The following is a 121896-nucleotide window of genomic DNA, read 5'->3' as shown; positions in this document are numbered from 1 at the left end:
GTCTTTGGCAGGTAATTAGGTCATCAGGGTAGAGTCCTCATGATGGATTAGGGCCCTTATGAGAAGAGACAGAAGAGAGTTCTCTCTCTCTCTCTCTCTCTCCCCTCTCCTCTCTCTCCTTTCTCTCCTCTCTGCCATGTGAGAATACAATGAGAAGCCATCAATCTCCAAACCAGGAAGCAGACTTTCATCAGACAATGGATTTGCTGGCACTTTGATTTTGGACTTTCAGCCTCAAGAAACGTGAGAAATAAATATTTGCTGTTTAAGCTACCCACGTGATGGTATACGAGTATTTGTTATAATGGCATACTGAACTAAGACACGGCACAGATTGTATTTTCACCTGAAATAACTGAAAATAAGGGTGTCAAGCTAAAACATCATTTCCTCTAACGCTAGATTTTTCCTCATTAGCTATTGAGTGGTGGTAGTAGAAGTTTTGGTTCATTTATTCATGAAGACTTAATGGAATTAAAATGACCCAACCCAGTTACAGGAATACCAGGGCTATTAGTGTTTACAATCTTTTTTAAAAAATGAAATTTGTCAAAATTTTATTCACAAAATTTATTTTTTAAAGTGTATTTAATAAATTCCATGATATAAAATTCTAGACATGGTAGATTTTAAAAGAGCATAATGGAAAATACAAATATCCACTTTCTTTTCCTATGTATATCGTTTGTGCATTTACTGTCTTTTGCTAGATTTGCATTTTTCTCTATTTTACAATCTGATTCATACTTACAGTGAAAGCATTTTAAATATCATAGACAGATATAAAGCAAAAAGTAAAAATTCCCTTTTCTCCATCCTGTCCTCAGATATTGGTGAATATTCTTCCAAACTTTCAAACACATGGATATATTTTTGTTTTTTACATAAGTGCTTTTTACATTATACATATTGTCCTATAACTTTTTTTTCTTTCACTGGACAGTGTCATGGAAATCTTTATGATAATACATTTAGAGCTACTTCTTTCTTTTTAATGGTTGTATTGTATTCCTTGATGTATCAATATCTATTTAGCCAGTTCCCTACTGATGGCTATTTAAGGTGTTTCCAAGATTTTATTAATAAAAACAATGCTGCAACAAACATTTTAATAACTTAGACAAATGCGTTATTATATTTACTTTCATATCCTTACATCTCTCTCCTCCTTTTAAAAATCAGATATTTTTCATGAAAGTTGAAGTATTAAAAATGATTAATGAAATATGTGGGTAATGTATGAACTAAAAAGGAAAGAATCATGGAAATCCCATTTTTATTAATTTAGATTCATGTCAACAAACCACAATGCCATGTGTAAAACCCTTTTTAAAGGCTATGACTGAGCTGGCATGATGGAAGAATATCTGGATTAAGGCTGCTCTCTACCTGTGGAATTTCTTGAGGGTTTCCATTTAATTCTTTAAATACATCCTTCCTGTTCCACACCCAGGAGCTGCCTGGTTTGTCTCAGCTCGCTTTTAACTATTAGGCCTATTTGGCAGCAAGCGATACAAATTTTTAAAATTTAAGATGTTTCTAACAAAATGCCACTAGCCATCTCACACATGTGAGATGTGAGAGAGGGCAAACTCTACATAATCTCAGCTTTGACGAAACCCAAATTCCATGTACAATATATGTAGAACATGGATACATTAGGGTATGGTCTCAGTACAACTTGCCCTTTTTTTAATGCTTGTGCACTTGTGCTTTACAACAACTGGTGGGAGTTTTCCATGGATACTTGGCTTTGATTACACTGTTCCTAAATGTAATTTTGCTGTTATTTGGTTTAAAAAAAATTCTTACTGAATCTTATAACAATTCAAAAAATAACAGATATGACTACTTTAAAGTGCTTACATTGTTTTCCAGATTAAGTAAATATTTCAATTAGGGGAGTAAATATTTTTAGATTGGGAGTGTGGACAGCTCGTTTTTGGAGTGTGTTCTTTAGTGAACTGAATCTTAGATTGGTGGTATTATATTACAAGGAGTGTGTAATGAATTTCTGGGCCATAAGTCTTACATCTTGACCCTGTCCTAAAAGGCAGAGGACATTTCCAAAGTTTTTATCTTAGCAATGCAAACCAGTGAAATAGAGGAGCAGTGCAGTGAGGAATGCATGCTTGCCTTTCTTGTCAGCTTATTAGTGAATCCCAAGATCCCAGGCTTTCTGCAGCTTGTTCTAGAGCTTTTCAAATATCTCTTTTAGAAACTAAAAAGAATTATAGATCTCCACCTGACTATGGTTATCTCTTACCTACTCAATCTATCGATAATGTATGGTACCCATGGGAGAATCTCATGTAGTTAACTATGTTATCCTTGATCGGTGTACACCCAGATAGATTGGAAATTATTAGCTTAAGGCACAATTTCTCGTTAAGTTTGTCTCAGGGGTTGGTAAAACTTAGCTAAAAAGATAACGAGCTAGCTTTAAAAAATATTCCCTCCGTAGAATCCAAGCTACCTTTAATAATAGAGTCATCCTCTTCTTCCTTCTTAATTATTCTTATCAGACCTTCCAGGAGGAGGCTTATTATTACTGAATGTCAAAAGCAGTTTGAAATTATGCAGCGAGTAGAAAGAAAAACCCTGCACAAATATTTTGTCTTCATAACTGGAAGTGGAAGATGGAAAGTGAGCAAGGGATAGAAACAATCCAATAAATATGATGTATATGGTTTCACAGAGAGTGATTTATATTTTCACAATCCCCCCTACTTTGAGCCCCAAGATTTCTTTTTAAAGAAAGTGTGATACTGATAATAGCAGTTTTTACTCCAAAGAAATTAATATCGAAAAATATTTGGTAATACTTGATGTAATATTGCTCTATCCATCAATATTCTGTAAAGGCACCAAGAGACTTAGTCCTCTGGGTGGGTAAAGTCTTCTAAACTGTTCTTCACAGCTTAGATTCTCTCTGAATGCTTCCATCGAGGATGTGGCTGGCATACACAGGCCTATGAATCTGAGCTGACTTACAGCTCTTCTCTTGAAGGCCTTTTCCTGTGGCATTGGCAGAAGGATGTGTTATCATCTGGCTGAGGAACAAGTTCCATTCCCTCACGTATTTCAGGTTTGCTGGACTGGCGCTCAGCATATTTCTGAAATGTGTTTTTGAAGGCAACAAAAAGATTAGTTGACATTTCATTCCACTGGACCCTCCCCACTCATGCTCTCATTTTCAGTTGCTGCGATCTATAGACTAAAACCAAAGGTCTGGTTTGGACTGGTTATTCCAGTTCCAAAGTTACATTTTAACTTCAGTTGGTATAAATACTAGTGTTATATATTATAATCTAGCAAGAACCCTAGTCCAGAATTTTATGTGTAGGTAGGAAGCTTATACAAAAAAGATGTCAAGTCAAATGTCCGTCTCTACTTGAAACAACAGCACCTCAGCATTTATCCTCTGCTTGTTAACAAATAATTAACTTTATTAAATATTCAAATCAGCAAATGAAGATGATAAACATCTCAAAATAAAGTCGGTGGTCTCACACATCCTTCTCTTTAAGACTGCAGTCACAAATATTTTGTAAATGGTGACAGGCCTGTGAAATGTTCCTCCACTTTGGCCACTGATCAATATTCATATAAATTGGATATTTCATGTGTAATTATATTGTGAAGTTTCAAGCAATAAAAGCCGTTTGGGATTTTGACTGAAACATAATTACACATATACTATGTACTTTGTCCTATTTCTGATTTTAATAAAAACGTCCCTGTTTAAAAAAAAAGGATATATCAGGTAAGTGGTTCCTGGTACATTTAGCTCTATACTCCTGGTACAGGGCCAAACACAACAAAATATGGACATGAGTACATGAGTCTAATTAATATTGTAGAGGGAGAAACTCCTACTATTAGAATTACAACTAGACCAGAAGAGGGAACAGAACTCATTTAAAGGAAAAGCTGCTTCTAGCAAACAGTGTAATTATCATTTAAATTTTTCTATGAGAGGGTAGTATATACAAGAATCTGAAGAAATTTACTTTTTTACTACCCACAGAAAAATAAGTTTAGGTTAAAAACAAAAGCATAATTTCTTATTTTTTTCTTCCTGACTAGATTTTACTAAGCAAAACACAAGGTAGTTACTCAAAGAACCAATCCTTGTATTCCCAATAAACATTTGTACAGTACTTCAGCCCTAAGGTGTTAGAACTATTACAAATATTTTTCATTTGTTTGGTTATTTTACATAGCAAGCTAAATATTTGCTTTCCATCCCGTCTGTGATAGCAAAAGCATGACTCTTAAGTACTAGGGAGAGCAAAAAGCTGGCCATTTTGGGCAAAAGAGATGCTAATCACCTCTAGTCTACCCCTCTTATTTTCTAGATGAGGAAAGATGTTCTCCGAGGTTCTCTTAGGTGTTCAGAGAACACTTAAGCTAGGAATTCCATGAGGCATTTAATGAAAGATAGCACCAAAAAGATGGGAGGAACTTTTAATCTATTTTTGCAAGGACTCTAAGCATTGCTTTCTATAATGCTGAATGGACATAAAAATATGGTGGCTACCAAGGGACTTAACACTACTCCTACTTCCATAGGTGGGTGCCTTGGCTTAACCAGAGCTGTACAGGCTGACCCTCTGAACCCCTCTAAGACGCAAGGCACTCAGGCCAAGTATGTGGTTTGAGAACGTGACCCAGCAGGATGGATAATGAGCACTGACCTGCAGTACTCCGTAGTAATAGCAGTAAAGCCTGTGTGGCTGTAACAAGTCCCTAGCAGTCAACTGCCCTTCTTTTGCAATCCTCTTGGCTTCTTCATCATTTTCCTGAATGGTTTAAAAAAAAACAACAATGAATGAAAATGATTCCTGTGACCTATAGACGAAGCTAAGGTTGAGTATGAGATAGGACAGATATGGGGTTGAATATGAACAGCATGGGAGAGATGGAACATGATGAAAATATAACTTAAGAATGAGGCTATGAAAGTAGAAAAAGTACTTTCCTAGACATCTTTATTACATGGAAATAAATGATCATACATGTTTCGACCCTATTTCCCAGGCCCAGTAACCACCTCCCTCCAAGTGCAACAACCCACATGGAGACTGTATTGTGACTACTTTGGTATTTTCCTAGCTACCCGGGGGGGTTTAGGCTTCATCACCTGTTCCCCCATCCTAGCCTTCTCTGTTTGATATTAAAATACAAAATAGAATAAAGTGAATTAGTTTTCATGTTACAACATCTCTTAAAACACCTATTTAAATATGCAGTCAGAGCCCAAAAGTTGTTACAAAATGTTACTCATGGAAGATTATATTGTTGTTATAATAAAAAATTCAGTTATTAGTACCCACATTCTGCTCCTTTAGTTCCAGGAATAGTCAGCATTTCTAATTATACATTTGGGAAATAGCTAATACTCTTCCATGCTGCCCATAGGAAAAGCCCTTTGTAAGCAATTCTGACTCTTTATAAAAAGTCACAAAAATTATCCTGCCTCAGGCACCCAGTTATTTCCATAACCAAATATTGCTGCTCAGAAACTTAGAAACAAAATAAAATCTTATAATGGAGGAGTAAATATCTATAGTTTCATAATGAAACACAATAGCTTTTTAACACTTTTCCTTTTAAAAAGAATTCTTATTTTATGGGAAACGTGATTCTTGGGATGTTGTATAACATACATTCATTATGAACTTGTGCCTTTTTCTAACTGAGGAAAAGAAGAGTACTATAATTGCCTTAAATGTTTTCTTGTACATCAAGCACATTAACCCTGGTCTTTTCAATCTGTAACTTGCATTTGGTGTGTTTTGCTTGTGTGTGTGTGTGTGTGTGTGTGTGTGTGTGTGTGTGCATGAATAGTGATTCCTTTAGAACATTCTATATTCTATATAACACTGGATTTCAAATCTTCTAAAAATGTTGATAGAGGGTATACAAAACAATCCTGATATTGGTTCTTTAGATATTTCAAGGGAATAAACATTTCAGAAAACATTTCTTTTGACCAAATTATGTCAAATTAAATTGTGTTGTGATGGAACTCATGTAACTCATACTGGTGAATTTGTTATTGCCTAAAGAAACAAAAATTCAGAAAGCATACCTTGGCCCATTTAATTTTCTCTAGTAAATCACCAAGATTTCTTTTAATCGGAACATAATGTTTCCAAGGTATTAGTGCCATATAGAAATGTTCATAATATGGTGAGTCCTGCTTCAGAACCAGACTATCCCCCAGCATGAGGTATGGATATCGGTAAGCAGCCACGGTCCCATCCACATTCACTTGATACTTGTACTAAAACAAACATAAACAAAAACATTAACAGTCATTTGCGTCACTTCTGCTTCTCATCAACACTGTCATACTAAATATAAAGGAATTATTTTCACTTTCTAACTTTATTGCTCAACAATTTTATATTTTATTATGTAACTCACATTTTCTCTGTGTATTAAAATCATCAGCAGGCTTTAGTAGGTTAATTTTAAGAAATACAATGCATTTAAAGATAAGGCAATAAGTAATTTTCGCAAACAGGAATACTTATTTCAACCATATCTGTGTAATGGGGAATTTGGATTTCTCTAACCAGGTAGGAAAACTATTTTCAAAAGTTCTTTGTTTATTAAAGCTGAATATCGATGAGAATGTATACTTTTACTTACACATTATTTCCTCTGTTCCTTATACCCACATAAGTATGAAAAACGAAGGCATTATATGAAAGTTCAGTTTTAGAGTTGAGGGGACAGAAACCTGGAGAAGTTTAAGGACCAGTGCAATGCTGGCAACACCATACATACTCTGTTTACATATTTATTGGGTTCATAAACTTTGATTTACATTTCAAACTCACTTTTCATGGGGGCGGTATTAAACCTCATTGAATTATAATAATGTGAAGTAGGTATTGTCATCCCCCCCACTTTTTTTACAAATGAAAACAACCAGTGTTCCAAAAAATTTATAAACCTGAGTCCAATAATTGTTCTTTTATTATATCAGAGAGATGAACAGAATATACTCACAGATTTACTAATTATTTTTTTCTTAAATAATTGGTACCACGGAGTTTACTAGCCAGTCAGGTTTTGTCACACTGTTCACATCTCATCTCCTTTGAACCTTGTGACAACGCTTTGAGGAGCTAGGCAGCCATCACACGGGTTTAGAGGCGAGAGGCTAAGAGATAAAGGCCCCACAGGTAGAGGCAGAAGTAGAACTCAAGGCAGGACTTAACCCCAATTCTAGCTCCTATTTTACTTAAATGGAATTTACAAAACGCATCTGAGATCACTTTATGTAAAAGACATTTATATCCTGTTTATTAAACATAAATACACAAAAGAGAAAAACAGAGAAATGCACCCAAGCCCCAGGTTAATCCTTGTACTATATTTTGGGTATTAAATATAGTTATAAGCTACTAGGTAGACAAAATTAACAACAACAACAACAAAAGGAAACCACAACGAGTTTTGTAATTCCCCCTGCCCAATGAGAAAGTGTGTGTCAGTTCACAAGACAGGAGAAGTTGACGCAAGCCTAGTTATTTACAATTTATCAGTTCATATCCATCCCGGAAGACTTAAATGCATACCTGAAAAAAATCAAAGAAACCTATCAATTTCGCTTTTCCAAGCTCCTTTTCTTTCTCTTGGAAGAAGAAATACCCTGTAATTCCTGCATCTAGTAGCTGTGGATTTTCTTTGGACAGCTGCACCAACTGAAGCCTCTCCTCTCGGCTATCCCTACCTCTGAAGAAAGCTTTCTCTGTTTTATTGATCCAGGAAGGCCCTAGAAGTTTGAAACCATAAAAAAATACATACATATGAGATTAGGAATTTGATATTTTTATATCGTAAGTATAATCGTCTTTAATCTACAATTGTCATTTAAGATGTTAAAGCTCTTTTATCATCAACACATCTTCTAAAGTAAATGCTATTTCCAAACCACATGGGATTAGGATGCTCTAATTTCATCCATTTATCTACTAGCAAGAGCTTACACAAGTATTGGAGTTTCTGTTGTACAAAATCAGGAAATATCCCAAATATTGTTTGATCAAGTTCAAAGCAAAAAGAGATTCAATGACTTGGCCTACTCACCAAGGCATTCACTTCTTCCATCTTTTGTGCTTCACAATAAAAAATGAGCTAGGCTTTTGTGTTTAGACAAGGTGACCTGAACAAACTATATAACTAAGTAACACCCACATGTCTTTAATCCTCAGGTTGCTTGGAATGTGGAGCACATAACTTTTGAATACAGGGAAGGCTTTTTCTGATATGCTAATAAATGCAAATATATGTATCTATATGTACACACACACATATATATATATATATGTATATATATATATACACATATATTTATATCCTGTATATGCCTTTCCTGGGAGGGAAATATTCTGGAAGAATATTAATTTAAATCTATTTCTATTATTCTAAAGAGAGGTCATTAGTTAACACCTGTCAGTGTTCTAAGAGATAAAACGTAGAAATTGGAGGGGGCCAATCTCTTTACTATGTTAGTATACTTTTCAGAAATTCACTGTTATCAAATAAAAAGTAGGTCAATTTTCATTTCACATTATCTCTAGATAGTTTACAAGGAGTCTCTGGTCTTATCTACTAAATAAATCCACCAAACCACAATAAGCAGAAATCGAGGCTACAAAAACAAGGCAGGGTTTTTTCTACTCAGGGAATTTAGTTTAATAAAAAGCTGTGTTGTACCATAAACTTAAGACCATCAAACAGGGTGAAAGGAAATGGGATTTTAAAGGATCAAGAGAGGCAGAAAGAGAAAAGGGGAGAATATCTCACAAAGTGTTAGAGGTAGTAATACCCAAATTGTACTGCTATCACAATTCTCTTACATATGCATATAATCTTATAGTTTTCAATATTCTCTTTCATTTCATCTAGCAATGTAAAGACATTGGAGTCAGAACTAAATTAAGTGACAATTTTACCAAATATATATTTTCAAATAGTATTCACAAGTGAGCAGCTCAAAAGAGACTCAGTTACAGTAGGTTTGGATATTACTAGCCTAATCCATGTATCTTTAGTTTTTGGATGAGAAGAATCTGAAACAAAACACTTTAGAATTTAGGGTGCTGTTTTACTTTTTTCTTGGTTAGAAAAGAAGCAAATGGTTATTTAAATATATATATATATATACATATATATGTGTATATATATATGTATATATATGTATACACATATAAAATAAAAAAGGTGAAGGGAATATTTAATCAGAGAGAGTATATATATATGTATATGTGTATATATATACTCTGATTAACATATATACTCATATATTATATTTTATATATGCTATATATATATACTTATATATATATTTTATATATATAAAATATAAAATAAAAAAGGTGATGGGAATATTTAATCAGAGAGAGTATATATATGTTAATCAGAGTGTGTGTGTATATATATATATATATATATATATATATATACTCTCTCTGATTAAATATTCCCTTTTTCATTTTTTTAACTTTTTTTCCCCTTCACCTTTTTTACCTCCAGGTTTTCTCTTAGAGAATGAACTTGAATTTACCTGTATTTCCCTGAATAGAGAGGAGATCATTTGTAACACCCCTCATTGCTTCAAGTGTGGAGTGTGTGATGTCATACGTTGGAAGGATAACATCTTGTGAATCCAGAGAGCCACACCATGAAATGATAGGTAAAGGGCCAGGGGTCTCATTGACTTTTCGATGTTCCAACGGCCAATCTCCGAGATTAATATAAAATTCTAAATCTGGGAGAAGGACCTAAATAAACAAAAGTATAAACATCAATGCTGGGAAGACTTCAGTCTTTGGTACTAACTACTTTAGTTCTTTGGCTTCCTTAAATATTTCTGATAAAACTGAACATTTGAAAATAGCATCAGAAGAGAAAAGAATGCCTTTCAGTCATTAGGTAGTATCAGAACATCAAGGATGAGGATGATACATCGCCAATCTGCTTAACCAGGAGTCAGCTACTTCTGTTCAGAGGTGACATTTTAAGTAGAATTATAGAAGTGGAAAATGCGGCCCCAATTTCTAAATCCCAAACTGACACTTGACAACGTCACTAGACATTGTCAAATGTCCTATGAGGGACAAAATCATTCTTCGTTTAAATCCACATGAGGACAAGATACAGGAATACAGGATAGGGTGCACTGACTGGTGGTAGGCCAGGAAGAAAGCACCCCTGTTAGGATCAGGTGCCCATAATATGTTCATATTGTGGGCTGGTAGGAAGAGGGGGGGCGATGGGTATTTAAAATAAGAAATGAAATGATTGCAGCCACTTGTTCAGCATAGTTGGGAAATTTTATAACTCATATAAGGAAAGTTGGTTTTTAGTTTAGAAAACTACCTTGGTGTTCTTTCGGATGAGAAAGGTAAAAAATGCCCACCCTCACCTTTCACTCTGCATAGTCAGGAAGACAGAACAAAAGTCACTTTGAATTGCTCTGGTTAAGAGTTTTACAAATGGGGAAAGAGAGGCCGAATGGGGCGATGGAGTGGACGCGGGGTTAGGTATGGTTGTTAGGGCTGTGGAAAAGTCTTCTGAAAGATAGAGGGCCCAACTGTATTCAGTGAGAAGCCAAGACCTGAAGATCAAGGGCAGTCAGTGAGAAATTCCCAGACGCAAGGATGACTGAGAGTCTGATTAATACAAGAATGTCTATTTTTAGATGTTAGGGTTTTTGTTTGTTTTGTTTTGTTTTGAACTATGTACTGGTACAAATCACCTTTCTCTGTTACCCCAATCTTCAACAGAATGTGCCATCCACAGTATTTTTTAGAGGTGCTTAGGGTAAAACAAGAAACATGTGCTCTAAATTAAATTCAAGTTATTTTGAGGTGACAAGAAGAAAACAGCTGCAGAAACTGAAATCTGAATGGAAGGAATATTCAGCAGGAATGGAGAACTTCTGGAAGTGGCCTGGAGGCTGTAAATGTCTGGGAGTTCCCAGCCTGGCCTACTTATCTGGGATGGAGGCTCAGGCCATTTAATGGAACTATGAAAGGAAAAAGAGATCCATAAAGGTGGAGACAACATTAGATGCACATTTCAAAGCCTAGAATACATTTCCATCCTTTCCCATTATTCTTCTAAGCATTTAAACGTTACAACTAAACAATTAAATTGCATTGTTTTCAAAATCAATGAATTCATTCTCATACCTTTCTCGCCAGTGATAGCAAAATCTCATCTGAGAACATTTTGAAGTCTGTATATTTCCCTAAAGATCTCCGGTAGATGTGGTTATTGAGAATCGTGTAATGAACAATGGCACCCCTCTCATCCCCAAACCTTTTTGGAACTTCATTTAGCATGTGCTGCAGATCAATGCTGGGGAAAGAAGCAAAATCTTTTGCAATCTGTGGTTCTTCAGTTGGACAGGAAAGAGTTTTCTGCCAGGTCTGAGGATTCTCTTCTGGGCACTCACAGTACTCATGGTACACTGGTCCTAGGAAAGGCAAAACACGCACAATGCCACATTCCACTGACAAGCACCACAACCCAGGGAGCTGTTTCTGCCCCTGGTGTGAACACGGGATGACTTCCTGGTGAATTCTAAGACAGACAAGGAAAATCTGCCCTAAATACATCAGTAGTAAAAGTAGTTAAGTCAGAGTCCTGTGCTTCTACTTCCAGTGTTCTTTTCGCACCCTCACAGACAGCTTAGTAAGTTTGGCATATGCTCCCTTCCAATATAACTTACTCTGGGTCAATTAGTGGATAAATTTATTTCTAGTAAGTTATAAATGGCTGATGAACATAAAGCAACTTACTTTATGCAAAAAGAAAGAAAAGAAAGAAGGAAGGAAGGAAGAAAGGAAAGAAGGAAGGAAGGAAGGAAGGAAGGAAGGAAGGAAGGAAGGAAGGAAGGAAGGAAGGAAGGGAAAAAGAAAGAAAGGAAAGTACTGGAAATAGCTACCTGGCTAAATACACAAGATTTTTTTTTCTTATCATTCAAATCTCTTTAAGTTACTTCGTTTTCTTTCTCTTAAAATTTCAAGTTAAATTGAGCTTCAGGAAGTACATATACCATGTTTCCTCTGTTGCATATGACTTCAAGGTAATCATAACCCATTTGAAAGGCATGGGATCTACATATGAGGCTGGCTGTAGATTATATAATAACTTACCTTTCAAAATATAGGGAGACTGAGCTACATGTTCATCACCATAAAGGATGTCTATCTTCAGCCCTTCAATGACAGTTTCATACATCCTATACCGGATCAAAAATGTTCCATCATTTCTGTCCAAAGGTTTAGGGACGTGAATCCGGACTAATTCTTTAGGTGAAAGGGATTTGACTACCACTTTGAATAGTGTTTGACCTGAAAGAAAAAATACATATAAATAACTCTACTACTTCGCAGTTATTTGTGTTCACAATTAGTGGATAGGTGTCTCTACACAGAAGTTACGTATTTTTCTAGTATGAAGGGTAAACAAAATCATTTTAGTTTGGAAGATCCTCGAGGCCAGAAACTATTCTGGTTTATGTCTTCAAGCCAAGGACCTGACTCAGTGTTGATTCATTTAGTCATTCGATGAAAATTTATTGAATGAACAAAATCAATTCATAAAAAAAGCAAGGAAGAGATTAACTTTTTGCCTATTTGATCTTTTCTCCTTTGGGTAGGTTTAAAGTCCAGGTAGTTAAAAATCTGAACTCTTAGAATAACAGAGCTCTAAGGCAATCCAACTGTCTCCTTGTAAAATATACACACACTTTCTTTGTAAAGCATTTCAATACCTAATAACCCTCATTTCTGAGGAAATTTTCCTTTTGCTAACCCAAATTTCAAGCTATATTTCTTAGCCCATTTCCTTAAGTAGAGAGAAATTATAGCTAGTTACTAGACTGTGCACACACACACACACACACACACACACACACACACACCTTTGTAACTACTAGACTTTACTTCTCTAAGCTTGTTCCCTCTGGTTGAAATGAAACAGTTACACTAGGATGACCTAACATACCTTTCAACTCCCCAATTCTGTGGATTTTCTGTTCTAGTGTAAACAATACCTACTAAGTGAACTTTTCCTTCTCTTTACAGTATATTAGCTGATGTTTTTAGGCTTTGAAACAACACTGCTGTGATTAATGTCACTGTGGCCCACGTATAAATGTTGAGATATCTTTCCTCAGAGTGCAAAGATGTACCTGCACTCAATGCACACCTGATTCTCAAGAGCTTTAAGAACAAAGATCAGTTAATGTCCTAACCACAGTTAATCACCATACCAATAGGCATTTTTTTAAAAAGTGGCAAATCTTCTTAAATCCACAGCACTTAAAAAACAGTGAGTCTTGCATCTCGTATCTCTCATATTATGAAATTAAACATACTTAATATACATTTTTGAAGTTATTGAAAATGTTTGTATCTCCTAGTCTTAGTTTCTAAATCTATTGAGTGAAGTTTCTACTTTCTTTTAATCTGCATAGGTTTTATTTTTTCTTGTGGGTCAGGAGAAATGTTTCTCAGTCTCTTCAGTAATAGTAATGTAGTATCTGACATCTTGCTATTAAATAATTAAGTACCAAACACATACATTTTAGGATCCTTGAAATATGATGAAATTACAAAAGAAATCTGGTAAAATAAATGAACTGTAATGGTTGTAAAAGAAAGGTAATAACTTAATGTGAAATTACTTAAAATGTTGGCCAATTACCTGAAATGCTTAATGAAACACTTAAGTTATTGACTTGTGTTATTTCCCACCTGGTTTCAGAGAGGCAACCGGGTGTGGTAGAGTGAAAATCAGGAAGGCAGAGCCTAGGAAGCCATTTCCATCATTCCCTCCCTAGACTAGAAACAGTACAGGAAAGTTTTGTCTCCTGATCAAATAGTCTTGCTCTCTATAACTTTATGATTTTAATAAACAAAACAAATATAAGACAAGCACAGTAATGACTATGATTTTTTGGAATGCGCTGGATTTACAGAAGAAAACTAGCTCCAAAATGCTTCATTATTTTTAAATTGAAAGTATGGGGCTAGATCTCTATGGTCTTTTCCAGTTATAACATTTTTCCCCCTCTGGAATAGTATTTAAAAGTTATATTTCAAAATGTGTGTATAAAAATATAACAGCCATTGGAAATACATATTTTAAATATTTTGTTGTTTTTATAGTAATCTTTCATGCCTATGATTGATACAAAATTAATATTAGAATCAATGCAAAATAATAATGATCAGGACTGAAAAAGAATTAAGTAATTCTAACCTCATAAAAGAGAAAATGAGAAGCATGCAATTTCAAATTGCTTCAGAATGAAGGAATGTGAATTCTCATCTGCCCTGGGGGCTAACATAATGAAACGGCATTGAAACTCAGCTTGAGTTTTTCTATTCTGCAAATTCAAACTTCTTTAAGAGGGATAGCTAATTGAATGAGAATGCAGTGACTGTGTAGAGAAAAGGAGGTTGGTAATATCAAAACCTTACGTCATTAAGATCAGAACTTTTGAAGACTTTTGATTTGGAAAGAAATCAAAAGCATTTTTAAAAACTTCACTTACTTAGCTCTTATGTGCCAGTCCCTGAGCTTGAGGTTTTCATGTGAGTTTTCTACCTTATTTATTTCCTGTAAGAACTTGTAAGGTAGGTAGTATCTCCCCCATTTTACAGATCAGGGAAATTAAGGCTCCCTTGAAGAAGTTAAGTAACTTGTCCAAGGTCACATACATATGGGTAGCAGAGTCAGTATTTGAAAACAGCTTGAATTCCTTCTTTCAAAGCCCATCCTCAATCCACCTGGTCACGTTGTGTAATGTTAGTGATGGAGAAACTGACCTAAAATGGTGGCCCGAGCGAAGAGAGAAGTCCCCAGTCTAAGCCCCAGATCACTTCTGCATAACCCCCTCCAAGCCACACCCTGAGCCAATCACTGGACGACACCTACCACTTACCGACTCAGGAAGTCCCCAACCCATAAAAATCTGCTCAAAACCTTGCTAGGGACTCAGTATTTGGGGAAAGATCCCGCTGAGCCTGCCGACGTAATAAAGCTAACCTTCCTAACTTTCTGAGTGCTGCTTGGGTTCTTTCCGGTCATGGTATCCGTAATATTCCCATACAGGTTCACAGAATTCAAAGTTGGAGGAATAACCTCTGGCACTGCAGGTAAACTGAGTCATCCCCAACCCCTACTTGCATTGTTTAGAAAGTTTAAGATTCTCTGCCCTGCAACAAAAGTGTTGACCTCACACGGCCAAGGGGATGGAGTCCCAGAAGGCCAACTTGTTTTGCCTTGAGGCTAAATGGAATTCTCCAAAAATGTATGTTTGTTTGCAGACCATAGATACCTTCTAGGAGCTTACTGAAAATTAATGCACGACAATCATATTAACGGGTAATCTGATTAAGGGGAAAGAGTACTGAACTAGGTATTCAGGGATTACGTGTCTGCTCTTGGCTCTGACACATAATACTATCTGTGGGGCCATGGACAAGACATTTTAGCTTCCCTGAGCCTCAGTTTCTTGTGTGTAAAGTGAAAAGAATAACATCTACCCTTTCTACGTCACAAGACCAGAATAAATTAAATAGAGCACAGTTTAAAACAGTAAAGTGAAGCACAACTAGGAGGTAAGATTATTTTATGAAGATATCATTACTGATGAAGGTAGAATAGGATTGAGTAGAAAATATATACAGTTGACCCTTGAACAACATAGGTTTGAACTGCGCAGGTCCACTTATATGCAGATTTTTTTCAATAAATGTGCATTGGCCTTCCATTTCCCTGGGTTTTGCATCTGTGGATTCAATCAACCACCGACTGAAGACAGTATTTTAAATCTGCGGTTGGGAAGTCAAGGGTACAGAGGGTTATCTGTATGCATTGTTCTATGCCATTTTATATAAGGGACTTGAGCATCTGTGGATTTTGGTATCCGTGGGGGTCCTGGAACCAATCTCCCTCTGATATGGAGAAACACTGTAGTTAAGTTTTGGGGGAGTCAAAAGGTATATGTGGATTTTCAACAGCACCAGGGTCAACCCCCACATCATTCAAGGGTTAGCTGTATTTGTATCCTACCATCTTGATATATTCCAACCATCCTCCCTCCACCCTTTCTCTTTTTCCTTCGACAATATTTTACTGAGCATCTCAGCCAGGCACTGAGCTAGATGCTGGGAATATAAAAATATCAATAGGTCTGTCTACATTCATAATAGAAGGAAGTATTCAATTTAAGTCAGAGGTTAGTGAAAATAAAGATGTAGATAGGTTCCCCCCATCCATCCATCCAAGGTCATAGACCCCTCTAATTTCTGTGAACTCCAGTTTGAGATCCGCTGCTTTAGACCATTCAAGTTCACAACATGTTTGCTATCTGGGTACCTGGAGACACGCAGCATAATAATTGTATTCAGACACTGTCAAATGGAAGCGATAATTATAGTAATAAAGGAATCTTGATAGGTCATGTAAGACGATCTACAGTTTGAGAAACATTTGCCTCTTTTTCAATTAGTTCTTGGAGAGGGAAAGATTTCAGAACTTGCAAATGAATGATGGTAGCAGAAGAGGTAAGAAACTGGTTGGGTTTGCTTTTTAGAACTATAGGACAGACTTTTAAATGGAAACTAGAAATCATGTGGTCTGAAAGGAAAAAAGTAGAGTCTAAGGGAATGAAAATGAGGTTGTCTGAAAAGACTTAGTGCAAGTCTTTTTCTTCCTATGGCTTTTTTCCTGATTATAAAAACAATAAAATCATTTTGGGGGGAAATTTCCTTGGGAAAAAAGAACTGAAAAAAATTTCCTTACTCTTACTATAACCACTTGTAAGCAAGGTACAGGTTAATTTATTACAAAATTAGAATGAAACTGTATAGTTTCTTTTCTGTTTTATCCATCCTTAACCTAGTGTAAACAATATTTAATAACTTTTAAAACATTATTTCAAAATTTAAAAAAATTAATTGTAAAAAAACAACATAAATTTAACTATCTTAACCATTTTAAGCGTACAGTTCAGTAGCGTTAAATATATTCACATTTTTGTGCAACAAATCTCTAGACCTTTTTCATTTTGCAAAACTGAAACTCTTTCACGATTCAGCAACTTCCCATTTCCTTCTTCAGTCAGCACCAGGCAACCACCATTCTACTTTCAGTTTCTATGAATTATGCTATTGTAGATACCTCATACAAGTGTTATCTAAAATGTTACTTTTAATGACTGTCAAATATTCTATCACATGAATATACCATACTTTATTTAAAAATGACCTTATAGTTGGCTATTCAAACTTACTATAATAAACAATTATAATGTCGCAAGAATATCCTTGTATATAAAAATATGACCAAATTCTGATCATTTTCTCAGGACAGATACTCAGAAATCAGGATACCAGATACATAGGCAATTTTTGTAAATGACATTTTTTAAAAAGTTACATTTTGTAACTGTTGAAACTCATTTTTTTTTGTACATTGGGTTTGCAAATGTTTAAGACTCTCGATACATTTTGACAATTAATTTCCAGAAACATTTGACCAATTTGTGCTCCACTACCAAAGGATGGAAGTGATTGTCTGAGAGTATCTCACTGCTTAAAAGTTTTTAGTATTAACACTTAAAAAAAAAAATCCCAATATTTTTAGAATTAAAAAATGGAATTTTACTTGAATGTATAGTTCTTTCGTTAATAGTAAGATTAGCAGTATTTCATTTTGGATCACATAATTTTTTTCGTGTGAAATTAATTTTTTCTTAGTTTTCCATCTTCTTTGCTTTCTAACCTTCCTCCCCATTATAACATTATAAAATTGATTTTAGAAAATAAAGAAAACTATAAAGAAGAAAATACACCCATAGTGTATTCAAAAACTTTGAATCTGGGCTTAAGAATCTTTTCTTCTGATCCTTAGGGCCATGGAAAGTCTTTGTAAAAAAAAAAATAGTCCTAGTTTTCAACTGGCAGTGGAAGAAGAGGCACTGGATTATTCTGATGATCTCTTTGTTGATAAAACAGGGTGCCATTTGGCTGGACATAAATTAACAAATCCTGACTGGCAACAACTTGAAACCAGCAGGACAAGTTGTAAGAAGTTGAGAAGATGTGAAGAACGTGGGAGGACGAGTGAGCAGAGGGATTCGGGACCCGAGCACCCTCGGTAGAGGGAACAAACACTTCCCGAGTCCTACTGAGTTTCACTAATTCCTGCAATGTGCTTTCACGATCTCAAAACAGTAAGAAAACAAAAATCCAGCAGGCGGAACTGCCTTTCTGCCGCCTGCGCTGACGCTCCCTTCATTGCAGGAGTTAGCTGTTTCAAAGCCAGCAGGCCCCAGCCGCAAAACGCGACGCGATTTGATTCCTGGGCTGGATGACTCAACACGTGAAGGCACTCCCTGCTGCCACAGCGCGGACAACCAGGCAGGGGTGGAAAGTGCATCTCCCACGCGGCCTCACACCGCGTTCTTTCCCCCCCTGGGCGCCCTCCACTCGGGACATCAGTCCCTGCACCTTAAGTGAGGAAGGGCCCTCGGCGTTCGTTCATTCATTCAACAGACTTTCGTTGCGACTCCCTCCCCCCTCCGTGGCGGGGCGATGGAGGGAAGAGGAGGTGACCAGACCCGGGGCAGCGCGACCCAACACGCCGGGGGAGGGGCGGATTCCCGGGAGGGGCGGTGGCGGCGAGGACGCGCCGCGGGGACGCGGCGGGCGCGGGAGGCCCGCGGCTGGACGCTACCTGGGGGCGAGCGGGTGAGGTTTTGGCCCTCGGCGCTGACGGCCTGCAGGTAGAAATAGCGGACCGGCAGGACGACGCCCGCCTGCAGCCCGGGACCCCACACCAGGCTCCGCGGCGCGCTGACCGGCGCCCCAAGGGCCCCGGGGCCCACGAGCAGCGCGAGCTGCAGCGGCAGCAGCGGGGCCCACGGCAGGCGGCGCATGGTGGCCGGGCCTCTGCGTGCGGCCGGCGGCGGCGGGAGGGCGGGGAGCGCCGCGGGCCGGGCGGGGGCGCTCCAGGGCGGGCGGGTCCGCGGCCGCCCACCGTCCCGCCCCCGGCCGTGTCCCCCGGGACGCGAGCGCGCGGGGTAGTCACCGGCCGTGCGCACAGCGGGGGGGGGGCGGGTCACGGCCCCTCCTCCCCCCAGCCTCCGTGACTCCGTTTGGAACTGGGATCGTGGGTCCGGCACCGGTTCGCGGAGGAGGGTGAGAGTCCGAGCCCTGGATCGCCGAGGCCCTGGCACGCCGGCCATCACCTCCGGTTGCTTGAATTTGTCAACTGTTTCGTGGAAACGGTTTTTAAACGAGGCCAACAGTAGTGACCGCCGCGGGACGAAAGAACTTTAATAGTTAGGGAAATGCCTTTAGGCAGGGGATTTCATGGGCTTTGCTAGAGGCAGAGCAAATGTCACTGCTCCCCTCCCGGGGCCACCTCTCACAGCCCTCTGTTCACACCAGTAGGCTGAGTCCCTTGTTTGTTTCCTGCTGAGCAATCTCTCACAGGACTGGGATTCCCTGCATTCTCCCTACTCCTCTTTCCCCTACCCTTCGCTTCTTTCAAAAAAAAATGTTTACTGAACATCTACTGAGTTTGGGCGAAGCCCCCAAGCAAGGAGGAGAAGCTGGGCACGTAGGTAGCACGAGTCAGGCTGAGGCCTTGCCTGGAGTCTGGTGGGTGAGCTTCACTTCAAAGTCAGGTAGTTCCAGTCTCTGTAATTGATGAGGAATGACTGGTTTTGGCCACTCCTTAGAAGCTGGGAGTTGGATCTGGGAAGAGACTGGCAGGGGCCCTAAGAGCTGGAAGCCACCGTCTGCCTCTTTTCTGACCATTTTAGTTGTACTTGTTAATTATTCCTCCCTCTTTTATCTGCTTATGGTTTGAATCTATTCAAAGGAAATAAAGATTCTTCTCAGGTTAGGGTGAACCGGGGGATCATACATCCCAGAATGGACACACACCTTCTGCACCTTCTTGGCAGTTTCTCAATCGAGAAATGCCAGATGCAGGCACTGGGCAGACTTTGCTTCATCTCCTCGCTTTAATTCTTGCTATGACCAAGTTTTACCAGGGCAAAATCTTTCCCATATATTTACCAGTTCTCTTGACCTATTTTAGTGTTCTTTGTACTTGAGTGTTCTTTGTACTTTGGAAAGGTTTTCAGAAACTCATAGTAAATCACTGGTAGATTGTAATGCTAAAGTATGGCATTACTTGGTATTTACTTTCATTGCTTACATTTATTTTGTGGGAGTGTCTGCATGTTTTAAATTGAAAGCTTTGCTCTGCCCTAGCTATCACTTAAAAATTATTTGGAACACATTTTGTTCACATTTTTCCAAAATCAAACTTTAAAAGATTTCTAGAGAAATAATCTGAGGGTTAGCTAGTACTGGATAATAGTAAAATATGGCCTAATTATATAACACTTGTGGTGATACCCAGTTTTTTGAGAACATATCAAGGAAGCCATATCATTGTATCTGAACATGCGTGTAGCAATACTAAATCTGTACCAACCCGTTTTCTTTCTCATCTTAATCCATATCTTAACAAGAGTATCTCTTCAGAGCAACAAATGCCTTGACCAGATTCTTTATCATAAATCAAGTTTCATTCACTCAACAAACATTTATTAATGTCTGCTATGTTTTAGACATTATACTATCACTTCAAAACTCCTATGGTTTAGTGGACAAGAAAGACAACGAAGCCAAGTAAATAGTGTGATAGGTGCTAAAATTTGGGTGTCAAGAACGGTGCAGGGTCTGGAATTTTATCCTATTGACAAGCTAAGTTAGTCTTTACTGTTTCATGGATGCTGGCAAAAGATAGAGGATTCCTGGGTCAGGGACAAAAAACGCTATTATTCACTGCAAAAGCAGTAGCCAGAACTTCATGCTGGCTTGTGTTGGATCCCCATGTTCCATTATGGGCTGACTGTGTTCTTCCATAATGCATATATTGAAGCACTAGCCCCAGTACCTCAGAATGTGACTATTTGAAGACGGGGCCTTTTAAGAGATGATGAAGTTAAAAGTGGGCCATGAGGGCGGGCCCTAATCAAACCTAATTGGTGTCCTTATAGGAAGGGGAAATTTGGGCACACAGAGAGACCTCAGGGATGCTTGGGCATAAAAGAAAGACCATGCGAGGATGCAGTGAGAAGGCAGCCCTCTACACTCCTTGCAAGGAAATAGACCTCAGGAGAAACCAAGCCTCTAGACATCTTGATCTTGGGCTTCTAGCCTCCACAACTGTGAGAAAAAAAATTCTGTTGTTTAAACCACACAATACGTGGTATTTTGTTATGGCAGCCCTAGCAAACTAATATACCTGTTAGATCCAGTGGGGACAGTGCAAAGGTCTGTCATGGGTGCCTGCATTTCAAGAGAAGCACATGGAATTTTTCGTGTCCAGCACAACGTGGGTTGTGGGGAGGGAGAAGGGGGGCGCAGGGTTAAGAGAAGACAGTAGTCAGTAATAGAGTGTAAGCAAGGGCCAAGAGGAACAGTCTCAGGGACTGAACCCCGAATCGAGCCAACATGTAGTTTTTATTGGTAAACTTCTAAAGAGGTAATGATTGTTAATCTCAAGATCTGTTTGTTGGGACAGCTGGTTGGCTCAGTTGGTTAGAGCACAATTCTGGTTCGATTCCGCACGGGCCATTGAGCTACACCCACAACTAGAGTGAAAACAATGACTTGACTTGGAGCTGATGGGTCCTGAAAAAACATACTGTTTCCCAATATTTCCCAATTAAAAAAAATGCAAGTACCACCAAAAGATCTGTGTGTTACATAACCTGCTGGCCATCTTTCCGAAAGTTCCCATTGTGTTCCAGCCTGAACTTTGCCTTCACACACACACACACACACACACACACACACACACACACACACACACCTCTCCAAGGAATCCATTGAAGGGGAGGGACTGATATAATTCCATCGGGTCTCAGTTTGCTGAGACTTCCCCTCAAAGGAGCTTTTCTGATATCTCTCCATTGGGCCTCAGTTTGCTGAGGCACTCCCTTGTGAGATCCTGGGAAGAGCATCGGGGAACAAACTGGCAGCTGTAAGAACAGAATTTAGGGGCTTACTACTTTTAGAGTAAGGTGAATTATGCCTGCTCTCGGTGGGGAAATATTATGTCATCCTTCAAGGTTGCTTGCTGCAAACACAGCTCTGAGAAATGGCATGGGTAAAGAGTGGTCAAGGATTTACATTCTTGGCATTCCCAGCAAAAAATGTTCTGGGATGTTCAGGGCCTATGGCAGATTGTCTCTTCCAACATAAGTGTGCCATGTGAAGGCCAGTTAACCTAACTGTGGGAAAATTAAGAGAGGCTTTCTGAAGAAGATGACATCTAGGCTGAAATATGAATGTCAAAAAGGAATCTGCTGCAGGAAGAGGGGGAGAAGATCTTTCCAGGCAATAGAAAACTCACACACAAAAATTGAAGTAAATGGCACACTTCAAGAAGTTTCTATTCCCTTTCACATTCATCTCTATATTGAGTTCTAATCTTAGACATACAGAATTATAGTCTGTATGTGACTCTGGAAGGTCTACATTCAACATACTCTTATGAATTGCCCTGGCCCCTGGAATCCTCAGATTAAAGCTATGTAAACTTCACTGCGATTGATTGTCCAGTAAGTTCATGACATTTCTACTCTTTCTAGTAATTACTCCTCTTCTTTTACTCCACAATCCACAGTTAACAAAGCTTTGTAAAACATCACCTTATCCCATGGCCACAGCTGATTGGCCCATAGCATGGAACCTGTCTCATGCTGAACCAATCAGAATCTTTTCCTTGGGAGTCTAAAATCAGGGTTAAGAGATTTCAATTTGTAACTGACTGTTCTTTTAAACAGAGATAATGTAAACTTCACCATATTTTTCTTTGTAGATGAAATGGAGGAGAATTATAGAAAATTATTGTGGTTTTCTATATAGTGTACTATAAAGGCACGATACAGTACATAAGCGACACCTCAGTCCTTGGTTTCAGGACCATCCCTGTATCTTTATGATGAATTCCTTTTCTGACATTAGACAATTGTCTTATTTTCAATGTCATTAATTAATAAAAACCATACATGGGTTTAGGTAAACTTAGATTCCCACAAAATTCACGAATATTTATTTTAATTATTTTAATAATATTTATTCAGCATCCAATTTGTCATTCTGCAAGGTGCTGGGGATATAAACTTTGTGCCTCCCCTTCCATTTATTACAGTTACTAAGGTGAATTTTAGGTTGTGAGACAATTGGTTTAAATATTAACTTGCATTCAGAATCTCATAGTATAGGGGTATTTCCTCAGTCGCTCATCACTGAACCGATCAATTGTGCTCAGACTCTTAGGGTCGTGTGAGAACATTGATTCTTTCACAGTGAATATGTGGTGGTGGTGGTGGTGGTGGGTCAGTCAGAGAACGGAGTTTCCAGAGAAAAGAAAAGTGTCTGCTGGATAGACAATTGTATCAGTATCCACTACATAGCTTCAAAACATTTCTAGAAGTACTTCTGAGGTTAGACTATAATGATAGCAAAATCTGGAAAGAATGGTTGGAGAAGAATGCTTAGGGGGGAAATTAATGCTAGCATTTATTTTATTAAAACACAATTGTTTCCTAAAAGTTTTTGTCACAAGGAAAAAAAACATTTTTTGTTTTTATCTGTAGGGAATGATGGATGTTAAATTTATTGTGGTAACCAGTTCACAGTATATGTAAGTCAAGTCATTTGCTGTACACCTTAAACTTGTACTGTATTATGTATTACTTATATCTCAATAAAACTGAAAAAACAATGTTTCACAAAATCAAGTACAAATTTTAATTTAAAAAAAAATAACTCATTAAATATTTTGCATAGTAAATCTTTTTAAAAAATCATCTTTCATTTTTTCATCTGTATACCCACTAATATATAATTCTAAGTGCGTAATATAATCACAATTATACTCACACTTATATTTCTATATATACGTATATATATATTTCTATATATACGTACGTGTGTGTATTTACTGTTTTTTTTTTTTTGAGGGGATCTTGGCTACACGTCCTCTCTCTTTTCTGCTGTTCTTCTTCTTCTTTTTTTTAACTTTAAAAAAATCTATTTTAAGTGTGTTTTTCCAGGACCCATCACCTCCAAGTCAAGTTGTTGTATCAATCTAGTTGTGGAGGGTGCAGCTCACAGGGGCCCATGCAGGGATCTAACCGGCAACCTGTTGTTAAGAGCATCGGGGCTCTAACCAACTGAGCTAACCAGCTGCCCCTTTTCTGCCGTTCTTGATCATACCCTCCAACACCTGCTACTCCTCCATTTACCCGTTACCCCTTGGCCACAAAGCAATAGACGTTAATAGCTAGTATCTATCCCTCCATATGTATACGTGCATATGAAGGTGTTTTGGTTAATGCTCTACAAAAATGAGATTTTGCTTCTCATTCAACAATATTCATGCAAATTCTTCAGAGTCCACTTATATAGTTTTATTTTATTCTTTTTAATGGTTTCATAATATTACATATGTGTATATTCCATAATGTAGTCAATCGTTTTTTATCATGTTTCCACTTTTTGCCACCATGAACAGTGTAGCAATAAAATTCTTATGTGTAAGTTTATAATACTAGTGCTTTTATGTCTGTTGATTTCTGGGGGAAATGAATATGGCGATACAGTATATTGGCTCACTCAACTTCCTAATTCTGCATCTTCCTGGTCGGAACAGAGATAGCAGCTCCCGTAATAATCCAATTCTATGTCACGGTTTTAGAAAATGGTCCTCAAATTTCTGCTTAATGTCTATTTCCTCAGCCCTACCAATGTGTTTGTGAGCAAAGTACCACATATACTCTTTAATAAATCCTTTTCTATTTGAACTGCATACAGAGGATTATATTATCTACAAGTATTCAAGATGATGACACTCTCCTGTCCTTGGTGGGAAAACGACTTTGGGTTGCTTTTGTTGCAAAGATAAATTCTATTAATTTATTAAGCAGGAATTAACATTGCATGTCTGATATTACACTTGGAAAGACCTGCTTATCTTTCATCAGTGCTCCTGGACAGTAGATGACCTAACTCCGCATAGTTCCCTCTTCCTCTGGAAATGTGAGAACTCTCAGAGAAATGCCAGACTTTATTCATTCCTCTATTAGGCAACCAGGTACAATGATCTCATTTTATAGGTTGGTTGCTTTTAGGTACAAATAGAAGAAGAGAGAAGTCACTATTTTTTAATATGCTCGTATAGCTGATCTCATTCAATAGCTACCAGAAAGATTTGTACCCCACCCCTACTTTTGTTATTTTTCCTGAAATGTTCACACTTACAAATCATTTGAGGATGGGAATAAACACTAAGTCAAGCAGCACATCTATTTAAAACATTTATTTCAGCACAGGCATAGTTTTAAATTTGCACTTTGTCTTATAACACATTTAATATCTAGAGAACAGGTTTGAGAACAAGTACATAAAAGGATTATTTGACAACATTTTAACAAAAGTGCTTAAGGCTTATTTGTTTCAGAACACAGAAGTGCCAGTTACGAGCCCCTAAGTAGTAATACATCACAAACTTGCTTGGAAGGTAAAATATTTACATATTTACACTGTACATTTAAGTTGGATATTCTGAAGCATTATTAGTATTATTAACAATAAACTCTGAGCAATAAAGCCTCTTTAACCGTCCGGCATTCAACAGAGTATATTACTTTTATGGAGGTGTGGCTTTTCCAATTTCATTCCCATCTTCACCACAACCTACGTGGACTTTCTTTTACCACCTCCAATAGTAGCACATAGTCGCCTCCTACACAAAGTAGCTTTTATTAGCTTACCATTAGTTAAAACCTTGTTAGTAGCAGTGAAGTTTTATTAATATCAATGTATTTACAATGTAAGAGCAAAAATTGTTTAGAAGAAAGTCTAATAATCTCATTAAGCCCTCTTTTAAATGGACTTAACATGTAAAATTTATGGTGATAGAAGTCCATTACCTAACCAAGTCAATAATTTATCAGGTACTTATTTTTATTGATTCCCTCATGGTTTACTCCATTTATGTGAATATTCATTTTTAATAATGATTACATCTTTTAGAAAACAAGTTATAACTATAAAAATGATGTATAAATTACTATAGCTACACCAAAAATGAATATTAAAAAGCAGCAGTCTGTATGTTAAAATACATAGAAATTTGCTATACTTCTTTAACGAAGTGTTTTATAAAAGTATAAAACTATAGAAGATGCTATTTTCATGAATTTTCTGTGTTCTTGATTCTTGAGCCAGACAAACAAGCAAACATTACAAATAGTGCAAGTGAGTATTGACCATCAAATCACCTTTGAGTTCAGATACCGTAGATTCTAGTGCAAAAAACCAGGGCCCCGAGTGGTTGTTCATTCTCACTTTAACTGAATTTCGTTAAGGACATCAAGTTACAATACCGATACAGCCTAAACTCAGTGAAATATAAGCAAACTTCATTTCCCCTTTTGTAGCATACATGTAGACTGAGTATCTGCTGAAATAGAACTTGCAAGCTGATCATTAAAAAAAAAAAGTCAAGACTCTTCATAGTAAAATATTAACTGAATATCTTTACATAAAAACATAGGTCATGGTTTATGAAAATTTTAGTTAATCAGATAAATAGAAAATAGGGAAAGGTAGCATTTACAAATATACATAAAAAAAAGAATAAAATGTTATTTATTCTTTACTAGACAAATTTAAATTGAAAAATTCTGAAGAGTTGATTTGAAATTCTATTATCTGTCTCTTTAAGCTCAAGACTGGTCAGAGCCTGAAGTTGAAACCACTTTACAGATTGAAGGAGTAGCTTTCATGTTAGTTGCCACATCTTCATTAGTTTTGAGTTGCATGGGAACAATGTGAACTTGCCCTGGCATTTTGCTTCTAGGCAATGATTAAGAAGATAATGATAGTATAGTTCTTTCTTGAACTTGATCAGTTCCAGATCTTTATACACTTACCAACGCCTATCATTATCCTTAATTTATATGGATGAAACAGACGAGGTGAGAAAAACGGAAAATAAAATTAGATCAGAAAGCCAATATAAACCAAACAAGAAGTCCACTCATATTGACCCTCACAGGACGACAGTCAGGGATGGCATACTTTCTGCAGCAAATTATCTTTACTGCCATTTGTTGGTCTTTATTCTGATTAGGAGGAGAGAAATCTGCAGAAGTTCTGCACAGCAACTAAAGCGTTAGGAAAGTCAAGTTCTCAGTGAGTATGAGAAGTTATTTAGTCTAAAAAAATCATTGAAAGAATCGTAGTGATAAGCCCTTAGAAGCGCTGCCTTCTATTTTCCCAAGTGTTTGGTAAATGATCTGGCAAAGAAGCCTGTGAATCTCAGGGTGTCAGATCTGATTTAGCAGCACTTTAGGGACATGGCCAAGCCTATCACCCATACTTGTGACTAAAATGCCCCACATGGGAAATGAAGAAAATAGAAAAATGGATAGTTCTGGAGAAATGGGAAAAAAACAGTTGCTGAGAGACCTGAAGTAAGATGACTCTCATGGAGTCATGTCTACTTATCTCCACTCCCCAGTTATATTTCATCCCTAAGCAGCAATTCCACAGCCAAGCCACCTTCTTTAAACTCAGGTTGCCTGGCTCAGTCCTTGACTTGATTAAAATTCAGTTCTTAACAATTCAGCCAATTCCTACAAACTATTTCAAAGGAATTCTTAGGAGTATTAAGTGTCATTTGGCTTACTAGGGATTCAGTCCCTCATCTATCATCTCAACAAGCACTTCAAACATGTGCCTACCTGGCTCCACTATAGATATAACAGGACGTCCTTATGAAAATCCCCTTCCCTTTTTTGAAAGGAAAAAACAAAACAAAACAAAAACCCAAACCCTAAACCTCCTAAATGTTGGTGAGTCAAACAGGATGATACTATGTACTCCACTGTCATTATCCCTACATTGTATTTAATGGCATGAGTATGGACCAGAGGAGGCAATATGGTGTTTTGCAGTTGTGCTCGGTAACTGGTAAGTTTCGATGTGCTTGGGATATTAGGGTTGTAAATCACAATGAAAAGTGTAAAGAAAGTTAGGGGGAAAATAGAGCAGATAGCCAAAATTGGACAGCAAATCAGAGACTAAGTTGGGGGTGGGAAGGAAGGCCAAGGATATATTATATGTCATATACACAGAGGAAGAAAACAGCAAAGAATTCCTCAAAACAGGAAGAAGTTGCTCTAGAATTCAGGAAGTGTGTATATAGGCAGTGGAGGGAACAAAAAAAAATTGGTTTGTTTCAGAGCAGGGCCTCCCCAGATACATAGTTTTATGTCTGTCCTTCCCATGGACATACACATTTACACTTTATTTTCATTATAAGCTTTTGGTGAAAACGTTATGCATTTTACGGAAAAGGCCTCATAGTTCTGACTCTTTGTCATTTTCATCCAGGTAGTATTCATCATCTGTGGTCGTGTCTGTGTCACAATCTGAGTCTACTGGATCCTCTTCATAGATATTAAGTGGTACACTTGGAGATAAGCCATCTCCTGGCATCTGAGTGCTGGGACAATGTGAGCTTGATAATTCTGTTGGTGTAGGAGAGTTAATGACATCATCTTTCAGGAAGCCAGGGTTCTTAAGAAAACTGGGTTTCCATAATCTTCCCTGTGTGAGTGACCTCTTTACATTCTCCAAGAAAGCCAACTGTTGTTCTTTCCCAAAAATCCCATAATCGATAGGTCTGGATATCGATGTTGCAGACTTGGGACTCGTTTTTGTCCTGCCACTGTACAAAGCCCAACTTTCATTTTCATCGTAAGAGGAAAGTTCAGAAAAAAATTTGAATCTTTGACTGTCCCCACTGTTGTTTGAGAATTCATTCCCAACGGTCAGTCGGCTCAGGGCCTTGTCGATAGAAGTGCTTTCAGAAAAGTGGCGCTCCCTGGCTTTTGGAGGATGGCTTTTGCGAAATGCATCACCGTGTACACTGATGCTTTTTAAACTCTTTGAACGATAGGGGTGTGGCTCCGGTTCCCACTGCAGAGATGCAGCACTCCTTTGTTGTTGCTGACAACTGGCCAGCGGGATGCTTACTATAGATTTCTCTGCAGGTGCCAATGGAAAATGACAGTTCAGTCTCCTCTGATGGTCAGAGAAGTCTGCTTCCCTGCGGCTGGTGAGTGTGGGTTGGGCCAGGGTTCCTGACTCTCTTTCCAAAATCTGAGATACTGTCACATCTTTAGAATTCTCATATTTTGGCCTTGATTCTGAGATATTTTTAAACTCATTCTGATGTGGTTGTGAAATGCTGTTAGACTTCTGATTGCTTAAGTGTGTAGAAGCTTCTCTGTTGGGTATGACGGTTACCTGGAGAGGGGTGTCAGATGATGTCTCTGCATCTGTTCCATCATTACTCAACCCGCTTTCACCCATGGATTCTGTGGACATTGCAGTAGGCTCAGAGGACCGCGGGTTGCACTCTGGTGTGCCAAGAGATAAACCACCGATGTCAGAGCTCTTCCCGCTTTGCGGGAAGATAGCAGCTACATGCTTTCTGGGGCTTAAGTCTTTAGCTGGAAATTTTCTGCTTGCTTTGGACCTGGCTGCTAGTCTTTGTTTAACTGGAGATCTGTTTTTCCCTCTTTCTAGGTTATCCAAGTTGGTTTTATTTTCATTACTTCTTGCAGGAAGTGAAAGTTGATCCCAGGCCAACCTCTGCCTTTCATCTTTAGCCTTGCTGTTCTCTGTCAAATTTACCTTGTGATTTCTTTGTGGTAGTTCTCTGGGTTCAGACTGCAAACTGTCTAAATCTCGTTCACCTGAACAAGTCTCCTTATCAAGCTGTAGTTTATGCAAAGCTGGAGTAAGAGCAAAGACTTGGCTTTCTGAGTCAGAAAGTGCTTTATCAGTCTTTTTTTTGAAATCTGCTGCAATTTCCCCTCTGACTTTTCTAGGCTGCAATCCATTGGAGCTGTCATCTTTAGCTATACCAGTAATATCTTTCTGAAGACACTTTCTGCTTCCAGTAGTTGTAATGGCTATATCACTACCTGCACACTCCCCAGAACTTCTTCTGGTTTGGGGATTTTCAACATTCTCTTCTGAGTGGGCTGGAAGATTTGAAGGACCACTGTTACTTGATTTAATGGATTTCTGGTAATTTTCAGATTTCTCTTCTGTAACTTTTTCCCCCTGAAGCATTGATGAAGTATGCAGTGTTTCACTTTGCAATCTTTTCCCTCTCTCTTTCCTGTTTTGTGAATCACCTAGCGGTTTTTTAGCTAAGTTATCTGGGGAAATCGCTCTAGTTTTAGATTCTCCTTTACGGTGAGAAACATCTGCTTCAATAGAAGCCATTTCCTGGAATGTAGATTCTGAGGGTCTAATACTTGGTAATTGTAAAACAGTCACATTTTCAGTGTTGGGCAAAAGACGATGGCTGTTTTCCTGAGAAGAGCTGACCAGTATCTTTAGATCTTCAGATGAAGGTGTTCCTGACTGCTCTTGTGTAGAATAATTTAATTTGTCTTTTTCTAACACATTAGGAAATGTTTCAGTTCCCACTTCAGTTGATTTTGTAAGTGAATCGATATTTTGTGTATACTTTTGAAGGAGGTCACGGAATTTTTTGCTATGTTTCCTAGGTAGAGTGTAATATATTGAAACTACCTCAAGACATTTTACATTATCTTCATCACGAGAAACAGAAAACATACTAGTAGTCTTAAAGTTATGTAATGTTTTCCCACTTTTCTCCCCTGACGTATCTGAAGAAAAAGGTAAAGGGTTTTCATTTGAAAGGGAAAATATACCTGTCCTGGAGGCATCCATTTTACCATCTTTTTCAGTGCATTCTTGAGGGTATTCCTTTTGGTGGTGTCTTCTGGTTAAAGAACAATCCCTAATGGATGAGTTACTTTCCAAAGGATTAATGGTTTTCTCCCAAGGCCTTAGTATTACAGCAGAAGCATCTGTGTCTGAGACCACACATTTTTCTCTTTCATCTCTTACAACTGAGAAACCTGGTACCCCTGAAGGACATGACACAGCCCTCTTGATGAGGAATGGAAGTGGTCCTTCTCTAATGGAAGCAGATCCAACATCTGTGGCTTCGTGTGGTACTGAGACTGAGTCTGAAACTACTTTGGAACAACTGTTTTCTGACACAGAAGAACTGTGACTACATTTGTTTGCTGTGTCCTTCCCTACTGGACTTTCCACATTATTTTCAATTTGGAGTGGAAGTGGCTCGTTCCTAAATGAAGAAACCATCTTACTTTCTGACTCCCTGCTATCGATGAGAAAACTGGCTGCTTTTCTTGGTAAGGTACAATAAATTGTGTGATGCTCAGGAGCCTTGGAATCACTTTGATTCACGTCATTGAAGCTACTGTTGTCACTTGTGGGTATTGATTTACTTTCTGTTTTGCTTAACTTTTCAATATAGGATATACGTCGTCTTACTTTTCCTTTTACCTTTCCAACCCTGAAAGGAGGGCATTTGACAACATCAACCACTTCATTATGTATAGGTACACAGCTGTGATCACTCTTTTGATTTTCTGAGGGGTTTGGGACTAAATGATTATTTTTATTCTTGTTATCATTGTCTTTTTCTTCTCTTTCTCCCTGAGATGGATCTTTGCCTAAAGGAGTTTTGTTGGAGAACACTGTAGTAGAAGGAACCATCAGTGCATTAAGGAAAGAATTATTCGATGGTGAGGAATCTGGTGGTGTACCTGATGACAGACATAAAGAATCACATGGGATGTTGTGACTGGCAGCTGACTTGCTACAGTTGGTAGAATGAGTTTTGGCACGTTGTTCTTTCTCAGTCTCTAAAACTGGAAGCTTTGCTGGAGCCTGTACATTTTGATTATCAGTAGGTTCGGAGCTCCAGTGCTTAGTTTTAATAATGCTTGAAATATCTTCATTACTTACTCTTAATTCCTGGGGACAACCTTGTTTGGGGCTGGAAAAAGATGATGGTATCCTGTTTTCCCGAATGAAAGAAAGGGATGTTGCTGAGCCAAGTTTTCTGTTTTCAGTATAACTCTTATCTTTTTTCAGTTCATTGGCTTTATCACTCTGTGATATGTGAAATTTGGAGATATCTTTCCTGGAAGTGACGCTAGGTGACTTTTTTGAACTTATTGTAGTAGATGTATTAAAAACAAATCTGTTGCTCTTGGCTGGGTCTTGGGAAAGAGGATTTTGAAAATCAGCCAAAGGGTCAGAGATTACTGTCTGTGAAACAGGTTGGGGCATTTCACTTGCTGTGTTTGTGTGGTCCATCTTGTTTAGTTGTTTGTCTTTTTCCAAAACAGATTCATTCAAATCTTTCTCATTATTCACTCCTGTGACCAAAATATTGGGTTGGTTTTCTAACAGAGGTGGAGAATCAAATGAATTGCTATTGGTCACGGTGACTTCTGTGTAGTTTCTTATTGGAAGAGAAGCAGGCTTAATTTTCTTCAAAGTGACTGTAGAATTCTGAAAGTTGGGACTCTGAGAAGTCCCTTTGTCATCAGGAATCTGGGGGAAGGAAGTTCTGAATGAGGATGCTAGAGTCTGAGCAATTCCAAATGAGTAAGAATCTTTGTTGACATGTACTTCTACAGAGCTGTCCTGTTGACATTCTAACCCACCAGATTTGATGGGGTAGTTTGAACCAGTCACTGAGCAAACATTTGGTGTGCTGAAATGAGTCATCTGGTTCTCATTACCTTGTGACACTTCCATACTCTCCAGTGTGGATGTCTGAGTATCAAATTGCCAGGGATGTGGCTCTTCTTGGTCTCTGGAAACATTGGTTCTGTAACTATGAGAAAAGGATCCGCCATGTTGAGAAGAAACACTATGGCCATGAACAGCTGATGCACCATTTGCTTCAGGGGAAATCATTTCAAAGTCTCTGTCAGAAGAAGTGAATGCTTTCCTGCTTTGATGAAAGCCAGGCCAGGTAGAATGTTCTTCCTGCTGGCCCCAAAAAGGACTTTGCCCAAATCTCTGTTCCCTGCTTCGTCCAAAGGTATTGCTAAAGAAAGATCTAGCAAATGGGTTGTTTTGAGGGTAGAATGGCATATTCTCTGAGTTTTCAAATGGGTCAGGACTCATTGCATTATCTGTGGGGGAATTTAAACTAACATTTTGGTAAACACTCTGTGAACAGTAAAATTTATATCTCCTCTTGTCCTGAAAACACCTGGGATATGTATATTGGTCAGCAGGGTCAATTTCCATTGGTGATGGTGCCGTCAGCAACTCTTCCTGGTTCTGCCTATCTCTAGAAAAATCTGATCTATTCCATATGATGGATGATAAAGGACTTCTCTTTGGGCTCTGCTGGTGGTTTGGCGGTATAAATCCACTCTTGTTCTGAGCTGGGGTTGGAAAATGTAAGCTTCTTGCTGTGAAATGCCCTGTGGCTGGTGAGGCTAATCGTTGCCTGCTGTCAAAACACAGAGAAGTACTACCAAAAGTATTCTTTTGCATATAATCTTCTTTTAAGACTCTGGGCTCCCTCGTCCTGTACATATCATAAATTGTCCGTGTTCTAGGAGAAAAGGTTTTAAAACCTTCTCTCGGGGTTCTTGGTCTTAGGATATCATAGATAGACATATTAGAAGTTTCGTTACAGGGATTTTTGTGCCTTCCTGTGATATTACCATGTCTGTTTCCACTGGAGTAAAAATGACTGAACTGTGTTCTTAATCCATAGTTGAGAGGTGGTGTGGTATCCACTGAGCTTGGATATTGTTCCTGAGCCAGTTTGCTATCCAAGTCATCTAAAACTGAAAGGAGAATATGAGTGAATTTTTTTGCATAACATTTTATACTCTAATAATAATTTGAGTTATTGAGGCCCCTCTTCAAGACACAATTATTTATAATTTTATTTTCATCATATTATCATAAGTGTGGCGATATTAGTTTTGATTATGGTAGTCTGACTTTTATAAAACTGTAATAGAAGTTGCTATTTTATACTTTTTAAAATTATACTTTTTCAAAGTTAACCTTCCATAATGCCTTAAGGACATAAAGCTACATTTTCTCTTTTTATAAGAACAAATTTTAATCATGGTTTCTTTTGGTATAGCTTTTGTATCATACGTAGCTAAAATATTTCCAATTGTGTTTACCTCAGAGGATCGTAACAGAAATTAGAGTCTATAAATAACATGTGGCTTCTCAGTTATACTGCTAAGAAAACAGCATTACCACCAAAAGTTTAGCACCTAATTTATAAGCACACTTATTTTGATGGATTTGAGCAATACATAAACTTTAAAGTTCTATACAATATTGTTAAATGATATGCTAATGGTAGGTTGTTTTTTCTGAAAAAAGTTGACTCCTTAGCATTCCTTTAACATAGCTCTTTCTCTGTATCAGGCACAGTTCTAAGCACTTAATTTATTAATTCATTAAACCCTCACATAACCTGATGAGATTGGTACTATTACTAGTCTCATTTTATAAATGAGGAAACTGAGGGACAAAGCAATTAAATAAGTTGTTGAGATCACACAGGTACGTAGTAAGTGGATTAAGGCAGTCTGTCTCCCGAGTCCTTGCAAGCAACCACTGTACAATCCACCCTGAACCACAAAAATTCACTTTTCATTTTTTCTTTTAGTGAGTTAAAAGGATGATTTCACTATGAGTGCACAATGTTACAAGGATGTGAAGTTGCCATTGTGAAACAATGTTTACTGTTCTCTCTGTGGCAAGGCTGGAGAGTGGTGTCCAAGTTAGGGCCCAGTGACCTCCTTAATTAATGTAAGACCCGACATTATTTTACTATAAGACTAGGTCTTTAATATAATATAATGTAATATAATATAATATAATATAATATAATATAATATAATATAATACCTGGTCTTATATTAATTTTTGCTCCAAAAGACGCATTAGAGCTGATTGTCCGGCTAGGTCTTATTTTTGGAGAACACGGTATTAAGTTTGTACAGCCAGCAGAAGAACTAACATTGAGCATTAAGGATCTCTAAGGAATTCTTCAGGGAATCATCCTATCAATGCTTTAATGAAGAAATATTTACCTCCGGTCTCTGAAATAATTTACTCCACATATCTACTAATAAAATAAGCAATGCCAAACTATAAGGTGGGACAAAAAAAATTTTTAAATTAAAAAACAAAAACAATGTAATGAGCAAAAATCTACCTTTAAAATAGGTAGATTTATAATAAAATCTCTGATTTCTCTTCTCTCTTTCAAGTTGTTCAGAAATAAAGTTTTTTTGCTGACTACAAAAGCAATGTCATTATGGTAAAACATACGGGAAAGTATAACAAAAGAAGTAAAATCATCTGGAATCCTCCCCAGAGGTAACCACTCTTAACTTCTCCACAGTAAGATTTTAAATTATTCAAAGTCACTTGGAATCCCAAATTAACAATGTTGTTTTACTCTCTACTCTTGAGGTTAAAAAAAAAAAAAAAAAAAAAAAAAAAAAGTTTGTTCTGCTTCTCTTTATTTTTAGAAGCCAAGTAATTTTTTTCTGTTTTTCCATTTCATAAACAGTAGCTCTTCTCTGCTAGCAAAACGTTTGTCTTAAAACAGAGATTTTCCTTTGTGTCTTTTTTACAAAGCAAGTTCTCTGCCACGAACCATCTTACTAAAAGTAGTTCCTAGGTTGACTGTCCAGCTGGGTGTCTCTCACCACCCCACTCATCCCAACGATGGGGCCAAGGTGATGTCATTGTATTTGCAAATTGAATTTAGTTCCTGGGGTGAAGCTGGTGAATGACTTCAGAGTTCACTTGTCAAATGGCCAGGCTTATTTAGATACAGAATAACCTATGTAAAGGGGAGCTATGCTTATATAACAATAACATCCATGTGCATGTAGTACTTTTGGAGTCTGTTTCAGTCTTTATTGTTATCTACTACCCAAGGCTAATTGTTCAACAACAATTATATTTCATCACAGTGCTTTTTGGTAGGTCCTAATCAGTAGCAATAAAAGTTTATTAAGAACAGTAAACTTTATAGACATATTTCTAAAGTTGTTTTCCTTTTCACCTGACGTTAAATATTAAACATGATTACCATAGATTTATCAGCCTTGATATGAGAATGTTTGCTTAGATCATATTTAAATATAAGATTCTTGGGGCGGCCGGATGGCTCAGCTGGTTAGAGTTCTTAACAATAAGGTTGCTAGTTCGATTCCCACATGGGCCAGTGAGCTGCGCCCTCCACAACTAGATTGAAGACAATGAGCTGCCGCTAAGCTCCTGGAGGGGCAGCCGGATGGCTCAGCTGGTTAGAGTGCAAACTCTCAACAACAAGGTTGCCAATTCACTTTCCACAGGGGATGGAGACTGGACTTAGAGCTGAGCTGCGCCCTCCACAATTAGATTGAAGGACAATGGCTTGGAGCTGATGGGCCCTGGAGAAACACACTGTTCCCCAATGTTGCCACGCAGCAGCCTACTGATCTGTACCCCTCGTACCTACCCCTAAAGAAAAGAGAGTCTGTAAGATGGATCCTTTCATAGACTTTGCTTCACCTTTGTGCTTACACCTTATGTCTCCCTGTTTGGCCCCAAAGGATGGCTGGTTAGTCAATGACGGGTAAGATTCCTCAAGGAAGGAACAACCTAAGCCAGGCACAGTCACATAGGGGACATCTGCAGAACTCACAGGGTTGATAGAGGTGGGCATGACCCCCCACCTTCCCCCGGCTAAGGAGAGCTTCTGCCTCTGTGGCTACATTCCTTCCCACATCCTGCTTGGGAAGAGATTCAATGATGTGATAACATCAGCTCTCCATCTATTCATATGCATAAAGGTTTTGTTCCTTGGGGAGGTATATGTATCCTGAGACTTACGATTCCACTGCTTGCAGGCAAGGGTGGTTGGCTTGAATCAGTTTCCTAGTATAATGTGTGAAATTCACAGATCTTGAGATTAACAAGCTTTACTTCCTCATTTGTTAATCAATAAAAGCTATGTGTTGGCCTGATTCAGGGCTCAGTTCTTTGAGGCTGGAGTCCCTTGGCCTCGCTTGCACTCTATTCTTGGCTACTGTATATCTTAACCCTTCGTTGCCCTTCTTGCTTCCCACAACTTTTGTTGCGCTGGATGCGACACCCCAATATTCCCCAATAAAATTTATTAAAATAAATAAAGAAACGTAAGATTCTTTAATATTTGTATTAATAGCATATAACAGCATCCTCTTTAGATAAGGTAAACAAGAGGACTTCAAAAATAAAGTACAGTGTTTGGTAAGTTTTGAGCATTTTCGTACAAACTGTAATTATAATATTATTTGCTTTAGTACTGGGAATTCCCAAGGCAACTTCTCGCATAGACTTACCTCGGAAAAACTCATTCTCCAGCAGGGAAGCATCCCACGGAGGTACACCGCTTCCCTCCCTCATGCCTGCTGGCTTGGGGACAAATGCACTGTCAACTGGTTGAGTTTCCAGATGTGAATTGTATCGTTTTGCCTGCTAATTTTAAAATAGAAAATGCAATATTATTTCTGGACCTTCACTAGCTAGAATACTCACATTTTTCCATAAAAATGTCCCAAGCTTAAAGGTACCAGTATAAGAACAAATCAATTTTCCTAACATTTTTTTTCTTAACGTACAGAGTTTTGTTGCTTCTCCCATTTTCAACTAATCACAAACTTCTCCATACCTACATTAATTCTCTTTAGTATGAGTCTTCAGGCAAATTACTGAGTCTCTCTCTGCCAAAAATCCCTTCAAACTTGCACAACACTACACAGATATTAGGGAGGTTCTTGGAAAATGGGAAAGAAATTGACCTGTCTTTAGTTGGGACTGTTGTGTCTATGGCTCCAATAGCTGGAATTTCAGATTTTTAAAAACACTGTACCTATTCTATCAAAAGCTGGTTAGCTGAAGCTTCTAGTGGGCCTTAAGAATTGGTGAACTTGATGGATTTGGAGGGAAAAAATGTTTCTATCCACAACGTTCACGTGGAATGGTAGACCCTCCTAGACAGATATAAGGTGCTGATTAGTAATTCTGAAACAAAGGTGCTGAAAAGTACAACCTTATAAATTTTTTTCAAAAAAAGTCATTGTTAGTTTTACAGGATTTAGAATGATGTAAAACTAAAGTTGTTTTCTTAACTAGTAAATGTTTACTTTGATTTCATCAAATCTATCAATGCCCTACTTTCAAGCTTTGTCTTCATAACCTTGGGGAATTATCCACTCCCACACCTTCACTCTCTTTTGCCTAAACTCCATTTGCACTTCCTCTGTCAAACTGGCTCTGTCACTCATGACCCCACTCTAACTCATCCTGCACCCATCCCTGAACCAGATGAGCAGCCACTACCCATATTCTTTATTTTCAGTCTCTTTATTTTCAGCTTACTCTGCTACCCAGCCCTTGCCTCTTGGATTCCTTTCTTTCCCAAGTTTTTCCTTTCCATTTAACGTTTACCATTACATTTCATCTCACCTCGAATGCTTGAGACCAAATTTCTAATCTTTCCAAAGCTCCAACTTTTTTTCCTTGTCCAGAGCAGGTCTATCCAATTCTAAAGCCCAAGTTCTCTTAATCCCTAAATTTCTCACAATCTAGTCTTTTCACTCCTGTCTGTTTTCTTTCTCAAGATCTAGTTCAGTTATTTCTTATAGAAGCCCTGCCCAAATTTCCTTGACTTGTGGTTTTCAGTTCTATGGGCAAGCCAAATGTGAATGCACACAAAGGAGATTTTTTAATAAGGAAAAAAACAATCCAGTGACAATTTATTGGTTGGATATAATATTATAATATAATATAATATAAAATTCAGAAGTAAACAAATACTAGAAGCAAAACATAACTATAGTGAGATAATAAAACTAGAAATTAATCATTTGAGAAATCAGATACTGCAGATCAATTCTTTTCTTCCTAAAATGCATCAAGGTGTTATTTTCTTTGGTGCCCTACCTACTGTCTCTCTAAGTCTTTATTTGTGCTAATAATAATTAGTCATTGATCTAATAAGTCCATTCCTCCCAAATCTGCAGTTTGGGTAATTGGTGCAGGATAGATACATCTGATTAAGAGACAAGTAAGCATCATTGTCTCTCAACCCAAACAAACTTCAGCTTTCCACTGTGTAGACCAGAGTACACTCTTTTGGCCTCCTGGATCACACTCCTTTATAATGAAAATATATACTGAAATGAAAATTACATGAACTAAGGGCTCAGGTAAAGAGATGAACCTCTCCAAGCGGGAAGGATTACTACCACGTAGAGACCCTGAATATAACCTCCTTTAGTTATGTCTGTCAGATCCTGTACTTCAAGATCAATCTTACTGGCCCTACATGTTAGGGATGCTTTCAACACATAGAGACGTAAATTATGTGACTAAGAGAAAGTATTTATTTACAGTCAACTTTAACTCTGCAAGGATTTTTTTCTAGTGATAAAACTTAAAAAAAGTAACTGGTAGTCAATAGTAGGTATCAGACATAGAGAAGATTACACACTACCCCTGCTCTATAGACCCCTTTTATTTAAGCTATATGTGAGATTATTATTATTATTATTATTATTATTATTATTATTAGCAGCAACAACCATACATTGATCAGGCTAGGCACTGTGCTTAGGGCTTCATATTTCATTATTTTAACAACCCTATGAGGTTGGTACTAATATTATTCACAGTTTCAGAAAACTGCACTTAAGAAAAGTGACGTTCCCAGAGAGCAGGTCATCTGCTTCAGATCACACTGGTGGAAGGAAGGATTCATTCTCAGTTTGTCGGATTCCAGAGCCCATGTTGAATCAGCTCTCTCCACTTTATTAGTTTATCAGGGTCCTACATTTTAGCGGCACACATCTACTTGAGGCCAAACTGGTCTGAGAGCTGCTGGGAAGCACCTGAAGTGTATCCTGTTACCTAGAGCAGAGGTAAAGCCTCCAGGGGCCCAGAGTACACTGATCCTCAGTCAGGGCTCGGTCTGGGACTCAAAATCCCTCTCAAAATAATATTCCATGCCATGGAGCTGCCATGAAAGATGAAGTCTATTTCCCATTCCTGGCCTAGAGGATGATGTCCAAACACCTCTGTGCAGCAAAATTGTGTCAAAATCTTTTCCAGCTTTAGATTTAAGCCTTTCTTCCCCAACTTTCTTCAAGTGCCCTGTACACACATTCTCTAAAATGCTGTGCACTTCTTCCTAGGCATACCTGATCTTTGCTCTTTCTTCTCTTCATCTGAAACAATCAACTCATCCATCCAAGTCCACTCCATATATTATCGTCTCCATGAGCTCTTCTCCAAGTCTCCCAGGAAGAATGAATTACCATAGTATTTTTGTACACAACTTTGCTATGATACCTATTATGTCATATCAAAGTTGTTTGCATTCTTTCCACTTTTACTTTACCACGAGGCTTCTCCCCTTCCTCCCTACCACACATTTCAATCCTTCCCACCCTGATCTAGAAAACCACGAATTCGAAGACAAATGAATCAGGATCTTGGAAGTGGACCACTTTCTCAAATAACTAAGAAAGCACAATATTCACCTGTGTCCTGAGCACTTAGCACAGTGTCAGCATGTAAGAGAGTGATTAATATTTACTGAATTGAATTCCAAGACTACTCTTCTCACAATGCTATTTCCCACTGCTGAACTTCTCTAACACATTTTTGTGCCCTCATTTGGTACCAACTATCTTATATTGAAGAATATCATTCATTTATTCAGTTTCCAATATACTTTAAAAATATAAACTAAAAACTTTAAAAATATCTTCTCTCATTTGATCCTGTGAACAAATTTGTGAATTAAAGATTATCATTCCCATTTTGCAAATGAAAAACCTGAGTCTTGAGTAAGTGATATGAATAATAAATGGAAACAATGGCTGCTCACACTCACATGTGATCCCTAACCCTGTTCTTTTCACTATGTTGCTTTTTACTGTTGTTTCCTAATGTACATATCTTCAATTAGATAGTAAACTCCCTGAAGACAGGAGACTTGCTTTAAGTATCCCATGCCCTCCATGCACACAGTTATGGATTTATTTACAGTATACCAAGGTAGAAAGTTACATATATAAGATTTAAAGTAAAGATCATTGCAGAAATTGAGACACTGAATATTTACAATATTAGGACTCAGAAAAGCATGTCGGAGGTGGGAAAGCATAATGATTAAGTATGTGAGTTCTACACAGGTCCAAATTCTGGTTCTGCCCCTTAATAGCTGTATAACGTCAGGCAATTTACTTAACCTTTCTATACTTTAGTTTCTTTCTTGGTAAAATGGAAAAAAAATGATAATAAAAGCAGCAACAACACCTCATAAGATTGCTGTGAAGATTAAATGAATTAATAGTTGTAAAACACTTTGGAATGGTGTCTAGCTCTTAGTAAGTCCTCATTATTCTTCTTCTGTAGTTATAGAGGATTTTCTGGCGGCCGCCTGCTGATGTTTGCTATCCAATGAGCTAAAAAAACGTCCCATAGTTAGAGGCCAGTCTCAAAATACTGGCTTTTAGGATCTGTTACATTCTCAAACATGGAACAGAATAGGCTAAGCAAATAAAGCCTTTTACCCAAGCCCAATTCACTCTACTGATATTGTCTGCAATTCTGACATGACAAAACAAACCTGTCACAGAGTAACCTTAGACTATTGAAGAACTTCTTAGGGCAGACAAACCTGTAGAACAGCTGTCGGAGCTGAAGCCTAAGCTCACCGATGTTATCAAATGCCTTAGAAAAGTCAACAAAGTGATTTTTCACGGTGTTCCTGAATTTGTTCTGTGTCTGCTTTCCTGCAAAGGTCAAATTCACCAAGGCACCTTGTGGCTTAAAATCACTCATTTATTTCTTCTTTCAATTTCTGAGCACTCAGGTTGTGCCAGGCAATGGGGATATACGGAGGGCAGACAATATGCTTTAAGGAGCTCACACTGGCCCAGTGTGGTAAGTACACTGGAGGTATGTTTCCTGGGGTACAGAGCTGGCATATCACCTAACAGTAGGCCCTGCCAAAATGTGTTCAGAGATGAGGAGTGATCAAGGGGCCAAGGCCATATGTTTTGTTCCAATTCTTATTAATGGTGACTACTTTGACCTTGGGTTCCTCACCTGTAAGGAGATGGCTCTCAAGAGGCGGCAAATGGCTCTCAAGAGGCGGCAATTTGCTCCTCAAGGAACAGTTGGTAATTTCTGCAGATATTTCTGATTGTCACAATTGAGCGGATAGCTAATGGCATCTAGTAGGTAGAGACCAGAGTTGCTGCTAAATACCCTACATTACACAGGACATCCCCAGGACAGAGAATTATTTAGTCCAAAATGTAAATAGTGCTGAGGTTGAGAGAAACACTGAGCTGTAGATGTCTAAGCTTCTCTCTAGCTCTAAAAATTCTGTTTTCTCAAAACTTTTGTTTCTTTTAAACTGAAGCACATGCTTAAATAGCAGCTTTCTTCTCTTTTGAGGGGAAGGTTTCTAATAATGTAAATATTTAATAATAAAATGCCAGAATCACCATACCTGCAGGCGGCCAACCAAGTGACGGGAAGTTTATGACCTCAAAGCTCAGCAAGAATCTCTGTAGCATCGACAGCCAACTTCTAGTTCTCTGCAGGCTTAGGATTTCCATGAATAAATAATGGATATCTACATATCTATATATCATTCAAAACCTTTGTCTTAGACAGTAGTTTCATTATTTTCTCCCTCCTACTTTTTATAAAAATTATTTATTGGGGTCAACAATTACTGGCTTGAGCTGCATTTATTTTCCTAGCTCTTACCTTTTATATTGACACGCTCTGAGCAGTGAAATGGTGAAATACAAGCAGCAATCAAGATTGCTAGATAAAGTACAGCATAGAGAATATAGTCAGTAATGTTACAACAGCTACGTACAGTACCAAGAGGGTACTAGACTAATTCAGGAGGAATCACTGCATAAATTATATAAATGTCTAACCACTATGCTGTACAACCTGAAACTAATATAATGTTGAATGTCACCTGTAACTTAAAATAAATAAATAAATAAAAAGAGTGCCATAAAGATATCTATTAATCCTCAGACTGGATTTCAAAATCCGGAGAATTCCAAATTTGCTTTATTGTTTTATAACTTCTAGACATTTGCGGTTCTTTTTGACTCTTCATGTGCTTCAGACCCCATGGCTGTCACGCGGTAGAGGCAGGTTAGCTCTGAGGAATTCTCCAAGGAAAACCGAGTACAGAAGAATCCTGGGGCAGGACTCTGCCGTCTTAGAGAGCAAACCTGGATGTGTGTCACTTCAGTCCACCTCTCAGTTAAAGGAGAGTCTGCAGGTAACGAGCAACTGGGGCTCATATGCAAACAGGGCTTTGCGGCTGACAGAGCTGCAGGCATTACTGGCTTCTAGCTGTGGAGTTATAGAGATCCAGATTTTCTAATCCTGACTCTACCATTTACCAGTGACATTGAGCGTGATCTTTAAATTCTCTAAACTTCAGTTTCTTCGTCTTTAAAATGAGGATGATCATAGTACTTATTTCAAAGATTTCCTCTGGGGATTAAATGCAATGATGTTCGTCAGGTGCCTGGGTGATACTAAGTTCTCCATTAAAGTGTGGCAGTTGTTGATGCTTGGGGCTCAAGCATAATAAAGGAGAGAGATAGGATTCAATGTCATCCAAAAAGAAAGAAAGAAGTAGCATTACTCTGAAGAAGAAAGGAGGCTCACTTTTGGTTTTGAAGTAAAGAACCTCTGTTTATATGCATTTCTCACCAAAATTCTACCCCAGGGTTTCTTGGGGGGGTAGGGGAGGAAGGAAAAAGAAAGAAAAAAGAAAAGAGAGAGAGAGAGAAGGTAGTTACAAGCACTAAGACTACAATGAATTGAAAAATGCCTCCATCCTCCTCCTGCACTCATAGGTCCCTTCCGCAATCCTCTTTTCTTTCATCTCCAAACCACATGAGCTACACAGAAAGACGTAAGCATGTGCAGATCAAAAGTTACGACCATGAAGAAGCAAAAAACAGAAAACTTACAGCTTCTTAATCTTGTATATATGTGATCACAGAGATAAATTTAACTTTAAGCCCTTGGTGGAGAGTCATGTTGGGTCACTCCCCTCACGTGAACTTGTTCTGGCCAAATGCATCTACCTCTCAGTGGCTTCCTCTTTGAATACAAATGACGGTTTTACCCAGAAAAGGTCCAACCCAGAGCCACACTGGCTTGCAAAAGTAGCAGTGGATGCCTCTTGCCTCTTCCTCTGCCCAACACTTTAAGGCTGTACAAGAGTGACACGTGATAAAATATCAGAGATGCCACTGACGGTGTGAGTGGACACATGATGGCCTCGCTCCTTCCTGGCAGAGCCTGCTGCTTGAACATTTCAGTACCAGAGCCAACTGGAAACCTACCACGATTGGAAAACTTTGAACTCTCTAGGAGAAATCTAAGCTTCTAAAGTAAATTTAAAACTCAGCCAAGAAGAATTCTATTGAAATAGGTAGCCAACCAGTGCTTACATTAATTCTGAATTCCTTACTGTAAGCTTTAGTTTCTGGTTACTTACCAAAGTGTTGCCCCTCACAGACACAGGAAGTCCTGCATGGCCGTCACATCTGTGAAAAGAATTTGAAATAATTTCTTTGAAGAAGTGCCTAACTTTTACCAGGAGGAAAATCAACAGCACATTTGCCATTATATCTTGATATATGAAGAGGATACATTTCTAATGCTCTGTAGGAAGACATTTCTTGGCTAGTGCATTGTCGAAAAAATGTCAGAAACCTTTTCCTCTGATTACTCAGGATCAATGTTTTACATCTTTGTCACTCAGATAGCCAAGAGGAAAATACATGATAGTGGATTAGTATTTGAACACAGCATAAAGATGTAATAACAAAATAGTTACATTTTTTGAGTGCTTACTATGTGTGCCGGCAGTGTTCTTACACTTTAGGTGCATGTTAACTCATTTAAATACATCACTCTTGTGCCGTGGATACTACGACTTCTCCCATTTTACAGACCAGGAGATAGAGGTACTGAGAAGTTAAAAGACACTGCCTAAGGTACATAGGCTGACTAAATCCTTCTTAACCAGTATGACACACCGAATCTTCTTGCAAATGAGAAATAGATTTTTTTGTTTCTGTACATTTTTATCTTAAAGAGAGATTAGGTCAGGACTGGATTCAAGAATTCATAAGGGAATTTTTTTTTAATAAGCAAACTCTATAAAGATGATTTCTGGATATACCTTTTTATAGAGATGTCTTACTTATTATGAAACCAACTTGGAGAACAATTGTGCTTTGACTATTTATATTGCTTCTCTCAAATTCAGTAGAAGGCAAAAAATGTACAAGACATAGGCCCAAAATTGAGATAGATTTTTGATCTTTTAAATCTATCATCCTATGCCAACGGTGCTCGGCCTGGATTACAGCTCAAAATTTAATGGACTGTATGACTCATTGCTCTGTATGAAGTCAGGTCCTCTCCTTCACTATGAGAACTACAAAGGGAATGAAGAATTAAATAAACTACGACTCTAGGTCAGATGAGTCAAAAGTGGCAAGACGCAGTTTTCCTTTTTTCAAACTCCTAGCTGCTTCATGTTTCACAAAAGTTGAGCATAAAACCTGGGAGGGCAAACAATTTTATATCTTCACATAGCCATATGCATTTTATAGTTTAGCTCAAATTTTAAACAAATTAGAATTGATATCATGGATTATTTTTCACATTACTCTGAAATACCAGCTCTATACTTTATCATATCTAGAAGTTAAATACTGCTTTTATTTCCATTCTTCCTTTCTCTACAGTTTTATTGAGCCTGCATGCCTCCTACATGCTATGTACTATTTTGAGTTCTTTGGAGGCAACAAATATAACTGCTATAGGGGCTCTGTTCTCTGAGAGCTTTTGCAAGGAAAGATTAGATACATAAAGAGCCCCAAAACAAGCCGAGACATGATAAGGAGAATAAAGACTGAAAATGCAGAGGGGCCTTGATCACTTCCTGGGATGAACAGGAAAGGTAACAGGGAGAAGATGGTAGTTGAACTGGTATGAGAGGCAAGGGACAGCATGAGCAAATGCCTGGAGATGGGAAAAAGCGAGGGAGGTTGGAAACTGGCAAGTAATTCAATTTGCCAGGAGCCAAGAGAACATGCCAGATGGTTAAGATTCTTTCCAGGGCCCCGTGGGGCTGCAGCCCTCACTGTGCACCCACACAGCTCGACACTCTCTTCAGCTCCCTAAGCCCCCAATCTGATTCGGAACGAGGACAGCAGGAACAGGAATCAGTTTCTGAGGGTGGCAGGTGGGTGGAAGACACGACTTTAGAGGATACCTGGAGCACAGTTAGTTGGGACAGAGCACCACTGCATGCGAGAATATGCTGCGAGTGAATGCATGCTCCCTGAGGGTGCGCAAGGCCATGTACATTGTGAAGTTAAGTAGCAGGGGACAGGACTCAGCCGGCTTGGAGGCCCAGAGTCTCTGCACCCATTCCCAGATGCTCCTGAAAGTTAGGTTTCTGATGTGAATGGCTTCCACTTGTATAGTGAATAAAAGCAACAGTGGTACCATGAAAACTATGCTGGTAAAATCCTCCAGACTTAGTGATTTCAAGGGATACAAAGCCACCTCATCTTCTGCATTTACTCTCAAATTCTACTGATGCCACGTCTTAAAGATCTCTCACATATGACCCCACTTCTCCAATTCCACTCATCCTGCCTCATATCAAACTTCCACAATTTCTCTCTTGGACTCCATCCTTTTATACGATCAATAGAGAAATCTGTCCAAAATGCAAATTTGATCTTATCAATTTCCTACTTAAAATCTTACAAGGTATTACCCAAAATCTTAACACCACACAGGCTCTTCTTTTATCTGATGAGCTCCCCCACCTCCACCCCTGACAACCCTTCATCCTTCAAGCTTTATCTCCTCACACTCCACTCTTCTATAGGTACCCGCATGTTAGGCTTACCAAATTTATTGTACCTCCACAAAATATTCTCTCATCTCCATACCTTTGCAGCTAGCATTCAGAAATTCTCATTCAGCAGATTAGAGCATGGCTCAAGAATATTTATTTAAAAAATATATATATATTCTTTTCTAACCAAAACCCTGGTTCATTTCCCCCAAGTGTTGGTGGAGCACGCTATAGTTACTGGCCACTGAAAAGCTCTACCTAGATGACCACCAGCAATTCAGACCCTCCATGTCCAACACAGACTCTGTGTCCTCCTGGAATTCCACACACACTCCTTCTTATGTGATGAATTCACAGATCCTATTGATTCAAACTGAGAAATCCCTTTCAAAACCATCCATATCTCTACATCTCCCTGCCCTTTCCCTCGTGAATGACATTTTTCATCTCTTGCCTTTATTATTGCAATAGTCCCTTAACTGTCCTTCTCTCTCCAGGTTTTATCCCAATCCAATCCATTCTCCACACTTTAGCCAAAATGATCAGTACAAATTGAAACATGCCACTTCCCTGCTTAACATTTTAATGATTCCCACTTGCGTCCAGGCAAAAGTTCAAATTCTTCTCTACCTTCAGAAGATCCTATGTCATCTAGTACCTGCATACTTTCCACCTCATATCTAACCTTCCTTTATCCCTTTGGCCATAGGGAGTTTGCCATACCTCTGAACCTATGCACTGTTGTTCCTTTGTCTGAAACAGTTTTTTACCACTTGTTTGCCTGGATAACTCTCTCATCCTTGAAGAATCATTATAGACGTATTTTTATTGGGAAACCAACCCAATAAAAGATGTGTATCTGTGGGACTCTAGATACACAGGCTTAGACTCTTAGTCTAAGATACTCACTCCTTGAAATGTGCTCCTAGAGCATACAGAACTTCACTTTCTCAGCACTAGCACATGTCTCTTTATTCTCTGTGTGTTGTCCTCACAAGACTAAAGCCCGGGAAGCCAAGGACCGCAGTTTTGTTCCATAGCACTGCACATGGTATTTGTTGAATACATGAGCAAATGGGTTTCATTTTTACCTTCCTCACATCTGCTCTTCCGATATTCTTCACATCATCCATCTAGTTTCCTAAGTCAGAGCAGAGAGTTCACCTCCCTTCTCCTTTCTGTCTCACCCAACACATCTGGTTACCAGGTTGTCATGATCCTGCATTCTAAAGGGTGCCCAGATATGTCCGTTTGTGCCTTCCTTGTTGCTGCTACCTTAGCTTAGGCCACTACCATTTCAACAGCCTCTTTCCTGGTCTGTCTGACTCGAGTTTTGCCCCCTCAGATCTGTTCTTTGTGCTACAGCTAGAGCAGTTGCTCAGCCTTGGCACTACATGGCATTTCTTTGGTGTGGTGGTCGGTCACGTGCATAGTAGGAAGCCTACCTACTAGGCTTCAGATGTCAATAGCACTTACCTGTCAGTTGTGAAAATCAGCAACATCTTTAGACATTGCCAAACGTCTTTCTGGGGCAAAACTGCCCCTGGTTGAGAAACACTGATCTAAGGTGATCTTTCTAAAATGAAAATCTGATAATGTCATTTCTCTGTTTAAAAACTATTAATGGGGGAAAAAAAACTATCAACGGGAAAAATATATACATATGCAATGCACATATGCGTGAAATACATCAAGGTATTAGTGTTTGTCCAGCGGGTTGTGGATGACTTTATCTGATATATATATATAATGAGGAAAAAAATGGTATTATTCAAAAAAGTGAAAAAGTGATTTATGGCTCCCTGCTGTCTACAGGATCAACCAAGTCCAGGTCCTTAGCATTGCATGTTAAGGTCCCAACCTCTGGCCTCTGCCAATCTCCCCAATCCCTTCTCCTATCAGCCTCACCTTAGATTGAGTCATTGAACCTCAGTGACCTAGATGAATTGCTTTTTCCAGTCTCTGTACCTTTGCTGTGTCAGTCTTTCTGCCTGGTGCAACATCCCAACTCTTAACTGCCTAGCTCAGTACTATATGTCCTTCAAAACCTGGTTCTCTTCTTCCAGGAAGACTTCTGGATCCCCCAGTCTGAGTAGAGTGTTTCTCCTGTATGTTCCCATGGCAGGAATGCCATGCATCCACCATAGCACTCACCATATTCTACCATAATCATCAGGGCGCTCAGCTGTCACCCAGGTTGCAGCAAGGCCAGGTGGCATCCCTGCATGAATTCTAAAAGGCATCCCTTCCTCAAGCTCCTTACTGCCATTTGCCAGAAAACTGTCATAATAAATATATGAATCCCTGATGATCATGGTGTGATTGGCACTTGCTGGAGATAGGCGGTGTACCGCCTGCCTGACCATATGCAGTAATCTGGTGTTCCCTACTAGATTATAAAGTCCTCCATGCAGAACCTTGGCTTTATTTTCAAGATTTTATCTCCAACACTGAACATAGTATCTGATCCACATAGCACTTTCATAAAAGATTGATAAATAAATGAAAAAGAAACCATCAACTCAGCTATCGGGACCCATGCCAGAACTCCGATCGCTCTCAGCATAGAGGAAAGAGGAGGCTGTGCTGCCATAGCTCCCAAACCTGAACGAATATGCAAATAGCCTGGAGAATTAAAAATAAATTACAATTAAAGTAAATGTATTTATTAAAAATAACCTTCCCTCTCCCCTACCTCAGAACTTCTGAATCAGAATCTCAAGGTTGGGGCCTGATTATCTGTCACTATTTTTAAATTGCTGATGAGATCATAATCATGATAATGATCAACTGGGAACCGCTGGCCACCCAGAATGGAACTCAAAACTACGCCCCTTGTCTTGCTTCTCTCTCCTGTCCTCACAACCCTGCTCTTCACCTATGGACACCACACCTGGTGTGGAGCATTCCCAAACAAGCATCTTGCTTACTCTGACTTCTTCAATCTAGGTGTCTTCGATTTCTGTCTTCCAACTCAAACACAGGCACTCAACTAGGAAAGGGGAAGAGAGCACAGTAGGACGCTTGTAATGCATGAGAGAGGAAATAAAATAACAACCAACCAGAACCCAGGAAAATAATATAACCTGCCTTTTTAATTTTCCAAAAAATGTTTGAACGTTTTGCTTATGGAAACTGAAGTTACACTGGACTGCCTAAACTGTGTACACCCTATAGGTCAGGCAAGTTTGGGCATGTCAGAAGAGCAGCTAGGTGGGTCCACCAAAGACCTTTGCATCTCAAGGGAAAAAATTCTCCTAAAGGAACAGGGTGGTGCGTATGCATTCACTCAACGATAGCTGTTGTCACTTTCTAATCACACCTACGTAGGGAATACATACTATATGTGAAGCACTGTGATGGTCCTCAAAGGAAATAGGTGATCTTAAATGTAATTGCATATGTTATTCATGAGGTTTATGAACTAGTTCCCTTGTATTGGGCCTTTGCCGAGTCCTTGGGACTGCAACAAAGGAAAGAGTAGGGGACAAAAGTCCACGCCCCTTAAATTGCCATCATGAACTGGTGACACATGGCTGCACAGCTTTGAGAATGTGTGTGAACATGAGGGTAAGTAGCCCCCCTGAAGGAGTGACTTCATTGTAGAGTACGTTGGAACATGAAACAGAGAGGCACACACCACCTATTCATGGTGGGGAGGACATCACTGGAATAATCGGCGGTCTGGAATAAGAAAGGAACAACTGTAGATGTTTCTCAGTTGCCAGGAAGACTGCATCCATAAACTCATACACTATTGGGTACTTGCTGAACTATGAGGAAGGAATTTGTGAGGCAATGGAGTTTCTGAAATGTTATGGTGGGGGCTGAGTGCTGTATGTCACAGGCACTACATGCCCCATTGCAAGACACGCGGAAACATGACTTACAGGAAATGTTGGGGGAAAGGATACGTGTAAAGCACGTATCCTTTCTTTAAATTTATTGGTTAGCAATAAATTAAAACATGAATGGAAAATATTTTTCTTTTTTCCTGGGGATGGGGTAGAGTTCAATCATTTATAAATAGGATTAAAATAATGGGATAATATGGGAAGTGCATACATTTGGGAGGAGAAACTAGTCGTATTAGAAGCAGAAATGGCAAAACTTTTTGCCTTGTTATTAATTCATGAAGTCACTATGTTCACATGGCTTTTTATCTATTGATAATAGGAAATCAAAGCTTCAACATACCATATACTTTATTGGCTGGGCCTTTCTAAAATGAACAAGTACATCTGGTGAAATGATGAAGTCTATTCTGGGGGGCAACGGGAGAGTTACCCATTATCCAGTGTCATTTCTCAATTCAACCATAGCTTATAAGAGGAAAAAACATTTTTGTGATACTCAGCTCTTTTAGGGCTGAACAGAAGGCTGTGTTTTGCCTAGAGAGGTTTGGTTTTCTTTCTGTGATTTGCAAAAGATCCTATAAACTGCTTTCCTGACTTGTTCTCCGGAGCAACTAGTGTGATAAAGTCAAAGCTTGATGACTTCAGCAAGTAGAAACCTGGCAGAGAATGACTGTACTTCCCCCGGGGGCCCTTTGTTAGGTCCTCCCATTGCACTCACAGGCAAGGAGGGACTCCTGAATCAGAGTCTGTATTTTGAAGGTTAATTTTGTATTTCGAAAGATCAAAACTGCCCAAGAAAGTTTGATTCTACTTAAGAGTAAAGAGTCCTTTGGAATTTATATTCCTACCATAGCACAACACTTTCTTAACCCCACCCCACACTGCCCAGCCAACACACACACACACATTCAGGATTTATATCCAAATATTCAGGTCATACTGATATTTAAAAATACATTTTCTCTTCTGAAACCTCTTAAGAGCAAAAAAGTAGTGCCTTCATGATGTTGTGCACCAGCATATTAATAAATATTTATTGCCACTTACGTTTTGACAGTAGAATGTATTTGTATTTGTATATTGTATTTGTAGAAATACATTTGTAGAAATTTGTAGTAGAAAGTTGACAAATTCTGAAATCTGCTACACATACACATATACTTAAATAATGAAATTTGCTTAATTTCTGCATGCTGTGTTATATGTTTCAGTTCAGCTGATTAAAAGAGAGCTACATCATTGTGATACATAAGGATAGTTGTTGCTAAAAAGCATTTTGCAAGAGTTTCTTTTTTCTTTCTTTTTTTTTAAGTTTGGTTTATAACTAAAACACATGACACCTGAATGAAGATTATAGATATTTTATCTTCTTTGATCCATTTTTGCAATAACTTGCAATATGAACTTGGAAATAACTTGTCCATTGAGATAACAGGTTTTTCAACTTTTCTTAGTTTACTACGAATGTCAGATTGTTCAGCTATACTAAACTCTGCCTTAAAATCACCTAAAACACAAATTACACCACAAGTCCCAGCTACACCACACATTAGGAATATTTCTTTTCTCCTTAAAAGAAATGTTACCTACAAAGGAAATATTCCTCATTTCAAAATTCCCAAATGAGAGAATTACTAATGTTTCAAACATTTTTACAAAGAAAAGCAACTCACCTATTTGAAGAGTATTTGCTTGTAAGTGACTCTGGTAGAGACAGTCACACAGATTTACATTTTGTTTAGCTCTTCATTATTTCATCAGAGACAAAACAGCGTCCGGTGAAAGTTGAAGCAAGAAAACCTTCCATCCACCCAAGAGGGGAGGACAGAACTCTGTTCTCTGAGTCCAGGAGCCTCATCACACACCCCACCTTCTGCTGCTGCTGTCTATTGTTTTTCCGGCAAGAGTGATCTCCAACACTTTTAATTTAAGCAGAGCAGTGCACTCCTAATGGTATGGCGGCACACACAGAACACATCACGTGCCAAGCCAACACCTTAATAGGGTGGGAAGCTTTTCAACCAGGAAGGCAAGCTGAAAATATTTAGCAGTCAGCTCAGATGAATGGAAGCAAAGCCTTACGTGTTTTGCACAAAACAATCCAGCAACATAATGAGTCAAGTTGAACTGATTTACACAGTTCTAAACTGGGAACCATCTGGAACTATGCCTTCACTGCTCCAAAAGCTTCCCTTCCTTCACCTGAAGTTTAAGTTCTGTGCAACGACATCAGAATGGTTCTGATTTTTTCCTACTTTCTTTGGTCATCTCATTTATGCTCACTGAGTACCTCATCGCTCCTTGTAACCACAGACACACATACTCCCGAAGGAAGAAGCAAATATATCTGTCTGATTTAAATATATCCGCCTGACCAGGAAATAGACCAGGCTTTTGGAGCAGTGCAGAAATTGTCAGGAATTATTTCCCAATATTTAACCCATCATTCACCAAGTGCACCACCTAGAACCTGTGCTGTTAGTTAGAAGTTGCATTCCAGGTGACCCAGGTTTCCAGGTTTCATAGGACTTTGCCCCTCTGCACACTAAGTGCTGTTTCCTTTGTTAGTTTAGTATCTGAATTTAAATTCTAAGAGCAAACATTTAACATTCGGAACACCAAACAGGCTACTGGCCTCTGGGATCAGGTAACTAATGAGCTGTCACATAATCTGAATTTGACTCACCCTGTCTGTCCCAGAGACTGAAGCTTTAGAGTCTCCTTTCTGGATTTTCTGAATGAGAACAGGGAAGAAAAAGATCTGAAGCTCAGCCGAGAAGGAACAGATGGTAGATTTCTTTGATTAGGTATATTTTTTGATCCTGATGCTTGTAAGTCCATAGGATCTAAAAGAAAATTGTAAAAATTTTGTATTATTAAAATATTTCCAGGTCAATAAATCTCAGAGAACTAAGGCTGCCCTCTCTTCCCTCCTCTCTCTACGTAGTCTAGAGATGCAGCAGGCATCCCCACATGAACCAAGGGGAGTCCTTTGCCTCTCGTGGTTTTGCTAAAGTGGAGAAAATCCTCAGACATACTAGGGAGTCTTTTAATATGCCCTGTGGACCACAGTTCTGTGGAACCCTCCCTTCACACCAGCTGCGTGGATCTTACTCAACGTATCTTCCCATGGCTATCCAAAACGAGAGATGAGGTGTCGGGGACCTCATTCAGTTCTTATGTTGCTCTTAACCACGCCGTCCTTGAGAAATTTTTATTTTAGTACTTTAAAACACAGTGATAGATACTATGTAACTTTTATATCAAAGAAAGTAAAAAGAAATTAAGCCATTTAGAGTGTTTCTTATTCCTGTCAAAAAAAATCGATTTCTCTTTATTTATTTGCTACATAAATGGTTTATGTGTGTATATGCATGTAATATAAATATGTATAATAATATGTGTAGATAATATATAGTTTTATATGAGTATTAAAATTCTAAGGCAAAGTCAACATATACAAAGTTCGTAATACTGTACTACTTTGGACAAGCTGAGTTTAGAATGTCAAAGGAATCCAAGGTAAGAAGAAAGTTACCACAGTATATGTTGTGTCATTGGAATTAACCCCTGGTCATTCGCAAAAGGTGAAAAAAATTCACAGACTCAGCCTGAAATGAGGAAAGCAATGAAGTAAGTTTATTCAAGAAGAAAGATGCCGGCATAGAAATTGCCGGGGCAGACACCTGCACCTAACTTTAAGTTAGCTTTTTCTTATATAGGAAAGGATAGGTAAATTTCCTTACAGCAGGAGTTGTGACGTATAGACTGAAGTCATTTGATTGACATATGTTGGTTATCTTACTAGTTTCTTTCTATGCATGCTCTTACCCATAATGCATATAGAAACATCCATGGGTTGGGGGGGGGCAAGTCTTAATGTTCATTTTATTTTAATTGTATTGTAACGAGGCTAGTATTCATGTAATAGACAAGTTTTAACAGTTTGCACATGTGTGAGGAACCAGTTAATACCAGTTGGGTCTTATCTCCTCTTTTTAGGAGTGTTTGGACATCTTTGATTTATTTCTAGGGGATGAGCCTGGGCAGTTCCTGGGGAGAGGATGCAGGCCCCCTTCAGGCTCACTTTCATTAACCCTTTTTTTGCCTCATCAGTATATCTGAGGTTAATCTAAATATCTGAAATATAAGGGGCCGGCCCGGTGGCGCAGGCGGTTAGAGCTCCATGCTCCTAACTCCGACGGCTGCCGGTTCGATTCCCACATGGGCCAGTGGGCTCTCAACACACACATACACACACACACACACACACACACACACAAAGGCAAAAAAAAATGTAAAAAAAAAATATATATATATATTAAAAAAATAAATAAATAAATATCTGAAATATAAGTCTTTTTGGATAAATTTGTATATTATGGGAATTGCAAAATATTGTCAGTATGTAAGTTTAGAAATATTATTACACGTTTCTTGATGTTACTAATACCAGTATTAGTAACCTATAAGCAAAAACAGTCCATGTGACTATCAGTAGAAAGACACTTTATATTTATATTTTATAATTTCCAACGCAAGTGACATGCTGGTAGTCATACAGAATGTCCCAACAAGGCATTTATTCAAACTCTCTTACAGGGTTTAAGTTACCAAAGTACCAGAAGGTCAGGAGCCTCTCCTTTTCTTCTCCTCCTCTGTCTGCCTTTGTTCTTCATCGTCACTCCACTTATTTAAGTGCTTATTGTGTTCCAACTCAGTACTTTATACATAAAATTTTATTTTATTCTCACAACTACCTTATGTGGGAGGTATTATCATACCTATCTAAAGATGAGAAAATTAAGGCTGATAGAGAAAAAGTAACTTGAACAGAGTCACATACATTTTGATAGAATAGAGAATATACAGAGACACAAGAGTAGAGATTTGAATCCGGATATATCTATGTCTATATCTGTATCTCTATCTAATCTGTGTTCCTAACCACTATGCTATCTTGACTAATTCTTAAAGCACACCCCCAGACATTATAGTACACTTTCAGGTTCATTCTTTTTATTGTGTGTTGTCTTATGAAACTTTTGTATCTTACGATTTAAAAGTAGTCCTAAACATGGATTGATTAAATTGGAGATCCACTGAGCCATTATCTACAATACTGTGCCATAAGAAAAAATATTAGATGTAAATATCTTTTCTTACCATTTTCTGCCATCCCCTTCTTTAGCCTGTATGTAAGGGGTTGTTTTAACATTTGGCTAACATCTGTTTCATTGCAAAACTTTTTTCTTTGAATTTCTTCAAACCATTCACCAGTCACTCCTTGAAGCCATCTGATATCCCTCTTTGTTTTCTGGAGTTTGCTGAAATAAAGAAAAATATCAATGCACCTTTAAATTTCTTCACATCAAGTGCAGACACATGTGTTGGGCCAAACTTTACCTAATGGAGAAGTTGCATAAACTGTAAGTTTAGGGGGAGAAAAATGGTTCAAGTCAGAATTTCCTTTTTACCATATATACATATTATATACATATATATGTATGTGTATATATACATATATATGCTTATAATATATATATATATTATATATGTATTATATATATAATATATATTATATATATAAGCTGTATTCTTCCACATACAGTGATAATCTAAAAGTTTTTCTAGTAGTTAAAATAATCAAGTCGGTGAGGACAAACTGGGTTGGACATTGTACAAACCTGGCCTAATAATGCAATTGAATGATAGATGTTTTAATGACATGGAGAATCTAGAATCTTCTAGTTCTCATTCCTTCATTCCTTTATTCCTTCATTCCTTCATTCATTCATGTGTATTGAGCAATGTCCATGTACCAGTCGTGTGTAGGCAATGGAGATTCAACAATGAATACAACAGACAGAGTCCTTACAATACTTGCCCATCCAGTGGTCAAAGATAAAAGCTTACATATGATTGAACGTAATGGTCTTAAATAATGGAATTCTTTAAACATAAAAGCCTAGGAATGAGCACAGGGCTTATGCTCAGGTAGTAAGAGACAGTATGATTTGAGATAGATAGAAAAGGAAATCTAGAGTACAAATATGTCTGCCTCTCACTTTCAGAATACCAGAACTGAAATTCTGTCATTACTTCTTCCTTCTCCCCTATCCTCTCCTGCTTAGTCCTCTTTCAAATAAAAATGCTGCTCTAAGTCCTTAGTTAAGACATTAGTTGTGATTCTTATTTTAAAGGAGATCATTTTGCTCTATTTCAAGAGGCCCCTAGAACTGTTTGGAAATGGGAGGTGCTCAATCCAGAGGGACATAGTCTTGGACTGGGGCAAAGAGAGCAAAAAAGAGAGTTTGAAGAACATGATGACAATTCTCATAAAGCAGCCAGTTTGGCACAGCACTGATGAAAAAGTCATGCTTGTTGGGTTCCAAGTTTGAGAAGTTCTGCTGTTTGGGAAAGAATTTCATGTGACCCTGCAGCGGTTGCCCTGTTTTCCAGGGTGCTCTGTGAAGCACAAATATTAGGGACTTTGTATTACTAAGAAGGTGGTGAGCAAGACAGCTGCAGAGTGGCAAACTTGAGGTTAAAAGCAATGAACTGAGATGGTCGCAACACAGGCTCCTCCTTGGGGCTATGATACTGTCATTTTATGAAATAACTGAGAAGGAAGCCAAAGGCCATCCTGCCCAGACTTGCATTTTAAAAAGCATTAGGTAGCAAGCATTACGTCCATCCCACATAATTTGCACTAGTGCTTCCCACTATGCCTTTGCCAACCCTCTGGCACCTGGGCACTCCTGTCGCTACTGCAGCTTCTCTTACTAACAGACTAGGAGACCACAGGTACCTGCTGCTAGCTAGTACTGGCTGCCTCCGTTTTGTAATGTCTTACATTTCTGCAGGACCTCCACTTCCTTGAAGTTCCCCTAAAATATCAGACTCCCATATTCAGTACCACCCCCACCTCCACTTCTTAACACATCCATCTCATTTCAGAAAATAGTAAAGTCTTAGAAACTCTTTAATAAACATAGCTTTTTTTTCCCTCTAAAGGCTCAATGTAACACAAACTTTCTTTTAAAATAACCACACCATTTAATTCCACTTCAAACATTCATTCCATGCTTGCACACATATTCATCTCTGCCTGTTTCTTTTCTAACTTCCAGTGAAGTCAGAAATCTACACCTCTGTTGAATATTCATGCAGTTTGAATTCTCCTCCAGGAAATAGATCTTAAAGCAATACCACCCCCAAAGTACATAATTTAACTGAACAGTATGTAGTTGTTAAAAATAAGTATGTAGGTGATGTAATATCTTGGAAAAGTGCATGTGACATAACATGAAGCAGGAAAAACAAAATACAACATTTTATCTATGATTATAAGGCATGTAAAGATGGCACCCAGTTGGACACACCAGAGAAAAAAATGAAAACACCGAATATCAGAGTAAAATAATTACAGTTATCATTTCTATTTTTAGCTTCCTAATTATGTTTATTCAATAAGTACAATATGTGGAGCTATTTTTTCTTTTTGTTTAATTGTGAATTTTCATTCGTATTCTCATTTTTTTCCATTATATTTTTTCTTAGAGAAAAAAATAAGTCATATTTTCATAATCCTAACACAATTCTATTACACTTTTGGTGTGATTGTACCTCTGCATTTTTCATGGCTCTAGGTATTTTTGCTGTAAGTATTTTTGCAGTAAACGTCTTTGCCGCAAGCATTTTTGCCACACTATTAATTGGCCATAAAGCAGTTTTGCCGTAAAAGATAAAATAACTGGTTGATAGTCGGTTTAGATTTGGTAGACATAATGTATTTAAGCTAGTTATCAGTTTGGTTTCATTTCTCCATCGACAAAATTCTTGCAGTACTCCTATTTTTCGATTATATGAATCTTAAACTTCATAATGGACTCTACAGTGAGCAGTAGACATGGTAGTCTTAAAATAGTGGATGAAAACAACTACATATAAAGCCAGATTGAAAACCAGTTTGCACACTATACTAGACTATGAGAACATTTTAGTCTGCAAATCATTCATTGAGCTGAGTCATCCTTCTGTAACCACACATGAACTTCATGTCCTTAGCATGCATTTTGCTTTAATCCAGGATTAAACTTTGTTTATCCTGATAGAACTTTAACTCACTTGCAGTTTTCCCCCAGACCCTCCTACCTGTACATATACTGTGTGTCCACAGTATGAAAAAAGCATCATTAAGCTTTTAATGAATTAAGCTTAATGAAAAGCATCATTAAGCCCCCAGGATATTAGGTTCTGGACAGCATCAAACTCACTTAAAAATGAAACTTCCAGTCTAATCAATCATGACCCAGATACAATAACCAACCCTCAGGAGAATAAGGTTTTGGTCAAACAAAGATAACACCTTGGCCTCGGTTATGTTTCAGCTTCCAGACTCATGAAAGCAGAACGGCCCCATGAAGGGCACCCCCTGGGAATCGGGCAGAACATACCCTGACTGACACTAGGACCTGAAGCCATCATCCGTTGCTCGCTGCCTTAGCGCCGATCATCCGCGGAGCCAGTGACCCCAGCTCCCACAGTAACCATGATTAATGATTTTCCCTTATAGAACCTGGCTGCTATAACCCGGCTGCTAGAGGCCATGGGGAGCCACGTTTCTGAGAGCACTAGGCTCACCTGTGTCTCCGACTTGGTGCCAACTCCTTGGATAAACTTTTATTTTATTTACTACAAATGCCTGCTCTTGTGTCTTCTTTTGCTTGGATGCAGGCAGGCCAGCGGATCCATTTTTTTTTTCTTCCATTTTATTGGGTAACAGTGTATTTTTTCCAGGACCCATCAGCTCCAAGTCAAGTCATTGTCCTTCAACTAGTTATGGAGGGCACTGCTCAGCTCCAAGTCTAGTTGCCATTTTCAATCTAATTGCGGTGTGCATAGCCCACCATCCCAAGCCGGGATCGTGGATCGAACAGGCAATCTTGTTAAGAGCATGTACTCTAACCAACTGAACTAACCGGCTGCCCCAGTGGACCTCTTTGAGTCTGTGGTAACATTTCCCACCTGGTAAAACCAAAAGTCGACCAACTATGGCAAATATAAAAGAAACAGTCACTAATTCACAACAGTCTTCCAGGGCATTAATTCAGTTTCTGTAGCTAATTCAGATACAACAGCATTGTTCAGACACTAGATCGGACTGCGCCATCAGATTGTATTGTGTGGTTTTTCACAGCGCAATGCAAAGCTCAATTAGACACATGCATCCTAGACTTGGGAGACATGTATTTTCATTTCTCACAATAAAGTCTTTTTAATTTTGTTATTAATTTTTCTTTTTTAAGATTTTATTGGGGGAAGGGGTACAGAACTTTATTGGGGAACAGTGTGTACTTCCAGGATTTTTTTTTTTTCCCAAGTCAAGTTGTGTCCTTTCAATCTTAGTTGTGGAGGGTGCCGTTTAGCTTCAAGTTGTTGTCCTTTCAGTCTTAGCTGTGGAGGACACAGCTCAGCTTCAGGTCCAGTTGCTGTTGCTAGTTGCAGGGGGTGCAGCCCACCATCCCTTGTGGGAGTCGAACCCGGCAACCTTGTGGTTGAGAGCCCGCACTCCAACCAACTGAGCCATCGGGGAGGCAGCTCAGCTCAAGGTGCCGTGTTCAATCTTAGTTGCAAGGGTCGCTGCCCATCATCCCTTGCGGGAGTCGAGGAATTGAACTGGCAACCTTGTGGTTGAGAGCCCACTGGCCCATGTGGGAATCGAACCGGCAGCCTTCGGAGTTAGGAGCATGGAGCTCTAACTGCCTGAGCCACCGGGCCGGCCCTTGTTATTAATTTTTCATGTTTCATCATGCCCTTTTTAGTGTCCCTCTCTTATGTTTTATTAGTTTGTCTTTTACGATGAAACTACCTTAGGGCCAATTAGTTGTATGGTGAAAATATTTGCAGCAAAGATGTTTACGGCAAAAATGCTTACAGTGAAAATACGGGATACGATTTTTCACATGGTTGTAATAAAACTTATTCAATATATATTGGTGGAAGGCCTCCTATGGTGCAGACATGGAGATACAATGTGAGCAGAGCAGATATGGTTTTTATCACAGAGCTTACCGTCCAATGGGAGAGACAGAGGTCTAATTATGATAGTGGATGTAAGGTAATAAAGAGAGGTAAGTATGATTTACTTATTCAACACATGATTGAATTCTGGGTAAAAAGCAGTGAACAAGTCAAGTCCTTGCCCTCATGTAATTTATATTCTGCTGGGGGGGGGGCGGGGGACAAACAATAAAAAAGCCAACAGATGCTATGAGAGCATATAAAAAGGGGACCTGGTCTGAAACCTCAACAAAGATTTTCCTGAGAGGTTGAAGGATAAAGGTTGAGGCAAAGGGATAGTGGGCAGGGGAGAGAGTTTTTTAGGCAGAAGGGTAGTGGCTGCAGAGCCAGTGCCCCAAGGAAGAAACAAGAAACTGAAATGAGGTCTACCTGGCTGGAGCATGGAGATGGAGAAGGCAAACTGAAGGGGAGAGGAGGAGGCAGCTGCTAGCTCATGCAGTGTTTGGGGTTGGGTTAAGCAGTTTGGCATTTAGTCCTGGAGCAATGAGAAAGCACAGATGACATGGCAGGGGCAATGACACATCAGATTTATATTTTTAAAAGATCATCCTAGCTGCAGGTGGAGAGTTTATTCTAGTGGAGAACAGGAGAATAGTGAGGATACTTGTAGAGTCTGGGAGAAAAATGTATTTGCTTGGACCAGGATGGTGTTGGTGAAGGTAAAGAAAAGTAGAAAGTATTCAGAGCTACTTAGTAGATAAAATTGACCCCTAGTGTCCACCAAGTAATGATGTGATTTTGCAGGGTTAGGGGCAGAGACATGTCAAGGAAGACTCTAGATTTCTGATTTACAAGGTGCATAGAAGATGCAATTCATGGATACAATGCTTATATAATCTAAAACAAACAGAACAAAAAATCCAACATTATATATAAACACCTTCAATATTACTCATCTTTGGAGCAATTTTTAAATATTTGCATAATATTCGAGCTGGTAGGTTTTCCATAATTTATTTACTATTTCTCTGGTGTAGAACATTGAGATATTCTTTCTTATATATATTGCTGTAATAAACATCAGTGTGCATTTTCTATTTTTACAGTGCTTCTGAAAGACACTGAAGTAGAATTACTGGGTCAAAAAGTCTAAACATTTCTGTGATTTTTTTATACACCCTGCCAAAATGCTTCTCACAATGGCTGCAGCAATATTACCGATGCCTGCAATGTACGATTGCCATTAGACAATCTTGGGAGACTACGTATTACTATTTTGAGTGTTTTTATTTTCTGAATTTAATACTTTCAAGGGACCATGTTTATAATTGTGGGTGGCTATTTTCCTTTTAAGAATTTTTGTTTCCTTAATAAAATATGCTACATTTCTTTGATAAGGAGTGCGGTTTGAACACTTTCCCATGTCTGTTTACTAATTACATTTTGTGTTTTGGCAGTTGTACATTTTATCAGTTTATGAATCAATGCATCATAGTTTTCATTGGAATGAGGCACATTTAATAAAAATATGAACTCATTGCTTTAAATATTTCCCCCAGGTTTCTGACTTTCATTCTGATTAAAGTTGAACGTTGGGCCATAGAAACCTATGGATTAGAAGTAGGTAAAACATAATTGATTTGTAGATGTGCATATGCTAATATTTGTCTCATGAAAACTGAGAAATGAAACTCAGACATTAGGTACATGCAGGTATATGAAAGGGTAACATTTTAAGGAAATCCAGCAGCTTCTAAAGCAGAAATATTTCAAGAATGATCCTGGGATGGTTGTCAGGAAAGTGGGGAACATGTAAAGCCAGAAAATTCAAGGGTAAGGTAGTAAAAATTAGCATTGTGTTTACTTATTACCAAGGAAGCAAAACATAAATAGTTCAGCCATTTAGAGCAGACAGTCCACTTTATGCCAATGAGAGGAACTTCAGGGATATAAACGACATACATGTAGATAAATTACACATGCGCAGCTTGTTTGCTTCATTAGTCCAGTTGACTCAATGTTTCATGAGGGACTATTGTCTGTACTTGTAATCTGTTCTACCCCTAGGCTGGTTAATTTGACTACATTAAATCAGGTCTTTTTTTACTGGGCCATATAGTCTCAGCCCTCTGCTCCAAGTCAAAATGCTCTTCCTTCATTCACAAGAATCTAGTCTGCCATGTGCTGCCTTGGATTCCATTCTAGCACCTCCTGAATGAGTCTGTCCTCCGAGGTTCCTCCTCTGGAGTTAAATTTATTTTTCCGTTATTTTCCATTCTTGAGTAATGAACCACATCCCTCTTCTCCTCTTCTTAATCTTCCCCACCTGTGCCCTTTCTGACCTTTGCTACTCACTTTTCTTTTTCACCTTTATTCTGAGCATGTCTTTTTCCTCTTTGTCATCTTTATTCTCATGAGTAATTAATTATGTACTACCCATTTAGAATGTGCTCAGTAAATGATAGCTGTCCCTTTATCTTCATTCCTTGACCTCACTTGTCTGCTTTCTGTGAATCAAATCCTAGCCCAGTCTTGAGTTGCCATTTGATAGTGGAAAGAGCACTGGACGAAGGTCAGGTTCTAGCTGGACGATCTTGGCCAAATATTTAACTTTCTTGGCTTTATTTTCCTTGTTTGTAAAAGAAGGTTAGATAATGTGGTATGCTGTTTACAAAGAAGGCCTCTACAAGGCCCCTCATCCCTGAAGTTACACTCCTTTGCAATGTGACTGTCACTTCTCCACCCCCTTGAATCTGGGCTCACCTTGTGTTTGCTTAGACCAGTTGAAAGTGATAAAGTGAAATTGTAAGACTTCTGAGCCTTGGCCTTAAGAGGCCTTGTAGCTTCTGCACTCTTCCTTCTGGTATCTTGATACTGCTATGTAAAGAAGCCTGGGTTAACTTTCTTGAGGATGAGATCTTGCACAGAGAGAGGCACAGCTGAGAGCCATCCCCAACTGCCAGACAGGCGAGTGAAGCCATCTTAGATCAGACACAGTCGAGCCATCAGACCACTGGAGCCAAATGAGTGATCCCAGGTGAGACCAGGAGGAGAACCACCCCACTGAGCCCAGCCCAAATGGCTGTCCCACAGAACTGAGCTAATGAACACAAGTCCTTTCAAGATTATAAACTTTGCAATGGTTTGTTGTGCACAGTTGAAAAACATGGACACAGATGAGGATTATCTTGAAGATATCTTCTAGTCTAAAATGTTCAGTCAAAAGACTTATTCCCATCAGATTTAAATCATTGAGAAATCTTATAAAACTGAAAAGGGTTTTAAAACATCAATCTCCCTGTCTCCAGGTGAAATAACGACAATAACAAATAATAACAGCAGATGCTATGTATGGACCTCCTATTTATCTCCCAGGATTTTGCAGTCATTGCTAATCCTCACAACACTGCAGAGATCCTGACGTCCTTATTGACAGAGAAGATACTGAACTCTGCAGACTAGAGCTGTTGAACTGGGATGGGAACTCACGCTTCCGTTCTGAAGCCCAGTGTCTGTCTCATTGTCTCTGGGAATTATTAACTCCATTAATATGCAATACAATTGATATAAGCTTAAAGTGACTTTACCACTTAAAAAGGTGGTAATGGTCATTCAAAGATGATTGAGAAGAGAGCAGTGAAAGCAAGCAAGTCCCTGAAACCATAAAACAGGGGTTATAGTGTCCATTTTCTTGTCAGAAAAATCTCAAATATTTCTCACAATCATTCCCGTTATCAGCTCCTCTTGCCAAGGGCATAAATTCCTCTTTGTGCTGTTTTCACCCCCTTTTTGTCTCATCACTCACAGTTTCTCTCTACTTTTCTTACTTCCTTGGCGTCTGTATACATATTGTCGGTTCTTTTGTCACCTTCCTGTACCCGACCCATCTTATTGCACCTTGCTCTGCCTTCTAGATAGCTAAGTGTCCGGATCTCTGTCAGCCCTCCATTCTTGGTTTCAAGGACCTCTTGCCAAATATTCTCCAAATCCCCCACCCTATCCTGGTCTCTCAAGTTAAGTCATTAGTGAACCCTGGAACAAATTGTTCAATTACTCTGAATCCTGTAAAAGCGGATTTGTTGCTTGAATTATAGGAGATCAAAGCAACATAAAGTTTTCCTCCCACACAGGAATTCAAACACATTTTTGTTTCATGTTGCCCAGCAACCACACACAGAAAAAGCACAAATGTAGTGCATGGGTCAGGAACTGTGTCCCGAGTCAGAGCTTAAACATCCCGTTAATATCATATGGAAGCTGCATCAGTCTGTCCAACCAAGAACCTTTTCAAAATACTGCAACACCCTGGAAACTCACCATCTCAGGAAAGTGTTGCCCCTTTGTTTTCCTGCTCCAGAAAGGTGATACTTCCAGGTGGAGATTTCACATGGCTCATTCTCGAGGGAAAGCTTTAGGACAACTATGGTGAGTTCTCAGCCAGGGAAGGGTGGAGTAAAGACAGAAAAAACCCTGGTCAGTGACTGCCACGGCAGCTTTACAGGGCCTGGCCTCTCCTCTCCCTGTTGATCTTCTAAAAAGATGTTTTTTGAGAGCCTTTACCCTGACATCAGAACCTGTTTTGGGCTTAGCCCATTGCCAAGACTAAGGGAGGGGCAGGGATTAGAAAAAGCAAGCAGGTGTACGGCAAAAACTGTGCTCTTTTGTTAGTAGTAAAGTTAAACCATAGAAAGAACTCTGGAGGAAGGGAAGATCAGATAAGGAAAAGTGATAAACTAAAGCAAGCAACAACAACAAAAAATAACACATCTTTAGAACTCAGAGTGGCAGCAAAATAATAGCACCAGTTTCTGTATACATATTGTCAAGCTGTAGGGACAGAGCCAGGAGTGCAGTTTCCAGGCTCTCGGGCTCACGTGGAAAGGTGCTGGCTCGGGTAGTAAATGACCATCAACTGTGACTGGATGGTCGTCTGCTGTGACTGGTTGGCTGTCGGGTGTAACCGGTTCGCCAACTGGCCACTGATATAACTGCCGTGACTGCGTTGGTTGGTTGGCTGGTTGGCAGGTAGAAAAGTGGATGGAGAATTGTGGATTGTGTGGATCCTACTTCGTGTGTCTCCCCAGCCACCAGCGAGAATACAGTGGTATGACTTCCCTACCTATGGCTCCTTGGGAGTTCCTTTTTGGCCTCACCATGTCCTGCGTTCCTATGTGGGGAGCGGGAGCTGAGACCCCACGAGACACCCTGCATGACACACGCCAAGCTAGATAATAAAGCCCATTTAAACTCCTTGAACGGCTATGATTGAGATTACCCAATCTAGAATAAAAGACAACCTTTTATAAATATTTTAAATTGAGCACTGTAACATTCCTATCCAGGAATTTATTCTCACATAAATTCCTGACACAGAGTCACAGAGTCACAACAGAATTAAAAAATAAATTGTCTAAATAACACAGTCACAACAGAATTAAAAAATAAATTGTCTAAATAACACTAATGATGTATAATTCCCATACTGATTCAAATCACAGCGAGTGATCTCTTACCAGTTAGTCCCTCTAAAGAAGGTGCTGTAGAAAGACTAGCTGTCTACTTGGAGATCCACTTAGAGTTTAAGTGCCAATCAGGGCTTTTCTGTCTTCCTAGGTTCATCTTTTTAAAATCCATTTGTGCCTTTTACCCAAACCACCTGAGAAAGCACCAGTGTCACCTCTGCATTTACCAAATTTTATTGAATTTCTTGTCATGTACCTGATGGGGCCTCTGTATTTCAGCCTGAAGGGTCCCCAATCATAGTTCTCATGTGTCAGTTGCCCTTTCACTACCTTTGCCCTTTCCTTCTGTTGTTTCTCTCAGGATCCATCACATGATTAAAAAGAAATAATTAGAAGAGGATTTATGATTCCACATTCAAACTGACAATAACTTTATGCAAGATGGAGACGATATTTTGTGTTATGTCTGGTACCTTCATAGTGCTGCTGAATGTTATGGGAACCTTGCACATTGTAACAGCACTTTGCTCCCAGAGGAGGAAACTGGGCCTACAATTAAATGTTAAGTGTGGGGCCGGCCCAGTGGCTCAGGCGGTTAGAGCTCCATGCTCCTAACTCCGAAGGCTGCCGGTTCGATTCCCACATGGGCCAGCGGGCTCTCAACAAAAAAAAGGCAAAAAAAAAAAAAAAATTCTCTTTAAAAAAAAAAATAAATAAATAAATGTTAAGTGTGTATCATGTGACAGCCACTGTGCGGGAGGCTTCCATATAAATTATCGCATTTAATCACCACAGGTGTCCAAGAGGGGAGCTATTATTATATTCATATTACAGTAAAAGGAATTGAAGCCATCAAAGGTAAAACAAACAAACAACAAAACTCGCCTGTGATTGTAAAGTGGTGAGTGAAAGAGCTAGGCTTCCACCTAGTTTCAGACCCCCATGATCCAGCATGGTAACGTGTTGAGTGAGTATAGGTATTATTTTCTAGAGCCTGAATTATTGAACACTTGCATGTCTCTGTACTTTTTTGCATCCTAGTTGCCTTGCCACTGTATTGTCAGCTCCCGAAGCAGAGTACCAGACTTCCTGAACACACAGCAAGCCGTGACTAAATATTTATTGAATAATCCAATAAATAAACACAAAAGAATTAAAAACTGGAATTTTTAGCCTTTACTTTCTACTTATTCATCTTTATACAGATGCTCAGACATCTGCCACTGAAACTTGCAAGACAAGAGTTAATGCAAGTTCATTGTTAGGATTCTATAATTGTAGGGAAGCTGCAGAATTGGATATAAATGGCTGTTATAGGACTGTGACTGTAAAGATGTAACTCAGGGAATCAATAACATGGTTAGACATAGCTAGTTTGCAGTCTGATCCACCTGATATTCAGCTGTTTTCTCTCTGTTTCTCTCCCTCACTGCCCAATTTAATCACTCTGCTTTCCCAAGGCTACATGCATACCTTGATAATCTAACTAATCAGCAGAACACTAACTTGCAAGAAACTGAGTCAGCCCTCCGGACACCAGCAACCAGGCTGCAATTCTTGACTGTGATTCTCTGTCAGATGACATATGAATCACCCACAAGACGGGATTCGAGATAACCATCGCAGAACAAACTGGACCCCAGGAGATGTTCTCCTGGAAGAGTCATATGACCAACTCCCCCTTTCCTTTGTTCTACTTCCTGTGTGCCTATAAAGACTTCTCACCATTCTAGGAATGGGGAGATGGCCTTTTGACAGGAGTCTGCCATCCTCCCAGAATGCCGGCATACTGAATAAACCTTCTTTTCCTTCCACCAGCCTTGTCTCTCAATTTTTAACTTTTTCATGCAGCAGGCAGCCGGACCTGAGCACGGTAACATTACTAGCACAACTACAAGGCAGGTTAGAGCCAATAAGTTCTCATGCATAAAGTGTATGATCTCAATATCTTGGATTTGCTATTATACATTTATTTGTATATTTACATGTTTTGTTATTGTGTTATATCATATCATATGTCCTAGCCTATTTATCACATGGCTTCTTTCCAAAGATGAGTATGAGGTGGGATCAAACACTACGGTGAATGTTTAAACAACAAAAAAATTATTACAGTAAAAGACACATTGCTATTATTACCTCTCAAAATACTCCCCCTTGCATCGAACACACTTATCTCATCATTCTTGCCACTTTCTGAAGCAGTTCTGGAAGTCCTCTTTCGTGAATGTCTTTAGTTGCGCTGTCATGGCTGCCTCGATGTCCTGAATTGATTCAAAACGTGTACCTTTTATGGTCATTTTAACTTTGGGGAAGAGCAAAAAGTCACACGGTACCAGATTTGGTGAATAAAGTGAATGAGGACACACCGTAATGTTTTTATTTGACAGAAATTGCCATTCTAGAAGTGATGTGTGATACCGAGCCTTTCTGATATGATCACAGAACATGGTGAATGCTGCTGCCGAGTGCCATCCAATGGAAAGGCAGGGATCTTCACTGTCTGAAGTGGCGTGTCAAAACTTAGTAACTGTGGGTGACAAGTTTCAACCTGTTCAGTGCAGTCAGTTGGGTGTGAGCTATGGTTGAGAGAAGGTGTGTTTTAAAGTGTGCCCTAAATCATCCTCCATCATGAAAACGCTCCATGTCACACATCACTTCTGGTATATGGCAATTTCCATCAAATTAAAACATTAATGTATGTCCTCATCTACTTTATTCATCAGATCTAGCACCGTACAACTTCTGGCTCTTCCCCAAAGTCAAAATGACCATAAAAGGCAAACATTTTGAATCAATTCAGGACATGGAAGCAGCCATGACAGGGCAACTAAAGACACTCAAGAAAGAGGACTTCCAGAACTGCTTCAGAAAGCGGCAAGAATGATGGGACAAGTGTGTTTGAAGCAAGGGGGAGTGTTTTGAGGGAGATTAAAGGCAATGTGTCTTTTACTGTAATGATTTTTTTTTATTTAAACATTCACTGTATTGTTTGATCACACCTCGAATATCCCAAATTCTGACCATACCTTCTATACTGCTAGTTAAGTAGACTTAGGTAACAAGACATATCTAGTACATATATAGGGCATCTCTCTTTTATTCTTATGAATAAGAATGCAGAGTATATTTTTGTCTCATATTCGGGCAATTTAATGTTAATTCTTATATTATGTCCTGCCAAGAAAAGAGACAGAAAGAGGATTGATATTGAGGAGCATAGGCAATGCCATAAGGTTGAAAGTAAGTGATGCCTCCATAGTTTCATTCTGGGTCCAGGCAGAAAAGTCACAAGACTGTATTGCCTCCACTGTAATTAATATCCCCCATTGTTTTATTGAAATTACTTCACTCTTTGTGTCATGCAAACTTAAAGATGTTGGAAAACAAACTCCAGTCTAACATTCTGGAAGTAGCTTTAACTTTAAGGAACTTAATGCTTCAATATGAGACTCCTTCCCCCCCACTCCTACCCACATACACTGACCAAATAGGTAAGCTAAGAGGAAAGAAAGAGTTCTCAAATAGCTATTCAGTCTTTGCTTCAGGACACAAAATCCTGAGAAAATGCCCTGGATTTCCTAAATGCCACACTGTGAATGTATTATTGCCCCTCGGTTCCCATCAAGGGTCATGGGAACTCAGAAGTCCATGACTGTAAATTACTATCCACTGCAGGATTCACAGACTGAGTCAAAGACAGTTTGATATGGACATCTGATAAAGCTCATTGGCTTGGATTACAGTGTGTAGTACATGTTCAAAAAGTTAACCCCTGAAGTAACCCTTATCCAAATGGTTGCTGCCTTTCCCAAGTTCGCTCTAGCAAAGCTGCTTCACAACGATCATCTTGGGTTTAAACTGCTTTTCTCCATCTCCGGTCTGTAGGGAGCTGACAGACCGACATTCCACCTTATCAGAAATTACTGTACAATCACACATCAAAGTGGTTTGCTTTGAACATTTCCCCCTGAATCCTTGTACTAAATGTTGTCCTTAGAATTATTATTCTGCTGATCAGTTATTCCAAGCACACATATTTTCATGTGGTATTATCTCACCTAGAAGTTTATTGTGTTTTTGTCTTTAGATGTAGTTAATTTATTCACCCAAACACACTCCTAAAATGCACTCCTAGAAGACTATCACAAAATCAGTACCTTGAGTGAAATGAAGTAATGCTGCAGTACAAATGCATGTGTCTTCTCTTAGTTATGTAAATTATTTGTGGAATCTTCACATTTGTATAAAAGTTATTTTACTGGTAATATTGTTATACGTTATTATTTGCTATCATGTTAACTTTCAGATTTTAGTCCCTAAGTTCTTCTTTCTCAATAACAAAGGCAATTTATGATCATTGTTCATAATGTAACAAATGCTTTATCATAAATCTCAATAGGTCTTTGGAGAAAAAGGCTAAATGAAGCTTCGTTACATAATAAAAATGATAATGGAGCATTGTAGGTTATGTACTTTAAAGGGATATGTCTGAGGTAATGCCAGGTGTATTTTACAGAAGTAGAAATGAAAAGAACTTGGTATAGGTATATGGGTGTGGCTTATTCTTTATTAACAATGACCTTAGATTTTAAAAGCCATCATCTATTTAGCTTTCAGTTCCTTTGGACTTGTTTGCAAAAATGTTTTTCTTTCAGGTAGGATAAAGTAATGTATAACAAAGAAAAAGAAACATGGATACCTGATTCCCCCAACTTTCTGTTTTGGTTTAAATCGTTCTGGCACCTCTATTCTCTTTATTGACATGCAAAAATAGGATTCAGGCCATAGAACTAATGAATTAAGCATGGTAGTAGATCTGTCTGAGAAACTTGGACTACTTTTCTAGCACATAGGCAGTGTATGAAGTTCTGGGAGCCTGTCCCACTTAGAGCAAAGTGGTTGTGGGTAGTTGCTGTGCTTTGTGTCATGTGATCTAAACCTTTTTGCATTCCTGGCCCTAATTAACCAAACCAGGGATTTGTGCTTGACCCCCAAACTAAACATGAGCAAAAATACTGCCCAGCTGATGTGCTTTACTTTGAAGAGTAATTAAAAAGTTAAAATGTCCTTTCTTTTGGCATGCTTTAAAATCATGATGACAAGTAAGACAAACTAAAGTGACACAGAAGATTAGAGATACACAGTGAGAAGGCATTAAGCAGTACCCTGAGTAGAAGCTGTGATGCAACAGTTACAAAGAGGCAGAGCCATGGGGCAGAGAGGAAAGTTCTAAGAAGAAAATCAGCTGTGGCAATGGAAGCAAACAGGGAGAAGGAGAGCAGAGTAGTTGAACCGCAAGTCTGGCTGATTATCATCCTGGTTGATTGTCACCAGAATGCTGCTTTATTCTGATCAACTTTCCAATTCCCAAGGATTGTCTGTGCAGGATGAGGCTGTTTCCTGTGTTTCCTTACTTCCCCACTGTAGACTCACAATGAAGCGCCATCCATCACATAACTAAAGCAGCCAGCCATAGCAATATATAGGAATCCGCTCACAAGGGAGTTTTTCAGCACTGGGATAGGAAATTTCAAATGTCAGCAAAACTGACTTTGATTCATTATAACATTTTAAATTTGTTTTCTAATTATGAAAGTAAAATTGCACTCATAAATATGAATTGGAAAACGCAGAAAAGATTGAAGAAAAAAAAAGGCACTCATAATCCCCTATTAAAGAGAAACCCACAGGCCCAGAATGGCATCACCTGTGCTACAGCCCATCTTACCAAATCTAGACTTACCAAATCCTGACCTGGTTGCTGTTTTGACCTTCACCGGTAATGTAATCTTAAGGAACCAGTCTGGAATTTTCTGGTCCATACCAGTGAGGTAATCTGTCACACTGGCCATCTCCAAGCTTCCCTTAGTAAGAAGAGACAATCTGCAAGATAAAACCCTTGCCATTCCTTCCCCCTCCCCTCCAAAGAATATATCTTGGTTTAAAAATAATCTTTCCTTTTCCTAGTAATTCCTTTGCCACAACCTTCTTCCTGTAAAAAGCTTCCATTTTATAAAACCCCTTGGAGCTTGCTTCTCGTTGCTAGATGGGATGCTGCCTAATTCATGAATCCCTTAGTAAAGCCTATTAGATCTTCAAATTTACTCTTTTGAATTTTGTTGTTGAACACCCCATAACCAGAAATACTGCAGTGTGTGTGTATGTCCACCTACGTAGCATTTTAAAGCACGAGTAACAGGCTGTTGCACTGAAAACCAGCCTGTCTGTTTTAGCTGAGGCATAAAATCAAGAAATTCTGCATATCCAAGAGAACTGTGAAAAGACTAATCAGAGCACTCTTGGTAGGATTTGTAAAATCAAACTAAAAAAAAGCCAAAGCCTTTCCCTTATGTTTTCTTTTCGTTTTATAGTTTCCAGTATTCTGTTTAAGGTTTTAGCACATTTTAGGTTGATTTTTGTGTATGGTATATGATAAGGGTCCAGTTTCATTCTTTTGCATGTAGATATCCAGTTTTCCCAACACCATTTGTTGAAAAGACTCTCTTTTCTCCATTGTGTATTTTTGGCACCCTTGTCAAAGATTAGTTGACATGTATGCATGAATTTATTTCTTGGCTCTCTACTCTGTTCCATTTGTCTAATCTTTATGTCAGTACCATATTGTTTTAATTACTGTAGCTTTGTAACATATTCTGAAACCAGGAAGTGGCATGTGATTTCATGGATATGACAACAAAAGCAAAAATAGACAAGTGGGTCTATATCACACTAAAAAGCTTCAGCACAGCAAATAAAATAATAGGGTGAAAAGGCAACCTGTGGAATAGGAGAAAATAGATGCAAACTATATCTCTGATAAAGGGTTAATTTCTAAAATATGTAAGGACCTCCTACAACTCAGTAGCAAATAAATAACCTGATTTTAAAATGGGCTAAGGACTTGAATAGACATGTCTCCAAAGAAGGCATACAAATTGCTCAATGTCAATAATCCTCAGGTAAATGCAAATCAAAACCACAAGGAGATATTACCTTGTACTCATTAAGATGGCTATTATAAAAGAGAGAGAGAGAGAGAGAGAGAGAGAGAGAGAGAGAGAGAGAGAGAGAGAGAGAAACTGTTGGCAAGGATGAGAAAATTGGAACCCTTGTACACTGTTGATGGGAATGCAAAATGACATAGCTACTATGAAAAACAGTATGGAGGTTCCCCAAAAATTTAAAAATAGAACTATCATATGGTCCAGAAATTCCACTTCTGGAAATATATCTGAAGGAAACAAAAACACTAGGTCTAAGCGATATCTATACACTCATGTTCACAGCAGCTTTATTCACAATGGTAAAGATGTAGAAACAATACATCAGTAGGTGAAGGAATAAATAAATAAAATATGGTATATACATACAATGGAATATTATTCAGCCTTTGAAAAGAAGGAAATCCTGCAATATGCAACAATGGTGGATGAACCTTGCAGAAATTATGCTCAGTGAAATAAGCCAGTCACAAAAGGACAAATACTGCATGAATCCACGATATGAGGTTTCTAAAATAGTCAGACTCGTAGTAGCAAAGAGTAGAATGGTGGATGTCAGGGGTTAGGGAGAGGGAAATGGGAAGTTGCTAATCAACATGTATAAAATTTCAGTTGTGCATGAATGAATAAGTTCTGCTCTACGATATTGCACCTATAGATAACAGTGCTGTGTTTTGCACTGAAAAATCTGTTTAGAGAGTAGATCTCATGTTCAGTGTTCATACAACACACACACACACACACACACACACACACACCTAAAGCCCTCATGTTAGGGTTACAAGTCCCCTTATCCACATTGAGTCAGAAGACTAGAGACAGTGGGAGTCTTTCTTTAGAGAGAGGGCTTCAACAGTACCACTGAAAGAGCTTAGTATATGCCCCTTACAGTTTTGGGGAAAAGCTGGCTGGTGTTTGACTCTTGCCCTAGAAGTGTAAGTTTGAGAAATGGGGGCCAGCCAGCCCAGAGTGAAGAAGTAAAGGGAGATTGTTCGGCTGGTAATCAGTCCTTGCTTCCAGGGCTTCTCAGGCAGAAAGGGTGTGCATGTTTCCCGTGGACAAGATGTGGGCCACAGGAGAGTCTGAGGAGATGTGGGCTTCTCTCACATGAGAGCTGGCTCAAGAGGTGAAGAGACTTAAGAGGCTGTGGGTGAACCACTGGATTCCTAGGAACATTGTGGGGTTGGCAGAGAGCAGGGGAGAGCACACCCCATCAAGAGAGCTGCAGAACAGTGCCTGACTATGGACGCATCTCTGAAAACCCCACATGATCACCTAAGAGGCAAATTTAAACATCTGTCCAACCAGAGAGTGTGAAGCCACCCTACAGCCATCCCAGTAAGCTTTTCAGCATATTGTATGTCCCTTAAGCCACCCCCTCCAACCTAACCTTGTACCTCTTCTCCCATCCACACTCCACTTCAACTCTGGAATAGCCAAAAACCAACATCGAGGGAGTGAAGAGGCAGAGGCTTATGGGGAAAGGGAGGATCAGATCCCTCCTCACTGTTACAGGCTTCTCACTGCGGCAAGCTCTGGCTGTGTCAGGGCAATAGCTGCTGCTCTGAGTGAAGTTGAATTAATTGGGGACTGGACGATCGAATTATCGGACTGAATTGAGACTGTGTTTTGTGTCTCCATGTGACCAAAACACTTTTATTACCTAAGAGTGAGCAGAAAAGTCATGGGACTGCCCGCATTTAATACAGTAGCATTTAAAGGCAAAACTGAAGATGTTTTCTGGTCATATTATTATCATATGATATATATGGTTATATTATTATCATTCAACATGCCAGTTATACATGTATAATTTAAAAAATGCTTTTATACTATAAATACTGTTTTGCAGTCCACGTTTCCCACTTAGCATTATATTAAGAATGCTGTGTTACACCAATGTCATTTTACAATTGTATCTTTATGCCATAGTATATGTACGTACTCCCATATTATTAGATACATCAGCTGTTTCTAATTTTTTATAGCTATACTGTTGAAATGAACATGCTTCAGAACTAGCATGGTATACAGCTCTGATAAATTTCTTAGGATAAATTTCCTTGAAACAGAATCACCAGGCGAAAGGATGAACATGTTTTCATGACTTATGAAACACTTCGCCAAATTGCTCTGGAGAAAGGTTACGCCAAAGTTTTCTCCAACCATCAGATTCTATATGAGGACCAATTTTCCCATGCCCTTGCCAACATTAGGTATTATTGTTCTTATTAATCTTTGCTATCTGATACCTAATAAGCAAAAACATGGACCTTTTCATTTAAAAAAATTCTTTGAGTACTAGAGAGGTTGAACATTATTTCATATGTTTATTGGATATGCGTCATGTTTTATGACTTAATCTGCTCAAAACCTTTGCTTATTATTTTAACCAGGTGTCACTGAAAATATTAGTTCTTTGAAGTTGAAGGCAAAGGGCCAAAAGGATGGCTGAATTGGCAACTCTTGGTATTTGTTTCAAAGTGTAGTGCACAGACTGGTCTGTGTGTCACTGAGCAGGGCACTGAAAATGCCGTGGAGCAGTGCTGGCTGTCTGCAGCGCACCTCATCCTCTGGGTTACTTGCCTCCTATTGTTCTTGCTTCTGTTCAGGTTGCAGGGCTAAGTACAAAGAGGTATAATGTGGCCGAACTAACCAGACACCATTGTGTCTAACCCTATCTTCATCTTTTCCCAGCCAGTTGTACCAAACTGGCACGGTTGCATAAAATCACTGTCTGAGCTCACGTGAGGGTGCTGGGCCTGGATGGTGGGAAAAATCAGATGATGGGTTCTAATCCCTTTGTTACTTGGGCTGATCGAATGACATCTATGTTTCTCATTCTCCTCATCTTTAAAACTCAGTTCTTTATGACCAGACCCCACGCTTACCTATCTGGACTTGCTTCCCATTAACCTCTCATTTAAACCCTAGGTGCCAACCATTCCAAACTCTGTGCGATGCATGCTTTCTAGGTCTTTTTCCAAGTTACTCTTCCTCCTTACACAATCTTTTCCCACGATCTAACTCAGGGCTGGAACTTAGCTAAAAGATTGAAAAGTGGTATTTGAGTGAAAAAAAAATGAATTCAATTAAACTATAACGAGCATTTAAATTTGTAAGAAAGATTTGAAGACACTGGGAAATTTAAGATCTAACAGAGGGAAAAGATATGTATAAAATAGCTGTGATATATAACACAGGACCTGGAAAATCATTAAAAGAGAAATTTCTCTACCTACAACACTTCTGACACTAACTATTTTGGAATCAGTGCAGACCCCACAGGTTAAGGGCTCAGTCCCACAAAACTGACCCCATTTTAGATACCAATCTCAAGTCCAGGCCTCCAGTATTTCTGATTGACAAACTGGCTATAAACTGGAGGTTCCCATGACGTCCTCTTCAGGTTTAATAATTTTCTAGAATAGCTCACAGGTAAATATTTTATGTGCTTTTACCAATTTATTTCTAAGGATATTTTAAAGGATACAAATGAATAGCCAGGTATGAAGAGATACATAGGACAAGGTCCAGAAAGTTCCTGAGCACAGGAGCTTCTGTCCCCATGGAGTTTGGGTTATGCCACCCTCCTGACACATAGACACATTCATGTCCACCAGCCCAGAAGCTCTCTGAACTTTGTTGTTTAGGGTTTTATGGAGGCTCCTTATGTAGGCATGATTGATTAAATCATTGGCCACTCTTGATGAAGTCAATCTCCAGCTTTTCCTCTTGGAGATCAGGGGGTGGGGCTAAAAGTTCCAAACCCTCTGATCACCTAGTTAGTTCCTCTGGAAACCAAACCCCATCCTCCAAGACTCACCTCATTAGCATTAACTCAAGTGTGGTTGAAAGGGGCTTATGAATAAGGAAAGATACTCCTCTCACCCCTACCATTCAGGAAATTTCAGGGACTTAGAAAGGCAGGAACTGGGGACAAAGACCAAATATATATATATATATATGTTCCCCAAAAGGTATACACATTTTAAGAGAAGAAAAAACTGTATTAAAACTGTAATACTCAATATATACCAATAACAAAAGATGAATATAAGTCATACAAGTCACGTGTATACATTTTTTTGGCACCTTCAGTGTATGTGTGTGTGTGTCTGTGTGTATTTCTTATTATATCACAATCATATGATAGAAACCAAGACTCTTGCTTTGGGATCATAAATAAGGTTAATTCTGGCTAAGGCCTGAGAAAGCATTCATGAAGATGGGTCCTAAAGGACAGGTAGTGCAACCACAGAACCAGCTCAAAGTGCTCCTATCCTGTTTAACAAGACACTTTTTTGCTTTTCAGAGACAACGGACCAAAACCACAAGTCATGCAGCAGAGGAGAGAACTTTGACCTTCACTGCACTTGGAATTAAAGCCTTACACTCCTCCCCCTCCCCCTATCCCCTAACCAAAAGACTGGGACAGAACCTGAACTTGAACATCAGAACCCTTGCAGAAGTGAATGGTCTATAGTCCTGGAAGACGCAGTGCTGACACCCCTTTACCATAAATGCCAAGTTTCAAGTCCTCCAATAAAAACTTGCCCCACCAGCACTTCCGCATTCCTGTTTCCCCTGACCCCGGAAAAACCCTTAACCTAGTCCAGGGAGCAAGATGGATTTTAGGCACTATTAGGTCTCCCATCTTCTAAGGAACCTTCTCAGGAAAAACCTTTGACCTTCCCCTAACTACCTAAAATAATTTAGATAGAGGACCTGCTCCAAGAAGGGAGCTACAGTGTTTCCCCGAAAATAAGACCGGGTCTTATAGTAAGGTTTGCTCCAAAAGACGCATTAGGGCTTATGTTCAGGGGATGTCATCCTGAAAAATCATGCGAGGGCTTATTTTCCGGTTAGGTCTTATTTTCGGGGAAACACGGTATCATCAAAGGTAACTAGTGGAATAGGAACTAGCCTGTGCTAGGGAGGAAGGCCCCTTTGATGCAAGTCCTCTCTGTGTCTCACTGTTAAAGAGGACCCAGGATTTCTTTTCCAAACACTTGCTTTCATCTCCATGTGAATTGCCTTCCTGCCCTTTGAAGTCCCAACCCCCATTTCTCCTTAGCTCCTTGGCAAATAAACCTTAACTGCCCTATTTGTCCTCAGGTCCCATATTCTTATTCATATATATATATATATATATATATATATATATATACACATATATATGTAATAATTTGGTTATTTCCCCCTGTTAATTTGCCTCGTGTCAATTTGATTATTAGACTAGCCAGAAGAAGAATTTAGAAGGGTAGAAGTAAAATTATTTTCTTCCCAAATAGTTTGTTTTTGTTTTGTTTGTTTGTTGCAAGGGGTCATAGGACATTTTTATTTGCGGGCCTTGCATCAAGAGAAATTGTCCAAATTTACTCGTGGAGATCCACCACTATATATTAATATTGTTTTTGTTTTTGTTTTTTTTGCAGGCGGAAAAGGGTGTTTCAATGATCAGTTGGTCTTTCATTGCTGTCCTATGTCATTGAGCTATAAATAAGAATCCCTAAAACTCTGAAAATCTCTCAATTCCTTGGTAGATACACACAGATAGTATTGAGAAGCCTCAATGCTAAGGCCATGCAAGTCTTCTGGAGGCTTCCTATGCTCTCATGTAAAGAGCAGGGCTTGGACGGAAAGCTAAAGATTTCATTTTGTGGTCTGATGCCTGTCACTCACAGAAACACCAACACATTTGGCGATTGATTGCTCCCTGATTTAGCAGATTCATCTAAAAGCCTGCGATACAGAAAAGGTGCCACAACCCTTCAATACATAGCTAACTTCTGTTTTATCGAAATGATTTTGTACTGCTCTGCTATTTATCGTTTACAGAATAAAAAAAGAAAAACAGTTCATCTAAATTTCATTCTCTATGTGCAAGGTTGTTAAAAATTAGTGAACATTTAGTAGAAGATACTGAACACGTGAACAGGTCCCTGAGAGGAGAAGGGAAGGAATTCAGGTGTGATGGAATGCTCTAGCAAGCCAGCAGTTACCCACAATACACAAACACAAGTCCTTCTCTTAAGGACTTTAGTTCCCAATATTGTCATGAATAGCCATTCTGAATTGAAGACTTACATACTCCAGCTACTGTTTAAAGTTCAGTAAGTATGTTATGTATGTAGAATTGGTTCAGTGGAACTGTTAACAAGCCATAATTGCAAGTCATTCTCCCCTTATCCACCTTCCACTTATCTACATCCAATTACCTTTAAGGACAGCCTTTTAATGAAGGCTTTCATAATAATTTCAGCTCCCATCCATATTTCTCTCACTCCAAAAACCTAGTCTCTTTGCCCCCCATTAGGCACTTAATCATGTGCAGTCTCACAATAATATTTAAATTTTCATGCTCTGTCATTCCCAAATAGATTATCAATTTTTTGAGTTCTACACTTTGCATTTACCATAGCAGACTGTATAACCCATAAAACAGTAGGTCCTCAAAATATTTGTTAAGTATCTCTTATTTTAATAAAATTGAAAATATCACTTATCCTCATCCCCCGAAGATGTTGGGAGTTATTTAAGTAAACTCCCACCATGATAAACTTGGAAAGGGGGTATCTTTTTCATCTACCACTGTGCCAGCTGAAGATAACATTCTCAGCCTTGCTGCTGGCTTTGAACCCAGAGCTGTGCATTCAATACAGTCAAGCAAATTTGGAATACCAGGACCAAATGATGTCTCTGCCAGGGGCTTCATCCTGTGCACAGCAGCTTACCTGGTGGGTGCTGGGTAGCACTCAGTAGAATGATGGCTTTGCCTCTCTCCTCAGTGACTCTGGACAAGCTTCCAAACCAAGGTCATCGTGCCCTAGGCTGGTGGGCAGGGCACACTGAAGACAGAGAATCCCTCACTTGCTGAAGCGGAAATACACTTCTGCTGACCCCGGAACGAAGAGGAGGGTGCTGCTGAAAAGCCCGCTTGCTGATACTTTTCAGGGGTAAACAGCCACTTGAAATGAAATGCCTTTTTTGTTTTTGTTTTTTTGCAGGGGGAAAAGGGTGTTTCAATGATCAGTTGGTCTTAATTATTTTTGCTTTGAGAAGGAGAGCAATAAAGCTCCGGACAGAATTCCAAAGCTGAAAGGGAGGAAATGAAACCACTTGAGGTTGAATCTGGCTGGCTGCGCACCTGCTGTCTGGCAGGCTGTGCACCTCGGCTTGCCCGGGGGGTGTCCCTGTGGGCCAATCAGCCCCTCTGCTATTGTCAGGTGGCTGCTTCTGGCTTCTCCCCAGAAGTCCTTTACCAGGCCATCTGGAGCTGGGGAACAAGTTTCAACTTGCCTGGCCAGAATTCTGCGTTGAAATCTGCCCACTCCTCACTTCATTCCCAATCCTGGTCACAGGCCAAAAACTTGACCTTAATTGTCAAGAAGTAACATTCATCAAGAGGTAATATGTCTAAATGTTTAAAAGTTGATAGGAATTGATGTTCTTTAATATTCAGAACTATTACCTCATTCTGGACTCACAAAGTGTAGAGTCCACTGGAATCCACCACTTTCCGTGTAAACAGTAAGTCAAATGCCAAAAACTTATCAAAGCCAGAACCTGAGTTCATGTGAATGTTCCTTTCTCCCTCCTCCAGCCAATCAGGCACTAAGTCCTACGAGTTTAACTTTCCACATATTTCTTGACTCACTCCCCTCCTCTTTATCTCTAGTCAAGTTCCTAAACATATCTTTCTTCTAATCCAGGCTTCACACTTTACCCAGAGCCACCCACCTAAGAAGCGAATCTGACATTGTCACTCTGTTGGTCTACGCATTTCAGAGGCTCCTCCTCTTCTCCAGTTTGTATCAAGGTCTCTTGTCATTCATTGCATTCTGGTGTGATGCTGATGGTCCTGCATCTTCGCCATAGTCTTTCCACCTTTGTGCCTCACTTAATGCTGTTCACTCCATTTGGAACACCCTTTCTTTCTTTATTCACCCCACACCTCCTCTGACTCAGTTTACCATCATTTCCTCCAGCAAGTCTTCCCTGAGACCTCATATAGGGTTAAATGACCTCTGTATCCCTGTGTGTAACTATCTTATCATCTGCTGCATTATGGTGACTATACTGTTTCTAAATCAGTCTCCCTCATTCCACTGAGAGGTACAGAGAGTATTTTTGTTTCTCTGGTACTAGCTTCATAGCAGGATCTCAATATAGCTGCTAAATAAATGAGTGATGCATAACAGAAATGTTGTTGAGTCATGATATGGCAAAAAAAAAAATCTATCCTGTGGGGCTCTCATTCTAGCGAGGAACACAGACGTACCCATACCTCTGACTCCGACGCTGTGAGGTGCTGTGAGCAGGGTCTGGAGGCTGGCAACAGGGTCCAAAGACAGTTGCCTAATGCCGCAAATGGAAGAGCTTGTATCTGGCATCTCCACGAGAAAAAGGGTGAAATTGCAATGCTGCTCCCAATACTTAATTCTGACGGTTGATTGATGACTACTTGCCTCCCAGGAAGGAAGGCAGATGCAAGTCAAAGGTGTACTCGGGACCTGGTTTACCTCCCCAAGAGACCCAGGCCCCTCGAGGTGTAGAAACTGCCATATTTAGTTGGCTGCCACCTGTGAGTGGCAGCTCAGAGATAAGCTGAGAGCAGAAAAGTATTTTAATTATTTTAATGATAAAACTATAATTGTTGTTTTGGAGCCCTGTTAGAAAATTGGGGCATTTACACTACTTGTTATTTGGTTTTTAGGCACATGCAAATTGTTTATAATCAAAATTTTACATTTATTTATCACTTCGTTACTCCTTAAGGATGTGGGAAGCCCATAACAAGGTATTATAAGTTGACACATTGGGGAAGTGAAAAAAAAGCTGGGGAAGAAACTGGAGCCAGAGCTCAGTGAAAAGTGGGTGTACAAAGTGTTAGGTAGAGCTAGGAGAGGGTGGGTCCAGTGCGACTTTGAAGGTGAGATACTTACCCTGGAGGGAATATGTTGCTCATAAACCTTTTAAAGCGTTTTGCCTGGATGGCAGTGGCAAAGCAATTAAACGGCTTTCGACAGACATGACATAATTTATTGGCCTTTCCAGTTGTCTTCAATGGAACCTGTATTATAGCATAACCTACAACTAAGAATGCGCTTTGGGGGTGTGTGGGGCAAGGGTTTGCTGAGAATAAGGGAGAAACTGATATCTTTAAGGAGGAAGAGACACCAACAAGTAGACCAGAGAGAGTGGAGGGGTGGGCAGACCCTCCCTAACATACTCCTCCCTGTCAGAAATCTCCTGACCAGCTGAGTTTGCCCCAGTGCTTTTTCTACTCTGAGTGAAGCACCAATACCCACTACTAAAAACAAACAAACAAAAAAAACCCAAAACAAAACAAACAAACAAAAGTACGCTCTACATAGAGAGCAACTTTCAGCAATCCGAGTTCTCACTTGGCCTTTGGTGATTCTGAAGGGGAGATGTGAATGCAAACCCAAGTGTAAATGTAGTAATTCAGCCAGCATCTTAGACCTACCCTCAAATATACATAGTCCAGAAAGTCATTTTTATATAGCATCTGGAAGAAAAGAAGAGAACCATACATAAAATATATGATGGCAATTTTTAAAATAGGTTGTAGAAAGTTCTGCAGTTTAAAAGACTAAAAATGGAAAAACAAAACAAAAACAACAAAAAAAGCCCACAAAGAAACACCCTAAAAAAACCTGTCTTGCCATCTGGGCTCTGACACAATTTAAATCAAAATGCTGGCTGTTTAGAGGATTTAATTAAAACCAATAAGATTTTCCAGGCCTCTGGTAGTCTCTGAGCATTATGTCTTCAGAGCTACTTGGGAAAGGAAATCCTGCAGTGAAGCTCTGTTACACTGACCGCACTTGGGCCTCACTTAGATGTGAGTTTATCTGGGGTGAGGCTAATGGAGACCCTGGAGGGCATCAATCTGACCCCCACACTGCCATTGCCATTGTCACTCACACGCTCTCTTCATTGCTATTTAACTCCCTCAAAGCTAAGGTAATAACTTCCCTTTGAGCCTGCACATTTTCACACAACTCCATTGCCCTGTGTCTGGCAGCTCCATGAGAAAAAGGGTGGAGATCACTTCCCCTGTAGAGCCACAGGAGCGCTGCAGGGGACAGTTGGAGTCCTATGTCCTAGTCGTATGCACACCCCTGGGTTTAACTATGGTCTTCAGTCTCTTTGAGGAAAGAGAAAAATAAGGATAATATCTCATCTGGGAAAAATGATGATAACAGTATCTGTTCTTTCTACCTTCAAGGATATTTGAGGGGATCAAATGACCATGGTAGGCATATACAGAGGGTGCCAAAAAAAGATTACACATTTTAAGAAAGGAAAACACTATATTAAAATTGTAATACAATGAATGACGCCAGCATTCATTTGATGAACGCCATCTTTTGAGCGAATGTCATACTACACACATTGCTACCATAATTCAATTCAACTTCGAAAAGGAATACATGGATAACATCTCTTAAAATGTGTACATTTTTTGGCAGCCCCAGTATTTAAGTATTACATATATTTAATAAGTCACCAGTCAAGTATTCCTGAATAATCACAGGTCAGCAGAGAGAGAGATTTAATTCCTCTTTATTTTGGACAATTTGTACTGAAACCGGTTGCTTTACCCTTTCAGAAACTCTTTGGGCTTCCATATTGCCCTTCTTCAGCCACTTCCTATTTTCTCACATTGAACATAAGCATTCAATAGCCAATGCGAAGAAGCTATGACTAGAGTTGGGTTCAAGGCAACAAGTTCACAAGGCCAGGATCTAATCAGCTTGTGGATATTACAGCATTTGTGTTTATGTATAAACCACACTTTGTGGGCAGTAAAACAAAATAAAAACAACAAAAAGTAAAAAGCAATTCTTCTAGTTGCCAGACTAAACAGCTCCAGGCACAAAATGTCCTTTTGATCCTGCTAAGCAATTTTAAAGTGGGAAACTACTAGAAACAAAGTTTATTACATGTACATCAGGCATAGCCCTCTTGATTGTTCTTTGCTAGGGCTCCAGGCTTTCCCCTCCCAAACCACAGGCTTTTCTGGGAAATCCATACTCCCTCAACTTGTGCAAAAGCTTGGAGTACAGGAAAGATGTGACAGGTGAAGTCGGTGTTCAATGCCCAGGCAGCCAGGATGGGATCCCTTACTGCACGTCACAGTCCTCTGGGGAGCTTATAAAGAAGTACCTGTGCCCATCCTGATCACAGACCAATTAAGCTGGAATGTCCAGGTGGGGCCTGGCATTGTTAGTGTTGAGAGTTCCTCAGATAGTTGTCATTTTCAGCCAGGGTTGAGAAGCTCTTTCTTAACAGAGTCTGTGGGCCAAGACCTGACATCACAAAAGGCAGGAAGACACACCAAATGTATCTCAGTGCACAGGTGGGCACAGAGAGAGGAGAAGCACAGCGAGTACAGTGAAAGGTGAATCTCAGTGCCGGCCACGCCAACATTATATCACTTTTGGCTGAACTGGATGGTCTATAGCCCCTGCTTAGAAAACCTAGCACTAAGCTTTCCCCCAGGCAGTGCTACAGATTTGATGCCTGACTCTAATGCAGCCCATCCACAGGTTGCCTAGATGTATCAGGTGAGCTGGCATCGATAGCCATGAGCATCAGAATCTGGACCATATACTGTGGAATGAATCGGCCAGTTGAAGAATGCAGCGGCACGATGAGAGGTAATCAAAGGCATCCTGGGAGAAGGATGGTGTGGGCTGTGACATGCAAGCAGAGCGAGTAGCTGGTCCCCAGAACTTGGTTCCCCAAGTCCTTCAAATTCCAGTTTCAGTCCATGTGGAACATTTCTGCAAAGCCCTCTCTACCTGTAGTGCCACCCAAAGACCCTGACTCACCCAAGCATGATGGAAACCACATAAAGAATATCCAGAGAGGTGGGGAGAAGCAGTAGCACAGAGAAGCAAGCAGAATAGAGCAACTGCCAAAAGATGCAGAAGCACGAGAGAAATTGTAAAAGAGTACAGAAGGGGCATGAACAACAGTGTAGGCTGATGGGAAAGAAAACGAATGAGAATTTCCTGGCAGGGAAGCAAAGCCTTAGCAATATAAGGCAGTGAGAAAATACAGAATCTAAATGATGACAGAAAAGGACAACAGAGATGGAAGAGAAAGACGAGGACAAGAAATTGTTCTTCTCCTGCTCTGCTATGTGCTGCTGGGAGATGACCTCTGCAAACTGCACTTCCCAGGCTGTCATTCACTACCCCTCAGCTGCTTCCAGCTGGCTGTAGCCAGGCACTGGCAGGAGATTGGAGGGTGAGAGAAAGGGACAAGTCAGAGTGTTTCTCCTCCTCCTTCTGTCTCATGTAGAACTTCTTGGCAGTGATTGTTTCTCCCATGTCTCCAAATCCCCCGGCAGGCCTGCCATGGCTCCAGTTTCTCTCGGGAGATCCTCGTCTCTGGGTTAGGACAACACCACCTGCTCCCCTTTCCTCTCCAACCAGTGGTATACTAGAGCTGGTTTATACTGGCTCACAAAAGCAGGCTGTTAAATATTTAGGAATTTTGCAAGCTGGTGGTTAAACTGTTGCTAACTTCAAATTGGCCAACACTACAAATCAAGGCTCCCCCCCCACCCCCCAGCCAGTTACCAGCACACCACTGCCTTCAGGCTTTCTGCTGTTGGGGATCTCTGCTTTGCCTCACTGTCCCCTGATTGGTTTCTCTGCCTCTTTTTACACCTTGTAATCAATTCATTGCATTACACTCTTTTTTGAATAGTTTCAGTTTTCCTTGTGGAACCCTGATTGATATGCAGACAATGAGATCCCAAAGGGCTTTAGCAGTACCCCTGTGAGCCATAAACATTAAATTCACAACATGTGAGGTTTTTGTTTTGCTTGTTTGTTTATCTAGCAATCATGTTAATTAGTTATACTTGCGATTAATTTTTAAAGCAAATTAATTTTGTTAAATGTTAAAAAGTTATACCCCCCTAAGAGGGTATTAATTTGACTATCAACAGTACCAGATCTAAGTGATAACCAGGTCACTTGATGAAAATCTCAAGATAAATGGTCTACCCTCAATTGGATTTACTACCTGGCATACACAATGGAAAGAGGAATGAAACTAAAACATAATCCATTAACTATGTGCACTTATATATGTATAACAATCACACTTCTTGGTACAAAAGCCTTTTTCCTACAATTTCCCTCTTAGGTTTCATGAAAGCTGATGTAGCATTTGCTTTATCAACTTTTTGTTGTTGTTATTTGGTAGTTCAACGGTCCTTTCGTTAAAAGAAATAAACATGGGCCTTAGAAGCAGGTAGAAATAAACGGTACCAGGAAAATTTGCTAGCTATTTGGAAAAAACAATTTATACAATCATCCCAATGCAAAGATAAAATATATATTGGGTCAATTAAAAAGTTAAAAATTTAAAAAGATTTTAAAAACTAGAGGTCATTGTTGACCTAATCTCTAGATGGGAAAAACCTTGTAATCTTAAAAACAACAAAAAAATTTTTTCAACTTGGTACATGTCATTTTATTGTATAAAAATGAAAAAGAAAACCCTTCTATTTTCAGATAAATAGAAGTTAAAGGCAAACTAAAAACCAGGAATTATATTTGTAATAAACAGGACAAAAATTTCCAATTCGCTTGCAGTAAGGGGTACTCTTTTGAGCTGGTTCTGGTCAATGAGACATAAAGGGGAATCTACTGGGACAGCATCTGGGAGAGCTATTACTTCAATGATAAAAAGGACAGATGCAGAGAGCTCTGCCGTATCCCTTTCTTTCTGTCTTGAACATGGATGTGATGTTTGCAGGAGTTGCAGACATCTTGCCTTGCAAATATACTAGCCTGACATCCTAAACCACTAAACCAGCTTGCAGTTGCTTACTTCCAGATGTCTTTTTATGTCAGGAAAATCTTATCCCCAATTTGTTAAAGCCATGGTTAGATCTGTTATTTGTGATAAGAAACATCCTGAATACAAATCCTCAAACATAAATGGGCAAAGATATGAATAGACAATTCATAAATCATGAAATGTAAATCAACAGTAAACATATGAAAAAAATTCAAATTTATTATAACCACAGTGTTAGAAATTAAATCAAATATATTAATCTTTTGCCTACAAAATTAGTAAAGATTTTTTAAAAATAATGACACCATCAAGTGCTGAGAAGGGCATGATAAAATAGGAGCCTTCCCACAATGCCAGTCAAGGTACAGTTCGGTAGAACATTTTTGGAAAGCAATTTGGTAAAATGTAGCAAGAATATACAAAATACAGTATAAACTGATGATTTTTCTTTGTGTAATTCACCCTAGGGAGACCATTTAGATTGAATTTGGGATGTAAGAATGAAGGTTTGTCACAGGTTATATAGCATAGCAATAAGAAACAAAAAATATAATTAAAAAAATTAAAGGATGGACAGGTAGCTCAGTTAGTTAGGGTGCGAGCTCTGGGCCATGGGGCTTCTTGTTCGATTTCCACATGGGCCAGCGAGCTGTGCCCTCCACAACTAGAATGAAGGCAATGAGCTGTCACTCAGCTCCTGGGTGGCCAAATGGCTCTGTTGGTTGGAGTGCAGGCTCTCAACCACAAGGTTGCCGGTTCGACTCCCGCAAGAGATGCTGGACGGCACTCCCTGCAACTAACAATGGCAACTGGACCTGGAGCTGAGCTGCGCCCTCCACAGCTAAGATTGAAGGGACAACTTGACTTGGAAAAGTCCCAGAAGTATGCACTGTTCCCCAATAAAGTCCTGTTCCCCTTCCCCAATAAAATCTTTAAAAATAAATAAGTAAAGTGACTAAAATACTGAAATGGCTAATTAAATTATAAAATATGTACAGTGGATTAGTATGCAGCTGCAAAATGTTGATTATGAGTCTTTAATTAAAAAGGGTTATTTTTATGTTAGATATTATATAAATTAAAAATATACACAGTATGATCACAACTGTATAGAGTAAACATGGATGAAAACAGTTTGATGGTTCCTAAAAAGCTAAATACAGAATTACCATAAGTCACAGTAATTCCCCAGAAGAAGTGAGAAGAGGTACTCAAACAAATCCTTGTAGATAAATGTTCATACCATCACTATTCACAATAGCCAAAAGATGGAAAAAACCCACATGTTTATCCACAGAAGGATGAATAAACAAAGTGTAGTATATACATACAAAGGAATATTATTCAGTCATGAAAAGAAACTAAGTAAAGATCTATGCTACAAGATGGATTAACCTCAAAAATCCAATGCTAAATAAAGCAGACAGAAAAGGTTCTATATTGTATGATTCCATTTAGATGAAACCTCCAGAATAGGTAAATCCACTGAGACAGAAAACAGATTGGTGGTTACCAGCAATTGGTGGGGAGGCAGGAATGGAGAGTCACTGCTTACGGGGTTTCATCTTAGGGTAATGAAAATGTTTCTAGCCTTGTACCTAACTATCCCAGCACCATTTGTTGAAAGGACTACCCTGCATTGCATTTTCTTTGCATCTACGTAAAACAAATCAATTGGCTGTATTTTTGGAGTCTATTTCAGGTTCTATTCTGTTCCATTAATCTGTATGTCTTTCCCTCCACAAATACTATGCTATCTCGATTGCTGTGGCTTTATAGTAAGTCTTAAAATCAAGTAGTGTGATTCTTCCAATTGTATTCTTCTTTCTCGAAATGATTTTGTCTGTTCAGTTCCTTTGTTCTTCCTTAAAAAGCTTACATTTAGATTTCTAATTGTTTATTGCTAGTAGAAACACAATAGATTTTTGTGTATTGATCTTGTGTCCTACCACCTTGCTGAATTCACTTATTAGTTCTAGGATTTTTTTTTTTTTTGGTATATTTTCTAGGGGTTTTCTTTGTAGACAATCATGTCATCTGTAAATAGGCATAGTTTTATTTATTCCTTTCTGATATGTATCCCTTTTATTTCTTTATCTTACCTAATACTTGCTAGGACCTAAAGTGTGGTCAAATAAGAGTGGTGAGATTGTACATCCTTGACTTGTTCCTGATCTTAGGAGGAAAGCATTCAGTCTTTCACCATTAGGTATGATGCTAGCTATAATTTATTTTGTAGATGCCTTTTATCAGGTTTCATTTCTTCCTTTTTGAGAGTTTGTGGGTTTTTTTTAATTTTTATTTTTTATCATGAATGCATGTTGCATTTTGTCAAAAGCTTTTCCTGCATCATTTGATATGATCATGTATTTTTCTTCTTTAGACTGTTGATATAGTGGTTCACAGTAATTTATTTAAAATATTGAACCAACCATACTCTTAAAGGTTATATTGTGTCCTCCAAAAAGGATATATTGGAGTCCTAACTCCTAGTACCTCAGAATATGACCTTATTTGGACACAGGGTCTTTACAGAGGTAATCAAGTTATAATGAAGTCATTAGGGTGGGCCCTAATTCAATATAACTGGTGTCCTTATAAAAAAGGGAAATTTTGGACACAGAAACAGACACTCACACAGGGAGACTGTTGTGTGAAGACTGATTTATGCTGCCACAACCAAGGACCTACCAGAAGCTAGGAAAGAGACCTGGAACAGATTCTTCCCAAGTGCTTTCAGAGGGAGCGTGTCCCTCCCTGACACCTGGAGAACAGATTTGGAGAACAGAACAGTGGTTACCAGGTTACTCTCCCCTGCCCCTAACCCCCTTCCTCCTTCAACTGCTATTAAATGCATTGTTTTAAAGTTGAAACCAAGGTAACTTTGATATAAATATAAAACACCATAACCTTTCTTTGGGAAGTAGGGAGTTTGGTCATTGTAGCCCCCAATTTCCTCTTTCATCATCAGAAAGTCTAACACTAGTGGAATGAGGAAGCTGGCTGCTGTGGTATGCTAAGGTGATATGTTAAGTACAGCCTTTAAATAGGGCCATTGGCAATGCCAATAAGGAAACATTCCTGAGAAGGGGAGTGAGGTGAGCCTATGGTTCTCAAATATCACAGCCTGTGCAATAACTAATTGCAGAAAAATAGACTTGAATTCCTTCAGCAAGGCGCTCAGCCAGTTGATTTCGGTTTGAAGAACCAAGGGTGCTAACAGAAAGAAAAATCTTTTGACTAACTTTAACCTGACCTTCTTTGTCCTTCATGTGATTTCTTCAGATCTTTCTTTCCCTTACTTTGTGTTCCTTCACAGAAATTAAGGTCCACTTAATCAGAAATTGAGTACCTACTAGGTGTGTGAGGCTCTCCATCCCCAAGACACTCCTTGACCACAGGAACTCAGGATTGATGTACAGAAACCAAATTAGTCATTAATACATCAACACTACTAACATACAAGACATTATAGATCAAAAGGCAAAAAATCATTAAGATATTTTTTTAAATATTTTGAAAGTCATATATATAAAGGTAAAAAAGGCAAACATTTTGCATTTCTTTATTATCTAAAGAAATGGTCACCATTTTTTTAATAATCTGTGACAATTGGAAGAAATTAAATAGCAACAGGATTAGAGTCCCTTTAAATATCATGCCCAAGAGATAACCATCTTATTAGTTTTAGTATATCCTATAAAATGTATACATGGATTTTCAAAACATAGATGGTTACCTGCGATTTTTCCTATATATGGCAAACATGACTAGTTATCCCCCAACATTCACTACTTCAACTACTCTGCTCTTCCATGTTGGTGGTGTGGGTGAGTGAGAGGTCCTTGGCTGTGTTCGGGGCACTGGGCCAGGCAGAGTGCCTAAGGAGAGCTGGGGGCAGGCTAGACAGGGGCTCTGAGGAGTGAAAGGAGTCTTTCACTTATTCAATTAGCAGTGATGTGTAAAACCTGAAGGTGAGCACAGTGGGGAAGCACACTGCCTGCTTCTTTTTCAGTCACCACTAGACTGTGAGCTTCTTGAGACTGGTTAGGAGGGAGATAGTTTGGAAGTCATGAGACTGAGGTGCTAATTAACATCTTAACAGAAGATGTCATTTGTCTCACTGACCCCATATGTCTCACTAATTTCCTTAGTAATAACATCCCCAACTCTCAGGTGGGCACTTGACTACCTAGAATTGTGTGCTCTCTATTTCATGGTCATTGGAAGTACCAAGAGTTTTAAAGTGAAAAGATGCCAGTTTTGGTTGTATTACAAACTAGATAGGCAAAGTGAGGGTAATCACTTCTTTGTACTTCATTCTAGAGGCAGTACTATACAGCGATTAAGTTCAGATGGAGTTCACAAATCCAAAACTTCCCAGCAAGTTACTTCCTCAGTCAAGTTACTTACCCTCTTTAAGTTTCCTCTGTAGAAGGATTTTTAAAAAACTAATCCCTTAACTCATTAGGTTTTTGTGAATTAGATGAGAGAATGCACATTAAGAGTTTGGCACAGAACAAGTGCTCAACAAATATTAGCTGTTACCACTGTTGTTATTAGCTTTGAAAAAGAAAAATTCCTACTTTATCAGATTAGGATAAGGATAAAAACAAACAGATATGGAAGACTTTACAAGCTAAGAGTTATAATGTCATAAAGCCTTTTTAGGACACTGCTCCCCAAACATTGGTATATGGCACTGGAATATTATAGTAGTTCCATGTGTATTGCCCACGGAGACCAATCCATAGGAGTAAGTAGACAGAAGAGTGTGTCTGAGAGAAAGATCTCCTCTTGGTTTAAAGGAATTGACTAAATTGGATATTATTGGAAAGTGCAGACACCTCAGAGATCCATGATGTTAACTTCATACCTGCTATATTATCAGAACACTCAAGTCTCTAGGGATGCCTGTGACTTCCAGGCAGTTCTCATGGTCCCTTCACCAGACCACATAGGGCTACTTGAGGACAAGCTACATTTATATGAACACATCATCATGCAGGATTTACCACCAACCAAAAACTTTCATAGACTGAAGCCATTGGGGGCAGAATCTATGTTTTATTCTCCGCTGCATTGTCAGGGCTAACAGTGTCTGGCACATAATAGATGCCCAATAAATAAGCATCGAATGTTTCTTGCAAGTCTATTTCATAGGCTGGGAGAGGGGGGAGCAGGCAGAGAGCCTAGGAGAAGCAGGAGACTTGTGTATCGGCTTTTAATCTCTGCATGATGCTGCAGTTTCCACCAGCTATCACCACTTCACCATTTTGATATATACATTCCCCTCTAGAACTGAGCTATGCCTCAAGGACACTAGTGTAAATCAGAAACAACTAAGTGTTGGAAATCCCTCCTGGGCTACAGTCTTGCCATTGAGCAAAGGTAGTCTAAATCTAGGCATGCCATTTTTCAACTTGATTACACAAGGTGTATCATCTGATACTTTATAAGTTTTCTGCAAGAGGGAAGATAAACATTATTGATATTTCTTCTGTGAGCTGACTAGTTGATATAATCTCTTGGTACTTCCCATTTCAGTTACATTTATGAGATGGAGATGGGTGGGGCAGGGGGGTAGAGGTGGGGGTGATAGGTAGGTAGCTGTGTTTTCCAAAGACTTGTAAAAAGTAAGCCGCTTTTCAGAATAAAAAAATTGTGATTCAATTCTCATCCATTTTTCTTCACTGTGGGTAGAACCACAAATTGTGCAAGGCCTGAGAAGTTATGCCCAAATGAATATTTCCAGGAAAAATTCCTTTCCACAATCCAACAAAAAGTGGAACTGTCAGATTGGAATTTAAGTGGTAATTTCTACTTCTTCAAGTGGCTCTCAGAGTATTTCTATAGCGTGTTTCCCCGAGAGTAAGACCTAGCCAGACAATCATCTCTAATGCGTCTTTTGGAGCAAAAATTAATATAAGAACTAGCCTTATTTTACTATAAGACCAGGTCTATAATATAATATAATATAATGTAATGTAATGTAATGTAATGTAATATAATATAATGTAATATAATATAATACTGTACCTTATATTAATTTTTGCTCCAAAAGACGCATTAGACATGATTGTCTGGCTAGGTCTTACTTCCAGGGAAACACGGTCACACACATCCCAGACTCACAGAATAGAATAAATGTAACAAATTATAATGCATTACAGGGTTCAAAGATGGGAGAAATCCTGTCTGGCTAGGCAATGAGAAGAAGGTGAAACAAACTGAGTGAGAAGTGGGGAAAGAAGCTAGACACTGCAGAAGCCTCTGACTCCAGCCAGTGCAGACCATTAATTCCTTCATCAGGTATTTACTGGAGGCCTATTACATGCAGGCACCTTGCCCATCTGTCCCTGGTGTCCCCTGTCCTCTTAGCCACAAAAAAATCCGATACCCTACTCCTCATCTGCCTTCCCTGAGCCTCCTGAGGTGGTATGTGCTCAGCATTCCTGCTCGCCTGCCATGACTTAGATCTGACTTTCCATCTTGGCAGTGTTGGGCTTAAGGGCAGGAGATAGGCCCTCCCAGCTGTCAGGGCAAGTCCATGCCTTTTGCAAACATTTACTGAATGTTCACCATATGCCGGAAGCTGCATCAGACCCTAGAGATTCATCAAAAGGAGAAGCACAGATTTTTGCCCATTTGCTTTTAGCTGCTGTACATATGCACAGGTACCCTGAAGTGCAATAGTAACGTAGGAACTATTTTGTGTTCTGCTTTTTCGCAGAACAATGCGGCATATGCATTTCCCCACAGTTGTAGCCATGATAAGCTTGAGGTGTCTACACAACAACCAAGGTAGTCAGAAATACAGAACTAAAATATCACACTGGGTGAGATAAAATTATCTCTTTATAATTGTCCTTTGTAATGACTGTGCTCTTAAGGGATATTTAGATTTGAAATTTCCCACTATTTTGCTATTATAGGTAATATTGCAATAAACATCTGAGAGCATATTTCTTATTTTTCCTCTACTAAATTATTTATTCAGGGGAAAATATGGTATAGTGGAAAGAATATAAGCTTTGGAGCCAGACAGATTTGGGTTTAAATTCTAGCTCTGCCACTTATGAGCTGTGCGACCTTGGGCAAGTTCCTTAACCTCGCTAAATTTCAGTTTCCCTTCTATACAAAGTCATTAATAATACTCACCCCAAGGGATGATTGTGAGGATTATTCAATGCTGGTGGGTAAAATAGTTTTGAGATAGATCTGTATTTGAATTCTGGTGCTGCTACTTAACTTGGACAAGACACTCAGTCTTTGTGAGTTGCCTCCTTTTCTGTGAAATGGAAATTAAAGTATGTACCTAATGAGGTTATTGGGAGGATTAATTAGACATATATAGGTATATATACGTTTATGTATGTATATACATGTGTAAACATACATACATGTTTAGTACAGTGCCTAGTCTAGTATACAGTAAGAGACCAATAAATGTTAGCTGTTATTACTATTATATAAAAAGGCAGAACTTAATAAATGTTGTTGGGGCCATCTTCTCCACCTTAATCCCCTACTAATGAGAAATATCCAAGAATTGGACAACTGGGTTAAGGGTGAGGCATATCTTTATAGGTATTGCCATATTGTTCACCAAGAGGACTGTATTTAATTTTCAATGCCACTAATGACATGCCGAATCTATCCGTTTCATTCCAACCCCCACAACTTTTTCTTAATGGTATTTTTGAAGGCACAAGATGGTATCTTGGGGTTACTTCAATTTCCATCTCTTTATTACTGTGAGGAGGAACATTTTCCTGTATGTTTTGCTTATAGTTTGGATATCCTAGCATGAATGACTTCTTTCTATCTTTTGCCTATTTATCAGTGTGAATCTTGGTTTTTTCTTAAAAATTTGAATAAACTTTATCATACATTAGAAGTATTGTAATATTTAATGCAAATATTTTCCTAGTAAGCCACAGCCAGATGAGGTCTGGTACCCATGAGGAAGGATCAAGAGAAAGTTCTGTGTGTTCAGGAGCATTTCTGTGAGTGGGACTGTTGTCTCCTCCGTGTTGAACTCAACTATTCTCGGGCCTTCAACATCTATCTCTGTCTGGACATCCGTGGGCTCGCATGACACTGTAGTTCTTTATTTCTGACTATAAAGGATTTCTTCTGGGTTGTCTCATAGACACCTCAAGCCTGGCATAGATATAACTGAACTCATCAGTTGTCCCCCAACCAGGAAACTTGTCAAACTTCCCCATTTGGTCCCTTATTGTCCTAGCCAGGAGATTTTGAGACTGTTTCTCAATATAGTAAGAAGGCCTCCCAGAGTCTCGAATAATATTCTTGAGTTATAAGTCATGTGTTCTGACTTCTGATTTGGAAAATATGATGATCGTCATATCAAGAGCAGAATAGGCAGCCAAGCTGACATGTTATCTCAGGCCTTTTCTACATGCCAGTACCTGCTATTAAAACCATGCATGTGAGTTGGTAAGCAGAACAATCTCATGGAGACTGCTATCCAGTGATAGGTATTTGATAGTGGGATTCAGGAATTAATTCCAGGGAAAAGCAAGTACTACAAATAATTGCCTTGATTTGGTCCAAGTGCTTACTTTCCTTAATTTTTTTTTTTTTATATTTTAATGGTGACATTGTTAAAATTGTTGGGGTAATTTTTTTTCCAGTTTCAAATGTTTTATGGTAGTGTCATTACGGAACTTATTTTTTTTAATGAATAACAATACTATCATTGTTATAAAAATAATCTTGTTGGTTATACAGTTTTTTTTATTAGTTTCAGGTATACAAAACATTGTAATAGTTAGACATTTACACCCCTCACAAAGTGATAACCCTCTTCCCTCAATCTACTATTGGGGTAATTATTTTTGATGATTAAGTTTAATAGTTAACAGCATTGATTTTTGTCTTAGCATTATGACTTTTTCTATTGACGTTCCAAGTAGGGCACAAGCACCATGAAATGAGAAAACATGTTTCAGCCTTCCTCCTAAGGCCTAGCCTATGGCCTTTGCCAGTTCTCCCAAAAGTCAGCTGACCTGGGCACCAAAAGCTACTATAGAGAAAACACAACAAGGCAAGTATCAGGTCAACTATAAAAAGTCAAAATTCCCTTGAATGAAAATTAAAATAAATAATATACTGTTTCTAAGACTGTATTTCATGAGAGGCTACACTAATAACATCCTAAATAAAAGCTTCCCTCCCTTTGTTATTTCCTGTCTGCCCTCAGTTTCCTCCAATATACGATATACTGGATCGTTTAAAAAGCCTCGTCCTCTGTAGAGAGAAGAAACACTTTCAAGAATACACACTGACAGCAACCACAGTTTCTCGGTCCTTTTGGAATATATGTTGACAAACTGTGTGCAGTTCTAAAGTTCTCCTTTTTAAGGTAGGGCATGGCATGCCTGTGTATAGTGCATGTACATATATGTGTGGGTATGTGCATGTGGGTGTGTGGAGGTATGGACATGCTGTATTCATGAAGGCACATTTTTACACTGAGTAAATGATGGAGCCTGTTTTTTTAAAGGCAGAGTATAATGAGGTAAAATACACATCCTCAAACTTCAAATATTCACTTCTCCCCACAAGAACCACATCTAGTGGAAAAGAAAGACAGGGCTTTTGGCCTGATGTATTCTAATTGCTTCTACAAAGACCAACTAGTGTTTGCCTATGTGGAAAGTATCTTCGGAGGTTTTTTTACTGGGAGTTGGGGGTTGGGGATGGACAGTGAGATATTGGGAGGTGGAAACTTAGAGCTCACATCACCACCAAAAAAAAAACTTAACATCACTTACAAACAAAATGCTTTTCTAAATTCCAATCGATGTCACACTTTTTTTTTATCTGAGAATGTGCCCTGAATTTCCTTCCAAAGTCAACTGGAGAAGGCTTCCCAGAATTGGTGAGAAAGTTCCTTTAATTCATTCCAGGACTTATCCCACTCTTCCCCCGCAGGGGAAAACAAAAACAAAAACGGTTCATTTACATCCCAGGTAATAATTTCTTGATTCCATCCCCTGGTTACTAATCCCTGTCCTACAACACTGCATTGTCAGGTCAAGGGTGAAAGTCCGCAGCAACTTCCCCATAGCACCACGGGCACCGAGACCCACCCATTCTAGGCAATCCCACGAGTCCTAGTCCCAGCCCATTTCACTCCGCACAATTTGGCAAGTTCCGAGCTCCAGCCCTTGGGGTGGGGACCACTTCGCCGCCAGTTAGAGGCCAGCACTTACGGACGTTGGTGACTATCTGCGTGGGGTGACGAAAGGTGTCTGCGATACCGAGAGATGGACAACCTGCAGAAGCTCTATAAATGAGTACGTGGGTGCGCGCAGGCCAGGATTCCGCTCCACGCAGAGCCCTCGTCCCATTTCACCTGCCGGCCTGGCTCAGGCCCCGCAACTGCCGAGGAGGCACCCACGCACAGCAGGGGATGGCTGCACGGCGCTCACCCAGCCTGGACCCCCAGTGGCCGATCCCGCCCACGCGTCCCGGCCGGACCCACTCCGAAAGAAACGCACCAAACCCGCCAGCACGGCGAGGGCAGGGGTGCTCCCCACCCTGCAGGACCGAAGGCTCGCAGGCGAGCAACCAGGCACCCCAAAGTCCTTAAGAGGAAAATTCAGCTCAGATTTCCCCGTGGCCGGCTCAGCATGCCGGGCGGACGCTGCGCGTCTGGGAGAAGCCGGACAGGTGCCCAATGGAAGCGCCGCGCCTCCCTCCGCGCACGCCCTGGTCACTGCTGGACCCAGGCCCAGGGAAAAGAGAAAGGAATTTGCTTTGTACCTGATCCTTTCCTTCTCTGCCCTCTGTAGCTCTTCATTTCTTTCCAGCACCTGAAGGATCTTCCTGGCTTCTTCGTCATTTAGGAAACTGCAATCAAACCCCTGAGGAATTTTCGTCATTTTTTTCTCTGTATGTGAGTTACACTTAAACTCCTTGGCGCCTGCTGTTACGATGACATATTTCAAAATATAGAAGACTAGTTTCAGGAACTTGATCCTATAGCCAATAATAAGTCTGCCACTTTGAAAATCTAAAACCACAAACTTAAGAAACAGCCCACACCTACATGGATCATTTTGACACTAACGTAATGACAGGTTTCTCTAAACCCATCCAACCGGGATGCAAAACGAACGGCTAAAGGGAGAGAGGGAGCCAATCCCATTCCAAAGGGGCGGGCCGTTCCTCGTCTCCTCCCCTTTCCCTCCCCAACCCGCTTTCGGATTTGTGAAACAACAATCCAACATAATCTGCCCTAGAGTGAGGCCGAGGCTTAAGTGTTGGCTCCCAATTATTTGTTTTGGCCGTTGCTGTTTGCTCTCAGAGCTTGAGCTGCAAAGGAGTGCAAAGGAAAGAGGTTCAGGACTAATCCTTCTTTCCAATTCAGTTCTATGAATTGCTCACAGAAGCTTTAAACTGGTCGAAGTTTACTCTGAAAGACCCGAGAGGGCTGAACTCATTACACAGCCTTCTGTGAGCAGACCAGGCTCAAGGGCTGAGTTTAGCGCATCCTTGCAAAGAACTCATCCTTGCAAATGGATTCTTTGCCAAGCACCCCATTCCTCAGACACTCGCATCTCATTGCCCCACAAAAGTCTTTCTAGGGCTTTAGGGGAAAAACAAAAACAACAACAAAAAAAACCCGAACATTAGGGTTCCGAACATTAGGAGACAGGTCTGGGGCAAAGAATATAGAAAGCACCTGTTTGTTGTTTTCTATAAGATTTGATAATCTTTCTTAAACTATTTAAGAGAAGTAGGATACGTGCCACTTTCAAATACTTAATCCTCTGACTAACGGCAAAATGTAATCCCATGACACCACAGAAATAGCTTTTCCGAGAAAGTATTATCCCAATATATGAGGGAAATTTCTAAATATTTTCATAAACACATACATTTTAAAATTATAAAGCCTTTTCCAGAAAACACTTTCCTTTTGGCTTCACTTCCCCACACAAAAATAACTTGGTCAGATCAACTTTCCTGCCTCATAGCCTTAACTTGGTCATTTCTTTTGTAGTGCTGTTGTAACAAAAACATGATGTCAAAAATGGCTATTTACCGGCCGGCCCGGTGGCTCAGGCGGTTGGAGCTCCGTGCTCCTAACTCCGAAGGCTATCGGTTCGATTCCCACATGGGCCAGTGGGCTGTCAACCACAAGGTTGCCGATTCAACTCCTGGAGTCCCGCAAGAGATGGTGGGCTCTGTCCTCTGCAACTAACAACGGCAACTAGACCTGGAGCTGAGCTGCGCCCTCCACAACTAAGATTGAAAGGACAACAACCTAACTTGGAAAAAGTCCTGGAAGTACACACTGTTCCCCAATAAAGTCCTGTTCCCCTTTCCCAATTAAAAAAAAAAATCCTACTAAAGAAAAAAAGAAATATCTTTAAAAAAAAATGGCTATTTATGTTTTGGCCTCTGGGTCCTATACTCACCTTGATCATTATTTAAGACATGTCTAGGCAGGTAGCCATTCAAATAACTTTCAGTGGGTGTCTGTTTGTTATTTCTATGAAGCAGGAACCAATTCAGATCACCAATGTTGTACAACATGCACACTCCCTTATATTCTCTGTGTTAATGATGGTGGTTTAGGAGTATGTCTTGTACATGATATCCATTTTTTCTGCTCACTAGTGTGTCCACTTATTTAGCATGAATATAAGACTTTTTAATGGGGCGCTGGTAGGCTTTTATTGGTGTATCAGTGAACTGATTTCAACTAATATATACTGGTGCTTACTATATGAAGGCACTGTACACTGTGAAGAAGGTAGTCTGTCTGTAGGATGTTTATAATACAGTGGGGGAGATTACACAAATAGAAATTTTACTATATTACAAAGAAGAACATAATAGAAATGTAAATCAAGTTCTATTAGAGCACAGAAAGAAGTTCCAGCTGAGTGGATCAAGGGGAGGATGTGCTTGGGTTGCAACATGAAGGGTCAGATTCCAACAGGAAGAAATGGAAGGTGGTGGGAGGAAATATGTGAATCTATTCTAGGTGAGGGGAACAGTACACTGAATAGCAGAAGAATCTTCTTGTAATCCCTCAACTCCTCTGGAGCAAAAAATGGGTTTTTGGAGCAAAAAATGGGTTCTTGGAGGGTAAAACATCTCACTTTTTAATGTAAAGTACAGAACATAAACAGATATACAATACATAAACATATATATAGTATATCTGTGGCGTTAACTTCATGAGAGGGGCTCTTTAGAAAAAAAATCTTTTGAAGGCTCCTAGCGGGGACAATAAGGAAAAAGAGATTGAGAAACACTGGGCCAGCACGTAGATCATATAAAGAGTAAATGAAGCTGAGACCTGACTATGAATGCTATGCTAAGGAATCTGGACTCCATTGTGTAAGCGTTGAGGAGTCAATGTAGGTTTTAAGGATGGCAATGACATAGATGAAAGGGAACAATGAGAAGATTACTCTGGTAGCACTACATAAGGAAGAGTGGAGTGAAGACAGTGGCAAGGCCACCGCTGTGTTGGATTGGTTATACAGAAGACAGGGGCAAGAGATCCTGAACTAAAGCGTGGAAGTAGAAATAGAAAAGAGGGTTGGAGTCCAAAGATATTGGCTGGCTGGACTTGGTAACTAATTAGATATGAGGGTTAAGAAAGAAGGAGTCACAAAGATGATGCAAGTTTTCAAGAGAAATATCTGAAAGGAGCGTACACTATTTGATGATAGGCGAAGTATAAGGTTTGTAAAAAGATCAAGAGTTCAATTTTAGGAATAAAGAGTTTGAGGTACCTGCGATTCATGCACATGGAGACATTCAGCAAAAGTGAGAAATGTGAAACAGGAAATTCTTGAAACAGGGATGGTGAAGTAGATTTGGAAGTCATCTACTTAAAGTTGATTGCCAAGACCCTGAGACTGGATAAGATGGCTAGAGCAAAGGGTAGACAGAGAGTAGAGGCTGAGTTCAGACCCTTGGCATCGAGGCATATTTCAGTCCTGGGTTGTGACATAATAGGATATCCAGTTGAGAAATTTTTATATTGAAGTTTTATACTGAGAAATTTGCAAGGCATTGAGGGTTGCTCTGGAAACCATACATGATAGTTTCTGTAGGGCTATAAACTTCAAGCTTTTGAAGTAAAAATAATTCTCAAAAAGGGTTCTTTTATGAGCTCAATCAGCCAGTTCCAAGCAGCTATTTTCCACCTTCATATCTGGTAACCCCAGCAACCTTCTGCCCAGCCTCCCAGCTAAAGAGATATTTATCAGTTTGGTTTTTAGTAGTAACAGCTGGATAGATAGCAATAATCTTTAGAAATCTCCCATAGTGTCTTGTTTTCTCCAGTCTGTTGGCCAAATCCCCAGCAGAAGGCTTAGTTTGCTTTCCAGATAGTTTACCCAGTCAAGAGGAATGCTGATCACATATTGGCTTGGAATGTCTGAATTTTTGTCACCTGAGGTCACCTATGCCCCCAGTAGGCCATTAAAAAATCATATCTATAGATTGGGGATAGTTTTTTCACAGAGGTTATCTTCTCTTCCAGCAGAAGACTCTGGGATGAGTTTGGGTGGTAGCTTTCAGTTAAGCAAGCAAATACAAGTCGGCTTGAATGTAAGATGTTGGCAACAGGCTTTTATTAGTAAACAGAGATGTAAAACTGAGAAGGGAGTTTGCAGTCATTCCTTTCAGTTTTCACTATTCTAATAGTTCAGTGAATAGAAAATCTAGATAGAAAACTTCCTTTTTGGTTTCCCTGAGGCTTCAGTCCTGAATCCACAATTATAGAATAGAGATTCCACGAAGAACAGCAGTTTAAACTCTCTTAATGTTAATTTTGTTGTTTGTTTTTGTTTCCTATGAAAACAAGGATACTAATAGAACCAGCCTTATAAGATTGTTGTAAAAGGTAAGTGAGATGATGCACAGAAAGCAATTAACAAGGTCAATGCTGAATAAATGGTACCTATGAATAATATTATTTGAACACACAGCAGCCTACAATTTTAAAAGCAACATTTTCTTTGACTGCAAAGTACTACGTACTTATTGGGTTTTGGAGAAAACTGAAAAATAAAACATGGGAGTCTAACAGAGGGAGATAAAAATCTCAGCTTTCTTACTGGTAATCAATGGGAGAATGTGTTCTACAGCCAAATGAGGTCTCTAGTACCACCCCAGGAAGTCTAGACCTTGGTGCAGACCACCAGAGGGAGATTTGGATCTGGGGAGCAGATAGGTGGTAGGAAGGTGGGAGGGAGAATGCCAGCCTAACTAATTGTTAGTCCCACTCAAGTCAAAAAGCATGAATCAAGGAATTTCATACCCTTACCATTCTCCACTCAATTGATTTATTCCTCCATCCACTTTGAGAAGGAGTAAGTAAGGATCAGGAAGAGGGGCTGGAAAGTTACTCTAGTCATGGAAGTCCCCTAATAGAGAAGTGAGGGAATGGTTGTTCCCTCAAATAATGTTCATTATATAAAAATGTAAAAATATGGAAAAGAGAAAAAAGTACCAATTATCTATAATCTATTTTTTTTATTTTTTTTATTTTCATTTGTATCCTTATATATTCTCCTTTTTCATATATATCTAATATATGGCATTATGTTAAATATTCTCCTATAATGTCCCGTTACATGGCTGCTTAGAGCTCCCTATAGGATAGAGGCCCTTAGAGTAATAGAAACATCATGCAAGATTCATAAAGACTTCTGGAATGTTTGAACAGGTCACTGAGCCCTGATGTGACAACTTAAGTATGGTTCTGAAACCCAAAGTATCACATAAAGTAAAGGGATGAGAGCCTCCTGTTCTTTCATGTCAGAAGTCAATATATGTGAGGTCTAGATACCGTGTTTCCCCCAAAATAAGACCTAGCCAGACAATCAGTTCTAATGCATCTTTTGGAGCAAAAATTAATATAAGACCCAGTCTTATTTTACTACAATATAAGACCCGGTATAATATAATATAATATAATATAATATAATATAATATAATATAATATAATATAATATAATATAATAATTTAATATAATACTGGGTCTTATATTAATTTTTGCTCCAAAAGACACATCAGAGCTGATTGTCTGGCTAGATCTTATTTTGGGGGAAACACGGTATCAAATCTACCTGATACAACCCAAAAAACCCTAACTAAATCAAGGAACTAAGCAACACATACTTATTATTCATCCTAGTCCTAAACATTCAGTTTTGCCTCACCCCACATCCTCCTCGTAAGGGGCTGTCAGTGTTCTCACTCCCTGAAGGATGGAGGAAGGAAGCAGTGAACTCTGAGATTTGTAAAAACACCCAAGACTGCTCTAAAACTCTAAAGGGGTAAAACATTTCCCAGGGCATTACATAAACCTCTTGTTATCCTGGTAGCAACTCCCGAAAAAGCTAGGTCGATAAACAAACACAAAAACCAAAAAACACAGTGTAGTTCCTTTTATGACTATAGATGCAGGAAAAAAATCCTAAGAAAAACTCTAGTAAATCAACGACAGAAATATATTAAATGAATAAGTGGAGTTTATTCTAGAAATGCAAGAATATTTTCAAATTAACACAGTTTACCTTATCAATAGTTCAAAGAAGGAATACTGTATGATCAAAAGTTCTTCGATAAAATTCAAAATTGCTTTTTGTTAGAACTAAATGAAATTAAACTAAATTAAAAATCCGAATTCTTAGGATTAAAAGGATGTTTCCTTGGTGTGGTAACTGATGCCTGACCCAGAAATACCAATGCCATAATTAATGGTAAATCAATTAAGTAAAAACAAATCATACATACCTGCTATTGCCTGTATTATTTAACATTGTTCTGATAGTTCTAGTTGACATAATAAATAAAAAGTAATGAGTATAACTCTCAGAAAAGAAAAAAAAGAATTAACTATAGATGATTGTCTACTTAGAAAGAAATCCCCAAAAAGTCCATTTAAAAACTAGTTGAACTAAAAAGAGAATACACATATGTGAGCAGTGTACTGATTCATTCAACAATTGTTTATGGAATGACTAGTATGTGTTGGGAAATGTTCTAGACACTGTATACAGCATTAGCATAAAGATGTCCCTGCCCTCGTGAACATTACAGCCTAATGGGCAGAGGGAAAACAGTAAGAAACAAAATAACAGTGGTGGGTGGGCGGGGTGGAGGGGTGGCACGGCTTTAGCGAGAATGATCAGGGGCGGCTCTGGCCAGGTACCATTGGAGCTGAAACTTGAAGGCTAAGAAACCAGAAATGTGCAGAATTAGGAAAGCAGACATTTCGATGTCCTGGAAGTGGCTTAAATTGAATAAAATGAGGGTAAAAATAGACATATTTATAAAATCTTTTGCACTTACATCATCTTTATGAGAGATATAATCCTTTGGGTTCCCTGCTCCAGGTAATGTGGCTTAGTGGTTAAGGACACTTAGTATTTGTTCAGCCTGTCATGTGTCAGACCCTGTGCCAGGTGCTGAAAACACAGAGGTACAAAGACAAACAAGGTCTCAGTACTCATGGAGTCTGCATTCTTGATGGAAGAGACAGACAACACCTAAGTAAATAAATACATAAAAATTAACTAAGCATGATAAATCCCATGAAGAAAATTAACAGGGTCATGTGACAGAGAGCAACTTTGGAAAAAAGGGGACATCGTTACCTGGGATGGTCAGGAGGACCACCCTAAAGTGACATATTAAATGGAGATTTGAAGGGTGATGATCCAGCCATGGTAAGAACCAAGAGAAGGGCCTTCCAAGCAGAGAGAAATGCAAAGATGCTGAGGCGGGGAAGACATCAGTATCCTCTGGATGACGTCTCTAGGCCATGGTACATATGGGGCATTGGTGAGGGGGGAAGAGGACATGAAAGGAGATTGGAGAGATAGGCAAGAGCCTGACAGCATAAGGCAGGTAGGCCAAGGCAAGAAAGTTTAGATCTTATTCTGAAGTCATAGGCTGGGAGCCAGGGCTCCTTGGTTCAAGCTCTGGCTATACAATTTAGTAGATGTGTGACCTTGGATGATTATATCACTTTCTTATCTGTGTAATAAGAGTAATAGTAGCACACACGTCATAAGTTGTAGAATTAAAAGTGATAATGTACGTGAAGTGCTTAGCACGTAGTATGTTCTAATGAAATAATGTATAAATGACAGAGAAAAAGGGAGAGAGGGAGAGGGAGGGAAGAAGGGAGATAGAGAGAGAGAGAGAGAGAGAGAGAGAGAGAGACACCTCCCCACCTAGGATTTTGCTCTGTTTCCTCCTCACACCTGGCTGGCTTCTGGGATAAGAAAGGATTTCTAGATGCTATCTCTTCTCTCCTTGCCTCCAAATTGGAGGCAATTTTATTTGTGGGCAGAACTTACCCCACATCACTTATGACCTAAGGATTAAACTAGTTTTAGATGGAAAACATAGCATGACGACACCAAAGCAGTAAGAGAAAAAAGATATTTATAATTGTATCATCTTAATTCAATGACTATTTTCCATATTTGAATATCACCCTAAAGTTCTTGTCAGTGTGTATATATAGTTATAAAAACAACTGGGTATACACCCATATACATACACACATTCATAACTCAGTTGTAATCACAGTGTGTATATTTTGATAAAGGCTTTTAATATTGTTACTGAAAGACCTCTGTAGAAGATGATTTCACAATCTAGTAGGATCAAAAAATGATTTGAAGCTTCTTTGAGAACTTTACAGAAATAAGATTATTGACTTTTTTATAATACCTCAGTAACCAGATCTGGCGCTTTACAGTATTGACTCTTTGGAATTTCTTCCTTATAGTGGTTCTGCCTACTTCCACTATGGTTTCTTTTCCTTTGGAAGAGAGTACCCTTTCAACAATAATCCTGTGAACCCATCAAGTGACACCTGGAAAATAAATCTTTTTTGTTCGTTGTTGGGGAATCTTTTCATCAGTAAAGAAAGCAGGATAAGTGAGAGCACCCCCAATGATGGTAGAATGGAGACTTTGATAACCACTGCCAACTGGAGGGAAAGAATGCCATTCGTACTCTCAGTAGATTTTTAAAAAATTCTCAATAACTCACTTCTTCAAAATCAGGCTTATATTTGTTTGCTTCCATAGTACTAATCCATCGAATTTGAGATTTGCTATCTCAATCTCAATGACATGGGAGGTGAAAAGAGAAGACCCTTTCGTATACATCCCCTGCTATATTGCATGGACAGGTGGGGAATGAGGGACAGAAAGAGTAAAGGAAAAACCTGAAATGAAGACTGATCTCAGCTTTTTCCAACCGTCGAAGAAATGTCCACTCAGAATAAAAGGAGAGAGGCTGAAAACCACATTTTCCTTTCCCCACTCCCTGCTGCGCAAGACTCTTTGCAACCTCTAATTAGCTGAACCAATATGGTTAACATTTACATCAAATCAAATGGTGGCTCAGACTAAACTGGAAATTTTAAAGAGTGTTGATTAATGTATTTGGATTTTTTCTCTTTTTGATTAAAAACCATGGGTTTTAAACTAGGTTTAGGACGATCAGCACAGTACCAAGATTGTAGTTCTTCAAAACTTGTATTGTGATTTGAGCACAAAACAGAATTTGATCATTGCATTTGTAGTTTCTATATTCATTACCAGGACCAAGCTAATGTTTAGTTGGAAGACTTTAAGCAGGTCTAACTACTAATCAAGGCTCCTTATCTTAACCTCCGTAACTTAATTTGGACATATTCTAAGTACTTTTTGATCCTTCATTGCCTTTACTAGTCATTTGTTCTAATATATGGGGCAATGTTTAAAACATTACCTAAACACAAATTTCAGGATCTGAGCCATGATCTTTGCTACGGTACCCAGTTGTTTTCCCTGATTATACCTGTTATTTCACAGGGTAAGAAGTTTATTGTTGCTATAGACTGAATGTTTGTGTTCCCCCCACCTCAAATTTATACGTTGAAACCTAATCCCCAATGTGATGGTATTAGGAGGTAGGACCTTTGGGAGGTGATTAGGTCATGAGGGTGGAGCCCTCATCAGTAGGATTAGTGCTCTGGAAAAAAAGACTCCAGAGAGCTCCCTAGGCCCTTCCCACTTGTGAGGACAGAGAGAAGACGGCAGTCTATGAACCAGGAAGTAGTTCTCACTAGACACTGAATCTGCTGTCACCTTAATCTTGTACATTCCAGCCTCCAGAACTGTGAGAAATAAATTTCTATTGTTTATACGCCACCTAGTATTTGGTGTTTTTAAAATTAAATGTATTGGAGTGACATGGGTTAGTAAAATTATATAGGTTTCAAGTGTCCAATTCTGTAATACATCATCTATATATCACATTGTGTTTTCACCACCCAAAGTCAATTCTCCTTGTATCACCCTCTTTACCCTTTTCTACTTCCCCCTTATACTCTTACAACAGTAACCACTAAACTGTTGTCTGTGTCTATGAGTTTTTGTTTGTCTTGTTCGTTTGTTGCTTTCAGTTTTTATATAAGTGAAATCATATAAGTGAAATCATATGGTTCTTTTGACTCTTTCTGACTTATTTCACTTAGAATGATAACCTCATGATCCATCCATGTTTTTCAAATGGCAGTATTTTATCTTTTCTTATGGCTGAGTAATATTCCATTGTATATATGCCTGAAGTGTTCCTCGATAGATAATTGGATAAAGAAGATACGGTGTTTTGTTACTGCAGCCCAAATGGGCTAAGACAATTGTCAAGTGACAAGTTGGATGACAAGTACAATGCTATCAAGTGTCTTCAAACAGGATAATGATACATACGTTTCTAAATATGAGCAGTTGAAAGAACACAGAAAGCTGTTGCTGTTCATTGAGAAGCATGCTAAATCCTTTAGCTAAGCCTGTGTAGATGGGAAAAAAATTTTCTACAGTAGAGAGGCTCCCTGCAGTTAATAGAATATCTGAAGGTAAAAATATGCTGTATATGCTTGTTGTTCCTGAATTAGAATGCCTAATTTGAGTGTAATTGAGCAGAATGAATACTCTCTCGGAATAAATTCTAGATCTTGCTAAGTCCTATTAAACTAATTTTTGTGTAGATAAAAATATACCAGTGCTTTAATTAACTGTTGTTATACCAATAATCATATGATGGTATATATCATATTAGACATTCTTCTAGTCAAGGGGTTTACTAGATAGACAATTTAAAAAAATTAACAGCATACTTGAACTAATAGTCATTCGGGAGAAAATACACTTAACATAGACTGACTAAGAAAAGGCCACGTAAATTTATGCCCACACGGGGAGCAACCCACGCTTATAAATAATAATTTATATAATAACAGATGCCCTTCTACTTCTAGGCCCTTTGAAAAAACCTTAAGTACTGAAATTCAATTAATATTTATTCCTCAAAGCTGTTGTCTCTAGGTATGTTCTCATAATTTCAAATCTATGATTATGATAAATAGCAAAAGCTATAGAAACTTTGATCTTTCTGTCTTAAGTGTAAATATTTGAATACAAAATAATAGATTCTTTGTATCTCTTTCCTATTTGTTTTTAAGGCTGGTCCAACTTCAATGACAGAGTAAACATTTCATGTGCTTCCTCTCAATGGCTTATCAAATTGCTCACTTGAAATACTACTCCTTGCACCCCACATCCATTTCCAATGCATGCATGCATGCATGCATCCATCCTTTCATTCTGGGCTATTACATTAATTTATTTAGAGTTATTTTCATTCATTCAACAAACATTTTTTGAGCATCTGCCATGTGCCAGGCACTGTTTTTTTTCCCTCTATTCTAGTTTCTCTTTTTAGTTTAATTTCCTCCAAGTTTCTACCTTGGTTATTTTAAGCAGTTATCTGCTCCTGTCTCCTACATCTCCCTCTTTGAGGAGTGGATCTGTTCTGTACAGATCCATGTTACCCATTACTTTTCCAGAAAGACAGTTACTGGTGTTGGGAAGAGTTTTCTTCTGTGTAACTCACTGATATGCTCCTGAACTCCCACTTCAGTAAAACTGTCTTGTACAAAGTGGATTATAAGGGATCAGTAAGATATGAAAAGAAAATCACAACCCAATGCTTACTACAAATACTGTGGAAATCATATATAATTTTCCAGGCTGGTTTAAAAATTATATTTCAATAGATATGATTTCCTTTTAGGATGCTAAAAATATTTTGGAACCAGACAGCGGTGGTAGCTGTACAACATTGTGAGCATCCTAAATGCCACTGAATTGTTCTATGTAAAATGACTCATTTTATGTTATGTGAATTTCACTTTAATACAATTTTTAAAAAATAGTAGTTCACATATTTCGTTGTTTTTGTCCATTGGTAAAATTGTAAACCTTTCCATTTTCACCCCAGTAGTCTAGGAAATGGTCCAAATATATACTCAGTGTATCAAATGTCATGTCATTATTTACTCAATCTTCTCAAAATGTAAAGCTTAGGTTTAGTCCATGAAGGAGAGCAGTAAGTCGAAGGAGCCATAAACACACGCAAGGCACAGCCACTCCATTCTGATTTACAGCCTGTTTGCTCCATATGATTCTGAATCCTGGAACAAACATGATCTCCACCTGTGGGTGGAGAGAGCCATTCCTAATAGTACCTGGTCACCTTAAGGAGCAAGACTTCCTTATGGACTGACCTGGAAGAAAGAAAGGCTGTTTCTAGAAGGAGCAAGTTCAGATTTCAGAAATTTAAGGAAAAAAGATGGCTAGGATTTTGGGATGATGTTGGGGTGTTATCCATAAGTAAATATACCTTTGAGATGTATCTTGTGGTCCAGGGAAGAAAACATGTTCTGACAATACTCGATCTATTTTAGACTTAATTTTTGGAGGTAGGCAGTTATTTTCATGGCATTTAATTGAGCGAAGGGCTGAAGGTTTATACTGATTAAAGAAAACCTACTTTCCTTTCAATTCATCCTTCCCTCATTACTCTTCTCAATCTTTTGATATTTTCTGTATTTTTTAATGGATATTATTATTGCAAATCAGAACTCAAAGAGAAAATTTTCCTCCTGATGAGGTCTAGACCCCAATCCCTTTTCTATAAGCAAGTGTTCTGGTTTATAGATGATGAGCTGGGATGGCAACAGGAATGTTGAGAAGACGACTTTTAAAGAAGACAATACTGGAGAATGGTAGCCAGAAAAGTGGGCTGGAAATGGATGCCAAGGCTAAGGAGAATGCCAGTACCTGAGGGTCCTGAGACCCCAGGGCTAAAGGGAAGAAGGCAGCACAAGAAGTGGCTATCACTTCTGTTCAAGGGGGAAATCTGGGTCACGAAGACAAAATCAGTTTGGTTAAAGGGGGAAGGAAGACTCAAAGAAAGTCTGTAGATGTATAGGAAATTTTGGTAAAAATAAGGATTTCAGAGTTCATATAGTAAATAAGTTAGAGCGATAAGGCTCTGTCTCATGGAGCTGAGTTGGATGGGACTGACTTGGTAGGGATTGGGAGCGGAGAAGAGGTAAATGGACAAGAAGGACATTGTCCCAGAGCAAAATCACAGGGATTGACGTGGGGTCTCAGGCAGTAGAAAATTCTGGGACTGGAGTATCAAAACAATCATCTCCAAAGTTCCAGATGCATCTGGGGTGTGACTGTGAAGCAGCTTCAACAGGTGCTTCCATGTAGAGAAACTTTCACTGCTAATTAATTGTAGCTATCATTTCCATAATGAATTGGTTACAAGAGTAGTGACCCTGCTGCTTGGGTTCTTCTCATTCTTCAAAGACTCAGTGTCTGAGCAGCACTAGCCTGCAGTTTACAGGTGAAAGTAATGGCAAATATCTGCCTTGGAGGTGCATAGTAGGGGATGTTACTCTTATAAAGAAAAAAATTAAACTGCATGATATGTTACAGCAGTGGTCCTCAACCAAGGGTGATTCTGCCACCTCTGGGGAACATTTGGCAAAGTCTGGAGGTATTCTCTATTGTCACAACTGGGGAGATGGGGTACTACTGGCACCCAATGTAGAGGCCAAAGATAATGCTGAAAATCCTACAGTGTATAGTCCCGTCCCTTACAACAAAGAATTATCTGGTCCCAAATGTCAATAGTACTGAGGCTGAAAACCCTGTATTAGAGGGATTTGGATTGAGAGAACCTTGGTTCTGAGACATGCTCCACTCGTTGCTAACTAACTCTGTCTTTTGAAAGCTGCTCAGCTTCTCCGATGGGTCAGAACAGACAAAATTGCTTGCCATGACCACCCTGTGGTGGACATATATGATAGTGAATCCTTTTGAACAATATGAATAGAAATGCAAATGCAATTCACCATCAGAGGTAGTGACTGACAGTGACTGACAGTTCCTTCCCGCCCAATTCTGTGCTGCTGCCCCTTCGAAGGTACACAACACCTTCCTTCCTCCTGGAGGATTGCGGCAGCCTCTGTGCTGGCCTCCCAGCCTCCCTCTGAGCTCTTTTTAGTCCATTTTCAAAATGGAAACTAGAGCTGTTTTCCTGAAATATTGTCTCAGCACATGACTTCCAAGATTATGAAACTGTGAGATACTGACATTTCCTTCTACATTAATCCCCAAACTGTCCCTAAGCTGGATCTTCATCTGGTCTGGTTGTCCTTCCACACTACTCCAGTCTGTGTGAGACAGGTTAGCTAGGATGTTCCTAGGTAGACAGGGAGATCCCTGGTGGAATAAACAAAGACAGTCATATCCTGAAACTCCAGGTTTTGAAATCACTCCTTCGGCTCCAGGACAAAATGCAACAGAGCCTTGAGGTTAACCATAAAATTCCTTTTGGCCTGACAAAGGGAGCAGATCTGATAGATAAGAGTGGGTTATTTTGCTAATTCCTCTAGGATGGGCAAGCAGCACAAACTTGGTAGACGAATTTCATTAGAAGGGGCCAGTTCCCTTCTTACGGGCAAGAGAAGATATAGGAATAGAAGCTTTTGCCCCATGCTGGGCACCACTATTTGGGACCCCCGCCTGCTCGGGAACTCTGACCCTTTGCTCTCAATAAACTATCCTCTTTTTAAAACTCTGCCTCTCCTGGATCGGTGTTTCCATTCTTCAGTCTCAACAGGATCCCAGCACTCACTCACTCACTTCAGAGTCCCCGACATCATTTGAGGACCCAGAGACATGTACCCACAACACGTTGGTTTCCTCGAGGTCCACGTCTTTGCTCAGACTCTTTCTCTGCCTTGTGCTCCACCATCTCCTCTCCTGTACTTATCTATATATTGCCCATCCTAAGGCTTGGCTCAACTTTACTTCCTTTATAAAGCTCTTTGCACCTGCTCCAACCCACTTGCCCTACTTTTCCAAAACATTTTTGACCTATTAATCAATCCCACACAACTTAATACTAAATTATTCACTACTTTTTAAATATATTTAATTTTAAATATATTTAGTTTGGACTCTCCAATGAGATTGTAAACATCTTGGTTTTAAGCCTTTTAAAGACAGTTTCATACTAAAAACTCAGCTCAAGACTCACTTTGCATGTGAAGACTTTGCCCACCCCTCCCCTATGATTCATCCCTGTGTGATGACACTCTCTCTCAAACTTCACTCTACATATACAGACCTTTATCTTAGCACCTAGAATTAATTCTTTAATGCACTTTTTGTTTACATACCTCTGTTCCCTAGCTAAATGGTAAACTCTGTGAAGCAGGAACCATACCCGAATTATTTTTGTTTATTTTACTAAACTCATAAATTTGGTTCCAGTTTCAATTTTTTCGTACCACTTACTGGTTTTAAAATTTACAAACCATTGAGAGCATTTCCATTTACCCTCACAGACTATAAAGATCTTAAATGATAGGCTTTTTATTATGGCCATCTACGAGTCATCAATTAAGGCTCAAGAAAAATAGGAGAGATTAGGCTGTCTAAATAGATATTCTTCTCCAGAAATTCTTTCAAATATGAATCTGAGAATAAACAGAAGCTGTTTCAGACAATAGACTGATACAACACAAATATAAAATATTACTAATCAGAATATCACTATCCAACATAAGATTTTAGAAAAAGGGAGGAAGAGCCTCATTTCTGTTTGTTCTCTTTATCATCTGCTTGTCACTCACATGCCTTCAAGAGCTGGAAAAACTGAAAGATAGAAGGAATAATTCTAGGATTCCCAATTTATTAACAGTGAGAAGAACAGTTATTTTAAAAACTTGCTTAACTATGTTTATTAAATGTCATGTGGTTTTTAGTGTGGGAGAATATGAAATCAAGTGGAAAAGACTCCATCATAATTTTTCCTCATTCAATGTACAAAATACCCACCAAATAAAACATTCTTGCTTCGATACATGACTATCAAAGCATCAAACAATTGGAAAACTTGTCATTGTTGGTACTTACATCTGAGCAGCTGGAAATGGTGGTATGACTGGCATGATGGCTCTAGAATGTGCTAATAATTGTCTTTGTTTTGTTTGGCTTATATATATACATGCTCTTCTAATTTGCATGAATAATTACGCAAATGCCAGACAATTACCCACTTTTCTCACATGCTGGTGATTTATATGTGTGTGAGGAATCCCTCCCCTTTATTAATCTTTCATGCCTCCACCCACTGTTACATCAAACAAGGTCACATTTGTCTGCCAATCACCTTCTCTTAGATCAAATCTAGGGATATTTCTTTTTTTTCCTCAAAGATTTTATTGGGGAAGGGGAACAGGACTTTATTGGGGAACAGTGTGTACTTCCAGGCCTTTTTTCCAAGTCAAGTTGTTGTCCTTTCAGTCTTAGTTGTGGAGGGCGCAGCTCAGCTCCAGGTCCTGTTGCTGTTTTCTAGTTGCAGGGGGCACAGCCCACCATCCCTTGCGGGAGTCGAACCCGGCAACCTTGTGGTTGAGAGGATGCACTCCAACCAACTGAGCCATCCGGGAGCTCAGCGGCAGCTCAGCTCAAGATGCGGTGTTCAATTTTAGTTTCAGGGAGCGCTGCCCACCATCCCTTGTGGGACTTGAGGAATTAAACTGGCAACCTTGTGGTTGAGAGCCCACTGGCCCATGTGGGAATCGATCCTGCAGCCTTCGGAGTTAGGAGCACGGAGCTCTAACTGCCTGAGCCACCGGGCCGGCCCTAGGGATATTTCTTTAGCCCTGGGACTCTGTCCTATTATTTTCCAGAGCTCTTCTCCATGAACCAATTTTTAAATCTTATCTGAAAAAGGTTGTATTCTGGCATTTCTGGCAAATCATGTATTTCTAACTGACCTCAGTACATCCTTATATTTTATCTCCTTTATAAACCAGTAGCTCTCAGAGTATTATCTAAGGGTAAAAATCAGCTGAATTGCTTGCTAAAAATGCAAGTTTCTGGGCCTATTCAGACCTACCGAATCAGAATCACCTGTGGTAACCAGAAATCTGCATTTTTTATTTAGTATTTTTATTTATTTCTGAATTGAGATGAAATACATATAATATGAAATTTACCATCGTAACTGTGTTTAAGTGTACTATTCAGTGGCATTAAGTATATTCATATTGTTGTGCCACCATCACTACCATCTATTTCCAGGACTCTTTTCATCTTGCAAAACTGAAACTATACTCACTAAACAATCACTCCCCATTTCTCCTACCAACCTCAGCCCTGACAAACATCATTTTACTTTCTGTCTCTATGAATTTGACTACTCTATGTACCTCACAGAAGTAGAATCATACAGTACTTTGTCTTTTTGAGACTGGCTTATTTTACTTAGCAGAATGTCCTCAAGGTTCCTCCATGTTGTAGCATGTGTCGGAATGTCTTTCTTTTTAAAGGCTGAATAATATTCCATTAAATATATTTAAGGAATCTGCACTTTTAACAAGCACTGTAAGGTACTTGCAGTGTTTATGCACACTAAGGTTGTAACCACCACCAGGTTTTCTGGTGTTCAAGTCTTTTTTACCTAAAGATTTGGAAGGTTCTGCTCATTACCTCAGAGCAGTGTAGAGCAAAAGAAAGGTACTTTTGTGATTACTGAAGTCTCAAAATGGACATTCAGGATAAGCTAATAAAACTCTGGAAATAGAGGAAGCTTCAGATATACCACTGTTAAACTTAGCTCTTCTTAAATGTTCCTTTCCACACTGGTGAAAGTATATTTGGGGAGTACAGAAATAAAGAGTTCTCCATGATTTTCTGCAGCTCCTCTGCAGCCAGGAGAATTGGGCTGCTTTCTATCTTTGATGGTAGAGGAAAGTGCTCAAGCAGAGATTAAAGACTTAAAGACTTCTGTCTTAGAGAGCTGCTCTCTGTAGGCCACAGTCTCATCCTTAGTGCGAGAGAGAGAGAGAGAGAGAGAGAGAGAGAGAGAGAGAGAGAGAGAGAGAGAGAGAGAGAGAGAGAGAATGAGCGATCCCAGGACTCAAAGCTAAAACAAGTAACCACTGTCCCTGAGAATTAGTCTTCCACACTCAGACTTCTTTCTGACTCTTGGTATCTCACAACAATCCATGATCTTTTATTTGTTATTATAATGTGTAAGTGGTTCTTGACCAGGGGCAATTTTGCCACCCAGGGGATGTTGACATATCTAGAGACATTTTTGATCCTCACAACTCAGGGGTTGGAATGGGGAATGCGAGGGAATGCTACTGGCATATAGTAGGTAGACAACAGTGATGCTGTTAAAACAGCCTTCAATGCACAGGATAGTCCCCCAAACAAAAAATTATTCAGTCCAAAATGTCAGTAGTGGAGCTCCAGTGGCGCAATCGGTTAGCGCGCGGTACTTATACAAAATGTCAGTAGTGCAAGATTGAAAAGCTTTGTCCTATTTGGTATTGTCTGGCCTGATGTGACCCTGGTCATTCTTTCCTAGCCTACCCACCCCCCTGTCCCAATACCCTTTGCTGGTTTTCTCTTAACATTTCCACCCCAAGCAGGTGTTTGGTTTGACTAATTTGCACTGATCCAGCTTTACTGTGGGACCTGCCTGAATAATTAGGACAAATTATAGAGCTTGCAATATAGCATGTGGTTTCCTGAGCAGCTAGGGTATTAGAGAGGCTCAGCTTGGCCTTCCTGCTTTAATCTACTGCAGAAAAATCCAGAGGTATTTCTTTCCCTTTTCCTTTTTCAGATTAACCTCATCTTTAGACCTCTCACTGAAGAACTGAGTAAAATAACGATGCTCAAACAATGTCATCACAGTGCTGTTGGCTTTTGTCTTCTAAAAATCCCAAGTAATTCTTATGGTGATTTTTCATTTACACTTCAAAGAAGTTTTGATATTTTTATTGATACACTCTCTGCTCGCCCAGTGGCTTTCTAAATGTAATGTGGAAAAATGGATGTGAAGGTCAAAAGAATGTTATGGTGGCTGAGGGCTACCCAGGAGAGCAGGGGAGTTGGAGAGCAAAAAGGAAAAAGAGGGTCATAGTCTGGTGACCTTGCCTTGCCTGTATGAGACCACAAGGCTTTTTGCTTTTGTTTATTTATTTATTTTTTTTGGAAGGAGGGAATAAGAGATTGGAATGAATCTTCTATTTGGCCACAGTTGCTTTATACTTGCAAAGTTCATCATGTGCAAAATGCCAATCCTCAAATAAGAGAATATAATACACAAGGACTTGAATAATCTAATTCAGTATTTATGAACTTCCCAGGAACATGATGAGGAATCACAGATCAGAAGTGGTGCATGTTCTAATTTCCCTGTAAATTAATAGCCACCATTTATTTATGTTACCTTATTAATCCTTTTCATGTATTTTATTTTTAAAAAATTCTGTTTTTAATTGGGGAATATTGTGGTTTTCCAGGATCCATCATCTCCAAGTGAAGTCGTTGTTTGTTTTTTTTTCAATCTAGCTGTGGAGGGCGAAGCTCAGCTCCAAGGCAAGTTGTTGTTTTCAATCTAGTTGTGGAATCTTGTTTTCAATCTAATTGTGGAGGGCTCAGTTCAGCTCCAAGGCAAGACTTGTTTTTCACTCTAGTTGTGGAGGGTGTAGCTCACTGGCCCATGTGGCAATCGAACCGGCCTCCTGGGTGTTATGAGCACTACGCTCTAACCTACTGAGCCAACCGGCTGTCCCTTTTCATGTATTTTCTTATTAATCCTCACAGTAGTTCTATAAAGATTAAATATTATCCAAATCTCACAATTCTAAGATGCTCATTTTTTCACACATAGCATCTTTGAGATCAGGAAGCATCATCTGGTGCGCGTGTCTTATAGCTACTGTCAAAAAGGCAACAGTCGTGACAACAGTTGCCATTGCCGGCTTGTGAGCAAACTTGACAGCATCAAAGCGTGGCTTGGAAAAAAATCCTTGAGGCTATCGTCGAGGCATCTGTTAAGAAATAAGAAATAAGAATCACAATGTTCTTGATGGCATAGAAAGGCCAATATTATGTAGAAAAATGGGGATATCGATGACTGAGTCAAGAAGTGATTCAGAGAGATTTCACGACGCAAAATTTGAGGAATACATTAAGGAACTTACTTTGCTGTTTTTCTTTGTATTTATGCATCAGGATGATATGATTATGATATGATTCAACTCTGTCTAAATACATTTAAAGGAGCTCTTTCAATAAGGATGAAATAAAAATTCAACATTATAAGAAAACGTTATGTCTAATTGGCAGTGTTTTCTTGTATGTGAAAGAACCATGAGTCTTACAATATACAGAACATTAGGTTTAATGAAATATAGCATTTTCCTTTTCCTGTCAATAAAAAAAATGAGCCTTAAAGATACTAAGTTTCTTTCATAAGGTCACGAAACTAATAAATGAGCTAGGATGTGAACTTAGATGTCTCTAATTCCAAAACTTTTTCTTATTTCCCACTTCAGTGCATTGCTCTGAATCTTTCTTAAAAATCATAGACTTGTTTGTTTATTTTCATAACATTCTGTGTCTCTTGAACAGGAACATTTACTTCCTTTCATCTTTCTAAGTTCATTTACAATGTGATGCATGGACTCAGTAAATTTACTAGTGACTTTGACTTTGTAGAAGTAAAATCTGACTTTGTTTCTATTTTTACTAGAGCTTGTCAAAACATTTTAAAATTTAATAGAAGAATGAACATTTATTGAGCTCCAGTTTCACTAGGCTCTGTGTTTACAAGGTAGGTATTATTACCCCCACTTTAAAGATGAGGAAACGGAGTCTCATAGAATTTAACTAACTCTTCTAAAGACATATCAAGGACATACTGCCAGTTAATGGCAAATCTGAGACTTTGAGTTCTTTTGACTATAAGTGTGGATTTCTCTTCTCAATACACAAAAACAATAAAATGTATTAACTCTTCATTATTAGATACTACTGAACCAAAGTTACATTTGTATGCAGAAGAAGAATTAAATAATACAAATCTATCCCTTACATGTCCTTCTTTTATATTGTAGTATTTGGTATTAAACAGAAGTGCTGGTTTTCAGGCACCCTAACCCTGATAAACGTTATTCCAGTTACTAACTCCTTAGGTTATATGTGTGTATTAAGGCTACATTGTGTTCCTCAGCATCCCTCCTTCCACTGGCAAAGGTGCAGTTTCTCCCCGTGCTCCAATTAGATGCATTAGAGATTCTCAGGACAAGGAGCCCTTAAAGGAAAATGTTCAGAGATTCTGAATCACTGGTAGTCCTTCAAAACTGTCATCCTCTGATCTTAACAGAGGAACAGGGTCAGTCAACCAATCATTCCACCCTCATTTTTTCCCAGTTTTATTGAGATATAATTGACATCTAGCATTGTATTAGTTTAAGGTGTACAACACAGTGATTTGATATAGGTGTATATTGTGAAATGATTACTTCACCCTTCATTGTTTATGAGCATCCCAGAACATGATGAGTTACTTAATTACATTTCAAGCTGCATACAGACAAGTTTTTTTTTTTTAATTTGCAAGTTATATGAATTTCTGAACTAATATTTCAAAGAAGTTGGGTTCCTAATTCTTGTATATATTATTATCAGAATAAACTTTAAAAGCCTTTACACTTCTGGATTGAAAAATGCTTTTTCAAAAATGTTTACACAAGTGACAAGAAGATTAAGATGATCACATACAGAATTTAGTTATTTAAATAGTAAAATTTAAAAAGCGCTTTGTAGTCAGATTTCATTACTGTGCTAATGTTCAGACAAATGAATTACTATTGTACCCAACTGATTAGCTTAAAACAGGTAGAGCCTAATTGTGCTAATGAGTCATGAGTTTTAAGTTTCCACTTATAAGCATATCAATCAGGCACTCTGATGACTGAAATAAAACTGATAAAGATATTATAGCCATTAACAATGGTAGAAAGAATTATGTTTTATGCTCTCTTCTTACTTTGCATAGATCATTACAGGGCAGGAAGCTTTGAGTGAAATGACCAGGTTACATCATTATAGTCTGGGTCATATCTATAGGGATTTGTATGACAAGTGTTGTTTATTTGGCAACTCTCAAAATCAACAGTTGCCATGAAGAGAAGCTGCTTCTGACAGAAGTGTTGAGAATAGCATCAAAGCAGTTCAGGAAGTTTATATGAAGGACCTACCATAAGCCCAGCATGTCGAAGTTGAGAAACTCATTAATCCATTCACCCAGGCTTTCATCACATGTATGCTGAACACCCATTGTGTGGAAGACACGTTGTAGGAAGTCAAAATCTCCAAGAACGCGTTGACCGGTAGAGAAGGCTTAGTTGTGCCAAGGGCTACACAAAGAGGTTGAAAAGGCTTAAGAAAGAAAGAGAAGGCTTATTTCTTATTGAAAGCCAGGAGAAACATTTTGTTTATCAATCATAGTGATTTATTAATGAGGTTCTAAGTTTTTTCTTTTTGCTACTAAGCATCTCTTTTAATATTGTGACAATGCTTATCAGTTACATTGGTTTAAAAGATAACAGAATTCATGTTCTCATGAGCTATTCTTATGCTGATTATGCTAAGAGAAGCTTTCCTGTGAAAAAAATTGTTTTCTCCAGTCCTCACTTCAAATAGCTATTCCCAATAATTTAGGATGTGTAATGTGAGTGAGTTTTTAATTTGGAAATAAATATAACTCTTAGGAATGCAAACAAAATACTTATAAAACTAAAGAAAATGTGATTTATTTAATTTCCTCCATAGTCATAAAACTAAAATACATTTGTGCATAAGCAGTGTTTAAATGAAAAAAAATCATATAATCTGGGGCTTTTGTTTTTGTCTGTATGTAAGGTATGCTACCCATTATTTAACTGAGGAGCAAAACAACCTGGATATTCAAGATTAAAACATGACTCTCATGACTCATAATTGCTGCTTGACTTTAAATCCTATTGTCTAATAATTGCCTCATTGCGATTACATGAATCATCACACTGTCTTCTGTGTGTTGACTAAGTAGAAAGAGACCTCCTGGTTTCTCCTGAGAGATTGTTTCCCTTTTGCTGTGGTCAACATCACCATGACACTTGAATAGAGTGATCACATTCCAGGCCATTGGATGGTATCCTGAGCCAGGAGACTGAATTAGGGATAACGTGATTCCATCCTATTCCTTACATATTACATAGCATTATTCAGTGTAATGCTAATTATCGTACTCTTTGGACTTTAAGACTTTACAGCCTAACAGAGGAGTAGAAAATGTAAGAGTAAAATGTAAGAATAAAATGGGCAGGGTAAGATGTTTATAACAAGCAATTTCATCAATGTTAATTTCATCAATGTCAACCAAGGTCTCTCTTAGATTGCCATGAACATGACCTAAATCAAAATACTCTCCCGTTTTGGAACAGGATATCATAAGATACCTCCCAAGGCTTCTGTCTTATTTTTTAACATCAAAATAGATATGCAGGAAAAGAAGAAGTACCATGAGGCTATTCCCAAGAATTACTTTAGATGTTTTTTAACTCTAGGATCCAAAATTTTCTTGATCCCCGGTGCTCTCCTTCATAAGCAAGGCTTATTGTGCTAACAGATAGATAAAACCATTACATGAGAAAGAAGATAAGCCCTTAATCTCCTTGTCCAATGTCTTCCCTCTAGACACTCTAAGAGTATAGTTTTTCAATCGGACACCATTTTTAGGGAATAGGGAGATGGAAAGAAGAGGAAAGAAGGGGAAAAAAAGTAAGATGACCAAGGTCTAGTCGAGGGATACTTCAGTGGTTCAGTAAGAGGTGGAAGCTTCACCTGTTTACTATGGCCTTGTTAGCCTAGAAAATGGACATTCTGCTTGTGGGCATTAAAGCTGAGTCACCCTGCAAAGGTCAGAAGAGGCAAGGCCTTTCTTTTGTATCCTTACTGTATTATCTATTAACATCAGACCTACACTAGAGAAGTTCTAGACAGGTTAAAAGTGCCTTGGTATTGTATTTAATTAGTGAACAGTTCATGAATTCATGGCAGAATTTTGGGAAAATTGAAAAAGTCAATTGAAGCAAAGCCTACCCAAACCACTTAAGCAGGATGCTGAGGAAATGAGTGTATGGGACTAAGCTGTCAGATTCCTACAAACTGTACCCTACCCCATCTCTTTCCTCACCTCTTGTAAGCTCTTGTGGCATAAGAAGACTAAATTTTTGCTTTTAGTGTATATATTTGTTGCAGTTATAAATAAAATTTAAAAAGTCACAAGAGAATAACTTTTAAACATTCAAATGTGTTTGAATA

The 121896-nt window shown here is 38.9% G+C and overlaps 2 protein-coding genes across 5 annotated transcripts; both read right to left on the bottom strand.

Annotated features, from left to right (window-relative positions):
* Positions 1 to 435: 435 nt before the first annotated feature.
* On the bottom strand, positions 436 to 19016 carry POGLUT3 (protein O-glucosyltransferase 3). Its single transcript, XM_081063549.1, has 8 exons — positions 18787 to 19016; positions 12189 to 12386; positions 11220 to 11506; positions 9590 to 9806; positions 7599 to 7795; positions 6098 to 6292; positions 4701 to 4805; positions 436 to 3116 (listed from the first exon to the last, which is right to left on the bottom strand). The coding sequence occupies exons 1-8, from the start codon at positions 18986 to 18988 to the stop codon at positions 2991 to 2993; spliced, it is 1527 nt and encodes a 508-aa protein (XP_080919675.1). The 5' UTR covers positions 18989 to 19016; the 3' UTR covers positions 436 to 2990.
* Positions 19017 to 25449: 6433 nt separating this feature from the next.
* EXPH5 (exophilin 5) lies at positions 25450 to 98401 on the bottom strand. 4 transcript variants are annotated; one of them, XM_081063547.1, is made up of 7 exons: positions 66372 to 66973; positions 65268 to 66314; positions 56091 to 56251; positions 53611 to 53770; positions 44680 to 44728; positions 37457 to 37592; positions 25450 to 33892 (listed from the first exon to the last, which is right to left on the bottom strand). In XM_081063547.1, the coding sequence occupies exons 3-7, from the start codon at positions 56140 to 56142 to the stop codon at positions 28515 to 28517; spliced, it is 5775 nt and encodes a 1924-aa protein (XP_080919673.1). In that variant the 5' UTR covers positions 56143 to 56251; positions 65268 to 66314; positions 66372 to 66973; the 3' UTR covers positions 25450 to 28514. The 4 variants fall into 4 exon arrangements, with proteins under 4 accessions (XP_080919673.1, XP_080919671.1, XP_080919672.1 ...); XM_081063545.1 differs by lacking the exons at positions 65268 to 66314; positions 66372 to 66973 and adding an exon at positions 98071 to 98401; XM_081063546.1 differs by lacking the exons at positions 65268 to 66314; positions 66372 to 66973 and adding an exon at positions 98071 to 98383 and having other exon boundaries at positions 37457 to 37589.
* Positions 98402 to 121896: the final 23495 nt, after the last annotated feature.

Source organism: Rhinolophus hipposideros (genome assembly GCF_964194185.1).
Source record: "Rhinolophus hipposideros genome assembly, chromosome: 10".
Taxonomy (NCBI): domain Eukaryota; kingdom Metazoa; phylum Chordata; class Mammalia; order Chiroptera; family Rhinolophidae; genus Rhinolophus; species Rhinolophus hipposideros.
This window is presented reverse-complemented; position numbering and strand designations above follow the sequence as displayed.

Excerpts from the sequence above, each read along its gene's own strand:
- EXPH5 (XM_081063545.1), bottom strand. The coding sequence starts at position 98,189 with ATGACGAAAATTCCTCAGGGGTTTGATTGCAGTTTCCTAAATGACGAA. Across the intron at positions 56,252-98,070 it reads GCAGAGAAGGAAAGGATCAG|CAAACTCCAGAAAACAAAGA; the intron begins GTACAAAGCAAA and ends TCTTTATTTCAG. Across the intron at positions 53,771-56,090 it reads GAAGGGGATGGCAGAAAATG|ATCCTATGGACTTACAAGCA; the intron begins GTAAGAAAAGAT and ends ATTTTCTTTTAG.
- POGLUT3 (XM_081063549.1), bottom strand. The coding sequence starts at position 18,988 with ATGCGCCGCCTGCCGTGGGCCCCGCTGCTGCCGCTGCAGCTCGCGCTG. Across the intron at positions 11,507-12,188 it reads GTCTCCCTATATTTTGAAAG|GACCAGTGTACCATGAGTAC; the intron begins GTAAGTTATTAT and ends TGCCTTTCCTAG. Across the intron at positions 9,807-11,219 it reads TGCTATCACTGGCGAGAAAG|GTCCTTCTCCCAGATTTAGA; the intron begins GTATGAGAATGA and ends TTGTTTATTTAG.